The sequence below is a fragment of the Phascolarctos cinereus genome, unplaced genomic scaffold (assembly GCF_003287225.1).
Source record: "Phascolarctos cinereus isolate Bilbo 61053 unplaced genomic scaffold, phaCin_HiC Scaffold_5;HRSCAF=322, whole genome shotgun sequence".
Taxonomy (NCBI): Eukaryota; Metazoa; Chordata; class Mammalia; order Diprotodontia; family Phascolarctidae; genus Phascolarctos; species Phascolarctos cinereus.
The window spans coordinates 479,077,818-479,220,417 of record NW_027555958.1 but is presented as its reverse complement, the minus strand read 5'-3'; the positions used below and the strand labels follow the sequence as shown (position 1 = coordinate 479,220,417).

General features: G+C 47.1%; 2 protein-coding genes across 4 annotated transcripts in view; one reads left to right on the top strand and one right to left on the bottom strand.

Moving 5' to 3' along the window:
• The window catches only part of AK5 (adenylate kinase 5), a 220,621-nt gene extending 198,272 nt beyond the window's left edge, over positions 1-22,349 (bottom strand). Inside the window, exons 1-3 of one of the 3 annotated variants that reach the window (XM_078156725.1) lie at positions 21,436-22,349; positions 11,964-12,150; positions 5,020-5,187 (exon numbers count right to left, since the gene is read on the bottom strand). In XM_078156725.1, coding sequence (XP_078012851.1) covers positions 5,020-5,187; positions 11,964-12,150; positions 21,436-21,495 — 415 coding nt within the window. In that variant the 5' untranslated portion in view covers positions 21,496-22,349. The remainder of the gene's footprint in view (positions 1-5,019; positions 5,188-11,963; positions 12,151-21,435) is intronic. The other 2 variants (XM_020968537.2, XM_020968539.2) reach the window with 2 other exon arrangements.
• Positions 22,350-46,623: 24,274 nt separating this feature from the next.
• On the top strand, positions 46,624-137,584 carry PIGK (phosphatidylinositol glycan anchor biosynthesis class K). The gene is made up of 11 exons (XM_020968541.2): positions 46,624-46,806; positions 48,133-48,186; positions 50,402-50,493; positions 67,143-67,278; positions 73,352-73,463; positions 75,270-75,366; positions 76,907-77,024; positions 77,164-77,274; positions 84,570-84,742; positions 111,136-111,220; positions 137,212-137,584. The coding sequence occupies exons 1-11, from the start codon at positions 46,675-46,677 to the stop codon at positions 137,326-137,328; spliced, it is 1,227 nt and encodes a 408-aa protein (XP_020824200.1). The 5' UTR covers positions 46,624-46,674; the 3' UTR covers positions 137,329-137,584.
• Positions 137,585-142,600: the final 5,016 nt, after the last annotated feature.

The window sequence follows — 142,600 nt, the reverse complement described above, 5'->3', positions numbered from 1 at the left end:
GACACAAACAATCTGTGAGACCCTGGGAAAGTTGATAATTTCTCTGTACCTCTGTTTCCTTGTCTGTAGAATGAGAGAGATGGAGAGAGAGAGAGACAGAAATGGAAACAGATTTCCTGAAAGGGTTAGAGCCTGGGTTGTGGATTCCTTATTACAGGATGACAACAGTTCAGGGATATTGTGGAGAACATATTTGTTCAGATCTGGGTCAGACTGGGTGACTTCAGATGTCCCCCGACAACCCAGAACGGGAATTCCATTAACTCCTTTGCCTGTTCTGTTTCATCTTCCTTTGAGGCAATAAGAGGTTGTCCTGCTCTGTTCCAATGCCCTCCACCATCTAGGAGGCTAGGTCATCCCTCTCATTACCCACAGAAAGTAAGATTATTGACAAATCCATGGAGTGAGACACTGTCTACATATTCAAGTCACCAAGGAGTCAGAGCCATCTCCCAAAGGAAGTAGCAGTTACTGTTTCAAAGCAAAAACAAGACCAAAAGAAAAAAGAATGCTGAAAATGATCTTCAGCAAATCCCAGCACCTCTGTGGGGCCGCAACTCTTATCTGTGGGGAAGAAAGACTCCAGGCTAACTAGGTCCATGATCTCCAGAACCTGGTGACGGGGTACTTGGGTGCTTGTGCTTGGGTGCTTGTACTTGGACCCCAATTTCTCCCTAGCCTCAGAAACACTGTCCCTGACAGTTTCTCCCCAGCCCAAGGACCCTGTGCTTAGCAATTACTCATGAGTGGGCCCCAGCAAGACCCTTATCTCTCTCCCTGGTGCAGTTCCAAACAGCACCTGAAGGATTTATTAGTTTAAACTGGCTTTGCACTGGGTCATAAAGACATTCTTACCCACTGCTATACTATCCTACCGCCCTACCTTATTATCTACATCCTGGCCTCTTCATTAACTGTATTCTAGACTTAAGACATATGTATACTCCCTACATCTATCTTGTCTAACAAGACATTGATTGGTGGCAGACTGGACAACTCTCAGTTACCCCTGAACTCTAGTTAACTTAGTGATGTAGCAGGCCTAAAACCACACCTCCATGTGGCCCGCCTTGTGGGCTTTTCCTAATCAACTCTGGGTAAAACGCTTGCGCAGTTGGTACAAGAAGTGCATGTTCTTTTAAGAATTGATCACTCCTTAACCACTCCCTAATCCCACCCTGAATCCCCTAGTTAGCACATTTGGCACACGTTTTATTGTATTTTGTCCTATATAAACTTAAACTGTACCTTTCTAAGGTTGCAGGATCCTTTAAGAATCCTTGCCCGCTGAAAAGTGTAACAATAAACTTTGCCACCTTGACTTAAAGAATGCTTGAGTCAGTGAATTCATTCCAGACGACCCATCCTGTAATTCAGTCTTTGAGGGGTCACAACCTCTCAACCTCTCAGCCTGCCACACTGAGAACGGGCTACATTTTATTGAAATAAAGGAAACATCCCCCTACTCCTCTACACACTGGTGTGTACACATACACACACATACACACACACACACACGTAACTGATAATGGTTTTTGAGAGGGTGAATGAGTTTACAATACCTTCAGAAAGCAATTTCACCTTCCCTCTCCCTTCGTACCCCAATAACCACTTAGACTAAGTGGCAACAAAGTGAACCCTACTCCTTTCTCATTTCTGTGTCTGTCTCTGGTACTTCTCAGTAGTTCCTTGGAAGATTGTCTTCATTAATTTCGCCATAAATAGAATCAGCTTCAGAAGGCTGAGGACTGTCTGCCTAGTATGGTGCCTTGTACATGGTAGAGTTGTGTGCATGGTCATCGATCAAAAGGAATTGAATGTACATGCATCCTAAACCAAGAAGACGAGGCTTAACCATGTGCCTTGTTTGAATTCAGTGGCACAAGGCAGGTAAGGAACAAGCATTTATTCAGACCTGCTATGTGCCAGGCCCTACTAAGCTCTTTACAAAGATTCTCTCATTTGACTCTCACACCAGGGTGAGAGAGGCGATAAATCCCAGAAAAAGGCCTCTTCATTCAGATACCATTCCATTTGTGCCCATTCTTTCTTTAACTGAGCAAAACCATTTTTGGAAGTAGGCAAAGTGAAATGTGGTCTTGATACTTGCAGTGTTTGTGGGTAACTCTAAAACCATGATGGGATCAGCCACTGAACCCCCCCCCTCCCCCGGGACAGTAATGGTCTTGAATTTCTTTGGAGCAGGTCTTGTGACACATTAGAGGCTACAGTGCCTCTGGCAGACAAGAGTCTAGTCTTGCTTGTTTGTCTTTGGGGCAAATTGATTTGTCTGTAAAACAAAACCAAGAAGCTTTGGCCAAGTCATGAAAATGGCTTTTTTATTTTTGCACTCCAAGCCAACCAGTTAACTTCAGTGCACCTAGATGAGGCAGTTACTACTTGAACAGCCCCACACTAGGCGGGCAGGGTACAAAGACCCAAATGAACAATGCCTGCCCTCCCAGAGTTTTGGTTTCACAACGATTGCTTTCTTTTTGTTAATTTTCATTTCTTGAACTATTATTAATCACACTTATTCATTCATTCAACAAGGGTTATGAAGCTCCTATCTTGACCCAACACTGTGTATTCCCAACATGGGGAATACAAAGACACCCCCCCCAAGGAGTTTACATTCCATGGGACGAAACATAAATTCATATGCACATAAACTAGAATAACCCATAAATTCATAGCAAATAAAAAATGACCCAGTGTTCATGCTATAGAGATCATCTGTATAACTAAAAATGAGATCATTTTCACAGAGAATCAACTCCATTTTCCCAAGGTGGTAACAAGGTCCCAATCAGCTTGCAGCCCATGGGCAGACACTGCAGACAGCCTTTATCTGGGCATTAAATGATGGCACTAAGTCAAGGAGATGTTTCACCAGGTAAAAGGTGACTCATTGGAAAGGTTTTGTGGTCCTTTTATCCATGGTGGAAATAGAGAAATAACTCTCAGTTAGACTTGACCTATGAAACTAGCTTTTCATGAGTCATCTTTTGTGTGTCTTTTGGTTCTAAAAGGTTTAGCCATCAAACAAAACATCACTTTCAACAACCAAAGTTCATGGTTCATTGTACATTAGCAGTTCTTATGAATTTCATAATGCTTCCTAGGAGGTCACTTTCCAGTCTCTCATCCCACAATGTCCTACTCATAAAGTCGTGGTGATAGCCTGCTAACTAGCCATATATGGGAGAAGTAGATAGACGTAGATAGGTGGATAGATGACAGATAGAGATAGATGATAAATAGATAGAGAACCATAACTCTGAACATGCGGCTCCCCTTTCCTCCATTCAGCACTCCTCATGGCTCCCTGTTACCTCCAGGATCCAATATAAAATCCTCTGTTTAACTTAGAGCCTTCACCACCTGAGCCCCTCTACCCTTTCCAGTCTTCTCACACCTCAGTCCCCTGCAGGTTCTCTTCCATCCAGTGATGCTGCCCTCCTGCCTGCTCCTCAGACTACACACCATCTCTGAGCTCTGGGCATTTTCCCTGGCTGTCTCTTGTGCCTGGACCTCTCCCCTCTCCTCATCTTGGCCTCCTGCTTTCCTTTAAATCCCAACTAAAATCCCACCTTCTCCAAGAAGCCTCTCCTGATCCCACTGAATTCTCTTGCCTCCTCCTGCCGATCATCTCCATTTTATCCTGAGCATCTCTCTTATGTACATAGCTATTTGCATATTGTCTCCTCTATTTGATTGTGAGCTCCTTGAGGGCAGGGGCTGTTTTTGTCTTTCTTTGTAGCCCCAATGCTTATCACACTGCCTGGCACACAGTAGGTACTCAACAAATGCTTGTTGACTTGATCCTGACCGTGGTTCCTTCCAGAGGCTTGCAGCGCTTATTTTTCTTTGATGTGAGTTTTGGCTTTTTGCTGAGACATTCCTGGGACACTTCCTTCTGGGTCCTTTCAGAAGGGGGATTGGTGGGTTCTTTCTATCTTTGCTTGGCCCTATGGTTCCAACAAATCTGAGCAGTTTTCATTTATAATTTCTTCAGATATAGTGTCCAGGTTTTTTTTTTAAGTCATAGTTTTCATAGAGTCCATCGATTCTTAAATAATCTCTCCTTGGCACTGTTTTCCAGTTAGTCATTTTTGATATCAGCCATTTTACATTTTCCCTCCAAGGGTTTGATTTTGTTCAAATATTCCTTGTTGTTGTATAGAGACCTAGATTTCTTTTTGGTCTATTTTCATTTTCAGGGATTCCATTTCTTGGGTAAGGTTTCCCACTTGTTCTTCTAAACTAGTTATTCTCCTTCCAATTCTTTCCTCCAGCAGTTTCTTCCATGTTTTAAAATACCTTGCTTTATTTCTTCTAGATATTAATGTGGTCCTTGTGGTACACCCATTTTTCCTCTGAATCTCTGCTCGATGTTATTAAGAGCATTATTTGCTCCTTTTGGGAGGAGAATCTCTAGATTTGAAATAATGTTTTTATATTGGTTGTTATTTTCTTTTGTTACTTATCTTTCCAGGTTTTGTGGCTTTGTTTGCAGGTCAAAGTCTGCCCCTGCCATGTTTTTAGGTGTGCTACCCTCCACCTCCTCCCATTAGCCCCTCCCCCCATTTTGAGGGCCCTCTCTGGCATCTCTGGACAGAGTGCTAGGGGTTTCCCCAGACCTGGTCTGTCCTCATCTGAGCTCGGCCATGTTACATTGTTTGCTGCTTCTTCCCAGGGCTTCCAAGCTCCTGGGATTCCCTTGGACCAGCATTCAGCTCTTGTTGCCTCCAGATACCCTGAGCCTTGCTGAATCTCTGCGTCCTCTTTGCTGCTCTGGTGCTGGCTTTGCAGGCGTGCCCCCTTTGCCTGTAGGCTTTTGGTTGATTTTTTTTTGTGTACTTCTAAGGTGGAAGATTGATTATATTGTACTTTTTATCCCTTTCCCAAAACACACTTGTAATGTCTAACAAAGTGAATTGTTGGAGCTTTTATTGAAATTCAGGTAATAAGGTTAGCAATTCTGCAATGCCATTGCTAGAGAACCCACGCTCTTACCTATGACCAGGATGATTTTGGGTCGTGGTCGGGTCGGGTCAAAAACCTCATACTCCTCAATGAGCTCGGCTGTTTCTGAAAGGTCAGTGTCACTTTCTATGGAGAATTGATGGATTGGTGGGAGCCGATCATATCGCCGGTAAGGAAAGTTGGCATTTTCAGGCATCACTGCAAAAAAGTAAGATTACCTTGAAACGGGAAAGGAGGTGGAGGTTTGCGCATTTCTCACATGAGGCAAGAAGCTGGAGAAGATCTGAATAAGCTCAGCTAAAACGAGGGGACACCATAGGTTTTATCATGGGGCATTCTGTCAGGCTGTCCCCATGCCTTCCCTCCTCCCTCCTGTGCTCCAACTACTGCCTTCTCTGGATTAAAGTCCCAATGAAAATCTCCTCCTCTCCCCTCCCCTCCCCTCCCCTCCCCTCCCCCTCGCCTCCCCTCCATTTTACTAGGTAAAAGAGGCCATTCTTTGTCTCATTTCTTATTAAACCTTAATCACTGAATGGGCATTGCCTTAGTCAATGAGGCAATATTGAGACCTGTTAAAGACCTCAGCTTAAAAAGGCCAAGGTCACCCACTGCATCAGGGCCATCTCCAGTCATCCGGAAGGACATCTGGTCACTGGACCCAGATGGCTCCAGAGGAGAGAGTGAGGCTGGTGACTGCACAGCCTTCCTTCACTTACATTCAATTCACTTGCAAGTCATGGCATCACATCCCTGACATCACGGTCATCTTTGAGAATGAAGGACAAACCACAAAATGCCACCTCCTACAGGAAGCCTCCCCAGCTCCTCTAAATTCCAGTGCCTTCCCTCAGTTACTTATTTCCTGTTTGTTCTGTATAGAGCTGGCTTTGTACAGATTTGTTTGTCTGTTGTTCCCCTCCCCCTTCCCCACATTAGATTTTGAACTCCTTGGGGGCAGGGCCGTCTTTTGCCTCTTTTTGTGACCCCACAACTTAGCACAGTGCCTGGAACATAGTAGGCACTTAATAAATGTTTATTGAATTGAATTGAATCCCAGGGCACTGTTATCACTTGTACTCACTAATTAGGTGAAATAGAAAGCTACGGGGAGAGTGGACACCTCAGAGCCGAGCCCAGCCCTGCTCCTGGCTCAGTGGCTTCCACACATGGCCCCCACCCCAACAGTTGTTTTTGTCTTTAAAAGTTATGCTGATTGGTATTTCATTCTGTTTGCCTTAAGGGTCAAAATGGCTAGTTACAGATCTTTGGATTAATTGATTGCTTGGTTAATTGCTTACCTTAAAAGAATCTAAAAGCCTAATTTTTATGCCTCAGGGAAACTCACTTAAGAGACTTCACATATTTATAAAGGCACTGGGGGAAGCTCTGCTTATGTGGTAGGCATCAGGCAATCAGCATCTATTAAGGGCTGACTGTATGCCTGACACTGTGCTCCATATAGTACCTCCCACACTGATGCTGAGAATCAAGGCAAGAGTGGCCCGAGGGTGGGAAAGAATTTTCATGCTGGGATAATTGTTCAGTATTCTTGGGGGTTCCTTGAGAGAGGGAATGCCCCAGGCTGAGGAAATCCCAGCTCTGGACAGGAAAATAGCAGGATTCCAATCTTTACCACTTAATTCATATATTCTTTATATTACTTTGGATTTGGATTATTTTGGATTTAATTATATTATAATTCTATATATAATTATATTTAATTATGCTTGGATTTAATGTATATGATAGTGCCCATTGATTCATTTGATAAACAGTCAAGTGCTCATTATGTATGTTGCCCTGCCCCAGAGGAGATGGGAGATGAGATGTAGCCCCTCCCTCTAGGAGCTCAAATTAAATACTATAATTATTTATTAAGGACTTTCTATGTGCTGGACATTATGCTGGGTCCTGGTTCCAAACAAAGCCAAAGTAACCAAGATTAGAAGGGAAGCAGAAAGCTGGGAAGCAATTTTTACAGCTAGTGTTTCTGATAAAGGCCTCATTTCTCAAATATATAGACAATGAAGTCAAATTTATAAGAATGCAAGTCATTCCCCAATTGATAAATGATCAAAGGATATGAACAGGAAGTTTTCAGATGAAGAAATTGAAGCTATCTATAGTCATATGAAAAAAATGCTCTAAATCACTATTGATTAGAGAAATGCAAATTAAAACAACTCTGAAGTATCCACCTCATATCTATCAGATTGACTAATATAACAGAAAAGGAAAATGTTATATGTTGGAGAAGATGTGGGAAAACTGGGACACTAATGCATTGTTGGTAGAGTTGTGAACTGAGAGCAATTTGGAACTGTGCCTGAAGGGCTATAAAACTGTGCAGACCCTTTGACCCAGCAATACCACGTCTAGGGCTGTATCCCGAAGAGATCATAAAAATGGGAAAAGGAACCACATATACAAAAATATTCATAGCAACTCTTTTTGTGGTGGCCAAGAATTGCAAATTGAGGGGATGCCCATTAATTGGGGAATGGCTGAGCAAGTTGTGGTATATGAATGTAATGGAACACTACTGTTCCGTAAGAAATGATGAGTAGGTCTTCCATTTGGTACACCACACACCTCCAGTAGTGTTCTGTGTTGAATGATAAGTATTTCTGACCATCTTCTCTGCCCTATCAAGATTGAGTCCCTTCAGGAAAAGGATTGTGTCTAGTATATCCAGGTATTGCCACCTGGTGCCTACGTAGTGCTTCCCAAACAACAGCTTAAGAAATGCTTTTGCGATAGAGTCTATCTTAATGAAAGGATCCGTTCTGTAAAGTTTGGATTCAGTCAAAGGGCCACACTTGGGGACCTAGGGGGCCACATGTGGTCTCAAAGCCTTAGGTTCCCCACCCTGGGATAGACAGTGAAGTGGGTGAGTGGTTGTAGTAAGAGGAGAGGAGGTTTAGGGCAGAGACTAAAGTTGAGGGCAGGGAAAGATGAGAGAGCTCTGTGGGTCCCTGGGGTTCCTGCCTTAAACTTCTATGTCAGTGACTGGTCTGTGACTAGGAGAAGGCTGGTGCCCCTGATGGAGACAGGTTAGTCAGGAGGCGAGCTACTCTGGTATTGGACCTGGTGAGTTGGAGCTGACGGCTGGACACTCAGGTGATCCTGCTTTCTGGGCCAGGAGTTACTAGTGGTGAGCAGCTCTGCCTCCCTATGCCTTAGCATCCAAGATGAACCAAGTACAAAATAGTGAGGTGCTTACCTAAGCTAACAGCTAACTAATGACTTGGCCCTGGTCTATCATATTTTTTATTTGAGAAATGTTAATGTGATTTTTTAAATCTGCCTCAGGACCACAGAGATAGACCCCCCCCCCCAAGGCAATCATCCAGTGACCTGCCTGTCTGCCTACCTTCAACCAGTCTGGTCCTTGGACAGCAAGCATGGTGTTGGTATCATGCCTGAAGGTCTCAACCTCTGCCACACTGGCCTGGACTTCAGGAAGCCCCCCACCTCCCATCCTGAGCTGAGAGGAAAAGCAAGGATTGTCATCCAAACAGTGGACTCTTATCTTGAGATGCATTAAGACCAATTTGGGCTGGCAGCAAGCTGTGCCATCTGGTAGGAGCAGCCTTGCCAGATGGAGATTCCACCACCACTAGGTCACGACGTACTTTGACTTCAAATTCACTTTCAAGGTGAGATGGAGTCTAGGTACTTTTTCCCACCCAGAGCCTGGTGCGTGGGCAAAGTCCTGGCCACAACTCAGGAGCTGTAGTCTGTAATACCAGTTAACGTGGCATCCATGTTCATCAGGATGTGGGTGAAGGTGGGAACAATTGGATACAAACAAATCCGAATCACCTTCTAGGCTTTGCTTTAAGCATTCTCTTTCCTTCCAGATTGAGTCTCACATGATTATGAGGCCCATGAAACCATCATTTGATTGGGTGGTAGAAATGTGTTATTGTACAAAATTATTTCATTTGTTAATCCTCCTTGAAAACAATTCTGGCAACATCTGGGCATGAAATTCAGGAATAACTTAAATTCTGCAAACAAGGAGAAGACTTTGCTAGACAGCAGTGTGATTCATTTAATTTTAATTTCCAATGTTCAACAGTCTTAAGGTCAACCCCTTTCTCCAGAACATGGGACTACAAACTCCTGGTAGGACCTGAAGAAGAGTCTCACTCAACGGACATGCACAAATGGGGTGCAATCTGCACCACTGGAGGGAAGATGATCTTAAACAAGTGCACAATCCATTGGAACATTGGGATAACAAACTTATACTGAAGTTAACAAAACACAAACTAGATTTTCTTCTTAAAAGACAGATGGTGAGTTGCTCCCTATGTGTCTGGTGGCATATTTTCCAGATATAAAAGCCATTGTGACAGCTAATTAGCCCAATCCTGCAGAGTTCTGTAGTGACAATTATGGGAAAAGGCAAAAGTGGTTCATTAATTAGAGCATCTTGGGGCCAACTGAGCTGAGTGTTAAGAGTTAGAAGAGGCTAGGAAGTAACTGGCAATTTTTTTCCACCATGAACCTGACCCTGATTTTCCAATAATTCTCCTTGCTCACTTCCTCCAATGTCCTCCTGATCAAGGCAAGCAGAGGAGCCTTTAAGAAGGCCCTTGTGGTGGTCGAGGTTTCCCTTTGCTGCTCCCTGATCTACAATTTAAAAGCTGCCTTTGATCTAACAGGAAACGTGTTCAATTTAGTTGTTTCAAGAATTTTGAGACACACTGAAGAGACTAGAACCCGGTTGTGTGTGTAAGTGACTTCACCTCTTAAACCCTGAACTAGAGTTTATGAGTGAGTGTTAAACGTGCTCTCCAGGAAGCCCATTAGGTCCTTTTGGAAACTGCAGGCCTTCTCACTACTACAACAGTGACACTTCCTGGTTCACTTCTTGCTAAGTAGGGCCCCTAAGCAGGGACTTGCTCGGGGCCCTCAGGTAATCACCAAGCACTTCGGGGGCTTCCACAAGGCTCAATTTAGACTGAGGCTGAATTCAGTCCATTGGCTTCCCTTCCTCCACCTTTGTTGGGGGCCATTTGTAATTGTCTGTTTCTAGGTGAATTAGAATTTTCTCTGGTCTATGAATAAAACTTGGGGCTGCCTTCTTTTCGAACCCAAAGCCAGCCTATCCATCTTTGTGAGTAGTAAAAAGTCTAAGAATTAAAATGGCCCTGAATACATGGGGAAAACTGATCTGCATTACTTAACCCAGGGCCTTGGGTTTCCAAAGCCTTTCCATAGCCCTGTAGAAACACAGACCACATCCCAGGACAGAGCCTGAGCTAGGGCAACTGGGCACGGCTTCCGCATCATTCATTCCACTGAGAGTGCCCCCAGTGGAGGATCGACAGAAGAGCTTGACCAAGCTGGAGGAGAATGAGATTGCATGGATAGAAGACCTCTGCTGCTGGAAATATGGTGCCTGGCACAGAACAGGCTTGATAAATGTTTGTCAGATTGAATTGAATTCATTTGAAGTGAACTCAAATGAATCATGCCATAGGAATGAGTGTCTACGTCAAGAGAGCGGAAGAAATATCAAAGATTTGGTGATATACAGCTTGTGGGCTCCTGGAGGACAGCGACTTAGCCACTTTTGTGTGGGTCTTCCCAGTGCCTGCCACAATGCCTTGTTTACACACACACACACACACACACACACATACACACACAGTCTAGACTCATGGTTTTATCCCTGCATACAGTAGGTGCTTAATAAAAGTTTGTTAAATTGAATGAGAATTTACTTGGATATGTAAACTGTGGCAATAGAGCAATGGGAAATCAGTCTCATACTTTCTATTCTAACTTCCTATTTCTCAAGGGTACTTTTGCATAATTACATTATCTATTCAGCTACAAGCTCTTTAATGACAAGTACTACTGGTACAGCCAGTGGTGATATTTGAAAATTTCTGGAATATTGGAAATTTTTCACAGGTACTCTAGGAAGCCTAGAGGCTTTTGATCAGCAAATGGACATTTAAGGTGAAAGAAATATTCTGTCTTCTGAAAAGAACAACCCCTCTCCTTTTAAAGATGAGGAAAATGAAACCCAGAGGAAAGAAGTGACTTTCCCAGGGTCCCTCAGCAGTGAGGAGACAGTATTTCTAATGAAGCATCCCCACATCCATGGGTCATCCATGGGTCTGACCAACAATACCTGGATAAGGATGCTTAACAAATGCTTATGGAAATGAATGAATGAAGGTTCTTATGCCTTTGTGCGTTTATATCAGTACAAACTCTAAATTTGCCATTTATATTAATAAGCATAAATCATGGCTCAGTTTTATGAAATGTTGTGAATTGTTATGTAATTGCTATTATTAGAGGACACAGGAGGCTGCAGCACATTTCAAACAAGGAATTATACCAGAGAAGTAACAAGAAGCAGGCTAGAAAGAGGAGATGGGTTGAGCCATCCTGAGGGATGACCAAGAGCTGCCTTCCCCCACCTCCCATCCATTGCTCTCCTGGTGATGTCATAAGGGAGGCCCCCAGCACTTTAGGGAGAGGTGACCTTAGGGAAGCTCACAGACAAGAGTCACAGAATGGACAGGCATGGCCAGGTGGGTGATCTCTATCCACCTCTACTGTGGTTGCCTGATGAGATCATCAAAGAGCCATTTGAGGATGGATCCATTCATAATGATTAAGAATATGTAATTCATTTGGTTAGAAAGGTCTTATTTGAAACATTGAGAGTAATGGACAGTTTGCCCATGTGCTATGGTTTTATAAAGTAATAAAGCCTTAGTAATATAAAATTTAATCAGAGTTGCCTGCTCTTAATTTTTTTTTATAAAGTCCAGCTATTTGGTTTTCCTGTAGAAATATCAGAAAATAAAAGAATCTGCTCCAAATTGTCCAGCCTGGATTACAAAATCAAATTAATCACATCACAGCCAAGAGATGCAGCCCAACTGTTTGAAAGGGACATTCTGGGCATAAGACTGCCCAGGAGTTTCCATATACCTTACCGTTTCTTAAAAATGACCTTCGGGACTGTCCACCATTGAGGGGAGGTAACGTCCTTTTCTCTTGGCCCACGAAAGTGTCCCATTTCACTTTCTCTGGTCCTCCCAGTTCCTTGACTTTTTGTAAGCAGCTCTCGAGATATTCTACTGGGTCTTCAGGCTTGTAACACATCAGTCCATTTAACAGACTCTGCAAAGCAAGGACAGAACAGACCAGGCTTATCTATCAGCAGCCACCTTCATTTCAGTCGTTAGATAGATGCTCCAATAGAATGGAAGCTTCTCGAGGGGAGGGGCTATTTCTTTTTGTCTTTGTATGCGCAGGGCTTTGTACAATGCCTACCCAGCACACAGTAAGAGCTTTATAAAGTTCTGTGATTGAATATACAGCTCTCAGAGCTGCTGGTTATTTAGCTGGGGTTTCAGTTTTTAGCTGGGGTTGTTGCTGGGTGTCAAAATGAAAAGATGGGCAATCTAAGCTAAGTCATTAGGTTCACCCAGTTCCTGGATGAAACATTTCTCAATCCAGTATTTTATCTATAGACAGTTTGGGTGCTGACAGTTTCAGCCTATGAAGCCCTTGTGTGAAGATAGTATAATAACTTACAAGAGTTTTTCAATTTGACAAGAGACCTGGCTCCAAACACCAAAGCTGGACCTCAGAAATGGTCATTGTGGTTTAATTTGTGGCAGAGAGATGTGGGTAGCACGGGAGGAGAATGGACCTGGAACTCGCATGGGACCTTCATCAACAGAAGAGGCGCTTTGGACTCACTCACTTTGGGGGTGACTTTTGGTTCTAGACTGACGGTTCCATGCTCCTCCACACCCCCTCCAATAATCCAGGTGTCTGTGTGACAGACCCAGGTAGAGCAGAGAACGGACCGACCTGTCCTGAGAACTGTGGCCTCAATCAACTCCTGCAGCAAACTTGAGTCACTGTCAATCATAATGGACCTGCATAGAGTGCTCCTGAGTGTGAAAGGAACCTCCCATGAATTGGTACCTCTGAACCTGGCAAGAGCCAGGGACAAATGGACGACCTGCCCAGGGATACCCAGCCGAGAAGGACCTGAGAGGCCTCAGACTTGGGTCTCCCTTGTGCTCAGCACTCTGCCCACTTCACCATGTTGGCTTATGACTGACATCAAGGGCTGACCCTCCTCATGGGAGGTGTTACTACAAGTATCAAGACCACTGTTGTGGCATATGATTGTGTTGTGGGAAAGCTAGGTGGTAAGGTGGTTAGACCACTGAATGTGGAGTCCTGAAGACATGAATTAAAATCCTGCTTTAGAAACATAATGAGCAAGCGACCCTGGGCAAGTCACTTCTGTCTGCCTCAGTTTCCTCACCTGTACAATGGGGACAGTAATAGTACCTCCCTCCCAGGGTTGTTGGGAGGCTCAAATGAGATAGTATTTGTCAAATTCCTTGAAGCACTGTATACATGTTAGCTCTTATTAGGGTAAAATACATATCATTTGGGCATTCCATGGAACTGAATAGGTTTACATTGGGACTAATAGCCCTTTGCATCATCACTGTTGTTCAGTAGGACACAGTATGGGGAAGAGGACAGCATTTGGAGTCAGATGGCCAGGGTTTGAATCCTGGTTTTGTGACAGTGAGCAAGTCCCTTCGATCTCTTTCAGCTTCAGTTTCATCCCTGGTAAAAGGAAAGGTCATCTAAGGGAGGCCCTTTCCTGTCATCCTAGGACTTTGGCTGCCCCCAGAGGTCACTGCCTGGTGGAAAGGGCGCTGGCTCGGAGTCAAACATGATTTGCCCAAAGTCACACTAATAACTGGCACTAACAAATCACAACAAATCTTCCTTATTCAACTAATGACCCATGTCTAATATTTATACCATTGCTTTTTCTGTATGGCAACAACAGCCCCTTGTAATGTTGTTTCGCCTAAAGTCAAGTTTTATGGAGCAGACGGCTTAGAGGATTTGCTTAATTAATGCTTATCGATGGATAATGTTGCAACTTGATTGTTCAGAAGGGTGTTAGTGGGGCACACCCATCCACACCACACTAGAGTCCACAGTCCCGAACACACTTGAAACTCAAAGATTCCTCAAAGGCAGAGCCTGGACTTCCTTTCCTCACTCAATAGACTGACCAACTGACAAGCATTCATGAAGCAGCCACTGCGTGCCAGGCCAGAGTTTTGGAATGAACCTGAAGCAGGCTGCTTCCTGAGATGGGTGAAAATGAAGGTCTTTTAACATGGCGGCAGCAGCCACATTTCTTCCTTCCTTCATTTTGGCAATCAGCTATTCGGAGACCATTCTGGGCAAGGCTTTGGCCTAGCCATTAAGGACTCAATGACAGCAATGAAACCGTCTAAAGGGATTGATCCCATCACAGACCCATAGAAGTGACCATCATATTCATTGGTGATTTCAGGGGGAGAGGAAGCAGCTAGGGAGGGAAAGGGTAGGGAATGAAGAAAGTCATCCTGAAGAATTTTCCTTCAAGCTGAGTTTTAAAAGGGGAGAGAGGAGCTAAGAGGACGTTGTGCCTTCTAGGTATGAAGGGTATGAGGGGACACACAGGGCAAGGAGGAAGTCAGCTTGACTAGATCATAGAATCAGGAAAAGGGGGAAGTCTGTGGAAAGCCTGGAAAAGTAGCTGGCTCAAGCCAGATGGTCAAGGACATGCAATGACAGAGTAATTTGTCTCTTGTAGTTAAGAGGCCCTCAACAAAAGCCAGTGGAATGAATGCCTATTGCCCAACTTCTTTAGGAAAGGAAAATCATGATGGGGCAGTGGAGGGGGGGATTGGGTGGAGGGAAGAAGACACGTGATCTCATTAGTTTGAGCCCTGCCTCTTCATCTAACAAAGACCACCAGGAGACTGATACCTATGGTCAGGACTGGAAGATAACAATTCTCCTGACACAACGGTGCCAGGTGAGGACTGCCTTTAGGATAAGTTACACTTCAGGACTCCGGATGCCCATAGATCCCCACCTCCAGTCACCACCTGTTAGCATCTTGGGACAAAGCCCCATTAGCTGCTTTGGCTATGAACATCAGAAGCTGCATATGTGTGCATGCACATGTACGTGTGTGTGTGTGCACATATATGTATGTGTGCACACGTATATGTATGTGTACACACACATATATACACATGCACACATACACATACATATGATTTGGTCCATTGAAGATCTGAATCACTTGTTTATCTTCACCAGGGGTTCTTAACTTAAGGTCTGATAACTTGTTTTTTAAAATGAATGCATATATTGTTTAACGTTGTTTACTTCAGTTTCCTCATCTCTAAAATCAGCTAGAGAAGGAAATGGCAAATCACTCCAGTATCTTGGCCAAGAAAACCCCAAATGAGAGTCAGACACAACTGAAATGACTGAACAACAACAAAATATATATAGATAACTGTGCTTCAATATCTTTGGTTTCCATTGCAATCCTATGTATTTTCTTTTATTCCTTTATAAACATCATTCTTTCATGGGGTCCATAGGCTTATGTCCGGAAACAGATAAGAACCCCTGGTCTACACTATTCAAATTATTTGCAAAATCTCCACTATGAGATACACACAAAGACAAATAGCATGATTCTCTAAATGATAAAATATCACATAAAAATCAAGGAAGAATGCAATGAAAAGACAGCATTTCATCTTGTCGCAGTATGGAAAATGGGCTGAGCTGAGGGTCAGAGGTCTCAGTTCAAATCCTGCCTCCTGGGATCTTGGCAAGGCATGCTCTGTCTCCATCTCTGGTTCCTCATCAGTAAAACAAAGATTCTTCCTTAGGTAGCTACATTCTAAGATATCCTGCAGCCCCAGATCTGTGATGGGATGCTCTAAAACCACAAAGATATTTCCAAATGAGACCTATCAAACATAGCCACGAAGGATGCCTATAGAAGGCAAAATTGGGGTGAAGCATTTGCCTGAATAATTAGAGAAGATGCTTGAACAGTCTTGCGCTTCCATGAAGCTGCGGGGACTCACTTCACCCTCCCCAAAGTTACTAACGGTTTCTTTGTTGCCGATCCAAGGCCTTTCCTCAGTCCTCATCCTTCCAAAGCTCTCTGCACCCTTTGACACAGACCCTCTTCTCCTTGGTGGTCCATTACTGCCATGTCCAGGTACTTCTCCTGCCTGTGTGACCATTCCTCTCAGGCTCCTTGGCCAGATCTTCTTCCAGGTTGTGCCCTCTAGCCCTCGGGGTCCACCCCTGGCCTGAGCTCTCTGCTCCTCTGTGCTTAAGGCTCATCAGCTTCCAAAGGTCCAAGCATCCTCTCTATGCAGATAACTCTCAGATTCACGGCTCCAGCCCCAGCGTCTCCTAGCCTCCAGTCCTCCACCTTCAGCTGCCTTCAGGCATTGCACACTCAAGATATCCAAAGCTGAACTCATTATCTTTCCCCTCAAAGTCTCCCCTCTTCCAGCCTCCTCTGTCGCTGTCAAAGGCACCACCACCATCTCAGGTCCTCAGACTCCCCACTTGGGAGTCATTCTTGACTCCTCACAATCTCTCACGTGTTCACTCCCCTCCCCACAGCCAAGAGGTCGACAAAGCCTTCTGATTTCACCTTACAGCAGCTCTAGAACGTGCCTCCTTTTCTCCCCACCTTGGTGAAGACCCTTATCTCCACATGCCTGGACTATTGCAATGGCTGCTGGGGGGGGGGGTGGAACTCTGCCTGCCTTAGTCTCTCTCTCTACCCTAGTCCATTCAGACACCAAAGTGATCTTCCTAAAGCACCTGCCAAATAACCTCCCCACCCCTACCCAGGCACCCTGTGGCCCCCAGGAGCAAATACAAAATTCTCAGTTTGGGGTCTAAGCCCTTGATAACCTGGCCTCCTCCCTTTCCAGGCTTCTTATACCTAGCTCAACCCTACACACTCTTGGACCTAGTGACACAAGCCTCCAGGCTTTTCTGTGCCTAAGACACTCCGTTTCCAGACTCCAGACATTTCAGTGATATCCCTCATGCCTGATACTCCCTCCCTCTTCAGCTCTGGAACCCCCAGGTTCCTTCAAGGCCCAGCACAGCCCTGTCTTCTGTCAGAGGCCTCTCAACACCTCTGAATACTAATGCCTGTCCTCAGGTGATTATTTCCAACATATCCTATGTGTATACACACACACAAGCACATGTGTATATGTATATATGTGGATATATTATGCATGTGTATGTGTGTGTATCTATTTATCTTTGTACGTATCTTTCTACCTATCCATCTATCCATCCACCTATCCATCGATCTCTCTCTCTCTCTGTCTCTCTCTCTGTCTCTCTCTGTCTCTCTGTCTCTCTGTCTCTCTCTCTCTCTCTCTCTCTCTCTTCTCTCTCTCTCTCTCTCTCTCTCTCTCTCTCTCGATATCTATCGATCTCTTGTTTGTATCTAATTGTTTACACATTGTCTCCCGATTCGACTGTGAGCTCCTTGAGGGCAGGGACTGTCTTTTGCCCTTCTTTGTATCTCAGGTGCTTAGCATAGTACCCGGCACGAAGAAGGTGCTTAATAAATGCTTGTTGACTGTCAGACGAAATCAAAACCAAATGCGGTTTTCTGAAGTGGAGAGCGCATTTCTAAAATGTTGGCTGCATTAACAACCGCTCCCCCCTCCCCAACCCAGAATAGAAGCCTGCGATTGTTGCGCCTTCCGATTGGTTTCCCTGCCTCGGCCCCACCCCCACTCCCCACCCCCATCCACCCTCCACACAGCTGCTTCACGTATCCCCCAGCAGTCTGGAAAACCAAAGAACTTCATCTCAGAGGAACGTTTTCGTCTGCATAAAATGAGATATGTGGTATTGGAAAGGAAGCAAGTTATAGATAAAGCTCAAGGACTCAAGGCAAAGAACCCTTGATCAAAAAGATCCCTAAGCCCACCTGGATCTCAATAGGAGACTCCTCACTAGGGCTCTGGGGCTCTCTCCTTCCCCAGCTGCAACATCAGCTCCTCTGTTGTGCATTTAGAAACAATTGTGCAAAGTGCTCTGCGCCCCAAAAGTACTGGATCCCTGGTAGCTGTTGGCAGTGGACCCTTGACGGCCCAGCCTAAACCAGCTTTCTGCCCGGGTTCAACAATCACCCTCCCTCCAGCACTCTGTGGTGCAGCCAGGCTGACCTTTCCCGGCTCCCCCATCTCTGTGCCTGCCCGTCATTAGGGGTCCCCTTTGCCTGCAATGCACATCCCCCTCTCAGAACGCCTCATCCCTTCCAGACTCAGCTCACCAGTCACCTGCTGTGGAAAATCTTTTCCTAAGCTGGTCCTCTCCCAGGCTAGGGTGCACCACCCCCATATTACCTTGTAATAGATTCTGCAAGTGCTTATATATGCAGACATTATCTCTCCTGATAGAATAGAAACTCCTTGAGGGCAGGAGAGAATAAACAGTTACACACAGCACCTCCTATGTGCCAGGCAAGGTGGTGCTGAACACTTTTTTTTTTTTTGACAAGTATCATTCCATTGGCCCAGGACACAGTAGGGCCTTAACAAACATTTGTTCATTGATGGACTATCCTATCGGTTGGCTTACATTATTCAAGGGCAGTACTATGGACAGAACCTGGCTTCCAACCTTGGCTCTGTGACTACTGTCTGTAGGACTTGGCTAGGTCACTGAACCCCTAGGGGCTTCAGTTTCTTGCTGTGTTTAATGAGGGGTTTGTGCTAGTGATCTCAGGCAGCAGCTGAGAGTTAGAACTTAAGGGCCCTTAGAGCTTAACTAGTCCAGCTCCCTCATGATATAGATGAGAAAACGGAAACCCAGGGAAATTCAGTGACTTACCCATGGCCACCCAGGCAGACAGTGGCAGAGCAAGGATTTGAAGCAGGCTCTCTTTGCATTGTGCCACCCTTCCTTTAAAGTTCCTCCCAGGGCTAGCCCTATGATTTGTGGGGAGCCACTGAAGATTCAGTGGGATATGATCAGACTTGTGCTTTAGAAAGCACAGCTGTGTAGAAGATGGACTGGAGAGGAAGAAAGTGGAGGCAAGGAGACCAGTGAGAATGTTGTTGCTGTAATCCCAGCAAGAGGTGGCCAGACTCTGAATTCGAGTGGTGACCATCCTCTGGAGTGGAGAAGGGACTGGGTAGGATACATTCTAGGAAGGTAGATTTAACAGGCCCAGGGTGGTAGGTTCCCCTGCCTGGAGGTCTCCAAGCAGTATCCAATCACTCCCAGTATGTTAGAAATTCCTTTCACGTGTGAGCTGGACTACATGGCTCTGAAAGCCTCCTTTTCGCTCCCAAATTCTGTGACTCTGGCTATAGGAGAGTGAAGGAGAAGGAAGAGCTAATTTCTAAGGCTTCGAGCCTAGCTGCCCAGTGGAATGGTGGTGTTTCCTTCTTCATATTTGCATCCCTTATGCTCAGCACAGTTCTGGCATCTGGGAGATTCTTAATTTGTGGGTGGATTGACTGATTGATTACATGCCTCATGGGAAGTCAAGCAGACCCACATTCAAATCCACTCTTTGTAGGACCCCTGGGCAAGCCTCCTGTGAGCCTCAGGCCACTCCCTAGACCTTGCTACCAAACCATGGCTTTTCTCAGGCCTGATAGAGTTCTCTTCTCAGAGATCGAAGACCCTTCCAAGTATCAGGATGGGTTGTTCCACTTTCTACACATTTCTGCCCCATTTTCTAAATATTTGGGGAGAATTTAAGGAAGTTATTCATTTACAAGTAGCCAAGTAGTCTTCACAATTTTAATTTTTAAAAATATCTGTTAGCTTGTTATACCAATTAATCATCTTTCAGAAGCTCAGCCTTAGTCACCCCTCCTTGATGACTAACCCTAATTCCAACTCCAGCTGAGCACTCATCAGTTCTATGCAACAGGCTTCCTTCCATTTTCACCCAAGCAAAACCACACAGAGTTTAGGAGTGATCAACCAGTATAACTTCAGAATGATTTTATTTCCAATATGGAGAAAAAGGGGTGTGTGTGTGTGTGTGTGTGTGTGTGTGTGTGTGTGTGTGTGTGTATGCCCACACCAGGAGAAGCAAACTCATCTGTGATGGAAGCTACCAATGTCCTCCCCTTTCAGATCACCTCCATCTATTCTGGAAGTATCTTGTATGGACTCAGTTGTTTACATGTTGTAAATTTACATGTTGTCCCCCTCCCCCATCAGAATGTAAACTTCTCCAGACCAAGGAGTGCCTTTGGCTTTCTTGGTAAGTGTTTAATGAAACGCTCTTCACTGAGCAGGAGCTGACAAATGCTCACCTTCATTCAAGTCCCTCTGTCTCTGTCTCTCCCTCTCTGTGTCCTTCTCTCTTTCTGCCTCTCTTCTCACCTCTTTTCTCTTCTCTCTCTCAATATTTCCTCTCTTACCTCTGGTACTGAAAATGCTATTATTTGAGTTGAACATAGAGCAACAGGAGTGAAAAATAATCCAATCCCTCTTCTCTCTGGATAGACTGAATGAAAGGAAGCACTGCAGAAGGCAGGGAGCTCCAGCAGGGGAAATCAGCTGCCTCTGAAGGCTAAGTGCTCAAGAGTTCATTCATTCACCAAAAGCACAGGAGAGAGAGAGAGAGAGAGAGAGAGAGAGAGAGAGAGAGAGAGAGAGAGAGAGAGAGAGAGAGAGAGAGAGAGATCAAGCTGCCTGCCTGTCACCTGGGAAGCCCCCATCCCTGCCACTAGAGGGACCAGAAGATTGAGAGGGCAGCTGAGGCTCCTCTCCCCCTTCACGGTCTCCACTGCCTCAACCCCCCCCCATCTCCCCCCCCATGCCCCCCAGCAAATCTATCAAGGTGGGCGTCTGCTTCCTGCTGGACATCTCCCCACTCTTATTGCTGCAATGACTATTTCTCCCTGGCCAGCCTAGAACTCTACTTCCAGCCCTCCAGTTTATATGCCCAAAGTCAGTGTGTGTGTGTGTGTGTGTGTGTGTGTGTGTGTGTGTGTGTTCCAAGAAATGACCCACCTTCCTCCCCATCTCCTCGCCTAGACAAATGGCCTAGGCTCCTGCCTGCTGTATAGTGACCAGATCCACTTGAGGTGGGGATGGGGCTTCTACAGGAGGAAGGCAGGCAGGGGAGAGCCTGGGTCTGGAAATGAAACTTGGTCTGCAGAATGCAGGCTCCTAGCACACCCCTCGGGCAAGGAGAGGAGCTGAGCAGTCCAGAGCTGGAGGCAGGCATGGGGGGTGGGGATGGCAAGATGTTATGCCTCTAGGAAGCCATTCCCAGCATTGCCGTGGGAACTGGGGACGACCCCCATTCCCAGCCAGGAACCTGAACCAGGGCTAGGAAACTGCCCAGCCCAGCTCGTGGGCGCGCGCGCGCGCTATCTCTCTCTCTCTCTCTCTCTCTCTCTCTCCACACACACACACACACACACACACACACACACACACACACACACACACACACACACACACACACACACACACACACACACACGAGTCATACACACCATAGATTCTCTTCTCCCTGTCCCAGTTCCTTACCTCAAAAAGCTGGGGGATCTCCCTCCGGGCCAGATAATCCTTGGCTTCGTTGGTGTTCATGCCGCCTCTTCTGAGGAGCAAGCAGAAGCTCCCGGGATGCCTGCTGGGGGCTTGGCTGCTTTGCCGCGGGGAAGGCGGGATGAAGATGGGAATGGGGATGAGGATGGGAGGATAGAGGGACCAAGGCTAGTGCTCTAGGTCCACGCCGCCGCTGCCTCAGAGGGGAGAAAACGCGCTCGTTCTCTCTCTCTCTCTCTCTCTCTCTCTCTCTCTCTCTCTCTCTCTCTCTCTCTCTCTCTCTCTCTCTCTCTCTCTTTTCCTTTCCTCTCTCTCCTTTCCTTTCCTCTCTCTCCTTTTCTCCCTCTCCCCTTCTCTCTCTCCCTCCTCCCTGGAGCGCGCTATCTCACCAGAAAATCCACACTCGATTTCTCTCTAGAGCTTCCTGGGGCCGGGTTCTCCCTTCCCTGCACTCCTCCCTCTTCACCTCCCTCCTCTCTTCTCTCTCTCGTCTCTCCTCCCACCCCTTCTTTCTCCACTCCTCCCTCTTCTCCTCTCCTCCCTCTCCCGCTCCTGGGTCTGCAGGCGCTCAGTCAGTGGTCTCTCCCTAACTGCCCCAGCCGCCCCCAAGCTCTGCGCTCCCTCCCTCCAGGTCCCCTAGGCTGGAGCCTCTGGGAACTGCGGGAGAGCTGTGTCCGCGCTGCGGTGGCTTCTCCAATCCTTGGCAGCTACGCTCGTTGGGGAGAAGCGGGGCAGAGGTGAAGCGAGGAAGAAGCGGAGGCAGTGTTGTCAGAGACAAATGTCAGAGACAGGGATGTTAGATACAAAGGGAGCACCCAGCTCGCCACCTCAGCCGCGGTGGGTCCCCGGGTCGCTCTGTCGTGGCCACCGCCTCCCCAAACTCCTGCCTGCTGCGGGAAGCCAGTCACGCTGTGCAGACAACCCTAAACTGGCTGCCGGCGGAGTGCGGGGGTGGCGGAGAGGGGAAGAAGAGGAGGGGAGGAAAGGAAGACTTCAGGCGCCCCCTCCTCTGGGGAACTGCTGCCAAAGGGTGGACCCTTTCTGGGCACTGCAGTCCCAGGGGAGGTCTTGACCCAGGACCTGGCCTGGAAGAATCACGTGCCAAAAAAGGAAACTAAGTCAAATGCTGCGCCCCGCCCGCTCCCTCGTCCAGTCCGAGCCCCCAGAATCTGCAGCTCCCCAGTCTGCTCTGGACCCAGCCCCTGCTCAGCAATGCTCGGCTTCGAAGGGGGGTCCCTGGGTCCTTGGGACTGACTAGCTCTTCCTCAAGGGATTTTCGGGTTTCCCAGGAGAGGTTAGGACAGGGAATCCAGCGGATCCCACGGGCTGGCTTCCCAAGCAGCTTTTTTTGACCTGTATTTTTTAAGGATCTGCGGCTCTCACAGCCAGTCATTATCACTAGAGAGGCCCTGTATTCCTGATCCGCAGGATTGGGAAGAAAACTCTCTCCCCTGGTCCGGAGAAATCGTAATGACGTCAGAGAGAGCCATTGGAAATGGTTTAAAATGGAAGAATTTGGGAGGAGTGAAAGGGGAGTGAGGGGCAGACAGGGCTCAATCAGGCCTGTCAAGATGTGTGAACCTAGCCTCCCCCCCCCCCCAAGCAGCGGGCGAGGTGGTGGGGGTGGGGGTGTAGGTAAGCCTGAGCAATGTGGTCCAATTTTCCCTGAGCGACTGACTACAATCCGATTGGGAGTGCGAGGTGGTCCCATTTCCGGATCTCAAGGAGTCTCTTGCAGTGACCCTGAGCTGTTCACCTCCAGTGAGGAAAATTACTTGCTTTCATCGGCCTATAGTGAGCTTTCCCTGGGTCTCTGAGAGGAGACATGCAGAAGTAGGGTGAGTTAGATATGTAGATGTGAACGTGTGTACGGGGGTGGGGTGGTGAATGACAGATATCCGAAAATAGCCCCTCCTCTGCCCCTCCCCCAGCTATCTCTCCTGCAGCGGGTGTCCACTCCAGCCCAGACCCGCCCTAAAGCTTCTTCCCCCTGCTCATCCCCATTTCTGTCTCAGAAACAGCAACTATTCTCTCTTCCCTAATTACAACTCGGCCTTTTCTACCTGGGAAGAGAGAGCCCGCAAGGATTTAATTAGCTGGAACTGGCTTAGCCGGGAAGCACCTTTCTGGACCCTTCTGAATCTGCAAATCAGCTGATGGTTTGAAATGGAGCAAGTGCTGTTTCTGGGCCATTGGGATGTAAATAGGCCTCAGAGAATGGGCCTTGTCCAGTCTCTGGCCTCTAGCTCTTGCTCTGATTAACTTTAGGAGAGATCAACCATTGTGGAGAACATAGTTTCCCATTAGACGATTTGGCTGGCATTTTATTAAGTGATTGCTATGTACCAGGCATTGTACTAGGCACAAAGGGATACGAAGAAACAAGTAAACTTTTCCTCCTCTCAAGGAGCTTACCTTCGACCTGCATGGGGGTGGGGGGTGGCTGACAGTGTTAGGTGGCATAGCAGAAAGACACCTGGCTGTGGATCCAGAGGACCTGAGTTCACATTTCACTTTTGACACTAACTACATGTGGGACCTTGGACAAGTCACTTAAACTTAATAGGCCTAGGTTTTCTCATCTACAAAATGAGGGGGATTTGAACTGTTGGCCTCCAAGGTAGCTTCCAACTTCAGATCTCTGGCAGAAGGGAAGGGAACAAGCATTAATAACACACTTAAAAGTGTGTTGCACTTACTTTTTTTTTATTTTGAAAGCTGGTTGTTAAACATTTACCAGCATACTATTGAATATTTCCCTTTTCAATAAGCATTCCCACCATGTAAGTCTTCTGGCTCTCAAAGGCTATGCCAGTATGTCCTCCCATGCTATAAGGGTTTCAAGTATAGACCATGTAAAATACTTTTTTTTCCCCTCTTGGAACCAGTTGAGTAGAGTTTGAAAAGGCTTAAAACCTGGACGTTTGGCCACTGGACCAAAGCTGGACCAAACCTCCTCAGGTGCCAGCTTATAGGATCATAGATCATAGTCGTGGAACTGGAAGGGAATTTAGAGGTCATCTAGTCCAATTCCACCATTTTTCAGATGAGGAAGCTCGGGCATAGAGAAGTCAGAGCCTTGCTCAGGATCATACAGCTAGGAAATGTCTCAGGCAGGTCTTGAACCCATGCAGGTCTTCCAGACTCCATCCACTCCACAATGCTGCCTCTCCCCATACTATGCTGCCTTTCTCCAGAGTCCAACCCATCCATGGAAAAGAGAAGGGAATACATTTTTAGTAAGCACCTACTATGTGCCAGGGATGGTGCTGAGTACTTTACAATTCTTATCTCACTTGATGCTCCACAACATACCTTACAAGTGGTCATTGTTTGATGTTTACCATTGTTGAGGGACAACCTATTACTTCCCAAGGCAGCTCATTCCATTTGTGGATCATTCTCATTGATAGCAAATGATTTCCTTATATCAAGCTTAAATATAGCTCTTTGCAACTTTCTAGTTCAATTTAACAACATTTTAAAGCACCTACTCTGTACAAAGAAATCTGCTAAGCACCAGGGACCAAAGACAATGAAGAAGCTGCTTGTCCTCAGAGAGCTTACATTCTATTGGGGAGATACATGTATACAAATAAGTACAAAGGATGTCTGGGGGGGGGAGAAAGCATAAATTTTTAAGTACTAGAAGAATTTCAAAGTATTCATAATCATATGAAAGAATGCTCCAAATTGCTAATAATAAGAGAAATGCAAATCAAAACAATTGTGAAGTTTCATCTGACACCCAGCATATTAGCAAAAGTGGGAATAGTTAATGTTGTAGGGGTTGTGGGCACACAAGTACATTGTTGGTGGAGCTGTGAATGAGTACTGTATAACCATTTAAGAAAGCAATTTAGAGTTATGCCAATAAGTGACTAATATGCCCATACCCTTTGACCCAGAGATTCTAAGTGGGCTTAAGCTCCCAGGAGGTCACCAATAAGAAGGCCCCATATACACCAAAATATTTTTGTGGTAGCAAAGGAAACAAAGTAGATACCCCTCAATTGGTGAAAGGCTAAACAAATTCATGTGGTCCATGAGTGTAATGGATTATTAACGATCTGTGAGAAATGACAAGTAGGATGACTTCAGAAAACCAAGCAAAGTTTACATGATCTGATTTGGAGTGAATTAAGTCAAGCCAAGAAAACAGTAGGCACAATGACTCCAACAATGGAAACTCGAAGAAAAATCGCAAAACAATCCAAAGTGAATGTTGCAGAATTACAAAGAACAAGCCGACTCCAAAGAAGAGGGGAGAAGTCACCCTTCCCCCACTCTGAAGTCCATGGGTCAGGGACATTGCATATATTTTCAGGCTTTCTCAATGTGGTGATCAATTTCGCTCCTTTTTTCTCTTCTGCCTCTTTTTTCTTTGAAAAATATTTGTTATGTGAGATGACTTTTTTGGAGGGGGAGAGGAGGGATGCAGGTAGAAATTTGGGTAATATAAAAACAAAAGATATGAATAGGAACTTCTTTAAAAGTACCTTTGTGAACAGAGAGCTGCCTTTGAGGTTGGGCAGACCTGGTTTTGAATCTGGCCTCTGACACAGTCTGCCGACAGAGTCTGGGACAGCTCACCTAGCCTCGTGGTGCCTGAGGCAGCTCTCTAAGCCTATGAGGAACAGAGAAAATGCTGACTTCCTTGGTAGAGGGGATTTCCTCATTTAGCCATTTCCTACGTCAATGAAATCGCACGGCAGATCTCTATTCTCATTTACAAAACATACCTCTTCTTCTCACTAATTCTCCCACTTGAATGTACTCAAACACAGGTGGTACAGTGACCACAGGCTCTGGTTTTGGGACATTTGGGCCGGGGACGGTGAGTTGATGCAGCCATCAGACCTAAACACCCCTGATTCCTCGAGTGATCCTCGAATGGGATCTCAGGGCTTGGCAGCCTTCTGGTTGCCCACTGCTGCAGGTTTTCCAGATCACCCCCGTTCTTCTTAGAGCTGAACACAACCCTCCTGCCGTGATCTGACCCGGCAGTGAAACTGGAATCCACTCCCTTAGCATGGCACTAAGCCTCTCTTAAGGCAGTCAGTGATGGTATTCACCTTGTGGCTGCTGCATCAGGGCAACCCTCAGCAGTTTGGCCACCATTTGCATTGGTGAAAGGAACAGCAAGCATTCTCAAAATGGGTGAAAAAGAATGAACACTCCAGCCTTGGTTTCTTTTGCCATTTTGTGCTCTGTGTGTGTGTGTGTGTGTGTGTGTGTGTGTGTGTCTACACCAACCATTTACAGTAAGGATGGGAAGAGTGGGAACCCACTTTTTGCATTCTCTTCTGTCCTTAGCACATCTCACTGACCCTTTCATAAAAGAATTTGCTCTGCAAAACTTGGACTCAGTCTAAAGGCCACACCAAAGGACCTAGAAGGCCACATGTGGCCTCGAGGCTGAAGGTTCCCCCATCCCTGATCTAAGACAACTCCAAAAGACTCATGATGGAAAGTGCTGTCTACATTCAGAGAAAGAACTATGGCATCTGAATGCAGATCAAAGCAGACTCTTGGCTCTTTTTTCCCCTCCTTTCTCGTGGTTTCCCCCTTCTGTTCTGATTCTTCTTTCACAACATGACTAATGTGGAAATATGTTTAATATGAACGTACATGTAGAGCCTATATCAGATTGCATGCCATCTTGGGGAGGAGAGAGAGAAAGAAGGGGGAGAAAATTTAGAACTCAAAATCTTCTAGAAATAAATGTGGAAAACTAAAAATTAAAAAGAAAAAGATGGTTGTTGAGCAGCTAGCTTATGAATGGACTCATCTTTGTTGTGATTTAGTGGCCTCATCTATGGACATCACGCTTTTCTGAGTTCTGAAGAAGTATTTTTTACATTTTAAGGCACCATTTAAATCTGTTTCAGGCATTGGAAGGTGCCTGAGAAGTCAGCTCATTTAACCCATCACTTTACAGATAAGGAAAGGGAAGCTCAGAGAGGGGGGAGCCCCTTGTTCCAGACGTTACATCTAATTCCAGGTCCACGCCCACAGTTGGGCTCAGAATGCAGGACAAGTCACAACATTTAGCTTCTCCTCCCACCCCACCTCAGTGTCCTTTCAAGAACAATTCAATCCAAACCAAGACAAGTCCAGTAAGGGCAAGCCCATACTAGAGGCATCTCCCTTCCAGCAGCTAGGACCCTTGGCCTCACTTTATACCCTGTTCTGGGTCTTCACCGACCGTGGGTCCCTTTTCTCTTTTCCCTGTGGATGAGGCCGGAATGCACCTTAGTTACCATCCAAGCAGAGCTGTTTTGACCTTCTTCACAAGGCTTCTTCTGTTCCTCAAAACCACTAGGTCCCTTTATTACTTTGTATTGATCTTCCATATGTTTTGTTCACAATTAAATAGGTCCATGTTGCCTTCCTCCTCGTTAAGGGGAAGGATCGTTTCATTTTTGTAGCTGTATCCTCAGCATCCAGAACCAGGACTGACAAATACATCCTGCTGCTTTTTTTTCCCAATAGGGCTGAGAAGGGGAGGGAGATTAGGGATAGGATAGAAAAAGAAAAGAAAGAAAGGAAAAATGGTCATTGACACATTTTTTTTTTTAAATGTAGAGAATACAAGAAAGGCCAGGAAGAAAAACAGAAGGGCAGGATGACTTTGAAACTACAGGTCGAACTTATTATTATTATTTTTTTTAGACAAGCTGTACAGAATAGAGATTTAGATTCATATATAGTTTTCTTTTCCCATTCTATTATGTATAATCCACCATGTCCATGTACCATGTATTATTGTTTGTTAAGCTTAGAATAAAACTATTTTTTTAAAAAGTAAAAAACCAAACAGTAAGCCCTTAATAAATTCTTATTGATCGCAGTGAATATATGCTTGTGAGTACAGCAGAATCAAAAGCAAAAGAGAAAAGTTTTCTAAAACCATTTTGAACGTTCTACCATGCAGACATCTCCATGGTGCTGCTGTCTCATTGGGACTTTCTAAGCATTTCCTGGGCTTCATGCCCCTCCAGCTGCCTGAGGAGGAGGTAACCTCTGCTGGAAACAAACAGCCCAAGATGGCGCCAAACAGCCAATTACAGGTTTTCACGGGGATTTTGTCTAGACACTAGAAGGAAAATTGAATATGCACAGGAACAACAGGATGAAGTCGTGACCAGAAAAATTAATTCTGATCTTGTAAAAACCCCAAGACAGTTTATTCACTAAAGCAACCGTTTGCCCAGCCCAGGGCCTCGCTCAAAGAACTGGGGGAGTTCCCAGCACTGTTGCAGCAGGAAAGTCATCAGGTGGAAACTGGTTTTGCTCAGGCCACTGTCCAGTTAACACCTCTCAAAATATGGCGCAAAAACATTGGCCTCTGTTGTCTACACTTCCTGGCTACTCCAGCCACATCACCTTTAATCTCAGACCACTCCCTTCCCCCACTGTGACTTGGACCTTGGCTCTGGGCTCTTTGACTTTGATGGATCAGTTGTATCTTACTTTGGAGGGGTCCCTGCCCTCCATGGCCCTTCCCTGACTTCTCCAGCTCCCACTTGGGTCTTGTCTTCCTCAGGTAGAGTGCAAATTCCCAGAGGCTGGGACCGTGTTACTTGGTGGTATTTGTATCACAGTACATTGGCCCAGGGACTGGCACATACTAAGTGCTTCATAAATGCTTGTTTATCACCTATCTATTTGTATCATCCATCCATCCATCTATCCATCCATCCGTCTTTCTCTTCCTTCCTGTCTTCTTTCCTGTCTCTTTCTTCCTTTCTTCCTTCCGTCCTTCCTTCCTCTTTCTTTCTTTCTTTCTTTCTTTCTTTCTTTCTTTCTTTCTTTCTTTCTTTCTTTCTTTCTTTCTTTTCTTCCCTCCCTCCCTCTTTCCCTCTTTCCATCCTTCCTTCCTCCCTTCCTCCCTTCCTTCCTCCCTTCCTCTCTCTCTCTCTCTCTCTCTCTCTCTCTCTCTCTCTCTCTCTCTTTCTCTCTTTCTCTCTTTCTCTCTTTCTCTCTTTCTTTCTTTCTTTCTTTCTTTCTTTCTTTCTCTTTCTTTCTTTCTTTCTTTCTTTTCTTCCCTCCCTCCCTCTTTCCTTCCCTCCTTCCCTCCTTCCCTCCTTCCCTCCTTCCTTCCTCCCTTCCTCCCTTCCTCCCTTCCTCCCTTCCTCTCTCTCTCTCTCTCTCTCTCTCTCTCTCTCTCTCTCTCTCTTTCTCTCTCTCTCTCTTTCTCTCTTTCTCTCTTTCTCTCTTTCTTTCTTTCTTTCTTTCTTTCTTTCTTTCTTCCCTCCCTCCCTCTTTCCTTCCCTCCTTCCCTCCTTCCCTCCTTCCCTCCTCCTTTCCTCCCTTCCTCCCTTCCTCCCTTCCTCTCTCTCTCTCTCTCTCTCTCTCTCTCTCTCTCTCTCTCTCTTTCTCTCTTTCTCTCTTTCTCTCTTTCTCTCTTTCTCTCTCTCTCTCTCTCTCTCTTTCTCTCTTTCTCTCTTTCTCTCTTTCTCTCTTTCTCTCTTCTTTCTTCTTTCTTTCTTTCTTTCTTTCTTTCTTTCTTTCTTTCTTTCTTTCTCTTCTTTCTTTCTTTCTTTCTTTCTTTCTTTCTTTCTTTCTTTCTTTCTTTCTTTCTTTCTTTCTCCCTCTCTATCCATCCTCCAGAACAACATTTGGGGTTATTATTAGCCAGCAGGAAAATCAAAGTTAAAGCAGCATTCAATGAGACCAGCATGTAGACGGCACTTGTAGAGACAGAAGAATGCAGTGAAACAAACAATGGCCTTGGAGTCCAAGGTTGTTGCTATCGTCCAGTCATTTTTCAATCGTGTCCGACTCTTCATGACCCCATTTGGGGTCTTCTTGGCAAAGATACTTGGATTGGTTTGCCATTTCCTTCTCCAGCTCGTTTTACAGATGAGGCAAACAGGGTGAAGTGACTTACTCAGGGTCACACAACTAGGAAGTGTCTGAGGCCAGATTTGAACTCAGATCTATCCTGATTCCAAGCCTGGTGCTCTATCCACTTCACCACCAAGCTGCCCTTTGGAATTTGGAGTCCAAAGAGCTGGGTTCAAATCCTGGCCCTTCAACCCACATCCTCTGTGACTTTGTTCTTAATCTCCCTGGACCTCAGTTTCCTCATCTGTAAAAGGGAGCTGGTCTTGAGAGCCTCTGAGGTCCTCCCCACTTCTAGGCCTAAGCTCTGGTGCACTACTGGCTCCACTGATTACTCATATTCACGTGGCCTTTGTTTGTGTCACCTGGGTAAGGTAAGAAGGATAAGTGCTCTTACACCCATTCTGCAGGTGAAGAAACCAAGGCCCAAAGGATTAGGTGAGGTGACAAAGTCTGTCAAGCTGGGACTAGAACCCATCTTCTGCAGGTTCACAACACGGCTCTCTGTGTGATCTGGTGCTGCCTCTGTGCAGTGATAAGATCCACAGAGCTATTCACGGACCTTACATTTGTGTCTCTCCTTGAGGAAAGAAAAGAACCTCTTTGTTGAGAGAAAATTACATTTTTTGCTATGTTGTTAGAGATGCTTCTTGAAGATTTGAGAAGGACCTCTCCAATCTCTTGTTTCAAGCTCTTGGTGGACAGCAGCTTCCCTTCGCCAGAGAAAGGTCTGGCTGGGACCTCCCGGGGCTGTTACAACATTCTGGGCTCTTGGCCCAACCAGTGTCAAGTGTCCATCTACTTGTACTGGCATTCCATTCCCCAACCCGGGCCTGAAGAGGACAGGAGCTTGGAACACGGTCTGCAGGTTGTCTGGTGACTTCCCCAGCTCCTGCTGCTTTACTCCCAAGTCCAAACGTCCAGCCCCAGACATCTCCTGAGCTCCGGGCCTGCTTCCCATTGGATGCCTGAGGCTGGATCCCTCACAAGCCCCTCAAACCCAGCCTGCCCCAAGCTCTCCCAAACCCCTCCAGTTTCCAAGCTTCCTTGTTTCTTTTCTTCATGTTCTCCTCCTAGCATCCCTCCCTTCTCATGGCTCAAGGCTCTGCTCTCCTTGGTGACACCCATAACCCAGGAGCACTGCCCTGTGTCAAGGAGTCTTTCCCCTCTCGTGCTGTGGGCCTCCCCATCACGCTCCTGCCCTGCACACTGCAGGGGTTCCCCAGTGCCTCTGGGATCAACCAGAAGCATCTAACTCCTTCACCCACTGGCCCCTGCCTGCCTCCACAGCCGTCTGGATGACTTCCCTTCCTGCTCTCCAGCCACACTCCAGCCACACTCATCTCCTTTCCATTCTTCACTCATAACTCTCCAGTTCTCATCTCGGTACCTTTTGGCTGGCCATTGTCCGTGCCTGGACGACCCTCCTACATCCCCTCTGCCTCTTAGAATGTGTTTCCTTCCAATTCTGCTCCGATGACAGCTTTCATATGATCTGTCCTCTGTTTGTGGTGCCCTCCTCCACCACATTGATTTTGGAAAGCTGTCTTATACTTGGTTATGTGTCTCACCCGACAGAACGTGAGCTCCTTGAGGGCAGGACGATTGAATGTTTTGTCTTTGTAGCCCCATGCTGAGCACACACTGGTGTTTGAGGATCGCTTCCTCTTTGGTTGATTGAGTGATCTGAAGTGACTTCTGAACTTCGGAAATGAAGATTAAACACCCCACAAGAGCTCTTTCTTTCTGCATTAAACACTCCCAGGCCCCTGGGTCTAAGGGAGCACCAGCAGCTCTGCAGAGGACAGTTGGTGGCTCCTCAAGGGCAGTGGAGAGGCCCACCTTGGGAATAGGCTGAAAGCACAGTGCGTGAAGGGCTGTACAAGGTGGTGCCAAGCATGCCATCAGCCACCTGGGCCACCAGCAAGCATTATTAAGTGTCTCCTGTGACCCAGGCCTGGAGAGACAAAGAAAAATCGAACGAGAAGCTTCCATTTAACCGAGAGACATCACAAACACACATAGACATGTACAAAGTAGTTGAAGATCAGGAGGTGCGTGACTAGAAAACGGGGATCAAACATTGGGGTAGCCCAGAGAGGGAGCTGAGGTGTGGATGAGCAGGGTGTTCCATTTGGTGTTGGTGTGCGGTGAAAAGAATTCATGGAAGGCCTTCGGCACACTGGGTGGAGGCATGCGACGGTGATCTAACACATTCTCAAAGTGCCTCCAATTATCTCTTTGCACCTGGAGAAGAGGCAAGCCTGCCACCTGCATCTGAGAGTGGTGACATGTGCATGGAAGTGCCCTGGAGAGACTGCTTATGGTCACATGGTAAAGAGGAAGCTCTTTGATAGGTTTTGAAAGCACTCACAAAGGCTTCCCACTTTCGGCCTTGACTTTAGTGCTCTTGGGGGAGCTTGGTAACCCCTTTGTTCATGGCATTGGTGAAGGGAGTGGGCACTACATCCTTGTGAGGTTTGAAGGGCACTTTGGCACCCTGGCATATCAGAGTATGGGCCCATCAATGCTCCAGAGTATGAGAGGAGTAACCTTAGAGCCTCCAGCCCAGTGTTAGCTGGGACAAGAACTTATTCAACAACATCGCTGCCTTTGGACATGAACTTGGTCAGAATGATGCTAAATAGGAACTGACCTAAGCTGAGCCTTCTGTCCCTGGAGACAGAAGAGGTACAGGAGAGGGTATGGGGGGAAATGCTTGTACTCTTGTTTTTCCTTATAAAAGCCAGTCTTTGGTATGTGGTTAAATGGAACTGGGATTCTTATTACTGGCACTTAATGATGGGGGGGGGCATAGCTGGTAGAGCTTAAGCTGTTAGTTTGAGCCATCAAAAACTATTCAGGGTATCCCAGAGCCCCTTGGGGCAGGTAGCAGCCTGACTTTGGGAGAGTAAGCCACAGCATCCTCACTCTGAATGAAAAACAATTGCCCCAGACAGGCTGGAAATCACAGTTTCATTGGAATGTTAGAGAAAGGACTTTGAGATGCAAGTCACATTAGCAGGCATCTCCACCTCCCTCCCATTTATAGATGAGAAAACAGAGGTCCAGAAAAAGGAAAGCTTGCACAGACAGTAAACAGCAAAATCAGAACTCAAAGCCAGGTCCTCTAAGAACAAATTGATTGCTCTGTCCATTTCAGAATCCTGTGGTTCTGGGCAGTCTTACAGTGAATGCTTAGAAGGAGCGAATGCTTCTGAATCTTCACCAACTCCAAAGAATACGTTCACATGAAATTAATCTAGTCTTTTGATTTCGTCTCATGGAGTATACATAATAGATTCTAATTAATTGCATTACTATTTTTATTATCCTGGTCAAATAATTGTTCTAGGAGATACAGGGACAGAAATTTCGGAATCCTATGTACACAAGAGATTCATTAGGACCTTTTATGTATTTACATTCTGCCCTCCTCCCCCACCCCCAGCACATGTCTCATGCACAGAACATCAGTGATTTATAAATTAATCAGCTCAGGATGAGTAAAACCAACATTTCTACCTCAGAAGAGAATGGGTTGTTTCTGAATGTTCAGTCAGGAGTCATGTTGGTGTACTATACTCATCAAACTTTCCAGAATTCAACATCTGCTACTGTTTTTGTCTTTTCCATTTGGCCGTGATTATTTAATTAATAACTCCACTGTGATACAAGGATGACAAGGATCGCTCTGTTTCTAACTGGGTGAAATCATTATTAAAGAACACCCTCCAACGCTTCTAGGTGATTTGATGTTGATGATGTGGGTACGCCCTTCACCCATGCAGATTTCACTCCCTCTATGACTTGGATTTGGCATATATTTTGTACATAGTTTATATATATATATATATGTATGTGTATGTGTATGTGTATGTGTATGTGTATGTGTATGTGTATGTGTGTATTTCCTCCAATAGAATGCAAACTCCTTGAGGGCAGGGACTTTCATTTTTGTCTTTGAATCAAAAGCACACAGCAGGTGCTTGGTACAGAGTGGGGGCATAATAAATATTTGTTTTTGATTGACTAGTAGATGTCCTTCAGAAGCTGTGACTGAGAGATTCATTGTCCTGGAGTCAACCTAGGGATCAGCCTCTGAACCTAACCAGGTTGGTCCATGGACATCATGGAGTCTATACTTCAACTCCAGCAACTTGTTGGGGTCCAGCCTAGTGTTGCTCCTTTGGCTGTAGTCATCAACGGGTCATCTCGACATTGCATTGGGTCATTAGAGTTGAACTTCAACTGAGAATAAGTGGGTCGCTGGTATCCACAATGGACTCAAGATGTCTGGTGATAGCAATTATTAGTTAGGATGTAAGCTCCCTGAGGGCAGGGAGGATTTGTTTTTGTCTTTGGATTCCCAGTAGCTAGCCTAGTTCTGTTTAGTAGTAGGCTTGCAAAGTTGAATCAATCAATTAGTTGATTAATCCCAAATATTTATTTATTGCTTTTTGTGTGTCAGCCACTGGGAATGCAAGTAAAAGGAATGAAATGAGGCGCTGGCTGACATTCTAGTTGAAGTGACTTCTGAATGTAGCATCTGCCAAATTTCCAAATTAGTTTTTTGACATTTTAGGTTATGTAAAAGAATAACAATAATCTGTGATTGGGTTGGAAAATTGGTAAATATCTTTTTTGGCAAACCTCAGTAGCACAACTGCCTAATTTATTAGAACATATTAATTTTTAAAAAATATTATAAAATGCACAGCCATTACAATGGAAAAATCCTTGTATTATGTATGGGGCAAAGTTTTACACCCAAACCTTTCTTTCTTTGCCTGTAATTTTACCTATGAAATAAAACTGTTTCTCTCATCATCTGCTGTGTCTGCAGTGGGAAACTAGACACAAAAGTGGGAACCAGGCAAGTAGAGGATGTCTGCTTACCTGGGATCATTGGTTTGAGGTGACAGAGGTCTTCCCCTTGGAGCTGCCCCAGGTCCATGGCTTAGTAGACCCAGAATTATGAATGAACGAATTGAACGGATGGAAAAAAAAAGCCCAAACATTTGTTTGCCCTTACTATGTGTAAAGTCTTGTGCATTTAATCAGGAGACACAGGTAGAAAACTGACGCAATGCCTGCTTTCAGGATGCTCTCCTTCTAATTGGGGGCAACATCACATATAGGATGGTTCAGCTGCAGGGCTCATGGGGCCCTTAGGCCACAGAAGCAGAGCAAATAGCACAGCTTAGGCTTCTGGAGGGCATGATGACATGGGCCCAGAGGACTCTGTCTTACTGAAAAGATTAAAGCGGTGTGAGCTGATCCATCCATCCCAGAACTGCCAGAGGGAGCTGGAGTGGGGCATGAGCATCGCGAAGGATTGCAAGTCCCATGCTTGCCGACATTGGTTTGGGGATGGCAGAATCAGTAGGGTTTAGCAGCCTACTCCTTATTAGAAAATTGTCTCTGGAATTCCTACTTTTTCTACTAAAATCTTCCTACCAACTACCATATATTCAACTGCCAGGCTGGGAATATCCTTCCAAAGGTCTCTTGCTCCATCTTCATGCTGAGGCAATAGCTGTGATGGATGATGCCACTTTTCTTCCACCAAAACATGTTCCTCTCTTCCCTCATCAAAGTCATCATTTATAATTTTCAGATACTGGCAGATGCCCCCAAACCAGGCATGTCTACCTCCCAGCCACATGGGCACACAAGCATACCCTCTCTCTGCCCCCCATTCTGTCTCTGTCTCTGTCTCTCTCACACACATGTAAATGTGTGTGTGTGTGTGTGTGTGTGTGTGTGTGTGTGTGTGTGTGTGTGTAGACAAAGCTATGTGTGTAATTTAATTAGGAGTAGACAACCCTAACTGCACTGCATCAGAATTCCTAGCATGGCCATCTAGTGCAACTGGCTCATTTTACAGATGGAGAAACTGAGGCTCAGCGAGGTGAAGGGATTTGCCCAAGGTCATACTTTAGTGGAGCACAGCAGAGATTTTGTCCAACCACAAATCCAGGATACTTTCTGCCATGCCACACATTCTGGACCTGGAGTCAGGGCATCCCAAGTCTTGTGAACATGGGCAGGAGGCTTATCTTTTCTGAGCCTCAGTTTTCTCATCTGAATAATGTGGTTGATTGAACCTCTACTTGGTAGGCTCAGGTGAGAGAACACATCTAAAATGCTTTGCAAATCCTACAGTGATATAAAAATGTCAGCTGCTCTTTCCATTATGTCTTATTAGGATGCAGTGGAGAGAGCCAGAAGGCCTGGGTTCCAAATCTTGATGCCCGAGTGACCTTGGGTTAGTCCCTTCCTCATCCTGGGGCTAAGTTTCCCCTTCTGCAAAGGGAGGGCCTGGCCTAGAGGATCTCTGATCTCGTGAATCCAGAGTACTCGAGTTACTTGGGACACTCTTGTCGAATGTTCCTTTTCTCAAGTGGGAAGAGCAGCATTTCTCTTCCCATGACCACTGGCTGGCATGGGTAGAATGTGGGACATGGGTAGAAGAGACTTTTCTTTCCTGACTCTGAAGACTGCCCTGTCACAGCACCCAGCAGGAGAGGAAGAACTGACCTGGTTAACAGGAGCGTAACCTCCTCTGCTATTAGAATAGATGAAATAAACTGCAGAAATCTGAGGGAGCTTAAAGAGAGCCAGCAATGACCACTATAGGACTCCTATGGACCAGAGGCGACTCGGACGCCTCTCTTGCGCCACGTCAGCGGGGAAGTCGAGTGTGGTAAATCATTCTGGAGCCAATAGCTTCACAGCTGACTTAGAATCATCTCCCTTCATGTGATTCAAAACATGAGTCATCCATCCCACTGAAATTGTGGACAATTGGGTATATTTTTACCACATCACGAGCCTCCATTCTAGGGTGAGATGGAACGGGGAAGCAAGTGTTGGGGAGAATGGAGGCGACGGTGCCGGAGTGTGGTTTTATGCAAGGCCTCTGAGGGGACCTCAGGGACACAGGGCATGAGCCTCGATCAAGTAGACGGTCCTGAAGGCCTGAATGGGAGCGGAGGAGGAGGACAGAGTCCAATGTCACGGCCCAGTCCTTGGGCCAGGACCAAATAGGGGACCTGGGTAAGCTTCTCTGCCGCATGAAACTCAGCATTTGGAGGGATCTCAAAGGTCATCTACTCAACCTCTACCTCCCTTTACCAAACACCCCCAAATGGTCACAAAGTACCTTTTTGAATATTAAAGATGACTGGTGTTGTTTGTCCTTTGTCCTTGAAGAGGACCAAGACATCAGGGAGCTGATGCCAGGACTTGCTGGTGAATTGGATTTAAGTGAGGGAGGCTCTCTCTCCTCCAGAGCCCTCTGGGTCCAGTGGCCAGCTATAGATCAGGACAAGCGGCGATGGCCCAGGGTGCAGTGGGAGACAGGGGATGATGATAGTGACAACCAGCAACCAGTTCTTACAGGTTAAAACTAATTCCAGAATTGCAGTTTCTACCTTGGCTCCCTCTGCCTCGCAATGAATGAAGTGGTCACTAACACAGATTGAGAATCGGTCCCCTTTAGCAGAGGAGCCCTCTAGCAGGCATTGGGGTAGCTGGAGTCACACACCAGGTCTGCACGCTCATTTTGTGATGTCCTTCTGAACCCCCTCTTTCATAGTCTGTTCTCACCACTATGTTCCTCCTGCTACTCCCTCCATCACTCCACCCCCATGGGCTCATGCCTCCCCTTCTGGCACATGGACTTCCCAGGTGGCCTTCCATTACCACGCCATCACCGGGAGTCATTTTTCTTTCCTCTTGTCTCCGCCATCTTGAGGAGGTCCAACTTGCTTCCTGGAGTTGAGGCCTCTGCATCGCCCTGCCTGGTTCTTGTTCTCTGCATCACAGACATGTAAACAGCCTAGCTATTATTTCCTGTGAATTACTTTGCACGTATGCTGCTATTTTCCCTCAAGTCACACTTGCTGTTCTCTGTGCCACCTGGCTTAATGTGTATGTGTGGTCAGTTTTCTCCTGCCTCCATTTTTAGCTTAATTCTCTCTTAATGAGTTCCACGAGTTTGCAGACAAAAATATCCTTCCTCCCTTCCATTAGACCCTGACTTAGAGCCACGGATTCCTGGATCTTCATCCTTGGTTCATAAGGTCTTCTGAAGGCCAGCCTTGGGCTGAGAGAAGTCCTGAGGCCGAGGCCTAGATCAGCCGCCCACCATTTATTATTTAAAATGGCCCTTCTGTTCTCCCTTGCTGTCTGCGGCATTTGGACAGACTTTCTCAGGTCCCTCCAGCTTTTAAATGCAATGATCCAAGGCTTTTTTCACAGAAACTATGTTTTCTTCAGTGGCCAGTTGACTAATGGCATTCATTAATAAAAGAACGCCCTTCAAAGCTGTCAGAAGTTGGCTAATTAACGGACGCTAACCCTCCCAATGACCAAAAGGGCGTCTTTGAGCATGGAGGGAGAAGCTGCTCCGAACCACACAGAGTTGGACCAGAAATGAGGGGTCTTGCATCCTCTGAAATGTCTTACTATCACCTTGGATAGCTCACTGAGCAGTGCCTTAATAGAAGAAGCCATTATTGAAATAAATAGTTTGGCCCACGTCAGGTCTGAAGAATTGGATTCTTTGCTAAGCAGTCGCGTGGTCCAGGACATTATAGCAGAATCATCTACGTGAGAGCAGAAGAACCAGAAGGGACCAAGAGGGTTGATTTGCTCAGTCTCCTGTGACCTACATCATATTGTCTTCAGCAGCTAAGCCCAAAGGACTGGCCCATGGGGTTTGGCCACGATAGTTTTTTTAATTCTAAAGGAGTTGGTTGTTGGGAATCTTTCCATGCTGACCAATTCTGCCACAGTGATGAATACTTAATCTATTAAGAAGCAGTGTGGCATAGTAGATAGAGTACCCATCTTGGAGTTAGGATGATCTGGGTTCAAGTCCTGCCTCAGACATGTTCCTGGCTATGGGGCTCTGGGAAAGTTGCTTAACCTCTCCAGGTCCCAGGCAGTTCTCCAGGGCTACAGGCTGGAAGAGTTTCTGATACCAGTGAAATTACAGAGCCAGACAAAAACCTTTTCGTTGTGGTTTAGTCTCTTAGTCGTGTCCAGTTCTTCGTGACCCCACGTGGGATTCTCTCGGCAAGGAGAGTGGAATGGTTTGCCACTTCCTTCTCCAGCTCACTTTTATAGATGAGGAACTGAGGCAATCAGGGTGTCCAAGACTTGTCTGAGGCCACGTAGCTAGTGAGCATCTGAGGCTGGTTTAGAACTTAGGCTCTCCTGACTCCAGGCCCAGCGCTGTGTCCACTGCACCACTGACAAACAGGAAAACCAACTGAACACTCAAACCCAACACCGCCTATTTCCGCAGAACCACCACAATTGTGTTCGTCTTGAAGCCAGCCTGGTTTGGACCCAAGATGACAATGCACACCATGTCTACAATGGAAGGAATAAGAAAACCCCAAGCCCAGATTAAACTAAAGTTAAAAAAATCCGTATCGATCTGTATTCAGACTGTGTTAGTCCTTTCTTTGGAGATGGATACTATTTTTCACCATAAGTCCTTCAGAATTGTCTTGAATCACTTGTATTGCTGAGAATAGCTGTTATTCACAGCTGATCATCATACAATGTTACTGTTACTTTGTACAATGTTCTCCTGGTTCTGCTCATTTCCCTTTGCATCAGTTCACGTAAGTCTTTCTGGGTTTTTCTGAGAGCATCCTGCTCATCATTTCTTATAGGACAATACTATTCCATTGCAATCATATATCATAGTTTGTTCAGCTGTTCCCCAATTGATGGGCATCCCCTCAATTTCCAATTCTTTGCTACCACTAAAAGAGCTGCTATAAATATTTTTGTACATATAAGTCCTTTTTCTTCCTTCCTTCCTTCCTTCCTTCCTTCCTTCCTTCCTTCCTTCCTTCCTTCCTTCCTTCCTTCCTTCCTTCCTTCCTTCCTTCCTTCCTTCCTTCCTTCCTTCCTTTCTTTCTTTCTTTCTTTCTTTCTTTCTTTCTTTCTTCTTTCTTTCTTTCTTCTTTCTTTCTTTCATTTTTTATGTCTCTGGGACATAGGCCTAGTAGTAGTATTGCTGGGTCAAAGGGTATGCATGGTTTTATAGCCCTTTGGACATAGTTCCAAATTGCTCTACAGAATGGTTGAATCAGAACTCCACCAAAATGCATGAGTATCTCAATTTTCCAATATCCCCTCTAACATTTGTTGTTTCCCTTTTCTGTCATATTAGCTAATCTGAAAGGTGTGGGGTTGTACCTCAGAGTTGTTTTAATGTGCATTTCTCTAATTCATAGAGATTTAGAGCATTTTTATATGACTATAGATAGCTTTGATTTCTTCATTGCAAACTGCTTGTTCATAACCTTTGACCATTTATTAATTGGGGAATGTTTCTTATTTTTATAAATTTGATTCAGTTCTTTATATACTTGAGAAATGAGGCCTTTATCATAGAGATTTAATTATAAAATTTTTTCATGGTTATGATTGCTAACTGTATTTCCCTCCAACCTATTTTCCCCATTTATCCTACTCTCTCTCTCCTTTCACCCATCAAGAGTATTTTGCTTCTGACTACTGCCTCCCCCAGTCCACCCTCCTTTCTATCAACCCTGCTCCTTCTCTTCCCTTCCCCACCTACTTTCCTGTATGGTAAGATATAGTTCTATGTCCACCTGAGTGTGTATGTCACTCCCTCTTTGAGCCAATTCCAAAAAGTAAGGTTCACGCCCCTTCCTCCCTCATTTTCCTCTCTACTATAAAAGCTCTTTTGTACCTCTTTTATGTCAGATAATTTACCTCATTCTAACTCTCCCTTTCCCCTTATCCCAGTGCATTCTTCTTTCTCAACCCTTAATTGTAATTTTTTAGATTATCATCCCATTATATTCAACTCATATCTGTGCCCTCTATCTATGTATACTCTTCCTAACTGCCCTAATAAAGAGAAAGTTCTTAGGAGTTACAAGTATCAATAACCTGTGTAGGAATGTAAATTGTTTAATCTTATTAAATCTCTTATGATTTCTCTTTCCTGTTTACCTTTTTATGCTTCTCTTGAGTCTTGTGTTTGAAAGTCAAATTTTGTATTCAGCTCTGGTCAAGCATCAGGAATGCTTGAAAGTCCTCTGTTTCATTGAATATCCATTTTCCCCCTGAAGAACTATACTCAGTTTTGCTGGGTAGGTAATTTTTGGTTGTAATCTTAGTGCCTTTGCCCTCCAGAATATAATATCCCAAGTCCTCTGATTCTTTAATGTAGAAGTTGCATAATTTTGTGTTGTCCTGACTGTGGCTCCATAATATTTGAATTGTTTCTTTCTGGCTGCTTGTGATATTTTCTCTTTGACCTAAGAGCTACAGAATTTGGCTGTAATATTCCTGGGAGTTTTCATTTTGAGATCTCTTTCAGGAGGTGATCGGTGGATTCTTTCAAGTTTTATTTTACCCTTGACTGTAGAATATTGAGACTGTTTTCCTTGATAATTTCTTAAAAGATGATGTCTGGGCTCAATTTTTTTTTTGGTCATGGCTTTATAGTAGACCGATAATTCTTAAATTATCTCTCCAGTATCTATTTCCCAGGTTGGTTGTTTTTCCAATGACATATTTCACCTTTTTTAATTTTTTCATTCTTTTGATTTTGTTTTATTACTTTTTCATGTCTCATAGAATAATTAGCTTCACCTTGCCCAATTCTAATTTTTAAGGAATTATTTTCTTCAGTGACTTTTTGTATCTCCTTTTCCATTTGGCCAATTCTACTGTTTAAGGAGTTTGTCTCTTCAGTGAAATTTTATATATCTTTTTCTGTTTGGTCAATTCTGCTTTTTAAGGCATTCTTCTCCTCATTGGATTTTTTTTTTTTGCCTCTTTTACCATTTGGCCTATTCTGTTTTTCAAGGTGTTATTTTCTTCAGTTGTGTGTGTGTGTGTGTGTGTGTGCTTCCTTTACCAAGTTGTTTACTCTGTTTTCATTATTTTCTTGAATCTGTCATTTCTTTTCCTAATTTTTCCTCTACCTCTCTTATGGAATTTAAAAAATCCTTTCTGAGCTCTTCCAGGAACTCTTTTTGTGTCTGAGACCAATTCACATTTTTCTTTGAGGCTATGGATGTAGCAGTTTTGATTTTGTTGTCTTCTTCTGAGTTTATGTTTTGCTTTTCTCTGTCACCATTGTAACATTTTATGGTCAGGTTCTTTTTTGTTGTTTGCTCAATTTCCTGACTATTTCTCCCCTATTTTAACTTTATATTAAAGTGAGGCTCTGCTCCTGAGGTGGAGGTGGCACTGTCCCAAGCTTCAGGGTTTTTGTGCAGCTAGTTCTGGGGGTCTGTAAGTTTTCAGTTCTTCCAAGGTGGTACTATATAAGGAGAGCTGTGTTTATTACACTCCTAGCCTGTTCTCTCATCTGTGAGTGACCGTAAGTGCTCTTTTCTGCCCTGGAACTGTGACCAGGGTCCCTGCTTCCCTGTGGCCATAAGCTCTGGCGTGCTAGTGTTCCTCCGCACCATGGGATTGCAGCTAGGTCTGGGACCCAGATCTGCATATGGGGAATGCAGCAGAGTCTTCAATCTTGAAAGCAGGGATGTGCTTCTCTCTCTCTCTTCCTCCCTCCTTCCTTCCTTCCTCCCTTCCTTCCTCCCTCACTTCCTTCCTCCCTTCCTCCCTTCCTTCCTCCCTCACTTCCTCCTCCCTCCCTTCCCTCCCTTCCTCCTCCCCTTCCTCCCTCCCTCCCTCCCTCCCTTCCTCCTTCCCCTTCCTTCCTTCCTCCTTTTCCTCCCTCCCCTTTCCCTCCCTTCCTCCCTCCCTCCCCTTCCTTCCTTCCTTCCTTCCTTCCTTCCTTCCTTCCTTCCTTCCTTCCTTCCTCCCTCCCTCCTCCTCCCTCCTCCTCCCTCCCTCCCTCCCTCCCTCCCCTCCCTTCCTTCCTTCCTTCCTTCCTTCCTTCCTTCCTCCCTCCCTCCCTCCTCCCTCCCTCCCTCCCTCCCTTCCTCCCTCCCTTCCTCCCTCCCTTCCTCCCTCCCTCCCTCCCTTCCTTCTCTCTCTCTCTCTCTCTCTCCCTCCCTTCCTCCCTCCCTTCCTCCCTCCCTTCCTCCCTCCCTCCCTCCCTTCCTTCTCTCTCTTCTCTCTCTCTCTCCCTCCCTTCCTCCCTCCCTCCCTCCCTTCCTTCTCTCTCCCTCTCTCCTCTCTCTCTCTCTCTCTCTCTCTCTCTCTCTCTTCTCTCTCTCTCCCTTCCCTTTCTCCCTCCCTCCCTCCCTCTCTTCCTCTCTCTCTCTCTCTCTCTCTCCCTCCCTTTCCCCTCCCTCCTCCCTCTCTCTCTCTCTCTCTCTCTCTCTCTCTCTCTCTCTCTCTCTCTCTCTCTCTCTCTCTCTCTCTCTCTTTTTTCTTTCTTCATGTATCTCCAGTACTTAAACACATTGCTTGGTCCTGGGGTTGGAGGTTGGAGAACGAAGGGAACTTCAAGCACTGATCAAGCGCCTGCTCTGTGCCAGGCACTGTGCTAAGTGCTTTACTAATATTATTTCATTTGATCCTTACAACAACCCTGGCAGGTAGGTGCCAGTATTATTCCCATTTCATGATGGAGGAAACCAAGGCAGACAGAGGGAAAGTGACTCCCCCAGGTCATGCATGTAGCTAGTCAGTGTCTGGTTTGACTTGACTCCAAGATTCTTTCTGGCTCCAGGCCTGGGACTCTTGTCCACTGTGCCACCTAAGCAAATGCTTTTTAATTTCTACCAAACTTTGCTCTGTATACCAAGTTGAAATAGGCAATGGGGACCTTTCCTGGACAACATAGATGATGTAGGAGTTGGCTGTGTGGACAAGACTCCAGACAAGGAAGGGAAAGTAATTTTTCCAGTTGTTTAGGCAACACGAGGGAGCCAGGTAGCGCAGGGTGTCTAACTCAAACAGAGAGGGGGGCCACTGAAATACCTAAGGTCCCTATGGCAGCTCACACTCAGTTTCAAGATGTAGTATCTCCATGTTTTACTATATTTTAGTTTGTGAAACATTTCCCAGTGACAGTGTGACCTGTGGCCTGCCAACCACACTCGGTGCCTCTGGTAGGGATGAGCGAAAGCTGGCCTTACAACCAGGAAGATGTGGGTTCAGGTCCCACCTCTGACCCACAGTGGCAGAGTGCCCTCCTGCCCTAGAGCTTCCTGACCTGGAAGTTCTCCTTGGGTCCAGTCTCTGCTGCCCTCCAGATCTTTGCCATCACAAAACCAGCCCCACCCATGGGGATTTTGGCTGAAAGTTTTGTTTCCTTCTGCCTGGTGGCCATTGTGTCAACACATCCTTTATACAGAATTATGGTTGTCTGCCCAGCCCACTTCCTTACTGTGATTTTCTGTAGCTTGTAAAGCCCTGAATTTTGGTGGAGACTTCGTGGTATTAGAATGTTTTCTTTGCTTGTTTCTTTGGACTCCCTGTACCTTTTTTTGATGAGGATTTCTTTTCTTTCCCTCACTTCAAAGTTTTCATTTGTTTTTAGTTTATTTGGCACATGTCTAGGTATTTGGATGGTGGGCTCTCCTTGAACACATCTTGTGGAAAGTCCCTTCTCTGTGGAACTGCCCTGGTGTTGCTGGGTCCCTCTCTCTTCCAAGCCTCTCTGTTCTCTCTAGCTCAGGTCACTGAGTCTAAGCCAACCCATGAAGGGTAGAGGAGTCCAGGGGAATTTCTGCCCGGCAAGAGGAGATACAGGGAGCCAGTGACCCTTGCAGAAAGAGGGCAAAGACTCTTCATGTATCACCACACACATGTGACCCCCAGCCTTCAGTGGCTGGAGCCAGCACCTCAGAAGCAGAGCAGGGAACTTCCCACTTCATCGAGAACTGAAGGGAAGACCTCAGCCGCCATGTACGTGGGATCTCGCCTTTTTAAGAAACGAGGTTTGTGAGTCTTGTGTTTACACATTAACTTCTGGAAATGCTTCCTTTCTTCATCTTTGGTAGCAAAAAAAGCAGGTAAGCAAAACCTGACCAGACCTTGGACTGTCCAACAACATAGACACTACAGTGAGCTAGTAGTTGTACTTCTGAGGGTGCTGGCTTACTGTCCGAGCCCTTGGCACTGGGTTTAGAGATCAGAACCCCTACTCAGGAGAGCCATTCCCATCAAGCTGCACCTGGAGGACCTTTGCCAGTTTCTTTTCCAGGCACAAAAGGCCTTGCACTCTGGACATTCCCTCCTCCTCCAAGTTACAGATCCAGAACAAACTGAAAAAAGGTGCTCACCCAATGGCTACAATGCTATGATCCTTTAAAGTGATGATTGATGCCTGATTCAAACATGACGTAGGTTTGTAGGAAAAGTCCCAAACTCTGTCGACCCAGGATTGTTGACTGATTCAACTGAGGAGTCAGGCTCTAATGTGGTTACATTAATGCATTAGTGTCTTAGAACCAAGGTAGTGGTGCAGTGGCATCAGATCCACAAGTGTTTCTTGGGCACCTACTGTGTGTCCAGCATGGCACTAGCCTCTGCACATGGACTTTGGGGGCTTTTCTTGGAGCACAGACACTTAGGAATGAGCAGTGACTGTGACAACCTCACCACCCAGGCTGTGGCTGATGGGGAAATGGGCTGGGGATCCTTCCTCTTGCCAGGGCAGTTGGGTCTGGGATGGGATGGAGTGAACACAGGCCATGGAATGGCCCCCATGCCAATCTTTCTTTACACTCTCTTCTTATCTCTTCAGCTGAACCTGATAAAACAGCGGCCAAAACAGGGAGCCTCTGTGCCCGAAGGAAAGAAGGGAGTGCGGGGCAAGAGGGGCACCCTGAATGCAGAGTCCTCTATGTCTAGCTTGATCCCCAGGCCTTTGTAATCTCAAGGTGGCCAACGCCTTGAGGATCCTGAGTACACAGAAAAGCCCCATCCATCCATCTATCCATCCATCTACCCACTCATCCTTTCATCCATCCATCCATCCATCCATCCATCCATCCATCCATCCATCCATCCATCCATCCATCCATCCATCCATCCATCCATCCATCCATCCATCCATCCATCCATCCATCCACCCATCCATCTACCCATCCTCTCATGCATCCATCCATTCATCCTCTGGAGCATCCATGCATTCCTCCTCTCCCCCCCCCCGTCCATTCATTCCTGCTCATGAGGCAGGTCCCTTTCCATCCTAGCCTCAGTGTCCTCATCTGTAAAACAGCGACAATCTTTTCTACTACAGTCAGCCTGGCCAGGGGGAGAGAGCCCCAGACCACAGGGGGCGCGCCGCGGGGCGGGGAAGGCCAAGATCGGGCCGGGCGGGAGGGGAGGGGCCGGGTGCTAAGGAGCGGGGCAGTGCGCAGGCGCGCGCGTCTTGACGGGATACGCTAGGGCGCGTGCGCGTGCGCGGGCTGGCGGAGGCTGAAGCCGGCGAACATGGCGGCGCGCGGCGGCCCTGGCTCTGTCCGAGAGGCCCCGGCCTGGGCCAGCCTGGGCCTTGGGCTGGGACTACTGCTGCTGCTGCTGCTGGCGCCCGGCTGCGGGGGCGCGGCCGACAAGCGCATCGAGGTAGCGGGGAGGGGCGCACAGAAGAGGGGCGGGCGCCGCGGTCTCTGCCGCTGGGGGCGGGGCAGGGAGGGCGGGGCATCCTAGGCCGCCTGTGGTCGGCCCCCTTTGGAAGTCCTAAGGGAGGTTTGATAGATAGGAAACTGAGGCACAGCGCTGGAGGGCAGTATTTAATGGCCGTGCGCTCCCCCTCCCACGGGCCTCAATTTCCTCCTTCGTACAGGGGGAGGGGCAGTCCTCTGAGGTCCCGGCTGGCACCCCGAGGGGCGTGGGCGCAGCGGGCGAGGAGGGGCGGTCCTGGTGTGTGGGCGCTCGGGGACCCTCCGCGCTCAGCTCACTAAGACGCCTCCGACAGCGTCCACTTCTGGCCGAGCGCGCGCTCCCTGCGGCCGTCCCCCCCCCCCCCGTGCCCGGCCGCGCGTGGGCTCCGAGTGGAAGTCGGTCACGGGGCCATGGGGAGGGGGCACCCCGTGGTGCCTCTGAGACCGTGAGGGGCTGGGAAGGCCGGGCTGGGAAGGCCTGGCTGGGGGCACCCTCCGGCCTGGGGCAGCAGGATCCCTCGCAGATCGGGGCTGGGGGACCAGAGGGAGCGGACACGGGGCGTGACCGGGCGAAGGAAGTTTGTGCAGAATGAATCTGATTCGTGTCTCACGTGGTGAGCACTGGAGCTGATGAGGAGGTTCAGAGAAGGGTTTGGGGCTCCTCATACAGCCCCCCTTTAGAGATGAGGTCGTCATGGCCTCCCATGGTCCCCCTTTAGAGATGAGGTCATCTTGGGTCCCGTGACCTCCCTTTTAGAGAAGAGGTCGTTGTGGGCGTGCGCCCCCCTCCCCCTTTTAGAAATGGGGTCATTGTGGCCCCCCATGGCCCTCCCCCTTTAGAGATGAGGTCTTCATAGCCTCTTTGGGCTGGCCACCTCCTCCCCTTCAGGTCTGGTGCTGCCCTATTGTCCTTAGAGCTCAGACCAAGGCCACCATCGCACCTGTCCCGAAAGTCCCCCATTTCCTTGTCTTGATTCTGGATATGCTCAGGGCTGCCTGACCACAGGCCGTGCAAGTTCTTTGCTGGGGCGCTGCTTTGTTTTCCTCGTTGTAGCCCCGGAGCCAGGCATTTAGGTTAAAATATGGTTAGAGCAGGTTAAAAAATGCTTAATAAATGCATAATTGATTGTCTAGGGTCCCACAGAGCAGGAAGTAGCCCAAGCCCTTTGCCTCCGGACCCCGAAATCCTCCCGCTGTGGCCTCTCCTTGTTAGGCCTCTAAGAGCCCCGGCTCGTCCTCGAGATGCTTGGCTTACCTGACATCTTTTTCATCTCCCTCTGTGTGGCAGGATCAAGCTGAGCAGCTTTTCAAGAGTGGACACACGAACAACTGGGCAGTGCTGGTAAGGACTTCCCGCGGCTGTGGGTGTCGAGGGCACAGCTGGCTAAGCCGGTCCCCCCTTTCCATCCATTCGCAGGCATTCCCGAGTTGCTGTGTCTGCACCACAACGGGCCTTCCTCCCTGTCCCTCCCTTGGCAGTGAGTGGTCCGTAAACAAACAAAGCAGATTCTGCTCCAGCTACATCACTGACTTGGATTAACTCAGTGAAATGGGAGCGGATCTGTATCTGCCCCCAGGAGAGCGGCTGTCATGTTTCTGTAATGTCAACTCTTCTGATTTGATGTTTGTCACAGTGGGCGTAAAGGCAAGCTGAATTGTACTTTGGCTCAGCAGACCTTTCACAGTGTAGATTGGGAGCCTAGAAACTTCATGTTCTCCCTTAGGTCATTTAGGATGCCAACTGTAATGCCGAACAGTTGATAAACTGATTTCTTATCATTTCAGCGTGTTTGGCTTTCAGTAGAAGTTAACTTTGGCCTAGTTATGTTATGTGTTTGAAGGCAGTCATCTTGTGTTTTTTAACATTTTCCATAAGCCTTATTTTTTGACAAACTGATTTAGATGGCCCATTTCTAGGTAGAATAAGTGAAGCTGTCCTGCCTGGTTTCTAACTCTTAAAGCTTTGTTTGGATAATGCTTTGATGCAAACTTTTGCAGTCAGCTGGTGCTAGGCATCCCAGAGAGCAGGGGGCGAGCAGGCCCGGTCTGGCTGGCACAGTGTGAGCAGAGGATTCCTATACCTTGCACATGCTGCTCAGTGCTCGGCGCCCAAAGTCAGGTCAGGCAGGATCTCCAAAGAGGCGTGTGAATGGGTCCCGTAAAGACTTGGGACCGGGTTCACAGCCTCTGCCTGAAAAGGAGGCCCCCTACAACATCCATGGCGGTCCTCCTGCTTTTGCTTGAGAAGCTTGGGATGTGGGGGAGCCAGTCCCTGTGAGGTAGCCTCTTCTACTTTGGCAGTAACCTTCATTTTGGTTTTTTCTGCTTTGAGTTTTTCTCCCAGGGCCAGGCAGGGAAGACTCGTTTCTGCTTCTAGGCAGACCCTTTGGGTGCCTGAAGGTAGCGCTCCTGGCCTCTGAGGCCAGCGATCAGCAGGCCCTTTACCGCAGAGGTCATCACCTTTTTGGGCTGTGGATCCTCGGATAGTTGGTGGGTGTTTTAAATGCATTTTTAAAAAGAAAGGCTTACAAAGGAAGCAAATTACATTGAAATACAATGATCAAAATACTAAAAAAAGCCAAGTTCACAGACCGCAGGTTTACCAAGCCCTTTTGTCCTGTGCATCCCAGACTCTTCTTCCTGGAGACTGTTCAGTCTGTCAGTGTGCTGTCCAGAGCTGAGCACCATTCTCCTGCTGCAGTCTGACAGAGACCACAGGGGACTGTGGGATGATTGCCTCCTAGTGCTGGGGTCACAATGGGATCTTGTCCTCAGATGAGTGTGTGTGGACCCTGTTTCTTACAGTTGACTGCTACTGAGTTTGGAGTCTTTTCTGCCCCAGATGAAATGGTAGCCATGCCTTTTCCAATTTGTACTTGTGAAATTGATTTTTTGGATCGAAGTATGAGACTTTTACATTCAACACTACTAAATGTCATCTTATTAAGGTTGTTCCAGTATTCCGGCCTGTCGAGATCCTTTTAGATCCTGACTGTCATCCAGTATGTTAGCTTTCCTTCCTAGCATTGTGTCCCCGAGTACAGGGCCTGGCATATGATAGGTGCCTAATAAATGTTTCTTGATCGATTGATCTGAAAAATTGATAATGATAATTTTTGGGAATTAAAATTTAGTTGATCATTCCAGTAAGCCTGTTTTGGTTTTCCCCATTTGCATTCTCAGGACATGAAGTCTCAGAGAAATAAAGTGTTAGAAACTTATTTACTCACTCTTCAGTGCAGCCTTGCTTGTGCTTTGTGTTGGGGGCGCTAGAAAGGCTGCCTAAACCACAGTCCCCATCCTCTGAGCAGGAACAGGCAGCTCTGATTCACAAAGAAATTGGGCAAGGATGTATTTTGAGTAAAATGATTTGTGTAAGTGTAATAACCTGTAATGCTTATTTTCGACCTCTTTCTCCGGAGAATGGATTTCATTGTCCCTTCTTGCAATTTCTTGAGATCAAGTACAGATAGATGCTCTATCTTCTGGCATCTCATCTGTCTCCTGTCATGGAAGAACAAATTTTTAAAAATCCCATTTTTGCTCTGACTCTTTAGGTCTGTACTTCAAGATTCTGGTTCAATTATCGACATGTGGCCAACACTCTCTCTGTTTATAGAAGTGTCAAGAGACTCGGGATTCCTGACAGGTAACAACATCTGAAGTGAATCAAAGATTCTTATTCTGTCTTGTGTCCTAAAGTGGGTAAAAAACCTGGGCTTAAATTGGCGTCGGGGTGAAAGATGTAAAGAGAAGAGGCACCATGGCATCACACAGAGGCTGGAGTCAGAAAGAGCTGGGGGGAGACCTCAGACAGGTCCCTAACCTTCTGGAAACCTCCAGCAGCTCTCAAGGTGATCTTCCCAAATGTGTGTCTAATTGGGTCACTCTCCCGCTCAGTCAATTCCTGTGGCTCCCCATCTCTCCTGGGACCAAATATAGAGTGCTCTGTTTGGCACCAGAGGCCATGGGAACCCTCCCCACCTCCCTTTGCAGTCTTCTTACACCTTACTCGCCAGCACTCTTCTTCGATCTGGGGACGCTGGCTGCTCCATGGGCAAGATCCTCCATTTCTCAGCTCCTGGTATTTTCTCTGGCTGTCCCCTGTTTGAAAACAAATATATATGTATATGCAGATAAATATAAACATACACACGTGTTTGTGTGTGTGTGTGTGTGTGTGTGTGTGTGTGTGTGTGTGTGTGTAGCTTACCTGTCCATCCTTGTTTGCATATTGTCCCCACTTAGACTGGATGCTCCTTGAGGGTGGGAACCTCTTTGGCCAATTTTTGTATCCCCAGTGCTTAGCACCGAGCCTGACATGGTTCAGTTTTCTCCAGTTACTGAATTTGTGGGTGATCACAATGAGAATGGTGCCATTTTCATGTGTAAATCCTTATGGTGGGAAAGGGTTTTATGTACCATCTATATCATTTGGTTCCCATGTTTCCCCATTTTATGGAGGAGAAGATTGAGGCTCAGCAAAGCTGAGGGGCTTGTTTTGGCTCACAAACCAGGTGAGTGGCGGCTGCCCTGGGGCTCCCACTTAACATGTCTGAGTGCAGTGAGGAGAGACTTGTTAGAAGTAAAACAGCAAAATTACGTTTTGTAAATTGCATCAAATAGATTTGTCTACATGCTTCTGGAGAATGTTCTTTTTTTTAATTTTTATTTTCTTTCTGTTTTAACATTTTTAAAATATTCATTTTGAACTTAAACACAAAAAGACAAGAAAAAGGAACATTTTCATGTACACAGCACAACATAAAAAAGTGTTCAGTATGAAACCATGAATTTACATTTCACACTGTTTACTTTTTTTTTAAAAAGCTATGTAATACATGCTAGATGTTGTTTCTAAGCTTTTCTGTGCTTCCTTCTAAGTTTTCTTTTGTTCTCTGCTGTACACTTTTTATTTTTTTTCCTCCTTCCCCTCCCAGCCTACTTTAGAGAAGGCTACCATTACACACACACACACACACACACACACACACACACACATATAATATGTGCATAATCTATATCTATATCCATATGTGTAAAACCATGCTATGCACACTTCTTTTCATCAGTTCTTTCTCTGGAGGTGGACAGCATCTCCCTTCATGGGTCCTTTGGAGTTGATTTGAGTAGTTATAATAGTCAGAGTGACTTAGTCCTTCAGTTGTTCTCAGAACAGTGTGTGTACAGTGTTCTTCTGGTTCTGCTCAGTTCACTTTGCACCAGTTCATGCAAGTCTTTCCAGGTTTTTCTGACAGCATCCTGCTCGTCATTTCTCACAGCCCCATAATGTTCCCTTACGTTCATCTACCATGCTTTGTTCAGCCACTCCCCAGTTGATGGGTGTGCCTTCACTTTCCAGCTCTTTGCCACCACAGGCAGGGCTCTGGAAATAGTTTAGAACGTAACGGTTCTTTTTGGTTTTCCTGGTCACGTGGGAAGCCGACCTCGTAGTGCCACTGCTGGGCCAGAGGGCATGGGCACCCTCCCGGACGGCCCTCCGGAGTGGCTGGGTCCATTCCCAGCTCTACCAGCAGTGCATCGGGGTCCCCATTTTCCCACATCCCCTCCAGCGTTGGTCACTCTCCCCTTCTGCCACTTTAGCCCGTCTGGTGGGTGGCAGAGGACCCTGAGCAGGTTCTTCAGAGCCTCTGCCTTAGTTTCTGGGCTGTGAGCTGGTGATGTAAGTTACCACGTTGTCCTTTTCGCAACCAGAGTCAGCGTCTGCGCGTCAACTCTGCTGGGCTTTCAGCTTTTTGTGACAAGTCCTCCTCTGCCCTGTGCCTCGTACTCTTGTCTGCCTGCCCCGTGCTGTAAGAAGACCAAAACCCAGGTGGCTAGAGCTTTGTTGGGGAACAGATTAAGTCGTTGACTTAGGGAACGTTGTTGTGAGTCTGAAAATGTTTAAAAGCAAGGCACAGGATAGAGTTTGAGGTGAATGGACCGAATTCCCGAGTGTAGCTGAATACCCAGCCGGCCTTTTCATGGCCTCTCAGAGGGTGGTCCAGAGTCTGGGGGGGTAGGTGCTAGTGTAGCCACCATCCCCACTGTACACTTGGCAGGGCTGAGGCTCGAGGAGGTTGGTGGCTGGCTGAGTCTGTGGCCTGTGGGCCTTTGACCCATTCGTGGCGTGCTTTCAGGCCTGTGAAGCGTTAGTGTCTGTCATTATCTCACGTGGTGCTCCACAGCTTTGTGTCCTGACCGAGAGATTCCATGACTGAGCCCATGGCTAGTCAGTACCGGAGGCAGGGTTCAAATACTGGACTCTCATCCCTCCCTGGCCTGGCCGTCTCTCCTTTGTACCCTATCGTCTCTCAGACTGACCTCGTCATTAGGAATTCATGGAATGCTGGAGTAGTGGCTGCTTTTGAATTGGAACAGTCTTTTCCATTAGCTTGCTTTAAAATAGCGTGCATAGTGCCTGGCATAAAGTCGGTGCCCAGTGAATGCTGGTGGGCTGATCTTGGATTGCTTGGCAAAGGCCAGGGCTGCTGATTTAGAGGAGGTGGCCCGTGCTGAACCCACCTGGGGGCCTCGGTCGTTCTGGGTGATTCATTCAGCAGGTGCACATCTATAGACTTTGCCCTGGGTCCTGACTCAGCCTCTCCTCCAGGAGTGCTTCTTCTCTTGGGAAAATCACAGAGTTATGATAGAAGTAATCTTAGGTGCCCAGTGCTGGGTGGGTGAATGAGGAGCTGAGCCCCCACTGGAAGGAGGGATTCGAGGGATGCAGGGTGGACTGAGCAGGTGCGGGGGTGGGGACTAGCCAGGGAGAGGCTGTGAGGGGATTGTCCTGGGCCAGTGCGCACAGGTCGAGGGCAGGGCCAGGAATTGGTGAAGCAGCTGGCCCAAAACAAGTGAAGTGACTCAAGCCTCTCTTTAATTTGTAATAGCAAGGAGACGAATGAGGATCTCCAGGCCCCAAGCTCACTGTAGCCAAAGGTCGCTAGCCAAAAAGCCACATCCCTTTCTTCCGCCATGCTCACATGGGGTCTGTAATCCCCAAAGGAGGGTCCTGGGGCGTTTGGCTGTTGGGGAGACGCGGAGGGTCCTGGAACCTGAGGTTGGGCCACGTGTGTCCAGGGAAACCTCCCATAATGTTGCTTTCCTGGGCTCTGTATTATCCCCTTGTGCCTTGGGGCCCAGTTAGCCTGGCTGAGTCCAGGCTTGGGGAGAAGGTGGGACACTCACTGCAAGGGGGTGATGGGAAAAAGCCCGGAAAAGCAAGCAGGAGCCCAGTTGGGACTCCATGTTCCGTATGTGCCCCGTGTGTTCATGCTGTCCTGAGTGCTGGGCCTTGTTCTTTGTGTGTGTATCTCCATAGCCCATTGCTTGGCCCTTTGGAGATACTTCCTAAGTGCTTACTGTTTAAGTGGCAAGCAAAGGAGCTTGAACGGTAGAGTTAAGAGCAAACAGAGTGAAGTGACTTGCCCAGGGTCACATAGCTAGGAAGCGTCTGAGGCTCGATTTGAACTCAGGTCATCCTGACTCCAGGTCCTGCCCTCTATCCACCTGGCTGCTCCTTGCCAGCCTTTTAGTACCATGTAAATTCATGCTGTGCTGCGGCTGATGAGAGCATATCCATAGGAAAAATAAAGGATTGAGGAAAACATCCCCCTCTGTGCACCTACATAGGCTTTGGAAGCCCCGTCAGTGCCCATTGATGGGAAGGTTGTGGTCCATGAATGTCGTGGGGTAGTGTCATGCTGACTGTGATGGGTTCAGAGGAGCGTCGAGCCCGGGCAGGTCCAGTAAAAATCAGATCTGAGGGCAGCATCGCAAGAAGAAAAGTGCCCGCCACCACAAAGCAACCGAAAGGGAGTGTTTGAGTCTCCCCAGTCCCTGCCTTCTTGGAGACTGCACGTGCCCAGGTGCTGCATATTCCATCTCTTTCAGATTTTTGGGGTGTATCGACTGATTCTCTACCTCTTCTTCCTCTTTTTCTTAAAACAAATTCCTTGCTATGTGAGACTGCTCTCTGGGAGGAGGAAGGCAGACGGATGAGGTGAAACTTTAAAGAGATCAATAATAATTTATTTCACAAAGAAACCAGGACAGCTTGTGAGAATTTGGTTGAGGAGTATTAGCCAGAGACACAAGCAGTGTCAGAAGGAAGACCTGGGAGCTGGGGGAAGATCACGGACAGGAGTGGAGGCAAATGTCGGGGTGCTCGTGGTCTGGAGCTGCCTGGCTCTCTGTTCTTGCGTGGTTCTTCCTATGTTGGAAGGAGTGACCAGGGGTGCTGCTGTTTGGGCGTGATTCTTGTTGCTCACATAGAAATGGTGGGATGGTGGAATGCTGGGTAGACATGACATTGTGCCCCTAAGACTTCCCGATGAAGCGGTTCAGAACAGCACAGAGGCTCACATGATGGGGACCCCAGGGTGGGTGTCATTGGTAGCCATGGGCAGCAGAGTGGTCACAGGAGGTCTGTGATTGTGCAGGGAAAGTCCACTTAAGAACTGCGGGAAAGCCTCAGGTGTGAAACACTGAAGACAAAACCCAAACTCTTCCAGCTGGTAAGCAGAGGAGCAGCTGGCCAAAGAGCCGGGTGTGCCTAGGCTCTTTTGGCTTCAAGGAGGTGTGTCTGGCACCTGGAGGGCTCCTGTGGTGTTGGCATCACTTAAGCCCAGAGTGGCCTGGGGCCATTGATCGACACGGGCCAACAGCCAACAGATATGCATTTTCAGCTGCCTTAAGTACTAGGACACAGTTAAAAAAGGGACACAGCTGAGAGAGAAGAGGCTGGTGGATGGCAAGGAATATTAAAAATGATTTTGCATTCCTTGTCCTAGAATAGTAGTTCTTAAGAAGAAGGGCAGGACAGAATGATTGGCATGTTGTTAACACCCAAGATACACAAGTTGATCGTGTTAAGAGAAGCTTTGCTGTTCCAAGGGACTTGGATGTGTCGGACTCGAAGACAGAGAGACCCGGGTTTGAATCCTGCCCCAAGCACTTCCTAGTTTTCTGACCCAAGTCCTTCAAAGGTAGCTAGGCAGTGCTGCGGTGGATAGAGTGCAGGGCCTGGAGTCAGGAGGACCTGTGTTCAAATCCAGCCTCCGTCACTTCCTAGCTCTGTGACCCTGGGCAAGTCACTTAGCTTCCTTAGTGTAAAATGAGCTGGAGAAGGAAATGACTGCTCCAGTATCTCTGCCAAGAAAACCGCAGATGGGGTCATGGAGAGTCGGACACAACTGAATGCCTGAACAAGAGTAACAAGGTCACTTAGCCCATTTCGCCAACAACAACAACAGCAGAATAGGGATGACGGTAACAGCCACGTTGTGCGATGACGGGTTCTGATGGACTTCTCAGCAATGCAAGAGTCTGAGACGTCTCTGGAGGCCTCATGATGGAAAGCGCTAATTCTCCGTAGCCAGAGAAAGAACCAGGGAGTCTGAATGCAGATCGAAGCAGACTGTTCCCTCTTTTTTCCTTCTGTTTTGGTTTGTTTCTTCTTTCCCCCTGTTGGTTCTGATTCTTCCTTACAACATGACTAATGTGAAAATATGTTTAATAGGAATGTAGATATAGAGCCTACATCAGATTGTATGCCGTCTTGGGGAGGGAGGGGGAGGAAATTTAAAACTCCAAAGCTTATGGAAGTGATAGCTGAAAACTAAAAATAAAATGAAACAAAGTAAATGATTCTTGACTGAAGTATGGACAGGAGAGGGCAGACTTGAGGCAGGGAGAAGACATAGGAGGGCAGTGCAGTTGTTCAGGAGGGAGGTGGCCTGGATGAAAGGGGACCTCCGAGTGCCGAGAAAGGGTACACAGGTGAAAGGGGCCGACGAGTTGGAAACAAGATCAGGCAGCGTCCTGGATCTGAATGGGAAGTGAACCGAGACGCTGAGGATGCCCCAGCATCATTGTCTTTGAGCAGGGCCACGACTTGGGTGTGCCTGTGCCTCAGGAATGTCAGTTTAGTAGCTGTGTGGATGATAGACTAGAGAGGGCAGAGGGCTGTGGTCGGCACCAGCCAGGAGCCTGTTCCAGTCGAGACGTTGTGTGGGCTCGACCTTGAGTGAGCACAGAGAGGGCTGTGGGATGAAGGAGGCGTGGAGGGCACTGGGTACAGTGCCTGGCATAGCTGCTTACTAAGTGTGTGCTGACTGAGCACATTGGCCATTTGGTTTTGTTTGTGGGTGTGAGGCTGAGGGAGTAGTTGAGGATGGCCGAAGAATGGGAGAATGGTGGTGTCCTTGGCAGAGATGTTGGAAAGGGAAGAGGAGGCTGAGTTTGGGGGAAAGCATAGAGGCCTTTTAAAGGCATGTTGAATTTTTCAGGCCTATGTGATATCCAGTTGGAGATGTTCAGCAGGCAGATAGAAATTCTGTGGGGTTAGAGTTGGAGAGAAAAGGGGTCTGGATGGGTAGCTTTGGGAGTCGTCTGCATGGAGGTGATATTTGAATCAGGGGGAGCTGGGGAGATCTCCGAGGGAACGTGTAATAACTGAAGAGAAGAGGGTGCAGGGAAGAGCTCTGGGATTTATCCGCTTATAGGACGTAGGACTTGCATAATGATTGTGCCTGAGCAATAAAAACTTGGTCTAACAGAACAGAACAGAAGCAGGAGAAATCCATGTCCCCCAGACTCAGTGAGCTGAGAGTATCCAGAAGGGGGAGGGTCTGTCCATAAGCAAGCATTTGTGAAGGGCCCAGAGCTGGGGTGGACCCCGGGGAATTCAGAGACAGACAGGAGGCATTCCCTGACGTCAGCGCTTCCTGGTGCTCGGACATGGAGGATGGGAAGATGGGGTAGATACCAGCCTGAGAATGATGAGGGAACTTTGTGGAGGCCAGCCATGCCGTAGCCCCCTCGGGCCTTCCCTTAGAGAAGGAAACAGTCGGTTTGTTGTCTGCCTTGCTCAGACTCCCTCTGGAGCTGTTTGTTCACTTCTAGGGAACCAGACTTGATTTAGGGGCCTTTGCCAACGTTTATGTTTTTTCTTTTGAGAGAAGACATTGTGATTGACAGGGCTTTGGGATCCCTGGACTTGGGACTCAGAGGAGGCCTGGGGTTGAGGAGGTTGAGAACTGGCCGATGTGCTTGGGGGTCGTGTGACCTCTCTCACGTCCTGGAGCTTCTGGCCTGTGGTGAGAGAAGTGCTGGGCAGCCCTAGAAAGTGCCGGACTGATGGGAGCACACCTGCAGACGAGAAGAGCAGGAAATGAGGATGGCTGCAGAGTGCGCGTCTTGGCAGCCATTTCTTTCCTGTCCTTTCCCAATCTCATAAGCATCGGATAATGCTATTAAAACTGGAGCATGTGACTGCACGGTTCTTTTTGTACCCATCAAATCCTGTTATGGGAACTCTCCGGGGAATCAAGCTACAGTTATTGGAATGAATTTCTATTGCACGTGAAATATGTCATCTTTTCTCTGCCAGCATCAGCCTCCTTGGTGCAGCAGGGCAGCCGGGGTGGGAGTGCCGGGGCCAAGGATCCTCTGCTCTCAGACCTATTTTGTTCGAAGTGTTTCCTATGAAGTGGCCTTTGCCCACATCCTCCGTGCCTGGGATTGTGCCGTTCTGCAGCCAGAAGGGGTGATCGTAGGCGTCATTTTGTCCGACCTGTAGTTTGTCAGGTGCTGCTTGGTCATGTGCAGTGGAGAGAGAGGTCTTGGGACCTGGGGGCCCATCCTGACATGCCATTGCAAAGATTCACAGCCTGGAGCCTCGGCTTTCTCCCAGAAGCTGGAGGGAGGGTGCCACAAGGACTGATGTGGGCAAGCACTTTGGTCACCATGAGACCTATTTAAATAGGAGTTCCGTCTTTAGGCCAAGGTTGGTGTGAAGAGGGGGAGTTAGGGCCCTGTCCTTCTGATCCTCTGTCACATGGATATAACTGGAGTAGAAGGACAGAAGCAGGACAGGACCAGAGACTGTGGGTGTGCTGTCCCTGGGTGAGGGTAGCTCCCTCCTCAGCCCCCCCTGGGGCCAAGGGACTTGACTGGGCTCACACAGCCAGCCAGAATGTGGCCAGAGACTGGGCTTGAGCCCAGCTCTTTCCAAGGCTGTCTCGCGGCTGCTGTGCTGGGGCTGGTTCTGTAGGTCAGCCATCTGAGGGATAAGGAAAGGAATAAGGGGATGAAGGCCGGTGACGGTTTCCTCCAACTTGGCCAGATGGACAGGCGGATGGTGCCGCTGTGCCTTACGTGGTTGGACGCGTGTCTCTTGCCATGGCGCTGTGAGCTGGTTGTCTGACCCTGAAGGGGAGCTGGGCTGTTTTTGTTCATCTTCGGAGTTCTGTTAAACGTGTTAAAAATAGCTCCTCTGCTGTAGGCATCTTTCTGCAGAGAGCTGTCCATCTGGCTCCACTTGGAAGCTGAGTCGCCAAGTCTTTTTACCTTTAGGTTGGGATGATTAATGGAGGGGCTCTCTTGTCCTTTTGCTTCTTGAATGTAAGCCAGCATGAGAGGATGGTTTGCTTAGTGAGGAAGCGTTGTGGGAGGTGGGTTTGTTCTAATGATTCCTGGAAAAGTGAGGAAAGTCCATTTTCTCTTCTGTCGCCTCCATTGGTTTGATGGATGTGAGAGAGCAGAATTGTACCACGTTGTTGTTAGTTACCTTCTGGTTTTTGTGCGATGTCCTGGTTCTTGTGGCACCTGGCGATTGTGGTCCAGATTTCTTGGGCGTGTCTTCTATTGTTCAGTTTTTGGCCCTTTGGGGTGAGAGGGAGGTCAGGATTAATTTATATTCTTGTAGAAATCATGCTCTGACATGAAACTTGGAAAGTAATCACAACAGTGAACACATAAGGCATAATTTATTTAATGCAGCTAAAGATATACAGGAGATAATTTATAATATCCTGGAAAGATCAATCTTGGCAGGAGCATCACAGTGACATAAAGGGAAGTGAGGTTTTCAGGAGAATGTTAGGAAAACATTTTGTTTTCTTAGTTTAAAGATGTGTAAACATCAAATCCAGCCTCAGACACAGTAAATGTGTGACTCTGGACGAGTCACTTGACTCTGTTTGCCTCAGTTTCCTTATCCGTAAAATGAGGTGGAGAAGGAAATGGCAAACCACTCCAGGATCTCTGCCAAGAAAACCCCAAAATGGGTCACGAAGAGTCTGACATGAGTGAAGTGACTGAACCATCACAACAGTGCCTAGGCTCAGAGGATCATGGAACCTTTGCTCTGGGCTCAGAGTCAGTCAGCCAGTAAATATGTGCTAGGCACTGGGGCTACAAAGAAAACCCCCCGCCCTGCAGGAGCTCAGAATGGGGGAGACAGTAAGCAAACACACATACAAATTATATACCAGATAAGTGTGAAATAATCACCAGACGGAAGGCACAAGTCAGGGAAGCTGGGTGGTGGAGCCCAGGAGGGAGAGTATACCGACAGGGGTGGGGTCGGAGAAAACCCTTGGAGTCCAAAGACAGAGCGCTATGTTAGTGGAACGGCCCAGAGGCCAGTGCCACTGGGTCACAGACTACATGTGTATGGTGTAAGGTGTAAAAAGATAGGAAGGGGTGGGGAGATTCTGAAGGGCTTGTAGGGCCAAAGAGAGGCTTTTACATTTGATCTTGGAGGGGCTGGGGAGCCACTGAAATTTATTGAGTAGGAGGTAACATGCTTGGACTGAGCTTTAGGAAGGGTGCTGTGGGGGCCAAAGGGAGAATGGACTGGAGTGGGGGGAGACTGAAGCAGACAGACCCCCAGCAGCCATTGCAAAGCTCTTGAGTGTGAGGTGATGGCACCAAAGTGGTGCCAGCTCGTGCAGTGTGGAGGTCACTAGACCTTTGTGATTGTTCACCCTCTAACGTGCATGTGTGTATTTTCAGCTAGCTGGACAAGGATGAAGTAAAGGTAGAATAAATTACAGTTATCCCTTCTACATTGTGGGCATTAGGGGCACAGCACCCCGGGGATCTGGAAAGCCCAAGGGAAATTATTCGGCCTTCCCTTCATGCCAGAGAAGGTGTCTGAGTTTTTTCTTTTTCTCTTATGGGGTGTTTACGGAACCTTATGGTAAAATTTGGGTGAAGTGTTTGGTCACGGGCTCTGTGTCATCTGCTGGCCTTTGTGGGTCATCTGCGGCTTCCACATAACTCCCCCCAAGTTCTTATTTAATTTCTTACATCGACTCATGACATAGCCAAACCACGATTGGGAAAGTCGTGAGATGGAAGGGATAACTGCATGTGCAGACATTTAAATCAGTTAATCCCTGGTGTAAACACTTTCAGTAAACATTAATAGTGATAATTTTCATGAGAATAACGTCACTGTATGTACATTGTTATTTATGAAAATCTTGTGTGATTCAGTATTTTGAAGGTCAGTCAGTCAGTGTGAGGCAGTGTGCCAAGTGATCAGGGGATGAGGCATCCGGGAGCGAGGATGTGCAGGTGGCTCTGAACAGGCAAGCTGCAGGCAGGATACGCTGAAAATATCAATACGGGGAAGGCGCTGGACTTGAGGGGATTGGAAAGGCTTCGGTGCAAGGTGGATATTGGCTGGTACTTGGAGGAAGCCAGGAGGCACAGATGAGGAGGCAGAACATTATTCATCGCCTTTCAGTTCTTGGTTTCAGTGGCTGTTGTAGCTGAAAAAGATACCTCACGAAGGTGTACAGATCCAAATGGAAGACGTCCAGTGTTGGCTGCATTTAGTGAATCATGATACTCATTTTTCAGTCCCATCCTTCCATCCTGGAAAGATTTTTATTAGAATTTGGCTAGTAAATTTCCATCTTCCCCGGTGCTTATCAGTTGCTCTTATAAATTGATTGGAAGATACTGCATTTTGTATTTTAAATAAGTGGCTTAAAAATTCATTGAAACTGTTCATTTTAAGATTTGTAAATAAGTTGGAAGATTCTGTCTCCAGGTTTCTCAAGTGTGTCAATACACAGTTTTCATAGGAGACGAAACATTGTTTTCAAGAAGAAGAAAAAGGATCAGACAACAATGGAAATTTCTCAAACATTCATTTGAAAAATTCCATCTTTGTAGCATGAGTTGCTTTTGAAAATCAGTTACTTTCTCCCTCAAAGATGAAACAAACAAAAGCAAACTTGGAAGACTCTCCTTGGCAGTTGGATAATGTACAAGTGTGTGCCAGCATGGACCAGCTCATGAGAGCTGGGGTTAAGTGTGCATGGGGCAGTGCACAAATCAGGCTTGGTTGATCATTTTGCTCAGTGTTGAGACTTCAGAAAGTGATAGGAAAGATATTAATAATATAGCTTAAATTGAAAAGTATGTCATGTTTTTATTTCCTTTTTCAGAGAGCTTGTTGTTAAATATTTACCAGCACACCAGCTAGAATGAATTAGTAATTAATGTCAGTTGACTAAAAAACAAACCGAAAACCTCCCTGATGTATGTAATTATTTATAGTTTGAATTACTTTCAAATGATACCGCATAAACCTACCAAAATATTTTAATGCCAAAAAAAATATATTATGTTCAATGTACTATTTATCTTTGTAAACTTAATTTCTCGGCAGCCCTCCTAATCTCCAAATGCCCGAACAGTTTGTGCATCTTTTTTTAAAAAAAATTAATTAAATAATTTATTTTTAGTTTTCAGCATTCACTTCCATAAGATTTTGAGTTCCAAATTTTCTTCCCTTCCCCTCCCCCCACCCCAAGATGGCATACAATCTGATGTAGGCTCTCATATGCATTCATATTAAACATATTTTCACATTAGCCATGTTATGAAGAAGAATTAGAGTGAATGGGATAAACGACAAGAAAGAAGAAACAAAAAACAAAAAAAGAGAGCAAATAATATGTTTCGATCTGCATTGAGACTCCATAGTTCTTTCTCTGGATGTGGATAGCATTTTCCATCATGAGTCTTTTGGAACTGTCTTAGGTCCTTGCAGCGTTAGTCATCGCACGACATGGCTGTTACTCCTGGCTCTGCTCGCTTCACTCAGCATAAGTCCGTACAGGTCTTCCCAGGTTTTTCTGAAGCCCACCTGCTCATCATTTCTTATGGAACAATCATTTTCCATTATGTTTATATACCACAGCTCGCTCAGCCATTCCCCGATTGATGGGCGTCCCCTCAATTTCCAGTTCTTTGCCACCACAGAAAGAGCTGCCGTAAATGTTTTTGTCATGTGGGTCCTTTTCCTGTTTGTGTGATCTCTCTGGGATGCGGACCTAGAAGGGCTATTGCTGGTCACAGGGCTCGTGTGTCTTTCTCAGTGGTGGTCTGTTGCTTAGTTGGTTGGCTTGGTGTTGAGGCCAAGGATGTGGGCCGATTTGAGATTTTGCATGAGTAGAGTGAGCTTCTTGCAGTGATGTGGTCTCCTGCCCCATTCACTCAGCTTGTACCCTGCCAATGTCTGTCATTTGGAGAGCGCGATCTTGTGAAAATATAATGGAGCGGTGTTTAGATCTTGTTTTGCATGTGCATTGCGTGTATTGCCTTTTCGAAATGTACTTCAGTGTTTTCTTTATTGTTTCTTACTGCGTTATCTGGCCAGATGTGATGGTGGTGGTTTGGTGGAGATAGCAGTGAGTAAAGTCTGCTACAGATGAGGTCAGCACTGTGGCCTGGAGACGTCATTTAGGACACAGCAGAAAGACATCTCTCGGAGTGAAATGAAGGCCCTTTCTATGGTGCTGTCAGTGTTGAGGCGCCGTCCTGTGCCAAGGTGGCAGCATCTGTCAGAAACTACCAGGCTGGCCCCTTCTTCGTGTTTTACTGTCAGGGTCAGTTTGATTGCTCCAGTGTAAGCAGCTTCATCGTATGAGAGGGAAGCTGTGTTTTTCATTATGGAAGGATAGCTTTTTGTTCCTTTCTTAGGATGAGTCAGAAGCAGCGGAAGAGATGATCTTTGAATTTGGCAGCTCTTGTTTTAGAATAGAAATCTTGGCAGTTTTCAAGAAAATCATAATGTTTCAGTTTTGAACTTTAACGTATCTTGAACATAAGCAGCGGAACATTTTCTACTTGAAGCTGATCACATGTGCTTCATTAATTTATTCTCTGTTTGGGCAGCCAGTTTCATGCTTCAGCGACTGAACAGTTGTCCTGTTTCAAGCCCAGTGGTATTTATTATCTGTTAGTGAAGAGAATTACTCTTGACTAATTTGGCTGAATTTTTGAATTTTGTCCCTTAATTTTGTTCTCTGTGCCCTCTAGAACCTTCCTTCTCTTGACGTCTTAGCCCACTTGCTCTTGTGCTGGTTTCAAGGCATTGCATCCCTGGACACTCTCTCCAGTCTCGGATACGCCTTCTCTCCATGCTCCCCATGACATAATTTCAGAGGGAGGGTTGTTGGTGGGCATGTGCCCTTCTGAAGTACCTCCCAGCATGAGCTACCCAGCCTGTTTGACATTGGGGCACCTCTCATTGTTAGGAGATTCTGCGATCTCAAGCCTAAGTTTGCTTCAGTAACTTCTCCCCATTATGACAGGTCCTGCCCACTGGCCACTCACAAGAGGCCTTCGCCCTTTTCCATGTGATGGTGGACCGGGTCATGGAAGGCAGCCATTCTGCTCCCCGGGGGTCTTCCCTCCTGCAGGTGGAGTATCCCCTGTTCCTTCTGAATCCACAGTGCATGAACAGGAGGCCTCTTACCCTGGTGGTGGCTCTCTTGTGTGTGTGCTTTAGCTCACTCGGGCCAGCGGTACCTGGATTAATGAATGTCTGAATTGTAAACAGAGTCAGTTTGGTGCATAGGAGGCTGGAGGAGAGGGGCTATTTTATTCAGTAGATGCAGTGCTTTTTAGTCGTCAGCCAGCAGCAGACAGTAGTACAGTCATCATCTCATGCTTGCCATCATTTTGGTGCTTTGAGAGGTGGTCCAGATGTGGTCTGTGGCTAGATATTACTTGTGAAACCCTGTTTGTTCCTTAGGGGCAGTCATTGAGGGCGCCTTCAGTTCAGGGGGAGACACTCACTAGGATTTTGTAGAAGTGAGTGAGGAACACAGAGGCTGGTAGTTATTGATGATCTCTTGATATCTCTCTTTTTTTTTTTTGGTATGAATAAGGTCTGACATGTTTTCCATGCCTTTGGTATCTTCCCTTCCCTCGGCTACTCTGTATGTTGGCCGGCCCCTCAGCACCCTCAGAATGATGTTGCTGCCAGCATGGGTCTCCTCTCAACACATACGCTTGCTGTCATCTTTCTACTTTTCCCATAGTCAGTCTTTTTTTTTTTTAACAATTCTTTAAGTTTTGAGTTATCAATTCTTTCCCTCCTTCCAGACCTTCCCCCACCCATTCAGAATATGATATTGATGCATAGCATGTGTCCACATTCACCATATTGCAAAAAAAAGGAAAGAAAAATGAAGGTGAAAAAAGTTTACTTTGGTGTACACTCAGAATCCACCTGTCCTCTCTCTGGAGGTGGAGAGCATTTTTCGTTATGAATCCTTTGCAGTTGTCTTGAGATCATTGTCTTGATCAAAGTAGCTAAATTTTTCACAGTTGATCATTGTACGATATTGCTGTAACTGTGCACAATGTTCTCCTGGTTCTGCTCACTTTACTTTGCATCAGTTCACTAAGTCTTCCCAGGTTTTTCTGAAGCGATACTGCTTGTCATTTCTTATAGCAAAGTAATATTCCATCATAATTCTGTACCACAGCTTGTTCAGTCATTCCCCAAGTGATGGGCATCTCCTCAACTTCCAGTTCTTTGCCACCACACACAGAGCTGCTATAAATATTTTTGTACAATTTTTTTGTTTGTTTTTTCTTTGCTCTTTCTTGGCTCTCCTTGGGGTATAGCCCTTGGTGGCATGGCTGGGTCAGAGAGTGTGCCCAATTTAATAGGCCTTTGGGCATCATTCCAAATTGCCCTCCAGAATGGATGGCCCAATTGCCGTCTCCCCCAGCCATCTGAGAAGCTTTTCCTTTTGTCTTTGTAGTCCCTCCATTTCAACCTTAATGCCCTTGGGGTGCCCTGCACTTAGGATTGAGTGATAACTTGCTGAGTTTTCCTCTCCATTGCGTTTCTCTGCTTCCTGGGATGAAATTGGCTGTAATCACCCACCATCTTTCTTCTTAGTGTTTTATAGATGAGCTTATGTTTCACTTGGGGCCTTTGGTGGCTTAATCAGATCTTTGCCTTCTGGCCTCTTTGGTCTCTGGATTGGGGCCTCAGTTTACTTTGGCTAAACCTCTGGACAAAATGATCATAGTTGGTATCCACTCTGCTTTTGTTGAAATTCATGATCCGCTTAAGAAAAAAATTTGAAATATTGTTTCCTCTATAAATTTTCAGAGTTTCTCCCTTCTTTGTGAACTCTCCCCCAACCCCACTTTCCTATGCTCCACTCTAATGAACTTCTCATCTATTTTTTTGTATTATTATCAACATTTTCTGTGTATTTTATGCTCTCCCTAGACAGTAAACTCCATCAAGGCAGGCAGTTTGGTTCGCCCCATTGGCAGTGAAGTCTTAGCGCATGTTTGTGGAATGAACTGAACTGAAGAGCAGTGGTATTCCAGGCTGAAATCAATGACTTTTTCTCAAACCAGGGGTTCACAAAATGAAAGATTGTATGAAAGTCTTCAAATTCTAGGACTAGAAATTCAGTTAAATTATAAAGAATGTTTTAAAAAATATGATACTGTGTAACATAAATGGTATTTTTTCATGAATCTACTCCATTGTAATGATAAGTATATACGTCTTAGTTTATGGTATATGTTATAGTTTGCAGTTTTACTCTCCTGCTTTGTAAAATCCCTATTATTGAACAAAACAGAAAGCAATTTCTAGGTAAATTGTATTTTTGCAATAATTTTCATGATAAAGTTAAACATGTACCTGTTTATAAGTTAAATTGAAAACTTTTCTTAAGAGAAGCTAGACACTTGCATCGTAGTGCTTTTCCTGTATCAAATGTAGAACTTTGTCTGGTTGTCTAGTTGAGAAAAACAATGAATACATAAAGAAACTAATTTCTTGGGGCAGCTAGGTGGTGCATTGGATAGAGCGAGGGGCCTGGAGTCAGGAGGACCTGAGTTCAAATCCTGTCTCAGACACTTGACACTTACTAGTTGTGTGACCCTAGGCAGGTCACTTGACCCCAATTGCCTCCCCCGCCCCCCCAAAAAAGAAACTAACTTCTCGTCCTCATCAGTAACTGTGGAGACCTCATTTCTTTCTTTTTTTTTAACCCATACAAATGTAAGAACATTAAAAATCATGGAAATGACCTTGAACATTTCTTGAGCGACTCTTGAATTGGACAGTAATGAATTTAGTTGTTCTTCCTCGCTGATAAAGCTGACTTTTGCATCTTTTTTCCCCAGTAGGATGTGAGTTAGGATTCTTTTTGTTTCTTCCAGCCACATCGTCCTGATGCTTGCTGATGACATGGCATGTAACTCCAGAAATCCTAAGCCGGCGACTGTGTTCAGTCACAAAAACATGGAACTGAACGTTTATGGAGATGACGTGGAAGTTGATTACAGAAGCTATGAGGTAAATGATTTAATTTAGAAATATGTTTTTACATTTTATGATGCCTTTCGTGAACCCTAAATTTATATTGTTTTTCATGCATTCTTAGTTCTTAATTCCACCGCCAAGATAGGACCGATTTCATTCTCCCCTCTATTCCTCCACTGCACCTAGGGGGCTTTTGTTGTCTTTGTTTCAAGGCTGGGGCATAAGTGCAGTGGGTCAAAATTTATTATCCCGTTAGCTTGAAGTTATTTTCTGTGCATACTCAATGAACTTATAATGAAAGTAATCAATTCAAATGTTGGAACCAAATAACGTTTTCCTTCCCCTGAGTTTTAAGGACTCTGGGTATCAGCTCCCCCTTTAAAAAAATAGACACCAAGAGCTAGGTGGTGCCGCAGATAGAGCACTGGCCCCGGAGTCAGGAAAATCTGAGTTCAAATCTGCCCGCAGACACTCACTAGCTGTGTGACTCTGGCCAAGTCAGTTAACCCTGATTACCTAAAAAAACCCCAAAACCAAAAAAATAGGTAGCAGCCAGCTAGTATTTTTCTAATATTCTGTTTTCCTAAGCAGTCTACATGTGTCTGTCTTTGTATTCTGGAATGATTCATTCTTGCTATTTACTCAAAAGCACTGGTTATTGCAAAGAATATGGGAAGACCTAGGGAAGGCTCACAGAGCACAGGACATGGGATTTTGGAGCCGCTGAGGTCCGTCTGTTCAGAGCTTGGCCCAGGTCTCGGACACATGGAGTCCAGATGCAGCCTCCGGTTCCTATTAGGATCTATGGCACAAAATCAAGTGGTTCAAGGATCCATGACTTTCTCTGCATGAGTATGCCCTTCAGCCGTGCACATCGTCCCCCTTCTAGACAGATGGCCGGAATGAGTACTGGATGCGTCCTCCGAAGTCTTCTGGTCCCCTGCACAGGCCTCTCGTTGATCTCAAACCTGCCTGTCTCCAGTCACCAGCTTGTCCGCCTGGCTCTGCCCCTCGGGGCTGGAGCGACCCATGACTCTTTGCTCTCCCAGCCCCCACCATCAGTCAGCCGCCACGTCTAGCTGTCCTTGATCTCATTGTAACCGGAAGTGTTCCATGTCCTCAGTCCGTAATTTGGAAATTCTTCTGTTTTGGCCATATCCCTTTGTCCTTCTACTTCTAACTGTGCCTCACTGCAACCTGCAGGCATCCCACGGCCCCTCTGCTTTCTCAGGCTGTCCCCTTGCTCTGGCCTTGCTATTTGACCTTCAAGACGCGGACCCTGAAGCCGGTTCAGCTTCAGGACTGCTGGGCCCCCGAATGCTTTGCCCTATCAGCTTACTGTAGCTCATCCCCCCACCTGCCCCTGCTCAGCTACTGCTGAACGTGGCTGGAGAAGGTACAACTGTGTTGACTGGGTCCCCTCAGATTTAGATTAGCTGGTTTCGGCTGGGCCCTCCGCAGTCTTGTTTCTTGAACACTTCATGGACTCTGTATCACTGACCCCAGGCCACCTGCACCCCTCTTCCCACTCCTCTCAATAGAGGCCCCCTCCTCATGCTCCACAGGAAAGAAAAGAGGGTGCCATTTACGTGGCCCTCCTCATCTTCCTAGTTCACTATTTCCCTCCTGCCCTTCATCTTTGCTGTGATCTTACAGGACCTGGTGTTCCTTCCCTTGAACATGCATGCTTTTGAACCTCTCTCCCCGGGTCTCTCTCCTCCTTGCTGGTTCGTCCTTTGGGGCCCTCCATCAGACATGCCCAGCAGAGCTCCTAATGCCCACGTCTGACCAACTCTCGTGGCCTCCAGGATCATTCAAACAGTCTTACCTGCCTTTCCACCTTTCCTGCCCCCGTATCCCAGCTGAGCCAGCCTCATGTTCCCCAGATGCAGGATGCCACCCTGCCTCGTGGGGCTTCACTCTGACTGTCCTCTGTGCCAGGAATGCTGGGAAGGTGACTGGCTCCTTTGTTTTGCAGGTCCTTTGCCTCATTTCTCAGCTGAGGTCTCCAGCAGCTTGCTCTGGGCCGTGTGGAACATTATCTCTTCTGGACACTCTGGCCCAGACTGGCCTCTTCGGGGTCACATCCACCTGCCCGCTGCTGGTCTCAGCCTTTTCCGCAGGTTGGTCGCCATCCTTGTCTTGCCCTTTTCTGTGGCTGTTCCCCAGGGCGCTGTCCTGGGCTCATCTCCCTCTCATCATCATTTCTGCAGATCCAGCAACCGCATGAAGCATCCCCGTCTGGCCTGCTTCCCACATCTCCAGCCGGCCACAGTCCATCCCAGTGGATGTGCTGTAGGATCTCCAGCCGGGTGCTTCCCCAAGGGAGGCAGTGGCTTTTCCTTCCCCACCTGCCTCTGCTCTCCTCCCTTCCTCGTTTCTTGTCCCTTTGGTTAATGACTTGGAGTCCTCCGTGACTCTTCACCCTCTGAGGGCTCCATAGGTCACAGTGAGTCCGCCCTATCCTTGGCTCCTTCCGCATCCCCCTCTTCTCTCTAGTCCAGACTCTCACCACATCCAGCCTGGAACATTGCGAGGGCCTGATTAATCCCCCACCTCAGGTTTCCAGTTCCTTCTTCAAATAGCTGCCAGATTGGTCTGACTGCATGGCTCCCATCTTCGTGACGTTTCAGGCACCTCATTGCCTTTTGGTCGAATAGAAGGCCCTCTGTTGGCGTCTAAAGCCCATGGCAGTCGGGCCCCATCCTGGCTTTCTAGATCCGAGCCTCTTATTCCCCCTCACCTCCTCTGTCCTCCAGCCAAGCGGGCCTTCTTGCTTGTAGATGACCTTCCACATCACCCCCTCTCGGGCCCTGCAGAGACTGCCCCCTGGGCCTGGAATGCCTCCCCCACTCCCTGCTTTGGAGCCTCTGGCTCCCTGCCAGGCACAGCTCAAGCATGGTCTCCTTCAGGGGCCTTTCCCCATCCGCCCAGTTGTCTGTTTTCCCTAATCTCCCTCCACATTGTGTTTCTTTCACATGGATTGTATGTTGGCTCCCTCCAAGTAGCATATAAGGTCCTTGAAAGCTGGGACCCTGTCCTTGTTTGTATTTATTGGCCTAATGCCTATCACAGCACTCGTTATACCTCATGCTCTTAACAAAGGCAGATTGATTGATCGTCCATTCTCCTTCATCCGACCCTTCCCACTCAGATGTCCACTGCCCTAGGTCGGTTCCTCATCGCTTTTTGCAGTAATTTTGTGATTCTTCTCCTTCCTTCTCTAGATGAGAAATGATTCATTTGCATCCCTCTCTATCCCAGTCAGTAATAATCAGTTTGATATTTTGCATAAATCATATAGGGATAATTAGATGCGATAGGTCCTCAAACCTAGTAGGCTGCAAACTTTAACCCAGTATTCACCACCTGTTCTCCAGTTAGGAAGCTCACTTGTGCAGCCTCAAGAATGCTGACAAAGAGATCTCCATCCTGTTCTGCTCAAATTCCACGTCCAACTCGGATGTGGGTAGGGTGCGTTGTTTCTTTGGAAAGCCCTCCAACTTACTTTTTACTACTGGAGCACCCTGGCTTGTCAGCCATGAGCAGGTGACTGTCTTAGGACCACTTAGTCACTGGAGATGACCCTTCCTTGCCCATCTTGTGACCACTTCATCAGCAGGGATGTCCTGTGCTTCACCCAGCCTGTGACCTCCCTGTTAATATGTCGCTTTTGGCTCTCAAGAGCAAGTTCTATCACTCAGTGAGATTCTGTATCTTAGCACACCTCTTTTGCATATTTGGGCATCAAACCCTAGAAGGTCTTGGGGACCAGGGGCATCTCAGATCATGAGGAAGGTCTGAAGTCCACTTCATTAGAGGGAGCCTTCACTGACCCTTTAATCAAGTGCTTTTGGCTTAGAACTCTGCCTCAGTGGTTTTTTTTGCACCTTGGACAGTTCTGGCCCCCACATCTCATGCATCCTCCACATAGTAGGCAAACACTCTTCCTACAGCACAGTCTGATAGTGTCTGTCTTTTGTTCAAGACTCTCTGTTGCCTTCCTGGTCCTTGCCTCCAGGATAAGAAGCAGACTTCTCGGCTTGCCTGCCTCCTGCCTCTGTCTCACGCCCATCACCTTTCCTGCGTATGTTCCCACCATCCTGGCCTGCTTCCTCTTACCCAGTTGGTCTCATCCCTCTCCCCACTTTGTGTGTAAATCTTGACCATAGGCCTTGTCAAAGATATGACAGCCCAGCCTGATCCTTTGGTTTTTCAGTTGTAGGGTTCTGCCCACGGTGACACGTAGGCTGTTCTCTCTCCCTCTTTTTTTGGATCTCCTAACCCTGTAACAAAAAGGAAGTGTGCTTGATTAGGTATGATCCATCCTTGAAGAACCCACATTGGCTTTCTGTGCTCATTCCTTTTCATTCTGTTGACCAATCCGTGGATCAGTGAAGAGGTGTAGATTGAGCACACGTTTGGGCCAGTGTTAAACAGTCTCTTCTAGAATTCTCTAAGAGGTCAAGGCCCAACTTGCCATCCTGTTTGCACATTCTAGTCTCTTCCCAGTTTGGAAAGTCAGGACAGCCACACCTGGCCCTCTGCAGGCCAGGCACCATTCCCCCTTCTCAGCCTGTGATGGCTAAAATGGTTCATTGCCTGGTGACTGACGGAGGAGCTCAGCCCAGTGCCTGGCACATAGTAGGTACTTTCTGAATGCTTATTCCATTCTACCAATTTCCCATGACACTTCTGTTTGTACTGAGCAGCAGATGCCAACAAGGCCCCTCGGAGCCTTCTGAGGACCGGTCCCCTCCCTGCAGTCATGAGGCCATGAAGAGACACTTGTTTGTTTTCACAGAGTGCTCATTTGTTAGTAAGGGCCTGGTGAGCGATCCTTAGGATGGAAACATCCAGAGCTGTGTACCACATGGGCTTCATGACAGCGTTTCCCGTGATGGCCCCAGGAGTGATCAGCGGGAGTGTCCGGACCAGGGCCTTCTCCTTCCTTTGGCCAGTCTTGGCTGGGGTTCTGGCTAGACCTGTTGCAGTGAGGCAGGCTCTAGGGTCGACAGCAAAGGAGCTGCCGTGCCAGCTTGGGCAACCTGCTGGTCCTTTCTGGCTTTGATTTTGTGGCCTGTGAGGTTCGGACTCCTTCCAAGAGTGGCTTCAAGGCATTCCCAAAGCTGCGTTTGTTAAGTGATGTTGGCCCTTTTTTGAGCCCTAAGCCCTGGGCCAGTGACCCCTGCAGGAAGGCCTCTGGAGACAAGAGCCTCTTCCCTTGTGAACGGCAGGGCCCAGAGTCCCTGGGTCTGACTGCCATCTCCACGTGGTCCCGTGCGCCAGCTTCCCATCTGCTTCTTAGTGGGGTTTGTACAGTGTGGGACTTGGTGATTGGGCATCTGGTGCTGCGGAGGGGCAGATCAGTGCATGGAGAAGCCAAAGAGAAACCGATCTCATTTCATGTGGCCCTTCATCGGCATGAGTGACTGGCAGTGGATTAAGGACACTCTAAGAGCCACGCCCGTGCGCCCACATTGGGGATTCTGGATAGCTCCACCACAAGGAGAGCATCTGGAGGATTTGACTTTGAGATGTGTGCATTACTTGGTGAATCCGTCCAAGGCAGTTGGAGGCATTTCTTTCTTTTCTTTCTTTCTTTCTTTCGTTCTTTTTTTTTTTTTTGTGAGGCAATCAGGGTTAAGTGACTTGCCCAGAATCACACAGCTAGTGAATATTATGTGTCTGAGGCCACATTTGAACTCAGGTCCTCCTGACTCCAAGGCTGGTGCTCTATCCACAGCACCACCTAGCTGCCCCTGTTGTAGGCATTTCTTAAAGCACCCACTACCTCTTTCACATCATTTAAATATTAGACTGGCTTGATTCATTTCTCCATGGTGACCTAGAGCACATTTAGGGTTAGGGTTAATAATTTTACAATTTTTATAAAATATCCAGTGATGCAGACATTTGTATGGCTCTATCTTTAGTGACTACAAGAAAGGAGAAGTCTTTTTAAAGTAAGTTTTATCATTACTAATATTATAAATTGTAAATGTTGTCATATTCTAAAATAGTAGTATGGAAAAGCAGGAGGGAGAAAAAAATCATTAGACTGATTTTCCAGAGCCAGAAATGGGCTGATAGATATTTTTTTCAGGTGACTGTGGAGAATTTTTTGCGTGTGTTAACGGGGAGAGTTCCACCTAGCACTCCTAGATCCAAACGTCTTCTTTCTGATGATAGAAGCAATATTCTGATATATATGACGGGTAAGTCAAGGATTTCGAGTGGGTTTGACTTGATTTTGCTGAATATCTTTGAACTTTTAGGGCAAGAATTTTATCAGAACAGAAAATTACTTAAAATAAAAATTAGGTACATTTTGAATAATAATTTGCTGTCATATAATTGCATATTAGAGTGAATTTACATGTGCATAATTATGTGAATGGCCATCCCTAAGCTGAGATGGCATCCTTTGCCATTTTTTATTTTTACTTTTATTTTTCATAACATTGCCTGGGAGCAGTGAACCCATCTATCAGAATGGGAAGCAGAACCTCCCTGATGTTTTCCACTTTGACTTAGCCAAGTAGTGGCCGAGCTACTGAACTGAGCTAACCCGTCTCCTGGGTAAATTCTCATCCAGTCATTTGGTATTATGTTCAGTATAACTCGTTGTCCAGCATTGAGAACTTACAGGAAGCAAATTGGGGAATGAATGATTGTGACATATTCGTCAAGGACTTTTCAGGCCGGACTATGGCGTGTGTTAGCACAGTGCGATCTGCTGGCCTCCTACGTGTTCTCAGTCAGCCTTGTGTGATACACAGGTGGTCATTTCTGAGAGTTATGCCTTGAAGGAGGAGATGATACCCACGTGGTGGGAATAAACACCCTTGATCCTACGGAGTTGGAGGCTGATGGCTGGAGATAAACCAGAGATGGACATGTTTGCAGTGAAAACAAGACTGCCCCTGTATCTCCCAGGAATCTTGGCCCTGGTGGTGGCTTGTAGTGCCCAGCACACTGTCCATGATTGGCTGGATTGGCCTAGATGGTGGCCTCTACTGGGAAGGTAGAGTGGCAGCCTCATAGAACCAGAAGGCACTTCAGAGGCTGTGGGGCTCTAGCCAGCCCTGGCCACAGTCTCATCTGTAACATTGTGGACAAGTGGCAGTCAGCCTTTGCTTCAGCATCTGAGGGCCGGGGAGCCCATATCCTCCTGACGTATCTGCTTTTCGACAGAGCTGATTGCTGGTGGCTTCCTGCACACCAGCCAAGTCTTACATCTTCCTCACTGCTCTGGCTTTGCCCTTGGAAACTAGCTGAGCTTGTCCAGGCCTTCTTTTATGTGATGAGGCTGCGGAGGATGGTCAGCCATTCTCTACCCCCTCTCCCTGCCACTTCATCTTTAGGTCTGAGTCCTGTGATGCTGTCTCCAGACCTCTCTGTCTGCTGGGGATAGTCTTTTAGACATCATTGTTGAGATGATGTTTGTAACACTCCTAGTGCCTGGCACATAGTAGAAGCTAGAGAAACAGTCCTTCCCTCTCCTCCTCCTAGACATGCATCTTTCCTAAAACATGGCCATCTGTTGATCTGTTAGGGACATTCTGCCCTGCCCATGGACACTTACTTCTGATTTTGGGAGGGAGCTCAGTGAGAGGAGGGGGGTTTGCCATGCTTTTTTTTTGTTTTCTTGTTTGGCAAGTTTTCTTTAAATTGAGCACTGTTGGCAGAAAGAAAGTTCCAGGAGTTGGGGATCTGAAATTCAGAATTTATTCATCCATCTTGATTCCCGTATCAATGAAAATTTGAAAATCCAGTTCACCTCTTGCAGAGTTAACTGTTTTAGGGGGTAAAAATGATATCTGAAAGCCCATTGATTATTCACAGAAGAGTGTCTTGGCTGTGAATTCCCTGTTAGTAAAACAAAAATAAATGTGCACATGCACGTACACATGTGTACACACACACACACACACACACACACACACACACACACACACACACACACACTCACACAATCTCACACGTCCACCCAGTAATTTACTGTTTTCTTTTTCCACAAGGCCATGGTGGGAACGGCTTTTTGAAATTCCAGGACTCTGAAGAAATCACCAATGTTGAACTTGCTGATGCATTTGAACAGATGTGGCAGAAGAGACGGTAAGAAATCACTTATTTTCCTAAGATAAATTGGGCAGAATGTCCTAGGAACTCAGAGTGGGAGGGTTCTTGGAGGTCTAGTCAATGAAGAGGGAGGGAGCTTGCCCCAGGGACAGAGAGGCCGAGCTCCACTGAAAGCCTGTGGCCTCCATGCTCAGTTAGGTCCATGTCCTGTTGGGATGTGGGCTGAGTTTTTAATTAAACTCAGTCACCATGTGTCAAGTGCTTACTCTCTTCAGGGAGCCCTGAGGACTGCTGGGTAAATGAAGCTGCCCTGTTCCTCCCAGAGGTTAGCACCTTGTCCTGGGGGGGAGACATTTCACTAATAAGAAGAATACAAATTAGAAATAGTCTGAAGGGCAGATCCTTCTGAGGACTCTGAGAAGCTCCAGGATGGGAATTGAGGGTCCGAGTTAGACCTTCAAGAAAGGGAAACATTTTAATACATGGAGTTGGATGGAGGGAGGTGTCCACTCTAGTCATGAGAGCTGTGGGAGGAGGGAACGCGCTGGGAGATGGTGAGCTATGGTTTGGTGCAGTGGCGGCTGTGGTCAGGGGAAGAGGGCTGGGAGACAGGGACCCAGACTCTGGGCAACCTTCAGTAGCAGCTACATGTGCCCAACTTGGGAAGGTCATAGGGAGTCACTGAGGGTGATTGAGAAAGGGTCTCTGTGGCCAGAGAGCCTAGGACACACAGAGAGGCAGGGTGATTGATTAGATAAGAGCACTTTAAAGTTTATAAAGCAAATTTACATTTCAGAAATACTATCTCATTTTTATCTTCACAACCACCCTGGGAGGTAGGTGCTGTTATCCCCATTTTACAGGTGAGGATATTGAGGCAGGCCGAGGGGCAATGACTTGCTTGTGAAATGCTTTACAACCTTAAAAGTGCGAAGTAAATGTTAAATGTTTGGTGATGGCGATGGTGGTGGTAGTGCAGAATTATCAGGAGCAGGCAGGAGAAGATGGAGGGTGGACATCAGAGGGCCCCTCCCCAACCCTCCCTGCTTCAAGGAGGGCACCCAGGGGATTCTTCTCATTGTCTCCCACCTGGCTGCTCTCCCGGACTTGATCATCTCCAGAAACTCATCTTTCTGCAAGATGACATCGCAGAGGCTTGCCTACCTCAGAATATGTTCCCTTCCATTCCTTCCCCCCACCCCCACCCCTTTGTCTCCCCATTGGGCCGGAGCTTCTTGAAGGCAGGGACTGTTGGTTGCCTTTCTTTGTATCCCTGGCCTAGGGCCAGCACACAGTAGGTGCTTAATCAGTGTTGATTGACTCAATACTCTTGGCAGGAAAGGGAAAGTAGCTGGGGAGGTAACACTTTGATTAACCAGTGTTCCATAGGGTGGGGTAGGATTTTAAGACTTGAGCTTGAATTGAGCCCTTTTCCAGATCTCCCTTAGAATGAATGCTGTTGAAGGGCATTGGAATTTTTAGGCCATTAAATGATTGGATGGAATTCTGCGTCCTGGGTGCTAAGAGGAAGTGGTCTGATGCCTCCCTTGTCACTGAGCCCCTTCTTGTCTTTCAGCTACCATGAGATGCTGTTTATTATTGATACTTGTCAAGGGGCATCCATGTATGAGCGCTTCTATTCCCCCAACGTCATGGCACTTGCCAGTAGCCAAGTAGGAGAAGACTCCCTTTCAGTGAGTACCTGTTTCCATTGTGGCGACACCTCGACTCTGGCTGGCTTTGTGCCGCTGCCTCTGCCTCCATCAATCACTGCCACCACTGTCTAGACAGCAGACAGATGCTCATGTTCCTCTTTCTTTTCCTTTGTCACAGCATCAGCCCGACCTTGCCATTGGAGTCCACCTGATGGATAGATACACATTTTATGTCTTGGAATTTTTAGAAGAAATTCATCCGGCGAGCCAAGCGAACATGAACGATCTTGTAAGTATGTTCTTATCTAGTTTATGATAGAGACACCAGGTGAGGGTGTCGGTATCACAAGTCCGTTGATAATCTACCAGGGATTTTGCTAAGATTTAGTATGGTTAGGGTTAGGGTTAGCTCTCTAAATACTGAGTCGTTGTCCTATGTGTTGGAGGCCTATGCTGAGGCTGTTTCGGACCCAAATCTTTTGTTTCAGGTGTATTTTATGGGAGGTGGGCACAATTTAGGAAAGGGGGGAATTGAACCTGACAGAGTAGGACTCTTTGACATTGCCACTTAAACCTGGGAAAACCTGTTTTTAAACAATTTATATATTTTTTCTAGAATAAAATTTGGGTACCTTATTGTTACAACACCTACAGGACCAAATATAGCCCTCTTCCTCCCCCATAGAACAAAAAATGAAAAAAGAGAAAAAGAGTTCAGCACCAGTAGCCAGCCTGGTTCCATGCCCATAGTCCCCCACTTGTGCAGAGCGCAGGTAGAGGCGCCTTCTCCGTCTCTTCTCTGGGCTTTTATGACGGCAGTTACTGTTGTTGCTGTCATACGTGTTGGTTCTGATGCTTCTTTTGGCTTCAGTTCATCCCTGTCTTCCCAGGCTTCTCTGGAGACCTCATTTCTTACAGCATGGTAATATTCGATTGCATTCATGTACCAAAATACTTTAGTGCCCATGTGAAGTTGAAGGTTCATCTTACGATAATCAGGCTTAAAGTAAAACTCTGCCGGTGGTGATACTTCCTGAAGGATAAGCCTTTGCTCCCTTTACAATTCTGTCGTGTTAATGGGGGCGTGGGTGGGGGGGTCAGCAGTGGTGCTCTCTGTGCCTTCTGCGCCATGTCTGTGTCAGGGTACACCATCTCAGACTTCTGAATTCTGGGCATCCCACGTGGCTCTTCCAGAGATTTCAGCTGAAGATGTGTCTGTCCAGAAATTTTTGTGGAAGGCTCTGCCTTGGCTCGTGGCTGGTAGGCTGCAGCCGATGTCCTTCGTGTTGAATTACCAGAACGAGCCTGAAGCCCCTGCAGCGTTCATGCCTGTGGAGGTCACAGCGGTCCTTGGAAGCCTTGCTCACATGTTGCCATTTTTCCCTTGGATGTCCTCTGGCACACTCAGTTAAGATGGCCTTTCTAGAGTGTGAGCTCTTTGTGCAGATGTCCGCTTCCTGTGTGCCCAGTGTGTCTGCCCTCCGCCTGGTGTCTGCTCTCCTGAGGGGAGGCACTTCCTGGATGTTGGTATCACTTCACTCACTTCAGGGACCTAGAAGAGCTGTGCCATCTGGCAGATTCCGCAGGCTCCTGGCCACATTTCATGACAATCCCATACGTATCTTTCATTGCTGCCATGTTGGTTTGTTCTGTGGATATGGGGGGAAAAAAAGGTTGTGTCCTTGCTTATTCCAGCCTTTGTGAACGGATTCCTGGGTGAATCAGGAGGTTGTCTTGGAGCACCATGAAGGCCTTCACTTAGGTCTCTGATTCACTTCCCTCCATGATCCCCTTCCAGCCTGGGCGAGGAAGATGAGTGTGGAGTTGGCCGAGAAGTGTCTCTGTGGAGAAGCCCTGATGGTTTTCTAGCAGGGGAGCAATGTGGTGTTTGTCACACACACATCAGGAGGATGTGGAGGGCCTCGATGGAATCAGTGTAGGAGAGTGAGAAGGTCCTTATCCAGTCCTGGCTTGAAGGCCTCCCCCTTCCTCCCACTTGATTAGAAAGTTTGTCCTGGAGCAAGCCTGACTTTGCCCAATTGTCCCCTCTGCCTGTCGGGGCTCCTGTCCAAGCCAGGCCGCCACGAGATCCCTTCGATACCTGATGACTGAGCAGGGCCTTGCGCCTTCCACCACCCAGGTCTTCTGTTTTACTGGCTGAATATCCCCACTTAGCTCTACCTTTAACCAGTGCCTGCAGGCCTTTCTCCATTCTCAGTGTCTTGCCTTACCCACTTCCTACCTTACCCGGATGCTCCTGGACTGTGGTGCCCAGAGCAGACCCAGCTCTGCCTCCTTCCTTCTGGACGCCACTCGCTCCATCTGTCTATCTCTCTTTGTGCAGCCTGAGCTTGCTTGGTGTTCTTTCCTGTCACGTTGTGGACCCCCAATCCCCCAGGTCTTCTGTCAGCACCGCCGCTGCCTGGCCACGCTTCCCTCATCTCAGCCTTGGGGAGTCAGTTTTTGGAAGAAAGGTGTAAGATTTCTAGGGGATTGCATCATCACACATTTTTTTCAACGACTTGGACAAATACTAGTAGAAGTCTTCAGATGCTTTTGTTCTGATTGATCCTTTTTCTGAGCCTGTGTACGTAGTAGATAACCTACATTCCTAAACTTGGAACACACTTGTTTTTCTTTTCGTTCTTTCTGTGTTTCTCTCTCTGTAAAATATGTGGTGTAATTGTTTTGATAATTTAAAATTAATTTTAGTGACATTCCTAAAAAAGAGTTTGCATCATTTTATCTTGGGGAGAGCTGGTGTGGAGACCTTGGCTTCCATGAGGAAATCTTTAGGACTGGCTTGGAAAAGGTTCAGGAGCAAAGACAACTTTGATGCTGAATGCTTTGAAAATTCATTGACAGTTTTGTTCTAGGAAAGCAGTTGATCTCTACATATACCTGTACACACATGTGTACACACATGTACACACACATAGATTTTTCAAAGGTGCTATAGAGGTGTGTACACGCCCACTGTGCCTCACGGTGTTGTGGGGACCCGATAAGTGATCTCTCAGATCAATGTAATTGAAATACAAAATCTTTGTAACCATTTGACACTGCTCTATCTGGCTAGGTTATAACTTCCCCAGGGTTCAGTGGGTACAAATATTCCATATTTGGAACTGGTCGAGTTCTTCTAGAAGAGTAATTAAAATGAGTACTGCTGTAATTCAGGAATTGTGGGGGACGCTGTGGCCAAAGGTTGATATAGTCAGGAGTGGGGAGAGGGTCAGTCCTTCAGTTGACATGCATTTCTTACGCACATTCTGTGTACTGTGATCAGCCTGCCTTGTGGTAAGTGGTTCTCAGAAAGGCTCCAGGTTAGCAGAAAGAGACAGGACCTCGTGGGTTCTGTAGGCGCATTCCAGATCCTGTCCAGCCATAAGAGGGGCCCGTGGTGAGGCAGTGCCCCGGAGGCAGGGTGACAGTAGCTGCCCAGGGCTGTTGATGATCACGCCTGGTGAAATGGCTGAGAGTTATCAGGCTGGAGTCCGTTTTAGGTTGCAGTCTATAGGAAGGATCCAGAGAGTGGTTTTGGTTAATGTAGGGCGCTAGGGCCAATCACAGGAAAAGCCAGCGTTTGTCTCTCTGCTTTTCTTGATTGGAGAAGAGGTAAAACAGAGAAGTCCAACATGCTGTCTTTTGACTCAAAAAGACCTGTCTGATGATTAATGTAGAAATACATTTCACATGATTATTTACGTAAAGCCCGGGTCAGACTGCATGCTCTTTTGGGGTGGGGGAAGGGAGAAGAATTTGGAACTCAGAATCTTATAAAAAATGAATGTTGCAAACTGTCTTTACACGTAATTGGAAAACAGTACTATTAAGTGGGGAAAAAAAGACCCGTTAGTAGTTAGTACGAATAACATTTGCTTTTTGAACTAAGTATTAGAAAATGAGGGAACAAGGGGCAGCTGGGTGGTGCAGTGGATAGAGCACTGGCCCTGGAGTCAGGAGGACCTGAGTTCAAATGCCGTGTTAGACCAGACACTTGATATTTACTAGCTGTGTGACCTTGGGCAAGTCACTTAACCCCAGTTGCCTTGCAAAAAAAAAAAAGGAAAAGAAAATGAGGGAACCAAGATCCATGTGAGTAGTTTCTGCATCAGCGCTTGCCAGTGGGAGAATACTTAGTAAACCCCAGCGTCTCCCTGTCACATCTAAAATCAAATGCAGTGCGCTCTGTCTGCTCTTCGAGGCCCCTTGTTACCCACCCAATGGCCTGTGCCTCCTGGAGCAGCTCCGCCACGCTTAATCCGCTTGACGCACAGGCTCAGACATCTTCTTTGAGAGGCCCTTGGTCCCCCCTCCCCAGGCCTCGTGTCTGGTGGTGTTGAAGGTCCCTTCAAGCTCCTGATTTCAGCGCCCTCTGCACCTCCCTTGTACAGGGGTGACTGTTGCAGAGTTCAGGGTGTGGGTTGGTTTTTAAACAATTGGAATGCCTTGCACTAGTGCCTGGAGTTTGTTGACTTTGTGTAGCATTTGGAAATGTGCACAGCATTGGTCATGTCACCATAGGAGAAAACACCGGTTGGTGCAGTGATTTGTCAGGTAGCATGCAGAATTCTTTTTTTTTTTTGGTAGGCAGTGGAGTTAAGTGATTTGCCCAAGGTCACACAGCTGGTAAGTGTCAAGTGTCTGAGGCTGATTTGAACTCGGGTCCTCGTGACTCCAGGGCCGTGCTGCAGGTAGCATACAGAGACAGGCAGGAAGGTCGCAGCTCTGTGGCCCTTTGAGATGCTGGCCAGGTGAATGTGTGGGTGGACTTAAGGGCTGCGGGTGGTTTTCTGTTTATCTTGCGTGTAGCTCGTTTGTGCACGTTTGTTTATTGTTGTTTTGTCTGCCTCATTATAGTATGAGCTCCGTGGGGGGGGTGTGTGACTTTGGCCTCTTTTTGTATTTCCGGAGCTTAGCGCAGTGCCTGGCACACAGTAGGTGCTTATTAAGTGCTTGCCAGTGGGCAGTGCTGATTCTTGATCCCCTGCTCAGGGCTATGGTGGCAGTTAGTTGCCCATCTGGCTGACCTTCGTTAACCATGTATGCAGGATGTGATAGATACTCTCCCAGGACTTGTCAGACCTGATGTTTGCAATGGACTTCGGGCCAGTCAGTCTGTAAGCACTTATTAAGCACTTACTGTGTGCCCAGGGATACAAAGAAAGGCACAAACCTCTGCTGCCCTCAAGGAGCTCACTATCTAACAGGAGAGCCAGCACATAAGTGACTAGGTCCCTACAGACCGGGCGAAAGGCAGCTGGGGAGAATGAGGGCACCTCCGTAGAAGGTGGGGTAGAGTATGGATGACAAGTAGAGATGCTAGCCGGGCAGCACGCCAGGCAAGAGGCAGGCATCAGATAATGGCGCGGGGGGGCCGAGAAAGCCTTGGAAAGGATGAGGGAGTCTTGGCAGCAGACGTGGAGCAGTGTAGGAGCCCAGCTAATGCTGTCATCATTTCTTCAGGGGCTCTGTCTCATGGGCTTTGGAGGGGAGAAGCAAATTTGGGAAGTGAAACACGAGGTTAAGAAGATGGTAACTGAGTGGGAGTGACATTTCTGGACAATTGCTTGAAATTTGGAGATGATGGGCTCTTGGCCCGGGATAGGATGCACCTAACAGGCACTGGTAAGAAAGGCCTAGGAGAGGGCTTCTGTAGTGTTCTAAGCAGGGGAGATGGTCTGGATGACCCTGGCGGCCATTTCTAGGACTCATTCTGTGTTCTCGTGACCTGATGAGCCTAGTGCCTAACAGCAAAGTCAGAGAAAGAACGGTCATTCCTTTTCCCAGAGGTTTACAGGCAACATGGTGCAGGAAAGGGGCCAGTGAGGAAACGGCAGAAATGCCGGCTTATGACCAGCCAAGAAGATGAGCTAGTGTCTAATGCAAAGAGGCCGGGAGGGGAGCCAAGCCTATTCAGAGAGAAACGAAACCCATTGCCTTTGTGTGCTAGGCTAGCCTCCTGTACAGAAGGGCAGGATTGGGATAGGGGGAGCCTTAGAGTCAAGATGGACGGAAGAGAGAAGTCAGGAAGCACAGTGGAGGCCTGATGCAGAGGGACCACTCTGAGAGGGGAGCATGCCCAGCGGACAGAGCGATGAGCCCTGAGCTCAAGTCTTTCACTCTACCAGCCCTGTGAGTGTGAGCATCTGCGCAGTGGAAATGATGGTGCAAATGGTCCTCACAAGAGTGTAAGCCACGTCACAGCTGGTACACTTCTCTGCCTTCCTGGCCCAGCAGAAGGGATGCCACAGGGGCTTAGTGAGTGCCTGTTGGTTTTATTCAAGAGCATAGAAGTCTGTAAGCGCAAACTAATACATAGTAAGTAAGAGGTGTGCATAAAATTCTGTGTTCTTTATTTTCTGGGGTGCCTTGAGGCAGGGCTTTGGGTGCATCTGTGCGTGTGGCTTTAGAAAAGCCCCATGGGAAGGAAGAGAGTCAGAGGAGGTCTAGGCAACCTCTGGAAGGATTTCAGTCCAGGCTTGGAGGTTGGGAAATCTGAGACATGTGCTTGGATAACAGGCAGTCCCATATGCCAGGCAGGAGACATCGATTAAGTGCCTGCTGTGTGCTGGGCACTGTTTACCAGAGGGTGGAGGGTGTGGATTGCTCTGAGCATAGGCTGACATCTGGCTCTTTAGTTTGTATGGGTGGCTTCAGATTAAGGAGGCCTTTGAATTACCAGCCTAAGAAATCTGTACCTTTCTTGTCAGGCCCTAGGGCCCCATTGATGGCTATGGAACAGAAGGGACCCGCAGTGAAGACCCGTCTCATAGTCGTGTATAGAAGGGCTTCTTCAGTAGGGCACTTAGCAGAGTAACTGAACAGGGACCTGGCTGATACTCTTTGTTCTAACTGTCCCCAAAGCAGACTAGTGACAGCGAAGGCTCTGGGCCCACTTCATAGAGAAGTGACCTTGGAGATTGGAAGATTCCCTTGGGGCCTTTCCCCTCCCAAATGTGATGGGCTGGAGGTCAGTCCAGTTAACCCTGCACCTTAGTGAGGAATGTGAATGGGTCTTTGAGGATGACAATGAAGATAGGCATTAGGTGGTCCTGGCTTATCCTTCAGCTCTGTGGGCTGTTCTCCTGGGCTCCATGGAGAATTTTGCCTGTCTTCTCTCAGGTGAGGGCATTGGGCGGAGCCCTGTTTTCCCTGGAATACTCCAGCAAAATGGCTACTTCTCTGGATAAAGGTCAGGTTCATTGATATGACTGTCAACTATATTTTTGTGGGGCACAAATTGAGGGGGGGAAAGAATCAGCTTGGTTTGGGCTTTACCTGGTTTGAGGGTATAGTGTGACAGACATCCCGGCAGAGATGGCCTGGTGCTAGAGAGATGTGAGGAGATACTCGAAGCCACAAGAGTGAGTCAGTGCACCAGGGGAGGAGAGAGGACCTTTGGGATGAACGCTGCAGGTGAGAGGTGGCACAGAGTAAGTGGCCCCCATGCTGGCTTGGGCCCTTGCATTACTCATGTGGTTTGTGGAAAGAAACACCTAGAAAGGGCCCTGGTGGGCTCTGGAAATGCAGTGGTTGCAAGTGATTGTGATGATACTTAGAGTTCCTGTTATCTTACAGTTTCAGGTATGTCCCAAAAGTTTGTGTGTTTCGACTCCTGGACATCGGACCGATCTTTTTCAGAGAAATCCTCAAAATGTGTTAATAACGGATTTCTTTGGAAGTGTGAGGAAGGTGGAGCTCACCACAGAGACGGTTTCTCTGAGACCTGATTTAAGCTCAATGGGATACAGGTATTTATATCTTACCTTGTTTATGAATAAAGCATTTTTCAGCTTCATCTGATTGCCTCCAACAGACAGCAGTTTAGATGTTAGAAGGAAGGATGTAGCTCGACTCCATTCAGCAGCTGCTTCTTACCTGCCTGCCATGTCCAAGGTTGGGAGGCCAGTTGGGGAGCTGTGGAGGCTGGGGGCATTGGTAAAGACTTCGTGTGACGGGTGAAGGTGGGGCTGACCTCTGAGCTTTGAAGGAAATAAGGGATTCTGAGAGATGGAGGTGGGGGTGACTGGGGCAAAGACATGTCATGGAGGTAGAAATGACGGTTTTGGCAGCTGCTCAGACAGGAGGAACCAAGGGGAGGGAGGAGTCAGAGAGGACACTAGATTTGAGAGCCTGGGCAGACCGGAAGGTGGCGGTGCCCTGGACGGAAATAGGGAAGTTCCAAAGAGGGTGGCTTTAGGAAAAGGCAGTGAGCGAATTTGAGGTGTCTCTGGGGCAGACATTTGGAAGGATGTGACGAGCATTCTATGATGGGTGGGGCTGCATGTGTAGATCTGGGAGGAAGAAGGTAATTAAACTCAGGGGTGCTTGGAGTGTGTAGAGAGAGAAGAGAAGGCCCTGCACAGCACTCCTTGGTACACCCGGTTAGGAAGTCAGATGCGGAGGACAGGCCAGCGAAGGAGAGTGAGAAGGAGCTGTCAGGCCTGTGCCAGGGGCTGTGCATGTCACGTAGAGTTTGTGGAAGGGAAGTGAGTGTGAGACAAGGCAGGAGGGCATCTAGAGGCCAGAGGGTGGAGGGCCAGGCTAAGGAGAGAGTGGTGGTCAGCAGCCTCTGAGGCAAGAGAGAGGGCCACAAGCTTGAGGGTGGGAAAAGCCCTTTGCATTTGGCAGCTGAGGCCCCCTGGTGACGATCGAGTGGGAAGTTTCAGGTGAGTGATAAGACGGTGAGGTTTATTTTCTAGGCTGCTAATTCCTCTGAAAATAATTTTTTCATTGTTACTATGGTATCTTAAAAGCAAAGTGATTATGTAGGAGTTCAAAGCAGCCAATGTACTAAAAACATTGTTGGTTGTAATTTGACTTTGTACATTTCACCATTAAGCTGTGTTCTGTGTGTGTGATGTCTTCTCTTAATCAAAATTTTTACCCTAGGGAAAAGTTGTAGATTGCAGGTTGAAGACATCTCTTAAAAAAATTGTTCCTGACTTTTACAGTTCTTTTAAAATTATATCTCTTTGGTGTTCCTCTGCAGTGATCCAAAACAACAGAAACAGCAGAAACTGTTCTTCATGAGATTTTAAGTTGACACCGCCCCTCGTACCCTACTACACATTTTGAACATCTGACGTAAAGTTTTGGCTTCTCTGTTCCCTGTAGTTACATGTTCTAAGAAATAGATTTTGTGTGGCCAGTAGGAACTCTGGTCATAACTCTTAGGTTGTGTAGATGATTTCCAGTTGGCTTTTTTAAATTACTAAAATACATATTGATTGTAGCCAATAGTGCAGGACAACTTAGCTAATTTAAACAGTTGAAATTTGTAGTTACTGTGCATATTGCCAGAACCATTTTAAAATTCCCATTGAATAATAAAAATAGAAAGATGTAGGATGCCTCTTTCTAGTTGCTACTTGGAGGCTCTCTGAATCATTCCCTGAGCATTCTCCCTCACTGCTCTGCCCCTCCACCGGTCCAGGTCTGCCTCTGAGTCCTCCTCCTTTAGATATTCACAGTGGCTGCCGTGGGTTGTTGCCTTTTAATCTGTGCTTTTGCAGGAGACCCAGAAGAGCACATGGGATTTGGATGAGCAGAGTCATGTTTTAGCTTGAAAGGTTGTGTTAAAGATGCACGTGCAGTGCATGAAACCAAGATTCAGGTTGTTCATAATTTTTTGTTGACTTCAGGTGGGAACCACATGCCTGCATGTCAGATGTTGGTGCTATTGAGTCATTGCGCCCTCTAGTGTTCTAAAGTGAAATGTCTTTACAATGCGGTTTTACTGGTCACCGCATTTCTCCTTTTTATGTGGTTACTTGCAGAATTCTTATTGCTTTTATTTATGTGCCGCCACGCATGGCATCCCTAAACTGCATTTTAAGGCATACATACCTCTTAGGTTCTCAGGAGGTACCCGAGAGTAGTCTGATGGACCTAATACCACGAAATGGTTTTGTGTCCTGATTATTATTACTGATGCCATTTAGGTGCTCACCATTTCTAATTCATTTCTGTTCAGCAGACCTTTATTAACTCTCTGCTTTGTGCAAGGTGCTAGGCCAGGCTCTGGGCATACAGAATAGGCCTTGTCCTCAAAGAGCTTACATTGTACCAAGAGGCCATTTTGTAGGCACAAATGAGTGTGATGCAAGGAAATTCCTTGGAGAAGAGAGACAACATTAATGGCCAGCGGGGATCAGGGAACGTTCGTGGGGAAGGGGGACCTGTGCAGGGCACGGGAGAAGGACCACGAGTCTAGGATGGTGATGAGGAGGGGGTGGCGTTCCAGGCAAGGCTTATGGCCTGTGCAGTTGCATGCTGGGAGGAAGGAGCGCTGAGCTCGGGGACACTTGGCAGCCATAGCTAGGTTGGAGTGTAGAGTTTGTGAAAGGGGAGAGTGCGAGACAAGGCTGGAGGGGTGTCGAGAGTCCAGATGATGGGGGGCCAGGCTCAGAAGTGATGAGGCGAGGCAGGGCTTCAGTTGATTACTCTGGTAGCTGTGGGAGAGAGGCCAGAGACCGCTGGTGCTTCGGTGGATTAATCTTTAAGCGTTTATTAAATGTCTGCTGTGTGCCTGATGCTGTGCTGGATGCTTGGAGGGAGTGTGTATTCTGCAGGGAGAGAGAACCTGTCTGTGAGTGTGACCTGCTGGGCTTCATGGAGGGGGCATCGAGAGTGGCGACGAGGAGAGGCCATCAGATCCAAGTCAGGCGCTTGGTGATGATGATGATGATGTGGTGCCGACTCTGTGCCAGGCCCTGGGCTGGGGCCTCTACAGTTATCCCCTCATTTGATCCTCAGTGGCTCCGGCAAAGAGGGGCTGTTGTCCCCGTTTCGCGGTTGAAGGAGCTGAAGCTGGAGGCAGTGAGGTGAATCGCCCAGGGTCACCCAGTTAGCGTAGTTAGACACTTGTCTGAGGCTGGGCTTGACTTCAGGCCCTGGGCCCCGGGCCCCCCGGTCCCCCCTCGCCACTTTGAATTCTTTCTGTTTCAGTCATGTATTGGCATGGGAAGCCAAATTGTAAGGGATTGAAAAGCAAGAGGGTGATGTGGAAAAGGAGGAAGAAATGAAACTTTGTGGGTGTTTGATATTGAAACAGGGAGAGCTGAAGAAGAAAGGATGGCAGGGCTGAGGACGGTCCAGCAAAGGGGATGGAGAAGGAGTGATCCTTCAGGTAGGAGGAGCAGGACTAAGAGAGGTCCTTGTCGTGGAAACCACCTGGAGGAGAAAGCCATCCATGGTATCAAATGGTGCAGAGAGGTCAGGAGGGGAGGGGATGGGAAAAGGCCATTGGATTGGACCACTTTGGAGAGAAGAGTTTCATTGGAGAGATGCAGTCAGAAGTTGGCGTGCGCTGGGTTAGGTAAATGAGAGGGAGCAAAAGTGTCTAGGGTAGGTAGTTTTGTCAAAGAGTTCATCTGAGAAGGGGTGGGGAGTGGGATGAGAGCCAGTAGGGGTGGTGGGCTCTAGGGAGTGTTGCTCTTTAAGGGGGGGGGCACAGCAGAGGCCGTCTGCTGCTCAAGAGTCCTTGTCAAGGGGCTTGACCTTGGGAGAAGGAGGAGAAGGTTTGAAATGGCCACTGTGGTGAGTGGAATAGAGAAATGACAAGTCAAGGGCTGTCACGTTGAGATCACATCACAGCACTTGGTGGCCCCAGGCTTCTCCCTGAAACACAGGGCTGCCTTTTCAGTCGTAATGCCCTTCCTGGGGATGCTCTGGTCTGTGCAGAACTGAAGTTGCAGTGGAGGGGTCCGTGGTGGGTTGTAAAGGAGAACTTCAGCGAATGTGTGACAAGAGACTTGGAGGAGAGAAGCCATGCTGCCTGGCAGCCGTGGCACTCCATTGGCGCCTGGGTGGGATCAGTGGAAGCTGGGAGAAGGCCTGGCTAGGACATTGGATGGACCTTCTCGGGTGAATTGATGGTGAGAGGGCGCATGTTCCTGGGGATTTGGAGTGAGGAAGCCCTACCTGACGGTGAGAATGTCCCCAGAGGTGGTCATCTGGCCAAGGCTGGACAGCCGTTGGGGGAGTGGGTCCAGTCACCTCTGGGTCTGGGCTTGATGGGCCTCAGGGCTCCTCTAGCTTGGAGGGTCCCTGTACACTTCAAAATGAGTCCTTACAGTTTTTCGCTAACTTGGGATGATAATTTTAAATAATCTGCTTTCCCCTTCCCATCACCCATCTTTGAAATGTCAGTAGCACAACTGAAAATAAAGTAACCTGACTCTGGTGTGAGCAGATTTCAGATTCCCTCGAGGTGTGCAGAGTAAGAGAATCAGGAGGACATTTCCTCATTCTGTGTGTCCCGGGCTTGGATGTAGTTGGCAGAATTTGGGGGGTGTTAGGTTAAAAATTTGGTTCATGCCTCCAGCAAACTGTCCGCTCAGGGGCTCTTGTGCTGTGGCTGTTCGGAAGTGCTTTCTTCCTAAAAATGACCTCTCTTAGCATCTTTCAGAAGCGAGTGGGTATTTAAGTGCTTTGCCATTAATGATTTTTTTCCTGTTCTCTCCACCAAATTAAAAGAAATGGCTCATTACGCCTCCTCTGGTTCCAAATCAATGCCGTATTTGACCATATTTGCTTTTTACCCATGCTCCCCAGCTGCTGGAACCGTTTCCTCTGGTCTTTTTTGTTTCTGTGGGGATTGCTTCCCCTGCAGTTTGAAAGAGCATGTTGGAAGGTTAGAATCTGAGCTTATGAATTTGATCTTATGGTCAGTGTTTGGTAAAGAGGTAAAGACCCCCTTCTTTTAGAAAAGTGTTATGGCATCCAGTGTAATTACTTTAACTGCTTTGGAGTGATTCTTAAAGCTTCTTGGGTATTCACTGATTTTTAATGGAAGGAAATTGCGTATCAGGACCAGGCCTCCTGGAAATGAGGCCAGACCCCCAAAGACTGCAGGACTCTGAGTCTTCGTTAGTTCATTGCACACGCAGGAGGATGTCTCAGTGTCCAGCCACTGATGGAGCCTGACGGCTGTACTCCCCCTGCCCTGGCTTTATCCAGTGCTCCTTTGTCAGTTCAAAGGTCTTTGGGAGTTCATGACCTGTTGCTATTTTTCAGTTGTGTCTGACTCTCCATGACACATTTAGGGTTTTCTTGGCAGAGCTACTGGAGTGGTTTGCCATTTCCCTCTCCAGCTCATTTTACTGATGAGGCAAACAGGATGAAGTGACTTGCCTAGGGTCGCACAGCATGTAAGCGTTTGAGGCTGGATTTGAACTCAGGTCCTCCTGACTCCAGGCCCCACCCTCTATCCACTGGACCACCTAGCTGCCCTAGGACCAGGATCAGGTACTCAGTGCTCAGTTTGGCAGGCAGCGCCCTTCATAACCCAGCCTTCTTGCACCTCACTCTGGGACAGGCCCTCTTCTATCCAGTGACTTCAGCCCCCTGGCTGTCTCATGAATAAGAGGCTCTGTCTTTTGGCCCTGGACATTCTCTGACCATCCTCCACACCTGGGACGCCCTCCTCCGCTGTGACCATTGACCTCTCTGGCTTCCTTCAAGTCCCCACCAACATCCCACCTTCCCCAAGAAGAGAAGTCTTGCCCAACCCTTCTTAATCTGTTGTCTTCCCCCTGTGGATTTCTTCCTGTTTATCTTGTTTGTGTGTATTTGTTTGCCTGTTGTCTCCACGCCCCCCCCATATTAGATTGGGAGCTGCTGGAGGGCAGAGACTGTCTTTTACCTCTTTTTGCATCCTTAATACTTAGCACAGTGCCGGGCATCTGAGTGCTTAATAAATGCTTATTGACTAAATGTTTATAAACATTTACTAAGCTTGAGATGAGAGGTAGGCAGAGTAATTTTTAATTTAAGAATTATTAATTTATCTCCTAAATTCACAGTTAAAAAATGATTCAGGTTCCTAAAAACTGTTGGAATTGGCTTTCTTCTTTTTTAGTGTTGTGCTCTTTCATGTGTAATGATGGAGGAACGAGACCCCACACTTTCCTCTGGTGATTGTCACCCATCAGCCTTTTCCTGGTTGAGTTGCTGACAGTCACAGAAACTGGAGGTAGCCACCATCTTCTGGTCTGGGATAACCTTAAAATCAGACAGGAACACAGTGAGAGAGAGGTCTTGTTCTAATAGCTTTTTTTTTCCCCAAAAAAGGGATTTTTATCCGAATTTTTTTAATCACCTAGATGTCTCTTATATCCCTGTCCTCTCCTGGAGAGCCATCCATTATAACAAATAACTTTTTTAAAAAGAAAAAGGAAGAAGAGAAAAGAAGTATTCCACACACCTGATTTTCAGAACAGTTGACATTACTTGCCATGTTCCACATATTTCTGTTGAACAGTGGGCACTCATGAAGATGAATGTTACTCAGAGAGAGAGTCCCTAGAAAAGAGTCTAGATAAAGCACTAGGAGGCTTCAGACCAGTGAAGGAAGTGCTCCAGGACAAGTCATGCCATAGTCAGGTGGCAGGTTTCTTGTGGTTGATTGTTTTGATCTTGCTGTAGAATAATAGGCTCTTTGCTTGGGAATGTGAAGGATTCTTGCTCAGTTGCTTTGCCGACCCCTTCCTGGGATGTCAGAGAGGCACCACAAGATTAGAGAAGTCACCCGATTTTCCAAAAAGGGACTTGAACAGTTTGCTAACTATAGGCTCGTGGGTTTTCTTTCACTTCTTGGCAAAACTCTAGGATGGGTTATTAAAGAGATGTTGGGCACAAATCTTTTAAGGGAAAGGGTGATTCCAGAGAGGCAGCATGGCGGCTTCTCAGAGAAGAGGTCATGCCAGACTAACCTCATTTCCTTTTTTGACAGGTCTAGTGCTGTGCTTAGAGTTACCTGGATTGCAACAGAGCTCTCGGTTGGCTCTCATATTACTCCTTGGGAGACAGTGGAGAGATAGGGACTAGACAATAATATAATTTGATGCATTTGAACACCATTTTCATGTTTGCTAGCAGTCTGAATGCATCCCAACTTCTGGCAGGTACATTGAGTACAGTCCCCTTCCTAATCACTTTGTAATACCATGTTAACATTTGGTTTAACAATATTTACCTTCTGAAAAAAAGGACTATATGGGACCTTTGCTTTCATGAAAGAGAACTCAAACTCAGTTTGTCTTCAGAATGTTATCTCTCAGGGCTTTCTGATGCTCCTTAATGCCACTGGAGTACTGTCTGGTGGGTAAATTACCGTGTGGTACCACAGCGTCTTGAAGAGTGAACTTCTTTAATTGGATGGTAGGTGAGGAGAGATTCTGGCTTAGAATTTGAACTTTGTTAAACCAGAAGTTGGAATGCGTTCACACTGCTAGCAGACAGGAAAATGGTGGTGCTCCATTCAGGCCACCATCCTTGAGCAGGCCCTAGAAACATGTGGAAAGGCCCTTTTGGCCAGAAGATGGCAGTAGCGTTAAACATCCGGACAGCTGGAGCAGTTCCTTTTGAAAAAAGGCCAGAGATTGAGGTGTTGGCTAGAGGCCGAATAGCAGATGTGTTTCGGAATATTCTTGACCAGAGAAAAAGATCCTTGGTCCTGTATGTTGTCTGTGATTTTAAAAAATGGGGAAAGTGTTTTGTTCTGTCCCGATATGTGTCTGCTTTAGGAAAGCTCAGTATGCTAGATTTTGATCAACATCATAGATCATTTTTAAGGGGAAGAGCAAGGAAGGGGAGAGAAGGAAGATCATTTACATTTTTCATTCGAGGAGAGAATTCCTTTCAAGGGTCATCTTCCTGTTTGCTTAAATCTTACTTCTCTGACGAGATAGAAAAGCCACAAGGACCCAAGATATTCTCCCCAACACCAAGATATTGGAAATAACTGCCAACCAAAGATGAATCAGAAATGAAGGCATAGATTTTTGAAATTAGAATTTGTCAGTGAGTAAAATAGATTTGGGTTTACAAAACTGTGGTGCGTGGAGCAAAGGTTGCCTCCCCAAACCTTTGTTTAATGAGGGCTCCTAGGCAGGCCATCTCTTCGTTTCCCACCAGCTGAACTCCTTTGGACAGAGCTCAGCAAATCCCAGCTGGGTTGCCTCCCTTCCTCTTCCCCCCAGCTTCCTTGAGAGCATGGACTGCGTTTCTTTTTCATGGTTGTATTGCAGCACCCAGCAGAGCTCTTGGCATACAGTAGGTGCATAATAAACATTTACTGGCCTAAAGCAAAGGCTAATGTTATAATAATAACGTAATGTTTAGTTTGAACGTATTCCTGTATAGGATTGATGGTTCAGTGTATTTTAGTCATCAATAGAAATCTCTTATCACAAATTTAGAACCTACCACTTCTGCTGAAGTCATAGTATACCCATTTCACCTTGGCTAAGGTTCTGTATTTTCTGCTATTTGTCATTTTTGTGGCAGCTCAGTAGAGCTTTTCTGGTTGACATCAACCCATTGGCCAGTAATCCTTCGATATGGTTGTTGTCGTTTACATCTTTGTGAAGTCCACTAACTGCTGTCCTCTAGCCCAGGTCTGCATCTTGTTCTGAAGACTCCTATGAGGAGACTTTGGATTGATCAGAACCAAGGGAAACATTTAAATATGAAAAACAAGCAGGTATATGGAGGAGGTCGAGGTCCAGGGTCCAGGGGGAAAAAGGATAGATGTTTGCATGTTAGAGAGAGGAAGAATGTCCTCCATCCTTCCCCTGTGCTTCAGGGCCTGGGGTCCAAGGCTTACCCAGGGAGTTTGCAGTGATCTTGTAGATCTGCTGACCTAGTTTGGTTTTGTCCTCTGGGTGAAGCTGGACACTTGATACCTTTGACATGTCTGTGCTCTTCTCCTCACCTCCTCCAAAGCTGTATCCAGAAAGGAAATTGGTTAGTATGGTATGACTTGTTTTTGTCCTGGGACCAGTTGCTTTCTCTAAATCTCTGTCTTCCTGTCTCTCTGTCTCTCTGTCTCTCTGTCTCTCTCTCTCTGTCTCTTTCTCTCTCTGTCTCTTTCTCTGTCTGTTTTTTTCTCTAATAATTGATGACATTTTAAATAACATTGGTTATTTCCTAATGTGCCACCTGCATGGACTCTCCAGTGTAACAAAGAAAAGCCATATCTTACAGCATATGACTTTAACTTGGGTTTCATCATTTATTCTCCAGTCAATCTGAGTTCAGTTGCCTGTTTGTGTTATTATCATCATATATATATTTGGCTCTGCTTTCTTTACTCTGTCATTTTTACAAGTCTTACCATGTTTTTATGAATTCCTTTTAGTCATTGTTCCTTGTATTGTGGCAATATTTCATTACATTCATAAAAGACAGTTTGTTCAGTCTTTGCCTAATTGATGGGCACTCACTTTGTTTCCAGTTATTTTGCTACTACCAGGAATGCTTCTGTAAATATCTTGGAATACATGAGACTTTTCTCTGTGTCATTGACTTCTGTAGAGTACATGCCCAGTAGGGAGTCACTGTGTATAAAAGATTAGTGACTTTTCTCGCATTATTGCAAATTGCTTTCTAGAATAATTGGCCTATTTTGTATCTCCACTAAAAATGTATCAGTTTGCCTCTTTTCCCATAGCCTCTTGAACAGTCATTGTTTCCGTATTTTAACATCTTTGTTAATTTGCTGTATGTGGGAGGAAACTTCAGAGATATTTTATGCTTTATATTTTCTTTGTTAGTGAATTAGAACATTTTTCTGTGTGTTCTTGAACATTTGCATTTCTTCTGAGAACTCTTCTCGGCCTTTGGGGAATATCTCTTGATCCTGCATATTTGTATCAATTCCTTCTCCATTTAGAACATTAACATTAGATTTTTCATCAGAAATCTTTGGTTCAAAACTTTCCCTACAGTTTCTAGTTTCTCTTTTTAGGCTATTTGCATTGATTTTGTTTGTGCAGAGAGCGTTTAATTTTAGAAAATTCAAATTGTTTTTTTTATTTTTAAAGATTACTTTGACTCCTGAAGTATTCTGTGTTGAGTCTTAAGAAGCTACATTGACCAAGGATAGAATGATCTTTTATGCGAATGGGCAGAACCCTAAGTATAGTATTTTAAGACTAATTAATTAGAGCCAAATGTTTTTAGTCCAGTTTCTCCAGAGAATAGTCAGTATGGAAACACAATTCTCTACATAAGCATGAATTTTGTGTGTTTTTTTAGGAGCATGTCTAGTGTTTATCTCCTCTGGGTCTGGCCCTGTGTTCTTGGTGCTGAGTGAAGGCTGAGCTAGGATGGCTAGGTGGTGCATCGAACAGAGTGAGGGGCCTGGAGTCAGGAAGACTCATCTTCCCAAGTTCAGATCTGCCCTCAGACACTCACTGCCTCTAAGACCCTGGGCAAGTCACTTCACCCTGTTTGCCTCAGTTTCCTCATCTGGAAAATGAACTAGAGAAGCCAATGGCAAACCACTCCAGGATCTCTGCCAAGAAGACCCCTAATGGGGTCATGGAGAATCAGACATGGCTGAACTTGTTTATTGTTTATTCAATAACAGGAAAGACTGGATTAAAGCAGGATGTGTTCCCCTCTCCCCCAGAGTGGTAGAGTCATTGACGCTTTACAGAATACTGGACTGGTGTAGAGGAAAACCATGTGATAGCAGAGCTCTTTCTAGCTCCGGATGACCGGGGTTGTTACCAAGTACAATTGTAACTTTATGCAAACTGCTGTAGTAATCATAGCCTGGTAACTCATTAATTGGACAGCTCTTTTTGATTTAATTAAAATTAATTTAACACAAATTAGCTAAATTTAATAATAATAATTTTCTTGTAATAACCATGAGTGTTCATAGTGACCCTGATGCATTCCAAGGCCCTAGGATACCTTTTGAGCCATAAAAGAAACATGAAGGCATGTTGGTGTCATTTTACTGATTCATTTATTTCCAGAACATTAAGGAGCTATGCTCTTTTTGGGGTAGGTGCTCCATCTACCAACTCTCCTTTCAAAACCTGCAGAAATCTTTGGAAGTTGCTGTGGTTAAAAAGCCAGATTCTTTGGCCTTTGGCCAGTGTTCTGATGGGCCCCCTGTGGCCTTGGCCCAAGCCTTGTCTTTGCAGAGAGGGGGATCTGGCAGAACTTGGGCTCCTCCACCAGAGCTTTTGAGAGCCTGGGGTGGGCCTTAGGGTCAGGCTTGGCTACATTTTGTTGTCCTGTCTTCCTTTGCAAAAGGGCATGATGCCAACCAGAGCTTCTGGACTGCAGTGCCCAAACGTCAGATGCTCTCAGGGAAACCTAGAAGTCAGCAAAAAGCTGGTGCCATGGGTAACACCAAGACCAGAGTGGCACAGGGACCCAGAGACTGTTTATGCCTATCCTTTCCTTGCTCTTACTATGGCTTTTTATTTCCTGGGAAATTCCCCCCCCCCCTCCCACCAGTGGTGCAAAGGAAAACAGGCCATTTCTGTCAGCATCTGCAAAATTGTAACTGTAGCCCTCCGGCCAACATTAGATATTAAATTTCTTTGGATTTCAGGTGCCTTTCAATGTTAACTCGATCTAAATTCTTGTTGTCACTTTGTGTAGTGGTGTTCTGGTTCTGCTCCCCCCCCCCCACTTTGTATCAGTTCAAATAAAACTTCCCATCTTTCTCTCAACTCAGTGGATTTAGAGTAGAAGTGGATTTATTGCATACTAAATACTAGGCATTGTCCTGGGGGGTGGGTGTGAGAGTGGTAGGGTGATCCAAGTACAAAGAACGCCCATCCCTGTTTGCAGTGAGTTTATATTCAAGTTGAGTGTGAGAATAAATACTTTTATATATGCACAAGCATACGTACATGTGTATGGATATCTGCAACAAGTAGTTAAATTAGGGGCATTTGGGAAGAAAGGGGTGTCACAAAGGCTTCATGCTGAAGATGGTGCCTGAGCTTCACCTTAGAATAAGGGAGAGACTCTGAGGCAGAAGTGAGGAGGATTAACTAGGCGAGGGTGGGATTAGGGAGTGGTTAAGGAGTGGTCAGTTCTTAAAGGAACATGCACTTGTACCTACTGCACAAGCGTTTTACCCAGAGTTCACTAGGAAAAGCCCACAAGGGGGGGCCACATGGAGGTGTGGTTTTAGGCCTGCTACATCACTAAGTTAACTAGAGTTCAGGGGTAACAGAGAGTTGTCCAGTCTGCCACCAGTCAGTGTCTTGTTTGACAAGATAGATGTAGGGAGTATACATATGTCTTAAGTCTAGAGTACAGATAATGAGGAGCCCAGGGTATAGATAATGAGGTAGGGCGATAGTATAGATAGTCCAGTGGGTAAGAATATCTTTATGGCCCAGTGCAAAGCCAGTTTAAACTAATAATTCCTTCAGGTGCTGTTTGTAACTGCACCAGGGAAAGAGATGAGGGTCTTGCTGGGGCCCACTCATGAGTAATTGCTAGGCATAGCTAGAGAAGCAACAAAACCCCCCTTTTTGTCTTGGGTCTCAGGGTTTTTCAAAGATTAGATTGATCGTGAGCTCCTTGAGGGCAGAGGCTGTCTTTTGCCACTTTTTATACTCCTAGCTTAGCACAGTGCTTGCCAGTAGTAGGTGCTTAGTAAATGTTTGATTGAGGCACTTGAGGCAGATTTTCCCCCCATTCAGTAGTTTCTCTTCCTATCAGATTACATTTGGTTTGTTAGAATTCACATACTTAGAGCTGTTGGTTGTAACTTCTGTGATCATCTCATTCCAAAAGGGGCTTCCTCTGTTCTCTGATTGCTCAAGATGACATGACTGCACTTAGCCTGCACTGCCGTTTGGAGCTGATTTTGTTGCATATTGCTACCAATCTAACCGCTTGGCAGTTTTTCTGATAGTTCTTGTCAGAACTATCTTCGCTTTAATGTGAGTGTTTTAAATGCTGGACCATTGGGTTTGTTTGCTTCTGGACTCTACTTGTCTGGTCTGTTCATTTTTATAAGCAAAGAGTAAGGAGGCCTGTTCAGTGACTGCCCAAAGATGCACTTATGGATGCTTGAGGCCCACCCATTTTACAGATGAGGAAACTGAGATCCACAAAGGTTGACCCAAGTAATACAGGTATCAATAATCATTTGAAGGGGCACCTAGGTAGCGCAGTGGACAGAGCACCGGCCCTGAAGTCAGGAGGACTGTGTGACCCTGGGCAAGTCACTTAACCCCAATTGCCTAAAAAACAAACAAAATAACAAAAAAAAACCCCAAAATAAATATTTGGGGCAACTAGGTGGCTCAGTGGATAGAGCACTGGCCCTGAAGTCAGGAGGACCCGAGTTCAAATCTAGTCTCAGACCAAACACTTGACACTAGCTATGTGACCTTGGACAAGTCTCTTAACCCCAATTGCCTAACCCCCCCAAAAACAAAACAAAACAAAACAAAACAAAAGAAACATTTGAATGAAAAAAAAATTAAACATTTTTTATGTTAAATATTATGTAAACATAATACTCATAATAATATATTTGCTAAAAAGGGCCTCCTATCTGCCAGGCCCTGATGATAAAAATATAAGAGTATTTTATATTTCATTATATTTATTTTTTTGGTTGACTTTTTTGGATAATTTTCCTCTTACTGACTTTTTAATTTACTTTTTTTTTGTGTGTGAGGCAGTTGGGGGTAAGTGACTTGCCCAGAGTCACATAGCTAGCGAGTGTTATGTGTCTGAGTTCGAATTTGAACTCCTGACTCCAGCTGGTGATCTAGATTTCATTATATTTAAAATACAGAAATATGTATTATCCTCAGGAAGCTTGCATGCCAGTAGGTCAGGCAGTGTAGACAGGGAAGTGAGGACTGGGGAGGGGAGTTTTTGTTGATGAATCAGGAATAGTGATGGAACCCCAGGGCAAAAGCAGAGGTGGAAGGACTGGTCAGGGCCAGGGTGGGCAGGCAGTCTGAGCCTGGGCAGAGGGGGCCACAGTGGGTGGGCATCCTTGGGTGCCAGGACCACTGCTGCTGTGGTGCCTGGGAGTTGTGAAACTGATTGTGACTTTGATGGACCTTCACCGCAATATCCTAACATCCCACAAGATGGCTCCCTTTTACCAGGGGAGAAGACCGCGTGGTTCTCCTGCAGTTACGCCATGAACATTCATTGGAAGCCTGCTTGGTGCCAGGTCTTTGCTGGGCTTCCACTGGGCATAGAAAGACAAATGTTAAGCAGCCACTGGCCTCAAGGAGCTTACGTTCTTTAGAGGAAACCACATGTCTATCTATTTCTCTTTGTGTGCAGATAGAGATAGGTAGGTTGGTCTAGATAGATGGAGATAGATCTAGGCATACACAAAACAAATTTGAGATAATTTGGGGGCATTACCTCTCCATTAACAGCCGGGGAGTTAAGGAGAGGCCTCCTCCTTGGGTGGTGCCTGAGCTGACCTTTGAAGGAAACCAGGAATTCTGAGATGGGTAGAGGGGGCATTCCAGGCATAGGGCCAGCTGTTGTGAAGACTCAGAATTAGAAGAATGAACGACGTGTATGAGGAACAAGAAAAAGTCCAGCCTGGACAGATTGTATAGTGAATGACAGGTAGTCATGTCTGATAAGCCAGGAAAGGTAGGTCAGAGCCAGGTGGTAAAGGGCTTTGGAGGTAAAGTCTTAGTAGTTTATCCCAGAGGCAGGAAGCAGCCCCCTGACCTTTCTGAGCCAAGGGATGACATGACTGACCTGTGCTTTGATAATATCACTTTGACATCTGTGTGGAAATTGGATTCAAGATGGTGGAGACTTGACCTTGGGAGACTGATTTAGGAAGCTGTTGTAATAATCCAGGTGAGAGACGATAAAGCTCTGAACTAGGTGGTGGCCTAGGTAGATAGAGTCCTGAAGGCTTAACTAGTGAATGGTTATGTGGCGTGAGGGAGATTGAAGTCAGGGATGAGGCTGAGGTTGCAAACCTGAGTGAATTTAAGGGTGGGGATGCTCTGGATAGAAAAAGGATTGGAAGAAAAGCGAGGTCTCTTCGGAACATGTTCAGTTTGAGATTTGTCATAGAGCACATAGTTCAAAGTGATCAACAGTTGGTGATTTGGGACGAGAGCCCAGGAGACTAAGATTGGATCTGCAGAAAGATGATGATTGGACCTTTGGGAACTGATGGGGTCACCAAGACGGAGTGTAGAGAGCCCAGGACAGAGCTTTGAGGCATACCCAGAGTCAGCAGACGGGGCGGAGGGGAAGGAAGCATGACTATTGATCCCAAAAAGGGCCTGAGAAGAGTTAGTAAACATTAAGTGCCTGCTCTGTGTCAGGTGCTGTGCTAAGCACCAGAGATACAAATAGAAAAGGACAGTCCCTGCCCTCAAGGAGCTTACATTCTCATGGGGGAAGACAAGACATAGAAGGAAGATGAAGAGGAGGCACCAGAGGGTACTCACCATGGGGGCATGATATTGTGGAGTTGAATCCAAGCAGAGCAGCTGATGGGAAATGAAGTTAGCTGGACAGTTCGGAGCCTTCTCTAAAGGAGGCTTTGGCTGGAGTGGTCAGATGGTTAGGAGGGAAAAGGAGAGGAAAAGGCGCTGTCATGAGCAGTCCAGGGAGGAGAGGATGTCCTGGAGGAGATGGGCCAGTGTCAGATGTTGCAAAAGTGCTCAGAGGGATGAGAAAAGGCCATTGGATTGGAAGACAGTGATCACGGGTAACTTTGGGGGGAGGAGTTCAGCAGCGTGATATGGTCAGAGTGACTTGTGCCGCCCCATCTGGATTCTCAGCGCTGGAAGGGACCCCCGAGGCCGTCAGTCATCCCCCATGGACCAGGAGTCACTCTTGGGAAGGCCCTGGCATGAAGACCTCTCGTCTCCAGGTGTCCCATTCTACTTTGGGAGGGGCCTGACGTTTAGAAAGCTCAGATTACATTTAATTACACTGAAATTCATCTCTTTGCACCTGCCATCCACTAGGCTTCCTTTTCTTCCCTGTGGCCAATGAGAATGAAGCAAATCTCTCTTTCACAGAGTAACCTTCACTGATGTGAGCTAGGTTTATCATGTCCCCCTCTCAGGCTCGCATCTCCCTGATCTCAGGCCCTTCCCCACTGTATACTAATTGAGTGGCTTTTGTGGACCCATACATAAGACTTTAGATTCAGCTCTGTTAAACTTCATCTTTGGCCCTATGGTCTTGGAGCTGCTGTGAGGGCTTGTCCTGTATCAAGAGACAGTATCAGCTGTCCCTCTACTTCCAGCCAAGCCACTGCTAAAAATGGTAAAGCAACCCAAGGCTGAGCATAGATCCCTTGAGCACACCACTGGAGACTTTCTTCCAAACTGGTGACTGATCTGTACACCCAGCCTTTCAGGCCGGGCTGACCCTAGACCACTTCTCTCTGTCTTTTCTATAAGATGAGCATGAGTGATGTTAAACACTTTGCTGAAATCTGTGTCATCGGTATCTGGAGCATACCCTGACCCATCCACCTAGCCATGCCATCAGAAATAAAAGCAGATAACACTAGTCTAGCGTCACTTTTTTCTGAAGAAGCCCTGACATCTTTTGTGATCCCTGCTTCCTTACTGATCCTCCTTTTAAGAACATGGCCTAGATCAGGACTCTGACCTATCTGGGTCTTTTTGGGTCCAGACTCCATCATCCGCCATACTCCCTATGCCTTGTTGTGTTTCTGCATTGCTCCCTGGAATGCTGTGTTATAGAGCTCCTTCCACGCCGACATCAAGCCATCATGGAGTACTTTTTGTTTCTGGGGATTTGTATATGCTAAAGAAGATGTTTGCTTCACCCCGGTGTTTGCAAAGGATGGTACTTGTTTTCATAGAGGTTCTCCTACTTCCCTTAAAATGATCAGTTCATAGGAATTCAAAGTGTGTATGCAGAGAGAGATCATACCCATCCTTTGATGCTGTCCACACGCCGAGTAGGAACCGCGTGCTGGTGCACAGTATAACTAAATCATAGGTTAAATCATAGGAATGTGGCAGAAAACAAGCTCTCTTTCATGAAACACTCCTGGAAACAAGTGAAGACTCCAAGAACGCTGAGATTGAGATGTTGACCCCTCTGTGCCCTTGGTGGATGCTGTGGCTGTCATTGTGCTGCTTATACCACTGAGGCTGCCAGGCAGAGCAGGGAGCCAGGACTGGCATCTCCGGCTGGGCTGTTCTGAGGTGTGCAATGGAAGCGATTCACTTGTTAGCTGTTTGCTAGGTGAGTCCTCTTGTATCAGGTAGCATCTCATATTTACAGAACAGTCATTCTTGGCTTATCTCATCTCAAGCATAGTGACATCTCAGCTTCAAGGCTTATTTTTTGATGGTTACCATAGATTTATCCAAAGTATGACTACAGTACTGGCACTGAATGGGAAGAAGGCTGCCATGCTGGAGCTCTGGGTTCCGTCTGGGGACTTGGAGCAGAACAGCCACCAGCGGACAGTGCATTGAATACCTCCCTTTAGAATGGAACATCGGGTCTTTCCCCTTTACTACCAACTGGAATACTGAGTTTCATTGTATTTTTTTCTATTTCTTAGCTTTTACTAATGGTTAATTTATTTAGAAACATGTTGCTCTATTGTCTGTCCAGTTGGGAGTTATGGATGGATTCAGATCCTCCAGAAAAAGAGAGATGGGTCAAATTTCGACTTATAATTTAAAAATGGAAACTACAAGTGAATGACCATAGTGCTTAAAAGGGGAGAATGGCCACCTGCCTGGAGCCTTTCTTTAAGTCGACATCACTTCCTCTTCTCTTTTCCTCTCCATGTTTGGCCTATCTTTTCTGGGGGTGATGGCATGGGGTGATGAAGAGAGCCTGGGGTTACAATTAGAACGTCTGCTTGTGCTGCCCCTGCACAGCCATGCACATCGCTGATGCAGGCGTGTCCCTGATGCAGGCGCATAGGTGCAGGGATGCCGGCTCAGAGTGTTGGTGCTGCCAGTTACTGGCCTTTTCTGGGTTCACTGGCTGCATTGGGTTTCTGAGCCTTGGGGTCCTCAACCAGAAAATAGGGACTGTGGTGCAGAGTAAGCTGTGAAATGATATCACTGACTTTGAGGTGTCCAGAACATGGGAGTTTGGTCACTTGCTCGCTGAGTGACCATGAACATGCTCCAGCCTCCCTGGGCCTTGGTTTCTCTATCTCTGCCTGAACTAGATGATCTCTCAGGTACATTCCAGTTTTGTATCTATGATTCGCTGATATTCTTCCCTTGAATCGCCAGAATCTGTAAGCCCCTAACCCACAGGCAGCTTTCCTCAAAGACACCCCTCAGTATCTTCTCCCACAGGAAGAGGGGGTGTTCCGTTTGGCTACAGCTGTTCCATTAACCTGGACCTCAGTCACACCTCCTCTGTAACCTGGCTTCATCAGTCATTGTCTCATTTCTGTATCTTCCACGTCTCACCCTCTACTGAGTGTACAAACATGATCCTCTATCCCAAAATAAAACAGAACAAATCCACCCCAAACCAGTCAGCCATGACTCTCCTACCTCTTCATGCCACTGTCTGATTTCTGTTCTCCACTTCCAGAGGCCTAGAGAGAGGAGTCTACACTTGTTTGTTATGCTTTCTTACCACCCACTCACTCGAGTGTCTTTCTAGTTCCATTCCCATCAGGACTCCGAGGCGACTCTCCCCAGTGTTACTCGTTATCTTTATCGACACGTCTGATGGCCTTTTCCTGTCCCGTTCACCCTTGATTACCATTGGCAGTCTTCTTTTTCCAACCTTCTCCTGTACCTTGGAGTCAGGACGTCTGGCTTCCAGTAAGATGCCGACACTCACCAGCTGTGTGATGGTGGGCACGTTAGAGGATTTGTTCCTGTTTGGTGCCTTGGGGTCTTGTTGGCGTCTGAGCCTAACTTTCTTCATCTGTAAAGTGGACGTAGTAATGGTATTGCTGTCTCCTTCACCGTTATTCTGAGAAAAGCCTGTGAGAGTAAAGACCTGTATAAAGCTGAGTGATTCTAACATCGGTGCTTCAGGGGTTCGACTTTGCCATTTGGCTGCTCCGTCAGCTGATCAAAAAGCCCCAGAAGTTGTAGTCAGCAGTCTTGGTGCTGATGTTGCTGAAACAGTCCAGCACCATCATTGGCCAGGCTTTGGGGGATACCTCTCTGATCTCTGCTGGTTCTTGGATTTGTGCAACCCTTCCCATCATGGCAGGACTTTCTGGAACTTGCAGAGTAGTGCTTGTGGTCTTCAAGAACCCCAGACTCACTTCATCCCGGAGTGAGGCCTCTGAGTTATTTCTGATATTGGGGCCTGTGTTTACAACAGGCAGCATCCTCAGCACCAAGGCACAGCGCCGGGACTTTGGTGTGTTGATTGATAGCGTTAAATGAAGAGAGCATCAAAATGCCAAGTGTTGAAAAGCAGGGGTTGCCAGTGTCATCAAAGAACTAAGTTCTGTCCAGGGAATTAATGAGAAAGTCAGACACTGGAAGAGCCTAGACCAAAAATCCACCCAGGCCAGCACTAAAATTGTTCAGGTTTTCCAAAAAACCTGCCTTACCGAAAGAGGACTTCCATTTCCATAGTAACCTTGGATTTGTAAAACAGCCAAAGAAAAGAGGTCTAGTCGGGTGACTAGAAAGACAAATAAACAAAATGCAGGCTGATGTTTAATTAACATACTGAGAAGGCACTTCCTTTCCGGAGGGAGGGGAGTTTGAAGTTTTAAGCTATAATTGGGTTTCCTAGAGGGGAGAAGAGCAATCAGGGAGAGACATCTTGATGCCCATAGATTATGGGAACAGAAGTACTGATGAATCACTGGCTGATTTCTGCATAGACAGTGTGTAGCTTGGGAGCTGGTGGGGGACAGTTTCATCACTTCAGGGATTCCAGGGTCACACATTTGGCCTTTCCTAATCTCACCAAGTGTTATTGCTCTGTCTCTCTGGAAATGACTTTGATACCTTTGTGTATTCATTGTATTTACTTATCTGTGTGCTTGCCCAGGCCCTGGGTGACTTAATTCACTCAGCTTTCCAGCAGCCTGCCCTGATTGATGTTAGCCAGTGTAAACAGATCTCACTTACTCTAGCTAGCTGGCCACAGACCCAGGCCAGGCTCCCCATCCCAGCCAGCCCTCCATTCTGTCCTGCCATAGCTCTTTCTCTGAATCACCAGACCTGCTGAGAGCAGGCCAGGGTTTCCTTCAGCTTCTGAACCACCACCCTGGTGCTACTTTGTCCTAATTGATGAGTCAGTGCCCCTTCTCGCTGGCCCCAGACCCACTTCCCTGCTGCTGTTTGTTTACCTCCCTTGTTCTTCCCTCCACATTCTGCCTCATATTCTGACTAGCAATTGATGGATGACCACCATTGCTTCTGAAAAGGGCATTTCTGGTCAATCCTGTGTGGTTCCACACCAGTTACCAAGCACCTTTCTCTGGCTGCCATCCCTTTTCTGTGTGGAGGATTCTTGAGAACAGGGATTCTCTGTCCTTTGTGTCTGTCCTCAGTGCACATGTGTGTCATTGCGATTGACACTTGGTGTGGAGGGGTGCCCATTTAGAGCCCACAATGGAAGGAGAGCTTGAGGGGAAGAAGTCACTAAAAGCCTCTGAGCTCTGATTGTAAGCCTCCATTCAACGGGACACATGCACAAGTGCCGTCTTTGATGTTGCAGTCAGAGTCCAAAGCCCGGCTTTCCCTACATGTCCCAGGGCTTTCCCCATTTGGCTCCATGCACCTCATCAACAAGCCCACGGCAAAAGACTTAGGACTTAGAAGATTGATTGGGTTCTTCTTTGTTCACTTTTCCTTCCTAGGGTGGTAGGGTCCTTGACCCAGTTCTGGGCAGGACCTTTGAAGTCATTGAGTCTGAATCCTCATTTTTACAGCTGAGGAAACTCCTGCAAACCGCCCCCCCCTCCCACCCCCAAACTGAAGTGTTTGCTTGAGGGTGAATACAGGCAGGAAGGCGGGGCTGGAGGTGTGAACCTCGCTCTTCTGACTGCTATTCTGGCTGCTTCAGTGTTTGTCGCCATCACCGGAGAGGAGGAAGAGAAGAGAAAGGAAATCGATCTCAAGTCATCTGAACTGATTGTTTAAAATACTCTTAGAAAAAAGGTGGTGGTAGGAGATGGGTTTTTTTTTTCAGCCCTTCAGTTATCCTTTCTCTGTCTTGCCCTTCCCCTGCTCACAAGGACATCAGGATAAAGTGGAGTTGATTGTAAATCATTACTCTGTCTTCTTCCACCCTCAGCCTATATTATTAAATCAGTTTGCAGTTTTATAAGTTACTTTGATACTTTGATCCATGATTTCATTAGTGTGGACAAAAATCTCCATGCCGGTTTATCTGTGTTACTGTTGTCCATGTTTTTACCATAAATCCTCCATAGAGAAGTGCCTAGGACATTGGAGGCCTCCTGGTGGAGAATGCTGTCTAAAGGCCTTGATACCTGAGAACGAAGGATTATTAGAAGACAGGTTTTGGTGGGGAGAGGAAGGTGAGGTTGAAGGCCCTAATCACCCGTGAAGGGGGTCGAGGGAACTGCATGGGAGGGGATCATGGCATCTTAGACTTAGAGCTGGAGGGACCTTCAAGCTCTCCAGTCCAGCTGTCTTCATTCATGGAAGAGCAGAATGAGGGTGAGAGAGGAGAAGGGGGCTATCTGCCTGAGGTCACACAGGTAGGATTTGAACCTGTGCCCTCTGACTCCAAATTCTGGGTTTGTGTACCTCCCCTATTTGCTTCCATTTGGGCTTCCTGTCTTTAGTCCTTGATACAGGCATCATTGAGGGTTGGGGAAACTGATTACAGTAAAGTCATGGTGACATGGCATTGGGCCTGAAACCAGGACAGGCGGAAAAACAGACTCAACAGCGCAGTCAAATAAAACAGGGAACATCGATTCCAAAGAGAAAACCACTCTGCAGCCTCGGCAGTGATACCCGCTTCTCTCTGACAGCATTTGGCTAGGTCTCTTTGGTGAAGGGGGAGTGGGGAGAGAACATATTCTCTAAGAATGGCTCATGAAAGGAATGCCTCCAGGAATTAAGGAAAGAGGAGATGAGGACCAGTGCAGAGATCATCCGGCAACATGAAACAAACACCTACAGAGGGTTGATTATGTGCCACAAAGGTGGTCAGATGTAATGGTCACACGGTCCCGAACAGGATTCCCAGAAGATGCCAGAGGGACGCGTGCCCTTCCCTTCCCTTGGCCCTGCTGTTGATGGTGGACTGGTCTCGGTGTGGAAGGGAACATGCAGAGTTTGGAACAATAGACGATCATTGTCAGATGGGCTGTGGGCTTGATATCAGGGAAACCATCCTCAGGTTGAGAGATGGTGAGCTTTCCCTTGTTGGAAGTAGGTCTCCAAGTAGAGGCTCAGCAACCGCTCATTGGGTGTATTCCTTTAGCTCAGGGACATCCTAGGTGCCTGGAGATGCTCCTGCCAAGTCTAAGATTCTGTGATTCTGTTATGTGATTGCATGAGCAGCTTGTTTGTCAGCATGTCTGCTTAGACAAACCAATGGAAGTGTTGTCTGCTGTGTGCAGAGCTCTGAAGCACCATGATCAGTAAAACAAACCAGCCCCTGCTCTCCTGGAGTTCGCATTCCAAGGGGAGGAAAGCCATGGAAGAGATTTTGGCTGCAAGCCTGATGAGTCCAACAGAGGATCCCTGCTCCGGAGGGGACGGGGGCCGAGCTGTGCCAGGGCACCTGCTAGCATGTCCATTTGTGACGCTGATGAAGTGTTTGAGGGCGCTGGGGACTCTTGTCAAGAACTGCCTTTCCTGGGTCTTCAGGAGCTGTGGCAGCGGACATGCCACGCATGGAGGAATATCTGATCTCTGGAGAATTAAAGATGGAAGTCACCCAAAATGCTTTGAAGAAAAATGTGTACTGAATATGTATAAGAAATCTGGGTAGCAGTCGATCTGTTGTTGTGAGGGCCTTTAAGCAAAGGGGCAGCCTGTCTCTTGGGGGTCATGGCACATATGCTCTTGGGTTCCACAGACGGGAAGAATTCAGAGAACATCTGTACACAGAGGACAACCTGGAAACGGACCACAAAGACCCCAGAATTCTGGTCCTGGGTCTGCTCCGCATTTGGAAGGCTGCCAGTGACCCCCACCTGTGGTGACTCTATCTCCTCACCTTGGGGAGGGCTGGGCAGAGTCAGTGGAAAACAAGTGTTAGTGAGGAAGGGTCTCTCAGCCACCTAGAGAACCAAGTACAGAAGGAGGGTGGTCCCTGCCCTGAAGGAGCTTTCATTGCGCAGCTCAATCAGTACAAAAGCAGGACCAGGGGTTTTGGTGCCAACCAGTATGGAAGAACTTTGTGAAGGAGACAGTTTGTTGGTTTGTTTAATGGTGTTTGTTGTAAAAGGAGGGCCTGGAGTCAGGGACTGTTGGGAAATGATAGTAACAAAGAACAGAATAGCTTTTAGAAGAGAGTCGGGCTAAGAACTCTACCCAAAAGTGGTTGAAAAGATGCCATTAAAGAAATGGGGCCTGTCATGGAGCAAGAGCAAGAGATGACCAGTGCATCAATGTCAAGTCAGGAGACGTTTTTAGAAAAAGGCCCAGAGTACGTTGGGTAGGCCTGAAACCAGAGAGTTATGGAGTGGATGTACAAGAGCCACACTGGGAGCCCCTCCCTCTATTTGGGGGATCCTAGAGGCATTGGATCATTAGTGAGACAATTTTAATTATGGCCCTTAGGATTATTTACGGAAGGAAGGAAGGAAGCAGGCATTCAGTGAACACTGGCTGTGTGCAAGGCACTGTGCTAAGCATCTTGCTATTATTATCTCCATTTTACAGTTGAGGAAACTGAGGCAGATATGCCCAGAGCCTGTCAGAGTCTGAGGCCAGGTTTGAACCCAGCTCTTTGCCTCCAGTCTCCATCTGTTATGGGAGGGAACAGTAGTAGAATCAGTAATAGGATTCAGACTCTGATGCTGCCCGACGTGTAGGTCTGTTTCACTTCAGGTGTCCCCCCTGGTCGATTGTGGGGCGCTCTTTCAGCCGATGCAGGCCTGAGTGAAAGGGGCTTTGATGGCGCCCGGTGGCTGACTCTCCCTCTGGGACTGCAGAGGGATTTCTGTGGCACCCCTCCTCCGTTCATTCCTTTTTGGCAATGCCTTTTGCTGCCTGCTTTGTTCGTCATTTGCCTCTTGTGAAAAAGAGTGCGTTGATGAGATGGGCTTTGGCGTGGCTTCTTGGCTGGCTCTGCCAGCATCGGTCTCACAGTTCTACCTCGTGCCCACCTCTTCATGGAAGTTGCCCAGTGTTCAGGCCTTTGAATCACAGAATTTTGAGTCGGGCAAGGCTGTTGGCATCTGTTCCCTCCTCTACATACCCGAAAAATACACGGTCGTGCAGGTCTCCTTGAAGCTCTCCAGTGAAGGGTGATCCGCCACTTCCTGAGGCAGCCCACTCCTCTCAGGGGTTGGTCCTGACCGCCCCTGTGTGTGGCTCCACTCGCCCATGGAAGGCAGCCATAAATACTTGTGAACGGCTTGGCTTGTCCTGGGCGATTTCTGGTCAGGTGGAGGTGATGGCGAGACCTCTGAGTTCCCTCTCACCTCTGAAATGCTGTGGATGAGGCTGAAGCATCTCAGCGAGCTTGTGATGGACTTTCTGGACTTTTTCAGTCCACTCCAAGGAGCCTTGGCCCAGAAGATGCAGTTCCTTCCCAGTGGTCAAAGACTGAGTCAAGGGGACCCACAGTCCCATGGAAGGAAGTTGCTGTTGCCTTGGGGCCCATGGAGAGACAAGTTCCAATGACTTCACTCTCCTTTGCTGAGGAGAGCCTGTGAGCTGGGCTGCTTCGCCATAACTGGTTGGACAGAAAGGTGGCTTGGTGACCACAAATGCAGCGTGGGTAGTCTGTGTTTGAGTGTTATTGAGGACCCGTTTTACAGTGAAATTTGTGTGGTAGCTTCATAGAAGGAGGTAGAACCACTTGAATTGTGAAGTTGGGATGGGAGAATAAAGTGGCTCTTTCATGTTGGGCATGGCTCCTTCTTGGAGCTTGTATCTGCCCTGCCTGAGTAGGTGTTTAATAAGTTAATTACTTTTCTTCATTAACTTTGATGTAATGCATATGTCTCTGCATTTAGTTTAAGGCGTCTTCATTCAGTAGTTTAAGTTCTAGTTGGTAATAGAAAATATTCTTCATTCATGCCTCTTAATGGGTTGTTGATCTTTTAAATATCTTTATTCCTCCCTAGAAAGGTGCTGCTAAGACTGAATATTCTCTTTTCTCTATAGATCAAGCCTCAAGGACTGGGCTGTGTTGTGTTGTATTATTAATTTTTCCCATGGAGTTTGGACAAAAAATAGTTTGGGGGCTTGACAAATCAGTAAAAAATTCATTGAAAAAGAAAAAAAGATCACCCTCTGTTAAGGGCCCTTCTTAATATTCAATATGGTTAAGTAATATAGTGAAATAGGATCAGAATGATCTTTATTTTGGGAAAGTAGACTGCTTAAAACTAAGGCCCCATACCTTGTTTGCTATTTTATGTCAGGATCTTATATTTCACTAGAAAAAAATTCATTGAAATAGAGCCACAGAATGTGTAGCATGGAATCACTTCATTGAAGATTGCATTTGTTTTCATGTGTAGGTTTGCCATAGAGGAATTCTCAGATGCTGACAGTAGTAGATACAGTGTCAGATCCAGTGGGATCTGCATTCACCCTCATAATTACATGGGCAGATACTGAGGTGGATCTACAATTCAGTCGCATCCGTTTGGTTCTTCCTTCCTGTAAATGTAGATGGAGGCCCATCCATGCCTGCCCATCCTATTAGATTCATCCCAAGGGAGCTACCAAATGGGCTAGAGGGCTCTTTTCATTTTTCCTGTCATCTCTTGGATGAGTCCGGCTCAGGAGAAGAGCAGGCTGAATTGTCTTTGCTTTTGATGCCCCTGAGACTTCCCTCTGAAACGAAATCCTGTCTCTTTAATATCAGTGTCCTGCTGGTGTTGCATGTGGCGGGGAGACATGGCGTCCAGTAGTCTCTAAGTGCATGATGGGTACAAATAAGCTGCAACATGTAACTAATGTGGGACTTTGAAGAAGAGCCGGGGGCCGGAGAGGGTGGAGGGATGTGAAGGAGACAGCTAGAATGGTCCACTGGCATATAAGAAATTAGATTTTACCTTCTGCTATGAATGTTTTTTTCAAAGATGTTTGATAAATACTGAATTTTAGAGTAGTGTGAGCATTTGTGTTAAATTTGAATTTAATAATAAATGACATTTAAAGTTATATTTAACTTTGTATTTTCCAATATCAGCATTTAATATGTTTGAGCATTTATGTTATTTTTATGTTTTCAATTTTTTCCCCAGTCACCTCAAATGCCAGAAGGATGAAGAGCTAGCAGAACCACTTAATTACGCTGAACAGCTTCCTGTGGCTCAGATAATTCACCAGGTTTGCTTTATTTTTTCTCTCTTTGAAATAAACAAGATTTTTTTAGTCTTTAAAATATAATTGCTTTTGTTAGGTTTTACAAAATCAATGTGCTGAGGCATTCTGGGCCTGTCTGCCTCTATTCAAAGCACTGTATTAAACTATGACTATGTGTAATACTAGATTTCTCACTTAGTCTATAAAATAGAGTGAGGCCAAAATTATTCTGTCTTTTGTATTTATTTCTAAACAACAAAACTTAATTTCAGAAACTTTCATTCTGAGTCCTTGCACATAATGCTTGTTAAATGACTAGGAAAAATAGCCCAAAGATGATCATTAGGGTGTGATTTTTCTGAGGAACTGAACAGAGAAAACAATTTTGCCCTCCCTTTCCCCCCATTATCAGTCCATGTAAAGTATAACTGAATGCAGTGCCGGCAATTTTTCCATTTCCAATTATAGTGACTCTGTTGTACTTTCTGCATAGCTGTAATCACTGAAAAAAGCACCATGGTTGGAGCTGGGACTTGGGTTCCGCACTGTAATTTTAACAGTACTTAGCTGCTGCCTTGCTGGGCCTGATGTGCTAATAATTTTAAACGGTCTGTTGACTGCTATGGTTATGGCCTTTGGACCTTGCTGATTTGCAAACCCTTGTAGACCAACAGGATAAATTAAAAGTCTTTGTGTCAGAGTTCTTCAGAATTTCTGTGGCTTTTAATTATTATAGTTAGGGCTTTCCAAATACTGCCATTAAGGAGAAATTTTACTTTTTTAGTTGGATGTTTTGCTAGAAGCAGTGCCTGTTTCCACTTGTTAAAGGAAGCAAAGGCTTTTAGAATTTGTAGGTCTGTGTGCTCTTTTTAAAAATGTAGAATTAAATCCTGTAGAATTAAACACACACACACACACACACACAGAGCAACTTTTGACTGAAATTTGTACCTTTGGGAAGATGATCTGTTTGGAAATCAGGTGCAGTTTATGTGTCAGGGATTCCCCATGTTGCCCGTGCTTTGGATGGCCCAACACTGGCAACTGTCTCACTTAAAATTCTGTCTTCTTGCCTGACTGGGTGGGAAGGAATGAGACAGGGAGGGGCAGGCAAGTCCTGTGTGTCCCTAGTCGAGGCTCCCAACAGGGTGGGGCCCTCCAGAGAGGAATACCAGGAGGGAGAGCTGAAGCAGGAGAGAGAAGAGCCTGGGAGGTGACTGAGCCCAGGGAAGCCCCGAGGCACTGCGTTTAGATCCCAGCTGATTGTTTCCTTCAGGGCTGTGATTATCTTAGGAGTGGGTCACAGTGTTTTAAAGGATTTCTAAATCTACCATACCCATTTAAAAGGGTGTCTTTGAATAACGGGCGCGTTTCTTCCTGCTAAGTTTTTTTTTAGATAGGTGACTAAGATAGTCCAGTTTATATAGGCAGGCCGACATGTTACTACCACCACTGTCTGCCTGTGTTTTCCCTCCTCTCTCCTGTCACCATCACACCGTTAGGCAGAGGCACGCTGGTGTATACGCACAGACCTTCCTCCACTTGTCTCCCAGAGGTCTGTTTGGAAGCCCGGCCTCTGGGCTGTTCTTTGTTTGACTGTTCTTGCTGGACCCTTAGGATAGGGAAGTGGGGATCCATGAAGGAGCAGAGACCACATCAGCTCAGGGATTCCCATTACATGCAGGTCACAAGCTGTTGGTCACTCCTCTGCAGGCTAAGAGTCTCAGCCGTCTGGATTCTAAGGCCAGCATTCTGTTCACGACATGAAATCCACCCTTGGAACACCACCCATGAAGCTTTGCCTTCAGATTCATTGTCTCAGGCCTTAGAACCTTTGCCCTGCCCTTACTTCCCACCTTCCCCAGCTGACTGTCCCTCCCCTTCTCAGCATTTAAAGGAGAGACATGATTATGTTCAAAACTACCCCACGTCTCCCTCTGAGTGTCAGGCTTCCAGCGCCCATGCACTGGGTTAGAGGTTTATAAACTGAGGCAGAATGTTCTCGAGCTGGTGCCTTCCCCACACCCCTTGGCATTTTGTCCCCAGACGTTGACTTGGCGGGCAGAGGGAGCGATTCAAGCCATCGTTTTGGGGACTGTCCTAGGGAGACAGATGGGGGAAGACATGGATGATTTTCAATATAATTAAATTTTACAGTTACTTCACAGACATTAATTTTAAAATCAAACCACTGAGCTCTTCCTTAATAGCTTCAATTTAGAATTAAGATATGGATTTTATGACTGAAAGATGACACTTTTTTCTGGAAAATTTACACTGTTTTTTGTTTCTTTGTTAAAGAGTGGCCAGCAGATGGGTTAGACTGCATTTGTTTATTTACAGGTTCATTTCACTTTAATCTGTTTAAATAAAAAGGTGATTACCATTGTGTAGCGGTTATTGATTTTCATAAAGTAAGATCAGGTAGGGATTTTAAAAATATTAGTCTGTTATAAAAGCCTTAGGAAAGGGGCTGACTGTGCTTGGCCTCTAATAGACACTGGAGTGTGCTTTCCTAGAATCAGGGTGTAGTTGTTGGGGAAGAGCATGCCCAGTGTGACTGTTGGTATCTACACCTCCCAGAGCCCTGTGAAGTAGCCTCAGTCCATGGGCTTCCCCCAGCACTTCTGACCTTTTCTGATCTACCTCTCCTTCTCTTTCTCCTCCTCCTCTCCCTCCCTCCTCCTCCTCCCTCCTCCCTATCCTCTTCCTCCTCCTTTCCCTCCTCTTCTCCCTTTCCTCTCCCTTCTCTCCCTCCTCCACCTCTCCATCTCCCTCTTCTTCCTCCTTTTCCTCCTCCTTCCCTCCTCTCCCTCCTCCCCGATCTTTTCTCCCCATCCCCCCATCAGGGCAGTACGCTGCACGTCTTGGCCTTCTTGTCCTGGGTGGGTGTTGTCCTTGCGGTCTATCCTCTGTTCTGGACACCTTCCTCTCGTGGGTTGGCACTTTGTTGTCCCGTGTCCTCACCCCGGCACCAGACAGCCTCTTTTCACCTCTTCCGTGTTCCCCAGTGGTATCCCTTTGGCCATTTCTGGAGCCGAGGTCACCCTGGAGACACAGCACAGCCCCCTCCTGCCCACTGTGACTCTGCATTGTCCGTGGCCGCTCCTAATGCTGTAGCATCTCTTCGAGAAAGTGAATGTTGGAAAGAGTGCATGACTTCTGCTACCAGCCCCTGTCATGTTCTCTTCCTCTTAGTTTGAGGACGGCTAAGTGTGTGCACGTACACACTCTGCTGACCCAGTGTACCGAGTGTACACTGTGCGTCACCGGCCAGCCCCGAGGCATTTTTTGTCTTTGGTTTCCCTATGTGGATCATCAGGCCAGTCTCTTTTAAGCCATCCCGAGTGACCTGGCAGAGGCCCTGGATGGTGCCCGGCATCGTGGAGCCCCTCCTCATCTGGAGGGAGCTTGGGCAAAGCATCCTCCACAGTGGGGGAAGGCACAGGTCTCTTTGGAGTGAGGGCCGTTAGGTGGTTGAGAATCTTGTGTGGACCTGACCTATCTGTACCCGAGAGGAAGGCCTCCTAGCTGGAGGGAAGGCTGCAAGGCTTTTTTTTTTGGTGTCACAGACATTCAAATGGTGGGATCTTGACTTTGTACCTTTCCGTCCTGTTATTAGGATGCAGGCTCTGCAGGGGAGTTATCTACAAGACCTTGCTTCCTTTTCTCCTCAGCTTGTTGAGGGGGCCTCATTTCTCACGGAGAGTCGCTGCCTAGAGGTGGCGGCATGGAGCCATGATGGGGAGAGAATTCATTGGCAGGGATGCCTGGGTCTTAGCAGGGATGCGTGAGGGGACCCAGGCACAGGGGGAGGCAAGCATAGTGTTGTCTTCAGGGGCAGGATGGGGTTCAGTTTGGCTGTAGTTCTGCCAGCAATGAATTAGTGTCCCAGTTTTTCCACATTCCCTCCAACATTTATTGCTTTTCCTTTCAGTCATTTCAGCCAATCTGATAGGTATCAAATGATATCTCAAGGTTGTTCTAATCTGCATTTCTCTAATCAATAATGATTTAGAGCATTTTTATATGACTGTAAATTGTTTTGATTTCTTCTTCAGATAACTGCTTGTTCATATACTTTGACAATTTATCAATTGGGGAATGACTTGTATTCATATAGATTTGACAAAGTTCTTTATATATTTGAGATTTGAGACCTTTATCTGAGAAACTATCTATAAAAATTTCCCCCAGATTTTCTGCTTGCCTTCTGATCTTGACTACATTGGTTTTATTTGTGCAAAACTTTTTAAATGTAATGATATCAAAAATTATCCATTTTATACCTCACAGCATTCTCTATCTCTTGTTTATTCATAAATTCTTCTCCTGTCCATAAGTTTGATAAGTAATATGTTCCATGTTCTTCTGATTTTCTTGTAATATGTCCCTTTATATCTAGGTCATGGATCCATTTGACTTTTATCTTGGTAAATGGTGTAAGATGGTAAATGGTCTATGCTCACTTTCTGCCAGGCTGCTTTCCACTTTTTCCAACAATTTTTATCAAATAATGAATTTTTATCCCCAAAACTTAAGTCTTTACACTTGTCAAACACAATGTTACTGTAGGCATTTGCTGCTGTATATGGTATATCTACTCTGTTAAACTGATCCACCTTTCTATTCCTTAGCTAATTTTTGATAATTACTGCCTTATAACATAGATTAAAATCTGGTACTACCAAACCTCCTTCCTTTACATTTTTTTCATTAGTTGCTTTGATATTCTTGACCTTTTGTTCTAATTGAATTTTGTTATTATTTTTCCTAACTCAGTCAAATAATTTATTGGTATTTAATTGGGATGGCATTGAATAATTTAGGTAAAATTGTTATTTTTATTATGTTGGTCTTGCCTACACATGTGCAATTAATATTTCTCTAATTATTTAAATTGATTTTATTTGGTTTTTTTTTTTTTTAGGCAATTGGGGTTAAGTGACTTGCCCAAGGCCACACAGCTAGTAAGTGTCAAGTGTTTGGTCTGAGGCTGCATTTGAACTCAGGTCCTCCTGACTTCAGGGCCAGTGCTCTATCCCCTGCACCACCTAGCTGCCCCAAATTGATTTTATTTGTAATTATTTGTATGAAAAGTTTTTTTATAATTTTGTTCACAGAGCTCTGGGATTTGTTTTGGCAGGTGTACTCTAAGATATTTTATTCTGTCTGCAGTTATTTTAAATGAGTATCTCTTACTGTCCCTGATTGCAAGGTTTTGTTGGTGATATATAGGATTTTACACTACTTTTAAATAAGAAAGTTTTTATAGTTATTAAACTGAGCTGCTTTTGTCTTGAGGTTTCCTAAAATTTCTCAGAGGGCCGTCCATGATATTGAAAGGGAGGCATGCATCCCCACACACAAAGATACACAAATACCTACTTGGAGGAGTTGCCACAGATGAGATGCTCCCTGTCTCAGTCCAGATCATGGCCTGTCACACAGCCCTTCTTGTGGGTCCATGTCCTGACGTAAATCCTCTGGGACTCCTGCTGTAGGTTGTTAGGATTCTGTATCCGCTGGTTGTGTAGTATCTCTGGCTCTCACTGCATGACCAGTCGACTGGTCCACTTTATTGTCCAGTCTTGTATGTCCTTAATGATGTATTTTATGACACGTCTGTTACCCAGTCCTTCTTAGGAATATGCTAAAATATAGCAGTACCAGTGTGCATGTCCCCATCCTTCCTTGGAACACTGGTGATTTAGACTCTAACGATTGGGATTTTCCAGGATTCAGAGCCCTGAGACAAGCTGGCTTTTTGTGCCAGGAGGCAGTGTGGGATCCCTGAAGCTACCACAGCACTTTGCAAATGCAGTCTGTTCTGTACTCTTCCTCCCTTTAAGTTTGGGGCCCAATTCTTATCTTTAGAGACAGTCTAAAAGACATTTACTGGAGGCCTAGCTGCATGTGCTACTGGGCCAGCTGCGGGTCCCAGTCCGGACAAATAGGCATGCTTCATCCAGTTGCATCTTAGTGAGGATGCCATCTAAGGTGATGCTTGAGCCATACCGGAGCATCTGGACTTTGCAGGAGACGGGCTCCATGATGGTGGCAAGCTGGTCATCTGCATCCTGAGTAAGCTTCTTTCACGTTGCCGGCATTGTGGAGGAATACAGGAGAGAGTGATTTAGACCCTGAATGGCTGAGTTGCGATCCCAGCTGAAGACACCCCATGCCCCCCATGTGACCCAGGACTCAGTGGGCTGGTTCCAGCAGAATGCCCAGTGCTGGATGGGAGCTGCTGCTGCTGCTGCTGGGATGGCATAGATATTATTGACAAGATGCTTGTTGAGCCGGGTCATTTCTGTGCCTATGCCTTCCACGGCGGGCCAGACATCCTGTGGGAGGAGAGCCCCGAGGCTGCGTCTTGCTCTGCCCTGTCCACTGTCTTCCCATCTCTACCCTTCTCCTCTTCTTCCTCTTGAGCTACATCTCTGCTTCCTCAGGTAGCCTGCTGATGACCGGGGCAGATACGCTATCGATTAAACAGCCAACTGGGTCCATGGGTGGAGGGCGTGGCATTAGGGTTTCTGCTCACCTGTCATTGTTTTGTGCGCAGTTGGACTCGCTGGGTTTCCTAGCAGACATTCCCCGGACCCGTCATCTCCTCCAGAGCTCCTTGCTTCTTCTGACCCTGCTTCGCTCTCCATAGGGCACCAAAATCTGCCCATGTCTTTGAGAATTCCTCATACTTATTTTCTTACAGCTCACATATTCCATTCTGTTCACATAATATTAGAATTTTGCATTTTAAATTCTCTTTCCCTCCTTCTCCCTTCCCTCTTCTGGATAAGGCAAGCAATATGATACTCATTATACATGTGAACTCATACAAGACACATTTCCACATTTGCTAAGTTGTAAAAGAAGACAGACAAAAAACCCCAAGAAAAATGAAGTAAAAAAAGTCTGCTTCAGTCCACACTCGGTGCATTAGTTCTCTCTCTGGTGTTAGGTCTCATTGTTCACCATGAGTCCTTTGGAATTGTCATGAATTGGTGTCTTGATCAGATTAGCTAAGTCTTTCATAGTTGATCGTTCTGACAGCATGGCTGTTACATGCAGTGTTCTCTGTGTACAGTGTTCTCCTAGTTCTGCTCACTTCACTTTGCATCAGTTCTTGTAAGTCTTCAGTTTTTTCTGAAACCATCCTGCTCCTCCTTTCTTATAGCACAATAGTGTTCTGTCACAATCACACACCACAGCCTGTTCAGCCATTCTCCTGTGGGTGGGCATCCCCTTAGTTTCCAATTCTCTATTACCACAAAAAACTGTAATAAATATTTTTGTACATGTGGGTTCTTCCCTTCTTTCTTTGATCTCTTTAGATACAGACCTGGTAGTGGTATTGCAGGGTTAGAGTGTAGGCACAGTTTGGCAGCTCTTTGGGCACAGTCCCAAATTGTTCTCCAGAATGGTTGGATCAGTTCACAACTCCACCAACAGTACATTAGTGTCCTAGTTTTTCCACATCCCCTCCAACATGTCATTTTCCTTTTCTGTCACGTTAGCCAGTCTGTTAGGTGTAAGGTGCATTCCTCTGATGAGTAGTGATGTAGAGCATTTTTTCATGTGACTCTTGGTAGCTTTGATTTCTTGTTCTGTGCACGCCCTGTTCACATCCTCTGACCATTTAACAGCTAGAGAATGGCTCATGTTTTTATATATTGGGCTCAGTTCCCTCCATGTTTGAGAAATGAGGCTTTTATCAGAGAAACAATATAAAATTCCCCCCTCCCCCATTTCCTGTTTTCCTTTAATTTTGGCTGTATTAATTTTGTGAGTGTCAAAGCTTTTTAATTTCATGTAATCAGCATTAGCCATTTTACATTTCTATAATGCTGTCTCTTGTTTGGTCGTAAACTCTTCTCTTCTCCAAAGATCTGAGAGGTAAAATACTCCACACTCCTCTAATTTACTTATATCATCACCCTTTATCACCCGGTCTAAATCGTCCGTCCATTTTGACTTATGTGGGTGTGTGGTGTGAGGTGTTGGTTTGTGCCTTGTTTCTTCCAATCTGCTTTCTGGTTTTCCCAGCAATTTTGTCATATGTTTAGTTCTTGTCCCAAAAGCTAGGGTCTTTGGGTGTATCGACTCCTAGGTTACCTTGGTCATTTGCTCATGTGTGTTGTGTGCCCAATCTGTTCCCTGGTCTACTGCCCTGTTTCTTCGCCAGGACCAGAGAGTTTTGATGATTGCCGCTTTGTGATGCAGTTGGAGATCTGGTCGAGCTAGGCCACCTTCCTTCACCTTTCTTTGTCATCGATTCCCTTGATGTTGTTGACCTTTGGTTCTTCCAGATGAGTTTTGTCATTCTTTTCTAGCTCTGTGAGGAAGTTCTTTGGTAGTTTGGCTGGTATGGCACCTAATGAGTAAATTAACTGAAGTAGAATCGTCGTCTTTATTTTATCGTGTCAGCCTACTCATAAACAACTAATATTTCTCCACTTGTTTAGATCAGTCTTTATTTGTGTGAAAAGTGCTTTGTAATTGTGTTCATAGAGTTCCTGGGTTTGTCTTGAAAGGTAAACTTCCAAGTACTTGGTACTGCCTGCAGTCATTTTAAATGGAATTTTTCTGTCTCTCAAGATCGTCTGCTGTGCTCCTTATGTTCGTCTCAGACCCTCTGGGTTAAGAATCACCAGGAGATGCATGTGCACGTTTTCACGATGCGACTGTTTTTGCAGAGATTGCGTATTCACTCGGGGCTTATTTTGGCATAGGGCACAGGGCACTGGTCGGAACCCTTTGGGGCTAAGCTTCTCTGCAGCTTTCCTCTCAGCTCTTGTCAGGCAGGAAACCCTTCCCTTTGTTGGGGTTTAATCCAGTGTTGGGCTGCTCAGTCTGCCTGTTCCTGATTCTTCCTGACTGGATCAAGTACCATTGACCTACTTTTCTGTTTGTTTTTTTTTTAAACAAGTAGAAAGTAGTTTTGATAATAACGGCTGTAAGTCTGGACTGCCATTCTTCCTTCATTCCTCCTTTAAAAAAACCCAAAACCATTTCCCCTAAGATTCTAGGCCTGCGATTCCTCGTACACTGTTGCTTACACGCACGTCTTCACTGGTACCATGATGCAGCTATGCCTGCCAAGCATCTTTCTGCTCCCCTTTGGATTATTTGAAGTTTTGTTTCTTCTGGTGTTTCACTGATAGCAACCAGATAGCACCACTAAAACTATTAGAGTGTGGAGATCTTTGAAAGTTCTTCACAATTTATCAAGTCTTTGCGTTTTTGACTGATTGTTGGTCGTATCTGTGATTGTTTGATCCTGAATCCAGGGTCCAGAAACTTTTCCCTGACAGGAAAATAAGTTTCCCTTTGGTGCACCACGAAATGATTTCATCTGTCTGGTGATAGTGTATATTCTTAGGATTTAGAACTGGAACGGATGTGAGAGGCATTTCTGGCCTACATTTTAATGAATTAGGAAACTTCATTGAAGAGGGGAAAAAACCTCGTTGGTAGTGTTACGATCAGATCCGGTAGGGCCATGTTTTTTTTTTTTTAGCCTCTCATGCCAGTTGCCAAGATAATGCTCATCTGGGTCATGGCATCCTTGTGCACTTCTAAATGACTGGACTAATAGTCACGATAAAGCACTTTCTCAGGAGGAATCTAGGCTGTGATTTCTGATTTAGCGTCTTCTATCCAGTGTTATAGAACAGGACAAACTTGTTTATCTCAAGCCAGCCTCCTTAAAGTCTTTCTTGTAGTCTTACAGGACAGGACAGGACGTACATTAACTTGATTTCCAGGACTCTCAGATTTTGGATCTTAACAGTCGACAATAATAGTCAGCATTGACTAAGCACCTGCTAAGTGCCGAGCGCTGGGGCTCCAGAGGAAGCGGTAGGACAGTCTGCCCTCGAGCTCTAAGGAGGGAGACAGCACATAAAAAGAAGCAGAAAAAGTGGGGAGGGGAGGTGCCTGGCCAGGGAGCCCGAGGAAGTCATGGGAGGTGATCTGAGGAAAGGCCACTTAGAGACTTGATGTCATCTTGCAGAACGAGGAGTTTCTGGAGATGGTCAGTCCAGGAGGGCGATGCCTTCATCTGGGAGATCGAGGTACCCCTTCCCCCCAGCCCACCCCCACGTGTAGGAAAGAGCCCGGGAGTTAGGTCGCTTCAATGGCCTTGTCCCCTGTGGGACCCCGGGCCTGCAGACCAGTGTCTCCTGCAGCTCAGGGGACCATGTGGGATTGTGCTGGTGGTTTTCCTGTCTGGCATGCCGTGCTTGGGCTTGATAAGAAAACCATCCAGCAGACAAAGCAGTTTCGGAGCCATTTCCCAAGGTCAGCCTGAAGGACGCTGTCAGGGCTGGCATCCGTAAATTATGTTCCGTGTGAGTCTACATGCTTTATTGTATTCAGATTATTTGCACATTTGTGATCCACAGATTATTCGTATGATAATCCAAGAAGCTTATTCCCCAGATCTTTTTAGATAAAGAGGAATTATAATAAAAAAGCACCAGAGGCTGTTGGGACATACTTTGACTCTTCTGGTTCCTCTGCCAGGTTAAATAGTGTCCGAAAGGCTGTCTGCGATGACTTTCGCGTTATTCTACTGCAGTACCTGGAAATCCACAGAGCACTTTCCTGTTGTTGTTGAGAAAACGGAAAGACCATTTTAAAACCTGAAATGGGCTTCTAAGTATCCTTAAGATCCATAAAATAAAAATGTGAAATTTGGCTCTTCTTCAGCCCACGGGCCCCACTGATGGCCCTTCCACCCCCAGGCTCACTTTTGTCTCTGTATAACCTGAGCCTAGCACAGTGCCCAGCAAGCACATACCCCAAGCAAAGCCCTCCCTCCCCGCGCTTCCCTGTGCCCGTGGGGGCCGGCACCATCGTCCTTCCAGTCCACTGCGCTGCGTCATCATTTCTGCTTTCAGAGCAGCTCTGGCACGTGTCCTCCTGGCCTGTCCCCGGGATGACTGCAGTGGGCTTCTGGAATGATTATTCCCTCCAGTCTCTGCTCCTGAGATTGTGTCTCAGCTGCCATCTGCCCTGGACATCCCGCTGTCCTTAGAACCTTCTCACTGTGGAATCTCCCTGTACCAGGCTCCTCTCCTGGTACCTTAGCCTGCCTCCACTCCCCTCCCCCAGGAGCCAGCCTCTCTTTTGGACTTGTGTTCTCGGTGTTTAGCACAATGCCTAGTAAGTTCCTCCCTCCCTTCCTTCCTTCCTCCCTCCCTTTCTTCCATCAATAAACACTTATTAAGCACCTAGTACATACTGGGTACTGTGCTAAGTGCTGCAGATACAAAAAGAGGTAAAGAACAGCCCCTGGCCTCAAGGAGCTTACAGTCAAAAGGAGGAGACAACATACAGATATATCCAAGATAAACTGTGTACAGGATAAATGGGAAATAATGAACAGAGTGAATGGACTGAAATTAGAGGGGTTGGGAAAGGCTTCCTGTAGAGGGGATTTTAGTGGGAGCCTTACAAAAAGCCAGGGAGGTCAGTAGTCATCGTAGAGGAGGCAGAGCGTTCAGGCATGACACCAGACAGAATGAGAGGTGGAGGGTCTTGTTTGTGGCAGCCAGGAGGCTGGTGTCTCTGGACGGAAGAATATGTGGGGGGCGTGAGGTGCAAGCAAGCTGGAAAGGGTATAATGGACCAGGCAGTGAAGGGCTTTGAATGCCTACCAGAGACAATAGGGAGCCACCTGGGTCAGTGAGTGGAATGCGGTGAGGGTGGGGTGGCACAATCAAATCTCCATTTTAGGAAAGTCATTTTGAGTGGCAGGAGTGGGGAGAGATTTGAGGCAGGCAGACCCCCCCCCGTGACTCCTCCCCAGCAGTCCAGGGGTGAGGTGATGAGGGTCTGCACCAGGGTGGGGGCAGATTGGGTAGATGCTGTAAAGGTGAAATCGACCTTGGCACCATGTTGGATATGGGAGGGGGTAACGAGAGAGTGAAGAGTCTGGAATGACACCTAGGTTGTGACTCTGAGCATTCAGGGTGGGATGGGTGGGGGTGCCAGTAATAGGGAAGGTCAGAATGAGAATGAGTTCTGTTCGGGACGGATCGAGTGTAAGACATCTACTGGCCATGCAGTTGGGGATGAGAGACTGGGGAGGAAAAGTCGATTTGAGAATGAATCATCAGCATCAGACGGTCATTGACTCCGTGGGCGCTGATGAGATCACCAGGGAAGTAGGAAAGAGGGAAAAGAGCAGAGGACCCAGGGTAGAACCTGAGGGTGAGAGGGTGTGGTCTGGAGAGGATCTAGCAGAGCAAACAGGAGGAGGAGAACCAGGGTGGGGGTGTCCCAAAAACCTAGTGTTAGAGGCTGCAGGGAGGCTGAGGACCCTTCCATCTTCCCTCCTCTCCTTCCGCTTTGTTAGTATGAGCAAATCTTAGGCTCCTTCATCTTCAGAACTTTAAAGCAAGGTGGGACACACTAGTAAATTGTAGTCTGCATTTGATGGCAGAACTGGAGGGAAATACCTAGTAACTTTTTGCCTTTTAAACATTTTAAATTGTTTTATTATTGCCCACAAATTGTATGTCACAGTACTGATCTTCATTGGAAGTGATAAATCATTAGCCCTTTGAAAGTAAACTAGTGCTGATAAGAAATGAGAAAATGGACCATTTCAGAGAAAGCTGTGAAGATCTTTAGGGACTGGTCCAGCCTGATTGGAGCACAACCAGCAGAATTTACAGTCATAGCAACATTGTAAAGAAGAACAGCTTTGGACATGACAGCCTGCTGTGATTTTGGAGGCTTGAGGATGAAGCCAGAGATGGGCTGGACTCAGACTGCAAAAGGAAATGTGTGTGGATCTGGCCAGTGTGGCCAGCAGATCAGTGCTTCATGGGAAACAAATTATATTTTGAAAAAGTAAATGAATCAGCCCTGAATGTCTGATTGTGAAAGCATTTATTATGTGCCCACTGCATCCCAGACATCATGCTCAGTATTGGGGTTACAAAGTTTGGAAGCGTGACGGTCCCCGACCTCCAGCACAGTCAGGGACAGAGTGGACAGAGAGGGCGGTTTTGGCTTGGGGGTCACCGGATCCACCCCTAGATCGTGCCATCAAAATGCTCTTTCTGCAAGCAGTGGCATTACTGATGGGTTGATTGTGGAACCATGTCCAGAGCAAAAGGTGGGAGGCAGAGGGTGGTCTGCAGAGCAGACAGCGTTGGGGAGTGAGGGGGGCTGGACAGGACTGCGCTGATGGCCTGGGACCCTGGCGGAATGGTGGGTGGAGGGCCGAGCACTGCTTTGACTTGCTTGGGTCGGAGACACGGCCAGGAGGTAGTTGGTTGTGTGACAGGAGAGACGATGCTTGGATGGATTGGTCTGTAAGCTGTCTGAATGGAGATGATCATTAAACCCATGGGACAGGGGAGGGCAGAAGCCCCTACTGTGTGCCAGGCACATGCTAAGTGAATTACAAATAGGATCTCATTTGGCCCTCACGACAGCCCTGGGACATGGCGCTGTTATTGTCCCCGTTTAGAAGCTGGGGAAACTGAGGTAAACAAGGTCAGGCGTCCCACAGCGGGCAAGTGCCTAAGGCTGGCTGTGACTTCAGGCCGGGTAGGTGGCTGGGTAGGTGTAACAGCCCTCACTGGAGAAGGAAGGTATCAACCCCTAAAGAGAGAGGAGAGCGGCAGCGGCAAGGGCTGGCAGAACACGATGGACGCTTGGCGCCCTCACATACCATCTTGGGTGCTGGGCACAACCTGCTTTTTGTGAGCGGGTCGACTTTGGGCATGCCCCACCTTTAAGAAAAATTGACTGCATGTGACAAAATGTCTACTTTCACATCTGATAAATGCAAGGTCAGTTATTGCCTCCCCAGCTAATACCACCCGGCACCAGCTTAAAGAGGGTCTCCCTGGACTGTGCCATCTGACTCAATTTCGAAGAATTTCATGTTCCTACAAGTTTGCTGGGGCGGGAGCAGTGCGGTCAGTATGCTTAGCTTTGCTTGGCACAGACTCTCCAGGGCATTGGCATTCATTTGCCATTATTGTTTTGGGGAAGTGGAGGCCATTCTTATTACCTGAAAGTAGAGAATTAGTTGAAATTAACCAAACTATTCACAGATTAAAAGAGACCTTTATTGTCGTAATCCTTATGATAATATCCTATGAGAAATATAAGACATACTGCAGATAGTCAAAGAGGAGCATGCTATTAGCTGTTAGCAGGGATAATAGGGATTTTTTTTTCCCCCTTTGGCCATACAGGTAAGCAGTAGAATTCATTTGTGTGAGCCATCCTGGCCGTTTCCTGTTTTGCTATAGTTAACCATATGTAAATGTTTTTGAGATGCCCTCTGTCCCCTCTGGATTAGTTCCGAATTTTAGATCAGGTAATAAAAACAAAACCAAGTAGAAATTATTTTGCAGAGTATCTTGTTCTTCTTGGCTTTTTTCTCAAACATTTTTAAAGTGCTTGAATTTCCAGAAGCGCCTTTTACTTACTAGTGTAGCTTTACATGCTAAATTTCAAGGGGAAGTTCCCTCCAGTGGCACAGGTTGCGACTCATTCTGGAGTCACCAGGTGTGGCTGTCATCCACGCTCTCCCCAGGTTTGACCAAGGTGATCCTCCCAGCGTGCCACAGGCCTTCCTCCCAGAGTCCCCCTCCCCCCTCTCGACTGCTTCACCAACTCTTCCCAGGATGCACGTCCTTCATGACGTCTTCTCCCCCCCCATTCTTTGGTTCCTGGGGTGAGTCTGCTCACACCTACCTCAGGCTTCTCTGTGCCTTCTTTGTGATGTTTATCTTGAATTCCTTGGAACTTGTCTTCTAAGCCTTGCTGGGCCTTGAGTCCAGAGGACCTGAGTTCAAATCTAGACTCAGGCATGTACCAGCTGTGTGATCCTGGGCAAGTCACCTCCCCCAGTTTGCCTCAGTTTCCTCATCTGTACGATGAGCTGGAGAAGGAAATGGCGAACCACTCCAGTATCTCTGCCAAGAAAACCCCAGATGAGGTCATGGAGAGTCGGACATGACTGAAACAAATGAATAATAAGTGAAAAGTTGATTTTTTTTGTACCTGTGGGCACAGAGGTACTCTCTCTTTGATCTCATTATGGTGTAGGCTGAGTAGTGGAATAGCCAGGCCAAAGGGGACATCCAAAGGTATCTCCCAGAGGCTTTCCTGGGCCATTTCACAGCTTCACCGACCGTGGTACCACACCCTCTCCACTCTGGACAAAAACCACCTTTCTCTGTTCTTACCCACAAGGGCCAGGCCTTCTGGAGCCATATTCCCACCTCGGGATCCATTACACCTCTGACGTGGGTGGTGCCCCACTCGTGAGCTCCTCTCGCCTTCCTGGCAGCTGGTGCTCTCCCTGGGAGCTGTGCCCATTCCTCCCCCTCCGTACGTGGGCCCCCCGATCACGTGTGTGTTCACTCACTCAGCCACTTAGGTCCTGGTAGAATACGTGTGTTTCAGTCACGCCTGCTGTTGCTTCATGAAGAAAGATGACTGACATCACCGAGGTGGGAGAGAATAGATTTATTTTTGTTATGGAATCCATTCCCTCCAAGGCTCCACTCCATTCTCTTTGTTCAAGACGACTTTCATACATGCATGTGATGTCGCTCATCACGTATCGATCCTCCTGAGTGGTGGTCCCAAGGTGATGCCAGTGAGTGGGCAGCCTGGAAGCAGGACTTTGAATGTCGTTTGCCCCGTCTGGAGCAAACCGGAGCTTCTGGCTCAGTGTTCCTTGTTCTGTCTCCAGTGCTTGGCGCACAGTCAGGGCTTAATGGGTGCTACATTCATTCATTCACTCATTTATTCACTAGTTCATTCATTCATAGTTACTCATCCACATTAACACAGACTTGTAGCCTAAATTGAAGTTGCTCTTTGTTAAATGTGGAAAATCTAAAAACCTCCTTCCGATTCAACAAAGGGGAGTGAAAAAACATCATTTGCTAAGCAATTCTCTCGATGCCTTTAGAACATTTGCTTGATCATTTTTCCTTTCTATAAAATCCATTTTAATAGCATTTTTATGTTCTATATGTTTTATGAAAAGGTCTTATTGAAAATCTTGGACAGTTTCCATCAGTTTCCCCATAGACTCATTTAATTTGAAAATCCTTGGTTTCATCCTTACCTTAATTACAGTCTTTGGAACTGTGTGCTGTTAACTGGTTTTTGAAGTTTCATGCAATGATGTGCATCTTGCCCCACCCAGGGCGAGGGACAGTGGGAAGTTCACTGTTGCTTAGCTACCTACCTTTTCATTGGAAATAGCAGGCATTTTCTGACTGGGGCCCTCAGCTGTTCGGCGTTCGTCCAGGACATTTTAACGCCTGCCTTCTGTATGATGGCTGTTATTATGGGGTTGGGGGGGTTCCCGTGTGATCGCCTTCACCCTGTCAAGTCAGTCATCTTGTGGGAGGCTCGGGACCTGCCCCTGTGGGTACCAGCATCAGATTTAGACCCATCTGTGATTTAATTGTGAGTGAAAGTGTTGAAGACAGACCACAGAATGTCAGCCTCGGTTGTTGGAAGAAGCCACTGCTGAGGCGTCAGGAAACAGTGCTGTGAACCACGGAGAATGAGAGGGCCTTTGGTGGGGGAAGACACGTTCATGGTGTCTTTGTGAAAGTCGGGGGCGCAGCGTGAAACAGTGTCACGTTGGCACCCAGGCCTCATGCATTTGGCAAAGACCACAGTCTTCTTTTAGTAGGACCTCAAGTCAAAGTGCTCCCCAAATCGGCGCCCTTGCCTGTTCAACAGATGCCACGTGGTCTCTCTCACTTTCCAGATGGTTACATTTCTAGAGTCAGCATGCACTTATTAAGCACCTACTATGTACTTTGGCACCGTGCTAGGGGCTGGAGAGATGAGGGAAGGCAAAGGCTGCTGCCCTCTGAGGGCTCACAGTGGGATGGGGAGACGACAGGCCAGCGGCCGTGTCCAGACGAGATAGACGTGGGGTTGGTCAGAGAGATTCTTAGTGTGAAGGGTGAGGTTAGCGTGGACAGATGAAAGAATGCCCAGATCCTCCTTGGACTGGAAACTTTGCAGCAGTGTCGGAAGGGCGGGGGACGTAGTCTTCTCGTTGTTTGACTCTGTCGCCCCATGGGTGCAAAAGGGAGGTGCTGTAAGATGATAACGAGGGTAATACTAATAACAGCATTTACACAGCCCTTTAAAGTTGGCGTACGTTACCTCACTGGGTCCCTACAGTGTGACCTGTGAGGTTGGCACTGTTATTATCCCCATTTTACAGATTAGGAAACTGAGACTCAGAAAGAGGGGGTAAGTGACTTCTTCAGGAAGCTAGCTAGGAAGTGTCTGAGGCAGGATTTGAACCTAGGTCTTCCTGACTCCGAGTCCTACAGTCTCTCTGTTGTACTATTTAGCTGTCTTGTAAGCCAAGAAGACAGAGATCTGAGAAACCCACAAATGCAGACTCAGCCTCTTAATCACTAGTTACTTAATCATCTAGTTACTTAAACTAGATCACTAGAAGCTAATTACTGATGCAGGCATGTGTAGAGCCAGGAACCACAAGAATGAAGCAGTGCCATTCAAGAGTCAGCTCAGGGTCAGGTAACAGGTTCTGGCCACAGACGCTTCAGGGGTGCTGCGGGGTGTGGCAGAAGGGAGGGCCGCTCCTGGAAACCCTGAGTCGGCGGGGGCGTAGAGCGTGCCCCAAGCTGGAGCTGTCCTGCCTGAGCTGGGACGCAGGGGTGTCCGCAGGGTTGAGCAGCGGCGACATTTCTCCTATCTGTCTGAGATGGCATAAGCAAAGGTGGCCTCAGTTTACCTCCATTACCGACCCTCTCTCAGATGTACACTGTTGCTGACCTTCCCTATGGACCGTAAGCTCAGTGACAGCAGGGCCGAGGGGGCTTCCCTTTTGAGTCTCTCCCCACAGCCCTCAGCCTGGTGGGTCCATGATCACTCTTTTGGGTGAAAGGTAGCTCCTGGCAACATTGTGCACACACACCCACTCCCTCCCTCCCTCCTGTCTCCTCTCTGTCTCTGTCTCTCCCCTCATTGGCAAGAGAAGAAATAATAAGGAAGGAACACATCAGAACGGAGTTAATTTTTAGATGTTCCTCCTTATGTTAGGAAGCTCAGTTGTGAGCCTCTAGCCTTGGAATTGGGTCTGTACGTCTCTTTTAAGAAGGTTTTGTAGGGTCCCCCACCCCGGCATACACACACAGCAGGCAGGGCGGGCCCAGCATGGAGTGGATTCATGAGCCCCACTTGGACTTTTGTGCTCTTATTTGTGAATGAATAAAACCACTGTTACTAGTACTTCCTGTGTCCCAAGCCCTGCTTAGTGCTGGAGATACAAACCGAGAAACTGATGGAGTCTCTGCTCCCAGAGCAGCCTGGGGCCTGGGTGGGGGCGACTTCATCCTGGCCAGGGCTGCCCCAGGACCCAAGGGCATCCAGGGGCTTCTTAGCGACCAAGAGAGGGATTTTTTAAGAGAGTGTGCTTGGCCACTTTGTTATTGGTCAGTCAATGAACAAGTGTTTATTAAGCACAGGCAGCGCTTTGGGCAGGTGACATTCTAGTGAGGAAACCCCCAGGTGTACTGGGTGGGATAAACCTAAAGAGGACAAAGTCAGAGGTCTTTTAGTGCAGGAGCCTCATCAGGCAGAAAGGAATAACCAGGTTACTGTCATGGGGCCAGGGGAAGAGAGCAAATCAATTTCATATTTATTTTGTTTACTTTTTAAAGAAAAAATAGCCATTTTTAACATAAACAGACCAGACCTGCCACTCAGCTTCCCTCCTCTAACGGTTCTCAAAGTGTTGGAGTCAAGTCTTGGTGCCTGTGGAACTTGGAACTAGTTACGCCTTTAAAGAACTCTGAGGGTCTCCCCTTCTTTGTAGATGACTTCCAGATCTATTTATCCACCCCTGCCCCTTTCCTTAGACTTCATTCCCACAGCTCCATGTCCCTCTGGCACCTCAGATTCTGTGTGCCCCTTAAACCTGCATCTTCTCTAAACTTCACCATTCCTGTCGAGAAGCCGCCATCTTCCATGACTCAAACCCAACACGCCGGAGCCCTCTCCCAGGCCTAGTGGTTTGCTGCCTCCTTCTCGTCACTTCTACCTCCATAATATCTCTTCTCCAGGGCCACTCAATTCTGAGTTGGAAGGGTCCCCAGAGGCCTTTGCGCATAACCTTTTCCTGAACGAGAGTCTTTCCTTCTAGCAGTCTGGCCTTTAAAGCCTAATTTCATGTCACTTGCCAGTTCAGTCCAGTTTAACTCCATGCCATCGCCCAGGCCCTGAATGTCATCCGTGCCTCTGCACGTTCACATCGGGTGGCTCCTGGGCCCCTCAAACGGCTGGTCTCGTTCAGATTCCTTACCTTGATGTGGAACTCGTCTTGTCCCACTTGTTGCCTCTTCTGCATTCTCTTCCCTGAGCTGCTCTCTGCCCCTGTTCTCTCTGGCACAGGTTCCCAGAGGGTACCCTGACCTTTCCAAGAAAATACTCCACATGCGTTCCGTGTTCACACTGCCCCTCCCCAGGAAGATGCACACTCTTAAAGGTCAAGGACCACCATTTTTCTTTCTGCATCCCCAGCCCCCTGTGCCTGTCACGTGTGAGGCGCTCAGCACGGATTTGTGTAGTTTGAATTTTATTGGGACAGATATTGATTCTCACTTGGAGCTTAACTAGGCTGGCATCTAACCAAGCAGTAACTTATAAAATTGCATTGTGGTGTCGTTCACATGTACCCAGTTTACTATCCAACATAGCTCGCCCCCTCTACATTTATCATCTTTTGTCTTCAAGGTGATTTAGTGAGGGTGCAGTTTCATAATTAGTAGCTTTTTTTTCTTTTGTTGGTTTGGTCTGAAAGAATCTTTTTATTGGCACAGCCAGTATGCCTGCGAGCAGCGCTGGTCAGCTCTCAGCGGATTATCATCGTGTCCTTGAATTCAGATGTCAAGCTGCTCTTATCCAGCCTGTGGTCCAGCTTGACATGAGATCTCATGGGAAATCCATTAGATGGAAACCCAGGTCCCAATCCATATTCCTAGGCAAATTAGTCACTATCTCCTGTAAATTCTTTAAGGAAATAGAATTCCATAGAAAGTCAGAGATAATGTGATAATCAGAGAAAATCTGATAAAGCTTAGTGGCTTAATTGAAACCTCGTGTCACTTTATGATTTTTGTCTCAGATCCCAGACAAAGGTAGATAGTTCAAGAAGGTCAATGAAATGAGCACATGTGGAAGGGCTGGTTATTCAGAAGTTAAGCATGGTTGTTCCTTGGCAAAGAGGCCTGGCCTGGGTTTCAGGAGGCTGGACCATTCATTGTCTGTGTCAGCGAGCCAGGTGCTCACCCTCCTTGCGTCAGTTGGACTGGCCTATCTCTGAAGTTCTGGGAGACTGTGACTGAAATAAAATGATCAGATTGATTTCTGTCATGATTACAGATACTAGTTAGGAAAACTAATTTTAAAAGGTACAAGGTACATTCTTTGTTTGAAATTACTTTAATTCAATTCATAAATGCCTGTGAAGTTTCATTTTTAGAAATTAAACAATATGCATGTTGAGGGTTTGTGTGTTGAGATTAATTGTGGAGCTGTCCCAGAATGTTGATTTGACCAGTTAACACGGCTGGCAGATGCGACTGCCGAACCACGGTAGGGACATTTGAAGCTGGCACAGTGCCTTGGGACGGTGGAAATTGATGTTTTCAGTTTTCAAAAAAGGGAAGCGAGGAAGTTGAGAAGAGAGCACAGGCCAGTGAGTCTGACAGCATGGCTTGGTTAAGTTCTAGAATGGATCTTAATAGATGACAGTCTCAGTCATAGACAGATTATGCCAGACTAACCTCATTTCTTTCTTCTCCCCTCCCCTCCCCTCCCCACCCTTCCCTTCCCCTCCCCTCTCCTTTCCTCTCCTCTCCTTTCTCCACATTGCCTGGCACATAGTAGGTACTTACAAATATTTATTGACTATTTGGACAGGGTTAATAAACTGATAGATCATGGCAGTAGTGTATGTGTGCTGTAGATAAAGCTTACCTAGATTTTAACAAAATGTTTGTTAAAGCATCTCATGCTATTGTTTGGAAAAGATGGAGATTAAATGAAAATACAGCTATGGACTTAACGACTGAACTCAAAAAGTCACCATTCGTGGTTCAATGGGCTGTTGACCATTTTCATCGGTGATTTAGGTTATGGCTTGGAGAGCTAATGATCAGTTTGCAGATGGCAGAAAGGCTAACCTACTAGATGACGGCCTCAAGTTCCCAAAAGACCCTGGCAGCAGAGAACATGGTGCTTCATCCAGTGAGAAGGCATTTCACAGGGATCAACGTGAAGTCTTACACATGGGTTCAAAAAATCAACTTCACAAATACAAGATGGTGGAGGCATGGGAAACAGCAGTTTCCCTGAAGTGAAGAATAACTTAAAGTGGACAGCAAGCTCAGTATGGGCCAGCCTGGTAATGTGACAGTCAATCAGAAAAGCAAAAGACCTCCTTGGGTGTGACAGACCATGCCTGGAGTTATGCTTAGCTCTGAGCTCCATGGTTTAGGGAATGAACATCCAGGGGCGGGAACCTCGTAGGCTTAACCAGATGGACATTGGCTGTGTGTGAATGGCCTCAAGGTTATGACAAATGGAGATCCAGGGAAGGAATTGGAGATGATGAACTTGGTGGAGAGAAGAGAATTGTCTTCACATAGGGAAGGGGGCAGTGAAGAGACAGATTAGCCTTCTCCTCAGGGAGGGGGAGGAGACCTTCTAACAGTGAAGTACTATCCCAGAGAGGGATGGGACGGGCCTCCTGGGGAGGTGGCAGGGAAGCGCTGTCCCAGGGCGGGATGGGACGGGCTGCCGGTGGAGGTGGCAGGGAAGTGCTGTCCCAGAGCGGGATGGTGCCTGCGGCGGTGCCGAGTGGCCTCCTTTCTGATGCAGAAGGCTCAGCAGAGGCCGAGAGCTTCCTTTTGGGCGATCAGAGTACAAGGCTCCCGAGAGCCTCTCTGCCTGAGACTGGGTGAGTGCAGAGCAGCTGCTTGTAGAATCGGGGGAGTCCTCGTTGCCAGGTCAGTACGGCAGTGGTAGCTCTTGGAGGAGTGTTTGCCCGGCTCTCTGTATGAGATAGTGTCCATCACCAGAAATGCCAGTCTTTTATCTTGCATCCTGGTTATTGTCCTTTATGAATAAAAAGACTGTCATCTAAACAAATCAGATGCTTGTTTTTTGAGTCTTAGCCATTTCAGGGCTAAGTGTGAAAGCCCTCTCCTGAGCTCTCACATTCCGTGTGTCATCTCTTTGGGTCCTTGTGGCTACCCTGTAAGGGAGGTCGGTCAGTCAGCGTGCATTTATTAAGTGCTTACAGCATCCCAGGCCCGGGCCCTGGACACACAGTTCCTGCCCTCTGGAAGCTTGCATTCTCTTGGCACGTGAAAATGAGAACATGATGAGCCAGCCGCAGAGTCGGTGGAAGGTCCCTAAGAGGGCGAGCCTCTGGCAGCCGCAGAGTAAGGAGGGCTCCGTTGGGGTTGTGGGTGCTTGTGGTGAGGCACCCCAGGCTTGGGGCACAGCTGCTGCAGAGGTCCGGAGGCAGGACTCGGCATGGGGGTGGTAGCCCAGTGGGGTGCCTGAGGGGATTAGGATGGGAGATGCTTGTGAGAGCCCTTCAGATGTGACTGTCGAGGCCGTGGGCGAGTCCTGGAGCATCCTGGGGGGCAGTGCAGGGAGGCAGGAGCTCCTGCAGTGGTCTCGGGGGGGGCGTGCCCCAAGTGTGGAGAGGAGGGGATGGCCAGAAGGGATATTGTGAGAAAGAGAAGGGGCTGAGGCCGATGAGGAGGGCTCGAAGCCAGGCGCCCGGAAGCACGGCTGACAGCAGCAGCGCTCATTTGTGTCGTGCCTGTTGTGTGCCAGGCTCTGGGCTGAGTGAGCACTTCACAAATAGCATCTCACTTTCTCCTCACCACAACGCGGGGGGGGGGAGCGCGCACTATTATTATCCCCATTTTACAGTTGGAGAACCTGAGGCCAGTTGGCACATGTTGGAGTGCAGATTTGAATTTGGGTCTTCCTGACTCCAGGCTTGGCGCTCTGTGCACTGTGGCGCCCCCTGGCGGCCGTAGTAGAGAGGTTCAGAAAACCCTCATTGAGATGCTCCAACCAGTCTGAAATGTCTGGGAGACATTTGATGTAGGACTGTAGCTCAGGAGAGAGATCCGGGTACAATATGTGGCCATGGGAGTTGTGTCCTCGGAGGTGACTGAACCTGCCGCACCCGTGAGATCACCAAGTGAGTGAGCGTGGAGGGAAAAGAGAAGGGCTTTAGGGGACATACAGAGTTGGGGGGCAGGGGATGGAGGACAGTCCACAAGAGGCACTGAGCAGAAGGGTCATGAGAGCAGAGCGCCGGCGAGCTGGAGAGGAGAGGCCGTCTGGGAGGGTACAGGGCCCCCCTGCTGCAGAGTTCACATTGCCTTGAGCTGCAAACTCCCTCACTTCTTTTGTTTTCCTAGATTATAGTAAGGATGTCAGGATTCAACAGCATCTTTTGTCAGTGGAAGAAGGTTCCACATTTGAGTTCCAGTATCAAACTGATATGTCTGTGTGGATGTATGCTGTGATTAGTGTTATTCACGTGCTACATCTGCTACATACGTTCAGGGATGAGCGTAGTTTTTATACTAAAGCTTTTTAGTACCGTGGCTTTGATGAACCAAAATACATTTAAATAAAAAATCTGATAAAAACAGGCAAATCACCCCAGTAGCCCAGTTTTATATCCCATTAGTATTTTCACATATATTTGTCAGTGAGAAATTATTTACTGAGAGACCACTACATCCTCGTCATTGTTCTAGGTGTTGTGCTTTAGGAAATGTGTTCTGTCTTTGGAGAGGTATGTGAAATTTTTGCTGTATTTTTCCCTTCGCTTCCCTTCCCACCTACCCCCACCCCCAACCTGGAAGAAGGAAAAGGAAACCCTTGTAACACACCTGCCGAGGCAGTTAGGACAGCCCCTGCCTCTGACTGTCTCAGTCCGCACGCTGAGTCTATCCCCCGTTAGAAGAAGGGTAGCTCACTCGGTCATCGCGTGGGTCTTAAGTCTCTCTGAGTTGTCTGTCCTTGTGTCCTGGTTGTTATTGTATAAATTGTTCTGCTGGGTGGCCATCGGGCCGTGCAAGTCTGGCCAGGTTTCTTTGTAGCCCTTCCTTCTGTCTTTCTTAAATAGCGCAGTCGTGTTCATTATTTGTTTAGCCATCCCAGGCAGAGAGGAGCCCACCCCCTTGGTTTCCAGTTCATTGCCATTATAGGAAGAGCTGTTGTGACTTTTTGTGCCTACCGGTCCTTTTCCTGCTTCTTTGGTTGTTCTGGGGACTAGCTGTAGGAATGCTTTCCCTCGCTCTCAGGGCACGCACAGGTTAGCGACCTTGGGGATATGGATTCCAGAACGTCCAGGCCAGTTCACAACTCCGACAACAAGCCAATGCACAGGGGTGCCAAGGAGCGGGGTCTTGTGGTTCTTCTGAAAAGATGGAGCTGAATTCCGCAATGTTCCAGCAGCCCATCCCAGGGTTGAGGCTTCCTCTCGTCCACATTTCTTCCTTTTGCCCAACCCAGCTAGTCACGATATCCACTTCTTTATTTTTGCTCTTTCTCCTTTGGTGAATTCTGTCTAGTCGCTGTGCCCCATGGGAGCCAGTCATACATTCATAGGTTTGCAGGCCTTGTCTGTCTGTTTGTCTCTCTGTCTATGTGGAAAGGTCTGGCTCCTGCCCCACCTGGATCATCAGTTGCTTGTGGTAGGAAGGTCATCCCTATCCTCCCTGTAATTTGCATTAGGCCTCGAACAAAGCAGTCAATCAAACACTTAAGCACCTACTTTGTGCCAGGCCCTGAGCTAAGTGCTGGGGATACAAAAAGAGGCAAAACCAGTCCCTGTTGTCAAAGAGCTCGTATTTTAAGGGGAGAGACAACCTGGTAAACCTTCAGGCCCTCACAGGTCTGTGAAGCCACAGTCTTAGCAAGGACACAGGCATCGTGGTACCAGTCTGATCCCTTTTACATGGAATTGAAGGAACTACCAAGAAGGCTCAGAGCCTCTTTGGATCAGATTTGGAATTAGAGTGCATCGTGTTGCCCCCAACATTTCTACCTACAAGAATTTGAATCAAATAGAAAATCAGATCTTTAAAAATTAAATATTGAGACAAGAAAAGGAGGGATAGATGATGGTTCTGCAGAATGAACCAAGGTGCTGAGAAAAGGTGAGCTCATAGATAAGCACCCATCTTTCCATGAAAAAAAAAATCTTGGTTTTGTTTTCAAGTCTGAAAACACAACTTTTTCATTGACAGCTATTTTAAATTGTGGATTCCAAATGAGTGCTTTTGGCCATGCGTATGATTTTTCTGATACAATGAATTGTGGGGTGCCAGGAGGAGGAAGAGGCTGCCCAGCAGGAGTGAGTAGCCCCTGTAGTGAAAAGAGCAGGAGAGTCACCCGGGAGATGCCCACAAACTCCTCCACTTCTCAGGGCCCACGTGTGTCCCAGTTACTGTAGCAGAAAACCGGGTCAGTGTCTGCTTCCACTCTGCTGTGTGTATTTGCAACTGCTCAGACAGAAGCGGCCTGAGGCTCAGCTGGAGTTGGGGTCCCAGACACTTCCCAGGCACAAAGCAAGCCCATCTCCATCCCTCAGAGGGAAGATGAGGACTGTTCTGAGTGTCTGGGGGAGTTGAGGCTGGGCCTCTTTGGGCTCCTCTGGCTTGATTAAGTCCCAGTCTTGGGATTTGATTAGATAAGGAAGCTCCTCCTCTGCCAAAGGAAACTTGAGGGTGGGTGGGCAGCCCTTGGGTCTGAGCACCTGCGGGAGTCAGGGCTCGGCCTCTTTGGGCTCCTCTGGCTTGATTAAATCCCAGTCTTAGAAGGCAAATGCTTGCCCTTGAAAAAGCAGCCCCGCTCCTCTCGGTTTAATGGTTGTCCGATGTCCCCTTGGTGAAATGTAACGCTGTCGTCCTGCTTTGCAGAAGCCTAAGCCGAAGGAGTGGCACCCGCCGGGAGGCTTCATCCTGGGGCTCTGGGCCCTCATCCTCATGGTCTTCTTCAAGACATATGGCATCAAGCACATGAAGTACGTGTTTTAGCGGGACGTCCGCGGGGCTCTCAGTGCGGGGGATGGACCGCACGCGTCCTGGAACTGGCGTCTCTCCAGAGCATCAGACAGAGGGTGAGGAGGCCCGGGGAGCCTGCGCTTTGGGGGGCTTCTTCGTTGTAGTACAGTGTCATACGTGAAACATGTTCTGTGTTAAACGTGGGTGAGTAAATCACATCTTGGTTGATAGTTTAAACTGTTAACTCTGCAGTGTGAACACTTGGATCTATTAATAAATGTGAAAAGCAGCCCTTCTCTTCATTGAGCTCTAACCGTGCCCCTGGGGGGCACGTTACCGGGGGCTTTTGGCACACGGGGTGTGGACTGGAGCAGATTTGGAGAGCTGGACAGGACCTCAGGTCGATTTGTAGGGGGTCAAGCAGGCGGTGAGCCCCAGGGACAGGACCGTCAGGCCTGTCCGACTTCTGGACACAGGGTTTGTACACATTGGGCAACACTGCCTTCTGCTTGGCAGAGAGGTGCAAGGCTTACCACCCAACTCCATGCCGACCAGAGGGCTGGGCCCAGCCTGGCCTTTTATTGGTTTTGTTCCCTCCCAGCCAAGGAAACTCCCTTTACCAAGGCAGGCTGGCCTCTGCCTTCAGCTTGTGGTCTTGGCTGCCCAGAGGTGCCGAGTCACTGGCCCGAGGACCCCAGCAGCACGTCTCTGAGGCGTGTGACCTGGCCACCGTGCCCCTCTGCTGCAGTGTGCAGACAGGAGCATTGCCATGGGGAAGCTCTTGCAGCTTCCTGTAGGTGACCCCTGAATTGGGTCTTGCAGGAAGTGAAGGTTTTAAAGCACTAAGTAATGTCCATCATCTCTGGGTCGTGATACTGGGAGTGCCCCAGGAAGTTAACTGCCTGTTGGGAAAACCACCCCGGCATTTCCTGGGACAAGCAATAGTGCAGGCACTGTGCCAACGTTCCCTGCACCCCCTGGCTTGGGGAAGAGACAGTTTGAAGAGATTCCCAAATGGGCATCTTCCCTGGGCATCTCTGGAGCTGTGTGTGAGCATGCCCAGGACTGCAATGTCTCCAAAGATCCCCTTCCCCTGACCTGCCCTCTGACCTTCAGTGCTGCCCATGATGTTCCCTAGGAGCCAAGCATCGGATGCACTCACAGCTTTTGTTTCTCACGGCTCTCACCCTGGCTCAGGCCTTCGGGCCCTCACCCAGGCCATTCTCCTTCCCGCTGGGCCTCGCCCCCTACCTGTCCCCTGGTTCCCAGTCCTCCCCTGCTGCCATGATGGCCTGTCAGTAACCCCCAGCCATCACACACTGATTCCTCCCAAACACTGTGAGCCCGGGGTGGGCTCCTAACCTGCAGGCCCCAGGCCTGGTCTGGAAGAAGCAAATCTTGTTTCACTAGCACTGGTTTCCTTTGGAAGCCTGTGGACTTTATTTTATAGACTTGAAAGCACTTGGAGTCTGTAGGCATCACCAGACTCTGACACAAAAGAGGATAAGAGCCCCGCGTACTGACCCTGTTCTTCCTGGCAGGCCCCTGCCCCCATCGGGGCATGGAAGGTAGCCCCTCCTTGCCTGGTCCACCCCCATCACTAAGTGACTCTCTGTTCCCGTTAGACTGTGTCTGCCGTCCTTATGGTGATCCAGGAACGTGAGCTGGTTACGTCCTCCCCAAGCCCAGGGATATGCCCCATCTCTAGTCCTGGGCCCTCACACAGTGCCAGGCATGCACATGTCAGGTATGTTGGAAATGTGCATGGAATTGGATTGAATTGAACCAAATGATTGGTCCCAACAGAGGCTTCCAGAAAAGGGGAGACATCCCCCTCCCTCGGTCACCTGCAGTGGCTCCAGTGGGCCTCCAGGATGAAGTACGAAGTCCTGTGCATGGCATTCAAAACCACTCGTCCTCTTCCAGTCTTCTCTCACCTCCCCAGTGAGCCTGGCCTCCTGGCCCTCCCTCCATCTCTGGGCTCTGGGGAGACCCTAGCGGCACCATCCCCTGATCCGTGAATTTAGCCAAGCTGCCAGACAAGGAAGGTGTCTGCCACCAGAAGAGCTGGTGGGGCAGCGGACTGGAGTCAGCAAGACCTGAGTTCAGATCCTGCCTCAGGCAGTGACTCTGACTGAGCCTCTGCCTGCCTCAGTTCCCTCTCCTGTAACATGGGGCCACATCCCAGGGTTGTTGTGAGGACTGAAAGCAGCATTTGATAATAATGATATGTATGGCCTGTTCTTAAAGCCATGCTGGCCCTATGTGTTTGCCCCGGTCTCTCAGTCAGTCAACAAGTATTGATAAGCCGGGCCCTGTGCTGAGCTAAGAAAGGCAGAGCTAGACGGTCCCTGCCCTCAGAGGGCTCCCGGTCTGATGGGGAGATGGTATGCCAACAGCTCGGACAAGGTAAAGAGGAGACAGGTGAGCTCAGAGAAGGCACTGGCACTGTGGGAGATCTGGGAAGCTTCTCACGGATGGTGGGAGAGGGAAGCCCGGAGGCGGAGGGGAGGAAGGAGAGGACCTCTGCCTTCAAGCCTGCCCCTCTAGGACCTCTGAGACTCGGGACGTGGGGACGCTCGTTGGCCTGGCGTGGGGAGACTGCTCTCTGCCTCCCCCAGAGCCAGGCTGTGTGTTCCTCTTTTGTCCTAAAATGTCTCTGCCATCCAAGATCTTAGGACCAGACGAGATGGGGCTCTTTTCTGTATGTGTGTCTGCACATGGTCTCCTGTGAGACTGTAAGCTCCTGAAGGGCAGGGCCTGTTCTTCGTCTCTTCTTGTGTCTGGAGCTTAGAACAGTGTCTGGCTCACAGTAGCGTGCACTTAACAAATGCTTATGGATTGATTAATAAATGTTTGTTGGCAGGCTGACTCCTGCTCCTTCTCCTATTCAAGGCGACTCCAGCTAATCCCCCTTTTACCTATTCCATCTCTTTTGAATGAGGGCTGCCCATCCGGAGTCATCCACATTTTATTGGTGAGCTGGCTCAGTCCTGTCCGACTGTCTCTGGCCCCATTTGGAGTTTTCTGGGCAGAGATACTGGGGCAGTGTGCCATATTCTTCTCGAGGGTCTGCATTTTACAGTTGAGGAAACTGAGGTAAGCTGGGTGAAGTGACTTGTCCAGGGTCACACAGCTAGTACATGTTTGAGGCCAGATTTGAACTCGGGTCTTCTTGACTCCAGGCCCAGCACTCTATCCAGTGTACACTTAGATGCTCTGGCACGTAGTTAGCATTTAATGTTTGCTTGGGTCCTTGAAATTTAGATGTGCAGAGAAGGGAAAACTCAGCTTGTCATGCTTGGAGTAAAGAACACCAGGTTTTGAATCTTGCCTGCTGTATGACCGTGGATAAGTCATTTCTCTGAATCTCACTTAGCATGCATGTATTAAGCATGTACTGTGTGCCAGGTACCAGTCTGCTATCTGTAAAATGGGGATAAGACCTATGCACTCACTTTTCAGGGTTTCTGTGAGGACCAGTGAGACACCATATATAAGGCATCCTGGGACCTTTAAAGTGCTGTACAAATGAATAAATGAATGAGAAAGTCACTGGGCATGCAGCAGAAACAACCAGACAGTTACTGCCCTCAGGGAGCTTATTGCCTATTAAAGAGAGCCACCCATAAAGGAGTCGTGGCCAGGGAGGGGTGTTTTTGTCTGGAGAGAGACAGAAGTGATGAGCGGGTCACCGCTCTAAAGATACCCTCAGTGGACTACATCGTCCCATTCAGTTGTTATTATTAATATTAATTTTGTATTGTCATCATCTTTGTTGTTATTATCATGTGGAAGGTGCTTTTCTGTGCTGAAAGGGAGAACAAGTCTCACCCAATTAGGAATAGTGTGACCTGGGTGCCCTGCACATACAGGGACAAGGTCATAGACCCCAAAGAAGGGAAGGAGAGATGCTGATGGGGAAGGAAGGGCTTGGGCTGGAGGCTCACTGGTCCCTTTTGGGAGGTGCGAGAAGATGCTTTCTTGGAGATGAGAAAACCGCCAGTGACAGCGATTTCCTGCTGCTCTGGATGGCTGCTTCTCTAGAGCTTAAATACAACAACACCTGGAGTGTTAAGCAGGTAGCTAATTTTCCAAACCTCAGAATAAGAATGTTATTTCTCCCTCTCATCTGCCCTTGAGCATAGGAGAAGGGAGAAGTGGAAAGGCAGACACTGATCTTTGGACTTGGAGATGCAGGGATCGCCTCCATAAAAGTCCTCTCTGTCCCCTCCCCCCCGACCCCGACAGTCAGTCTGGGACAGTTCAGGTTGTGAGGAAGTCCTTTGAGCCAAAATCGATTACTAGGTGTCATCCACCCACTGGTTCTCATTCTGCCTCTTGGAGCATCTGTCTCACACCTTAAGGTTTGCAAAGCAAAGTCATTTGATCCTCACAACCACTGTGGAGTAGGTGCTATTCTTATCCTTACTTTACAGATAAGGAAACTGAGGCAGACAGGTGAAGTGACTTGCCCAAGGTCACACAGCTAGCAAGTGTCTGAGGCAGGATCTGAATTCAGGTCTTCCTGATGCCAGGTCTCATCCTCTATCTACTGTGCCACCTAGCATCCCTCTAACAATTCCAGCATCTCTAAGTCCTCTTACACGTGTGTGTCCTCTCAGTACCTGAAAACTGTTTTGTTCACCGACTCTTCTCTAGGTTAAATGCACCGTCCAAATAGTCTACTCTACACATAAGGAGCCGTGTTTTCTTTGTGCACAAGCACATGCCAAGGGGACAAGAAGCCTCATATTGCCCCTTGCGTGGGCATTCCTTCACATTTCTGGGCTCCTCAGAGTGGTGCATTCTCTCTGGGGCAGTCACCCTTCTCCTCTCCTGCTGTCTCCTTCAGAGCGAAAAGGAAGACAGAGAAATGGAACCCCGGAGAGCCCATCTGGCGTTTGAGGGAGGGGCTGTGTCGAGGTGCATCCACCTCCAAATGAACCTCCCTGGAGCAAGGAAGCAAGGTGCTGTGGGTTTAAAGATGATGCAAGGTATTCATTTGCAGTTAATGGAAAGAAAATGTATTTTGAATGCAAAGCTGATTAAATTGGATCAAGTAAAAATTAGAATTAAATGCAAAAAAGAATGCAGTTATGGTTTCGATTTTGATATAAATTCAGCCAGTTGAAAATGATGATTGCCACAGCAAGCATGACTCAGCCCGTTTTTGCTGATCGGGTGTAGTCCCCCATGGTGTTTGTTGGTAACATTTCTTCCATAATGTACATGTATAACAGAGTTACGGTTACTGTGGGAATCATCATTTAGAATTTTTGCCCTGTGTATTTCTAAACTCTTA

Bases quoted from the DNA above. Each gene is read 5' to 3' on its own strand.
- PIGK (XM_020968541.2), top strand. From the start codon at position 46,675: ATGGCGGCGCGCGGCGGCCCTGGCTCTGTCCGAGAGGCCCCGGCCTGG. The intron at 73,464-75,269 runs GTAAGTCAAGGA...TTTTTCCACAAG, and splicing joins TATTCTGATATATATGACGG to GCCATGGTGGGAACGGCTTT. The intron at 77,025-77,163 runs GTGAGTACCTGT...CCTTTGTCACAG, and splicing joins TAGGAGAAGACTCCCTTTCA to CATCAGCCCGACCTTGCCAT.